This window comes from Pituophis catenifer, unplaced genomic scaffold, assembly GCF_029215685.1.
Source record: "Pituophis catenifer annectens isolate HBS135680 unplaced genomic scaffold, rPitCat1.0.hap2 SCAF_14, whole genome shotgun sequence".
NCBI classification, from domain to species: Eukaryota; Metazoa; Chordata; class Lepidosauria; order Squamata; family Colubridae; genus Pituophis; species Pituophis catenifer.
Genome location: NW_027256894.1, coordinates 9794426 through 9938604, shown reverse-complemented (window position 1 = coordinate 9938604; position 144179 = coordinate 9794426). Strand labels below are relative to the sequence as shown.

At 39.5% G+C, this 144179-nt stretch overlaps 3 protein-coding genes across 10 annotated transcripts in view; 2 read left to right on the top strand and 1 right to left on the bottom strand.

Moving 5' to 3' along the window:
* ADAMTS17 (ADAM metallopeptidase with thrombospondin type 1 motif 17) overlaps positions 1–21224 on the top strand; it is a 179507-nt gene extending 158283 nt beyond the window's left edge. The window contains exons 21-24 of the mRNA XM_070953589.1: positions 10723–10927; positions 15189–15341; positions 18895–19072; positions 21053–21224. Coding sequence (XP_070809690.1) covers positions 10723–10927; positions 15189–15341; positions 18895–19072; positions 21053–21204 — 688 coding nt within the window. The 3' untranslated portion in view covers positions 21205–21224. The remainder of the gene's footprint in view (positions 1–10722; positions 10928–15188; positions 15342–18894; positions 19073–21052) is intronic.
* An 11724-nt stretch (positions 21225–32948) lies between these two features.
* Positions 32949–41393, top strand: LYSMD4 (LysM domain containing 4). Its single transcript, XM_070953404.1, has 2 exons — positions 32949–33236; positions 39038–41393. Exons 1-2 carry the CDS (start codon positions 32958–32960, stop codon positions 39614–39616), a joined length of 858 nt encoding a protein of 285 aa, XP_070809505.1. The 5' UTR covers positions 32949–32957; the 3' UTR covers positions 39617–41393.
* Positions 41394–42982: 1589 nt separating this feature from the next.
* On the bottom strand, positions 42983–127183 carry MEF2A (myocyte enhancer factor 2A). Of its 8 annotated transcripts, none has more exons than XM_070953729.1 (11): positions 126988–127183; positions 105939–106131; positions 93846–94049; positions 75404–75535; positions 75202–75339; positions 73416–73635; positions 73241–73300; positions 61058–61248; positions 53860–53986; positions 50433–50559; positions 42983–48664 (listed from the first exon to the last, which is right to left on the bottom strand). In XM_070953729.1, exons 2-11 carry the CDS (start codon positions 105990–105992, stop codon positions 48298–48300), a joined length of 1620 nt encoding a protein of 539 aa, XP_070809830.1. In that variant the 5' UTR covers positions 105993–106131; positions 126988–127183; the 3' UTR covers positions 42983–48297. The 8 variants fall into 8 exon arrangements, with proteins under 8 accessions (XP_070809830.1, XP_070809824.1, XP_070809827.1 ...); XM_070953723.1 differs by lacking the exon at positions 75202–75339 and adding an exon at positions 57795–57839; XM_070953726.1 differs by lacking the exon at positions 75202–75339 and adding an exon at positions 57816–57839.
* Positions 127184–144179: the final 16996 nt, after the last annotated feature.

Sequence of the window (144179 nt, the reverse complement as noted above, 5' to 3'; positions counted from 1 at the left end):
GACTAAAAGACCTCCAGAGTCCCTTTCAACTTGTTCTTCTGTTTTCGGTATCTTTACTGGCTTGTGAGAAAGTATAGCATGGAAGAACAGTGTGCATGATTAAAGCCATCATTTGATTTAGTATGCTATTATACATACGTCATGAAATGTACATGGAAAAATAGAGCACTTTAGGAATTGCCTGCAAGATTTCCATGCTGCAGGCTGATCAGTCAGAACAACTGAGAATTATGTTGTCAGGTTTCGAGGTCATCTCAAATAAATTGCATTTCAAACAAAGTCTTTGAAGAAAAATTCCCATTTATTAAGCACGACATTCTACCTCCGACTCATCGAAGCCAACACTGACTTCCAGACCCAAAACCCTCCCTTTCTGTTCCCCACTCCCCTGCACTCATTGGCCATCTTCCAAGTCATTCTACCCCTAATCTACCGCTCCAGCTCAAAGGAATTTCCCCCCTCCCATCCCATCTCCTAGGGGATATTATCTCCAGGGAAAATAAGTAGGTGAAAAGTCAAACGTCTCTTTGCAGATGCCTCCACTTCTCCTTCTTATGTCAGCACTAGAGTAAATGTAGCTTGAAGTGCTGACATATGTCTTGTGAGCAGCTGTTTGCCTGCTTCTCTTGTCTTCAACTTCTTTTTTAAAAAATGGTTGTATGAAGCTAAAATTCCATTCTAAAAAGCAATGCTGCCGTGCAAATTTGGCCTTAGAACCCGTAAGCTCCAAGAATCTTTTCACCCAACTCACTGCAGGAACTGGGTGTGTCTAATCTAAGGAAGAAAAAAGACTAGGGATGACTTGATGGCAGTCTTCCATTTGAGGGGCCGTCACGGAGAAGAAGGGTCAACCTTTTCTACAAAGCATCTGAGGGCAGGACAAGAAGTAACGGGTGGGAAGATCATTAGAGATCCAATCAAGAATTAAGGAGAAATTTTCTAACAGTGGGAACAATTAATCAGTGGAATGACTTGCCTCCAGAAGTTGTGCTGGGGGTTTTCTAGAAGAGATTGGACAGCCATTTGTCCTGAATAGTGCGGGGCAGGGACAGTGGTGGGATTCAAAAAATTTTACTACTGGTTCTGTGGGCATGGTTTGGTCAGCGTGGCATGGCTCGGTAGGTGTGGCTTGGTGGGCGTGGCAGGGGAAGGATATTATAAAACCTCCATTCCCTCCCCACTCCAGGGGAAGGATACTGCAAAATCCCCATTCCCACCCCAATCCAGGGGAAGGTTACTGCAAAATCCCCACTTACTCCCGATCAGCTGGGACTCGGGAGGCAGAGACTAGATGGGGGCGGGGCCAGTCAGAATTTTCTCTGAACTACTCAAAATTTCCGCTACCGGTTCTTCAGAACTGGTCAGAACCTGCTGAATACCACCTCTGGGCAGGGGTCCCCAACCTTGTGGGTGTTCTGTCCCCGTCCCACACATGCACCCCCACAGACGGCCCGGAGTTAATAAGCCACATGACAAAATCTTTGAAGATAAAGCTGGCAGCAACCCAGTGGCTAGCTGCCAATTCAGACTTTACTCACACAAAAAAAGATTAGACTGCAAGCATTCCGATAAAGCAGGCAAAGTTTCCGCAATACAAGGATTAGTCCAAATGCAGTCCGGCAAGGCAGGCAGAAGTCCAGTAACGCAGAGATCATGGATTATTTCTAGTTTTTGCTCGTCACAAACTGAACCGGCAACCACACCCACATTTATACCCTGTGGGGTGTGGTCCAGTGACTCAGCTAATCTCTGGCACGCCTTCCCCTCTGCTGTGCATGCTTCTCCCTGCGCCTCTGCCGAGGGTCCAGACAGCACTTATATCCTTCGTTGCTGTCCACCTGTGGCTGCGGGGACATGCTTGGCTCTGGGCCTATCTCTTGGCCTTCTTGGAGGCATTGCCAAAGAGGAGGGTCCTGGAGAGGGAGGCCTTGCCAACTCCTCTCCCTCACTCTCAGAGTCTGCATGTGTCGATAGCCCAGGCTCAGGCAACGGAGCCACAACAGTGGGCCACAGCCCACTATTTGTCCATGGCCTATTCACAACTAGGCCTATCTGCAACTGGGACCCTCCCACAAAACCGTCCCCTGTTTACCCCCTCTTCCTCTCTCTCCGCTCTGGGCCACCAACCCGGAAAGGTTGTGGAACTCTGTTATAGGGTCTTCTGTTTGAGCAAGGGATTGGACTAGAACAGTGATGGCTAACCTTTTTGCCATTGCGTGCCAAAAGCGGGGGGAACACGGGGGGATGCACGCACACGTGCCCACACCCATAATTCAATGTGTCCCACCCCCTGCGCATGCGCATGCGACCCCCTCACGCTCCCCCGACTTTTGGCACATGATGGCACAGTGGGCCCGGTAGGCCTGTTTTTCGCCCTCCTCAGGCTCCAGAGGCTTTTTGGAGCCTGGGGAGGGCAAAAACAGCCTTCGGAGGCCGGAAACAACCCGTTTCCTGACTTCCAGTGGGCCCGGAAGGCCCGAAAATGAGCTGGCCTGTGCGCACATGCGTGCTGGAGCTGAGCTAGGACGACGCTTCTATGCCCACAGATATGGCTCCACGTGCCACCTGTGGCACGCATCACGGGACTAGATCTCAAAGGTGCCTTCCAACTCTGTTATTCTATAATTCTGAGGTTGGGGGGTGGGACCCTGTTCCTTTAGCAGCTTTGCAATGAGTTCTTGAAAGGAGCAGATCCCAAACCCTGCATTTCCCCTCCACCCATCTTCAGAATTCCTGGCCCTTCTTGAGCCCATTTTCCCGTCTTTTCTTACACACCACTAAACTGGAAAAAAACAACAACAACTGTGGGAGCCTGCCTTTTTTTTTTTTCTGCTGCCTTTCTTTTCCCTTCTATCAAAGTCACAAACTATTTTTTTCCCTCTCTCTCTCTCTGCGCAGCTATAGATCACATTCAGCTACAATCCCATAGCCAGGCCAAGTCTGCATAGCAACCTTCTTGTTCTTGAGGCGTGACAATAAATTAGCAGGGCCGTTTTCTCTCTCTATCCCACCCATCGTGCTACACCGCCACCCATCAGATTTGAGTTTTCAGCCAATAATGGTTAACCAAAGCCCTAATTTTTGCTCCTGGGTTTAATTTTCTTTTAATTAAGATGGCTGGCTCGCTGTGGTCTTTGCCCATTCAAACCGTTCCTTGTATCTTAATTCCTGTGCCTGCTGGGTGTTTTAGAAGCAGGCCAAAGACAAAGATGAGTTTGCTTTGCGATGGAGGTGGCGGTGAGATTGCTAATCAAGTTGACAGGCTCAAAAGAAGCCAGACTAGAATTTTAACTTCCTGAAAAGGGGATGGTTTTTTTTTCATGCTTTATTTCATGCTCCCGCACATCTAGGGCTCTTAACTGCTTTCTTTTGACATGGAGTTTTTCAAATTAGAGGGGAAAGCTGCCTTCAGAACAGATTGCCCTAAGTGCTTAATGGATGCCATAACCGCATTTATCAGATGCATTCCTTTTCATCATAACCTTCAGTTAAGGCTTGCTTTGAGATGCTCCAGCTTTACAGCTTAGATTTACTAAGAGAGTAGTGAATAGTGTCTGGGAAACCTGGAAGAGCAGATTGATGAAAAGTTGGAGAGTAATAGCAACAGGGGTGGGATTGAAAAAAATTCAGCAACTGGTTCGCTGCCCGGTTGTTGGGTGGGTGTGGCCATGGGGGCGTGGCCTACTCAGCCTCCTGCACCATGGCAGGGGGCATTTTCGCCCTCCCCAGGCTCCAGAGGCTTTCCTGAAGCCTCTAGGAAGGCGGAAATGGCCTACAACGGCCCTCCGGATGCCGGAAATGGGCCTATTTCTGGACTTCCAATACTTCCGGTAGGCCCATTTTTTGCCCTCCAAGAGCCTCTGTGCACGCCCTGCGCTTACCTGGCATCTAAAATGGGCCATGTGAATACTCCTGAGAGGGGAGGGGCAGGGTGGGCAGGGTCAGCCAGTACTTGGAACAACCAGTTTGGCGAACCAGATTAAAATTAATATCTGGTTCTCCCAAACCGGTCCAAACTGGCTGAATCCTACCCGTGAGGATTGCAACAGCAATAGCACTTAGATTTGTGTACCGCTTCACAGTACCTTATAGCCCCCGCTAAGCGGTTTACAGAGTCAGCATCTTGCCCCCAACAATCTGAGTCCTCATTTTACTGGAAGGATGGAAGGCTGAGTCAACCTTGAGCCGGTCAGGATCGAACTGCTGATGTCAACTTGCAAAGCTTTCAAGTTGCCATGAGCAGGAGGGAAGGAGAACTGATAGAGCTGATTGATTTCCCTAACTGAAGTGCATTCCATACATTCTTCCTGACCGCAATCAGAAGGAGGGTGTTGGATTTCACAGCCAGCCAAAGTGGTTAATTGGAGAATGTGATTTATGACATGGCCAGAGAGGAGGGGAGAGACAGGGTCATAGGGGAACGTAAATCTACGTGGGATTAGTTCTAACTGCATCCGAATATTGCCGAAATGGTGCTCCTAATAAATGACTGTATTTCTTTTGAAGTTCGGCTCATGGCTCATGAATTAATTAGGGCATCTTTCGGAAACTTCACAGCTGAACTGCTGGCAGCCGGCAGTCAGCAGAAGTAGCCTGCAGTACTGCATTCTAACTACTGCGCCACCAAAGCTTATTGGTCCTTGTTCTAGACTCTAGACATAGTCAAGAACAGGGATTGTCCCTGTTCAACTCATTGACCCCTTAATAAAGTTTCAGATTATTAATCATCCCCCAGGTATTGTATTGTATGTACAGTATTGTACATACAGTATTGTATAAAAATCATTTCGTAAACACTATTCTAACAAATAGTACTGTGAACAATAACAGTAATAATAGACAATTCAAGGCACTCTCACTGATGGCTGACATCAGACCCTGGATAAGAGTCTCACTGTTAGCTCCTCAAACTATGGAGCTCTACAGAGATCCCCAAAATTATCCCAATCAACTTTTTATCATTTATTGGCCACATCTTGACCCCTGGACACTTACTGTCCCCTTGGAGACTCCTATAAACCTTTGGGGGTTGACTTGGTCCACTTTGGGGAACCCTAGTCTAGAACCATAGATCCAGGGGTGAAATCCAGCAGGTTCTGACAGGTTCTGGAGAACCAGTAATGGAAATTTTGAGCAGTTTGGAGAATCGGCAGCAGAAATTTTGAGTAGTTCAGAGAACCGGCAAATAACACCTCTGGCTGGCCCCAGAGTGGGGTGGGAATGGAGATTTTGCAATATCCTTCCCCCAGGAGTGGGGAGAGAATGGGGATTTTGCAGTATCCTTCCCCCAGGAGTGTGGAGGGAATGGGGATTTTGCAATATCCTTCCCCCAGGAGTGGGGTGGGAATGGAGATTTTGCAATATTCTTCCCCCAGGAGTGGGGTGGGAATGGAGATTTTGCAATATCCTTCCCCCAGGAGTGGGGAGGGAATGGAGATTTTGCAATATCCTTCCCCCAGGAGTGGGGAGGGAATGGGGATTTTGCAGTATCCTTCCCCTGCTACGCTCACCACCAAGCAACACCCACCAAGGCACGCCTACAGAACCGGTAGTAAAAAAAATGGATTTCTTTTTTTTTTAAGTTTTTTATTATATTTTTATTGTTAAGGAATAACAAAAAGGAAAAAAAATCAATACAAAAAATCAATAGTAAGGAAAGAAAAAAAAATTTTTTTCCCCCAATGTGCTATACAAACGGAAAGGAAGTTTTAGGAACTTGAAGTCTTCAATTCTTCCAGAAATCTCTTTGATAAGGTACTGGTGCCGATTCATCCAATCTCCCAAGTGCAAAGTCCACAAATGGTTGCCAAGTGTTCCAAAAAACATTTTCTTTATATATACCACTTCTAATTTTAATATCACAAGTCAATTTATCATTTAATGCAAATTTCCATGTTTCATTGTACCATTCTTCTAATTTTAAGTCAACATTTAATTTCCAATATCTAGCAATTATAATTCTCCCCATTGTAACCAAAATCCTCACCAATTCTCTTTCTCCAGTTGTTAATGTTGTTTCATTCAATATTAATAATAATATGGTTTCCAATTTCAGTTTGACCCTCTTCTTAATTATTTCAAATATTTCATTTTCTATCCTAGACCAAAAAAGTTCAACCCCATTACGTTTACACCACATATGAGCATATGTCCCGAGTTCTGCTTTACATCTCCAACACATTTTATCCACTTTATTATCCATTTGAAAAAGTCTTATTGGGGTCAAATACCACTTCCAAATAACTTTATAATTATGTTCTTTAATCCTTATTGATAATGTCCTCATTATTCTGCTAACCCAGTTCATATTCCAATTTTGATCAGAAATTTCAATACCCAGTTCTTTTACCCAATTCTCTTTCAATACCCTTTGTGAATTATTATCAGAGTTAATAATTTTATAAATTTTACTAACTAATCCCTTTGGCCCAATTTCATCTTTTATTATTCGAGATGTCAAATTTTCAAATTCCGTTTCCTTTCTACTCTCATCGTTCCTTTCTTTGCATTTCCTATTCCATTTATTCATTTGAATTCTTTCAAACCAATTAATGTTTAATTTTCCATAAATTTCCTCTTTCCTCATTTCATTTTCTATAAATTTCAACCATTCACTAATTGTTTCCACTTTCTCTTTTATTATAATCCTCTCTCTGTTACTATTTAATTTCATTGGGCAATTCTCTTTCAGTTTACCTAAATACAATGCGTCTGGTATTAATTTTTTTGCTACTCTGTCCCAATTTTTAGTCAAACTCTTTAACCAATAATTGCAAATTTTAACCTTACCTTTAAAATTTTCCAAAAACCATTTGTAACCAAACTTCTTTATTTCCTTCATTTCCAAATTACCCCAAAGTTTAACATCTCCTTTTAAAATTTTTACTACTGTTTTTATATTAAATGCTCTATAATAGTTTAATAATTTTGGAATTCCTAAACCACCTTGTTTTTGGTTCTGATACCACATTTTCTTAATCAGTCTTGGTTTTTTATCCCCATTACAAAATTTATCTAATTTTTTTTGATATACTTCAATGTCCTTCTCGGTTAAAAAAATTGGAAGCATCTCGAATAAAAAGTTAAATTTAGGAAGTAACATCATTTTACATAAAGTTACTCTACCAAACCAAGATAACTTGAGTTTTTTATATCTCCCAATTTTCTCTTCAATTTCTTTTGTTACTATGTCATAATTTAGTTTCTTTAAATTTTTAATTTTAAGTGAAAGTATAATACCTAAATATCTTAAATTATCCTTTATCCTAATTCCAAATTGATTTTGTAATTTTTCTAATTTATTTTCCCTATCAATTTCCATTAATAATTCTGATTTTGCCCAATTTATTTTCAAACCAGTCATATCTTCAAATTCTTCCAAATGTATTTGAACTCTTTTTATATCATTTGTAATATTATTTAAAATGACAAGAGTGTCATCTGCATATAAATTAACTTTGACGCCTTTATAGGCTATTAATTCTGAATCCTCTTCAATCAAAGTTGTTAAAATTTCCATTGCTAATAAAAATAGGGTCGGAGACAGAGGACAACCTTGTCTTGTCCCTGCTTCCAAATTTATATCTTGTGTAAATATACCATTTACCTTCACTCTTGCCGTACCCCTCTGGGACAATTTGGAAATAATATGAATAAATTTATTACCAAATCCTAATGCAGAAATCATTTCTTTTATAGTATCCCATTGTATAGAATCAAAAGCTTTAAAAATATCCAAGGCAAGAATACCTATCTTATCACCATTATTCTCAGCAATATCAATAACATTTAATACTCTTCTAACTAAATCACACATATAACGCCCTTTAACAAAACCTACTTGATTATGGTTTATATCTTTATCTATAAAATTATTCAATCTATTTGCTACAATTGCAGTAAATATCTTAGCATCTTGGTTAATCAAGGAAATGGGCCGATAGGATTCAATTTTTCCTAGATCTTTACCTGGTTTCGGGATTAAGGATATAATTGTTCTATTCCAGGACATGGGAATATAATCTCCATGTAATATCTTATTATACAATTTCTGTAATTTTGGGATCAAAATTTCTTTAAACTCTTTATAAAATTTTGCTGGTAACCCATCCTCACCTGGAGATTTTCCAAGTTTTAGCTTCTGAATCACATCTTTAATTTCCTCAGAGGTAAATATCCTTTTCCATTTTTTCTTTATATTTATTATCAATTTTCTTCTGACCATATTTTTCTAAGAAATTTTTTAATTTACAATTATCAATTTCTTTTTTAAGATATAATTCTTGAAAAAACTTTTTAACAATTTCACATTTCTCTAATTTTTTATAACATCTCTTACCTTTTTCATCTATTAGGACACCTATTTCTCTTTTTTCTTTTTTATCTTTCGCCATTCTTGCTAATAATTTTGAATTTTTATTACCATATTCAAAAAAATCTCTTTTTAAATAGCTTAAATTTTTTTTAACTATTTCTGTATCTTCTGCTATTTGTTTATTTTTCAATTTTTTAAGTTCCTCCCATAATTTCCTATCCTTAGTGTCTAGAAATCTATTTTCCAGTTCTTTTATCAATTTCTTCTTTTCCTCTATTTTTACTTTATAATTCTTATACTTCCTACTTGATAATTTAATACTTTCTCCTCTAAAAATTGCTTTCATTGTGTCCCAAACTGTTCCATAATTAACTTCCCCATTATCATTCCAATCCCAATTTTCTTCCCATTTCTTAAGAATATGATTCTTATCATATTGGATTTCACTACTGCATAGATCCCATTTAAATCATCTGAGGAGCAAGCAGATGTTTTCAGGGGCATCTGAGAATGTCACACGAGGATTAAATTTGGAAATTTTAGAATTAAATTTGCTTATATTTGTATATAATAGTGCTGTGCAGTACTTCAGACTCAAAAGGCACCTGGGGTGGGAGACACTCAGGTAGCACCAGTCAATAATGTGTTCATCCAGCTGTATTTTGTTCCCAGGATCACACAGCTGCCCTTCGCAGCTGCCACACAGCCCTGGGAAAAGATGTGCTTGGTTTCAGGAGTTGTCAACGGATGCAACATGAGATCGAGGCATGTCCCCAAGCCCTGCAGGTTCCCAACTGATGGGGCCTAATTCTGCTTTCAAACACCGAGCCTCCAAAATTGGATATGGGCAGATTTTGAGATAGTCTAATTGCACAGAGTTGAGTAAGACCGAGCATCACATCTGCCCTGCGATAAAGCACAAAGTGAATGCTGCTGAAGCTCTCATGTTTCTTTGTCTGTAAACTTCATTTGGAAAGGGTTTGTCATTTTTGAACCAAGGTGCTTCACGTAGGCTAAATTGTATCCAAAATCCTGAACCCACGACTCCCATGGAATCTGGCATATTTAATAAAACGTTTTTTCCGTAATCCAACGTGTCACAAAATGTTTCCGATGGTCAAGTCCTGATATTTATTGGTTCAGGACAGCTTGAATCACCACACTATAAAAAAGATGTTGAGATTCTAGAAAGTGTGCAGAGAAGAGCTACCAGGATGATGAGGGGACTGGAGGCTAAAACATATGATGAAGGGTTGCAGGAACTGGGCATGGCTAGTCTAGTGAAGAGAAGGACCAGGGGAGACATGATAATAGCAGTCTTCCAATATTTGAGGAGAGGATCAAGCTATTTTCCAAAGCACCCGAAGGCCAGACAAGGAATAATGGATGGAAACTGACCAAGGAGAGATTCAACCTGGAAATAAGGAGAAATTTTCTGACAGTGAGAACAATCAACCAATGGAACAGAAGTTGCCTTGGGAGGTTGTGGGAGCTTCATCACTGGAAGCTTTCAAGAAGAGATTGGACTGCCATGTGTCAGAAATGGTGTAGGGCCGTGATGGTGAACTTATGGCACGAGTGCCACCAGGTAGTACACAGAGCCATATCTGTGGGCATGTGAGCCTTAGCTCAGCTCCAGCATGCATGTACGTGCCGGCCAGCTGATTTTTGGGCCTTCTGGGCCCACCGGAAGTCAGGAAATGGGCTGTTTCCGGCCTCTGGAGGGCCTCTGGGGGGATGGGGAAGGCCGTTTTCACCCTCCCCAGGTTCCTAGAAAGGAACGGTCCTTCCGGTCCCACTGAAAATCGGGAAACGGGCCATTTCCGGCCTCTGAGGGGAGGGGGGAAGAGAGTCCCTTGGGAGTTGGGTGGCATAGAAATGCGACAAAATAAATAAATAAATAAATAAATAAATAAATAAGGAGAAGGCTGTTTTCGCCCTCCCCAGGTTCCTAGAAAGCCTGGGGAGCCTGGGAAGGGCGAAAAATGGGCCTACCGGGCCATCGCGTGCCAAAAGCAGGGGAAGAGCAGGGGGGCCATGTGCGTATGCACGGGGGGGCTGGGTGCATTGAATTATGGTGTGGGCACGCATGTGCGTGACCCTCCCGCACTCCCCCCCGCTTTTGGCACGCGGCGGCAAAAAAGTTAACCATCACTGGTGTAGGGTCACCTGCTTGGGCGGGGGGCTGGACTAGATGACCTACAAGGTCCCTTCCAACTCTGTTAATCTTATCTAATTATTAAGAACTTTTCCAATACATTAGGAGCTCTGCCGTTGTTGAAGATGTTGAGGAAACGGATAAGGAAATAGCTCTGAAACAATGGCCCAATGGATCATGAGTTATCTAGCATCTCTTCCTTACAAGGATTCTGACTGTCCTGGTGTCCTTGTCTTGATTGTTCAAACAGGTGGGTTACGGTACAGTGGAGTCCTTGCTCTTCGAGTTGTGCCAAAGGTCTGCAGCATCGGGGAGTGACATGTGTCTATCAACTGCAGAACGGGAGCTATGTCAACACGAGAGATCTCTACTGCCTTGGTCCCAAGCCAGCAACGATACAGAGCTGCGAAGGGCGAGACTGTCTTTCTATTTGGGAAGCTTCAGAATGGTCTAAGGTATTTCCAGTCTGGTAGAAGGAAGGGCAGATCATTGGGATATTTATTTTTATTTATTTATTTATTAATCAAATTTCTATACCGCCCTACTCCCGAAGGACTCAGGGCGGTGAACAGCCAAGATAAAATACAGATAATCCAAATATTAAAAAAGTCCCTTAAAATTATTAAATATTTCGGCCGAAACACAGATTAAAACACCCAATTTATAAAATCACAAATTAAAAAATTTAAAAAATTTAAAAGATGGGGAGTTAGGCCAGGCCAGTGTATGTATGTAGCTAAATATTTGCTAAAGTTAATGTGTTGAGATTACACAAAGGGCAGGATCACAACAACAACAATAATATGGTGCTTTTTCCAAAAAGCATTTGGGGTTTCTTGCAGGGGTGAAATGCTACCGGTTCGGGCCGGTTCACCCGAACTGGTAGTGAAAAATGCTATTGGTTCGCCGAACCGGTAGTAAAAAAAAATGTAAAAAGAAGTTCCAACGATCAGATGAGGGACGTGCAATCATCGGAACGATTTTTTTCACTTTTTAAGCATTTTTTTTTAAAAAATGCTTTAAAAAGTTTTTTTAAAAAAAGTTGCTCAGCTCAGCTAATCCTCAGAACCTTTTTTTTAAAAAAACTTTTTTAAAGCATTCTTTTACTACCGGTTTGGGCGAATAGGTAGTAAAAGAATGCTTTAAAAAAGTAAAAAAAAATTGTTCCAATGATCGCACTCCACAGCTGATTCCCCTCCCCACTGTTCTACTTACCTTCCCAAGCCTCCTCTTGGTGTGTATTGCACATGCCTGCAGACAGCATGTGCTTGGCGTGTAGCGTGCATGCACAGCCAGCGAACCGGTAGCAAACCAGATTTCACCACTGGTTTCTTGGATTTTTCTTGGGAAATATTTTGCTTCTCATCCAAGAAGCGTCTTCAGTTCTAAAAACTTTTAAAGAGTTCTAAAACTTTTAAGAACGGAAGAAGCTTCTTGGATGAGAAGCGCAACGTTTCAAAGAAGAAGAAAAAAAACACCCCAAGAAACTCCAGTTGCCTTTTGGGAAAAAAAAAAACCTTTGGAACAAATACAACTTAAAAGTTGAATATGTCCATTAAAATGCCGGGGTTTCCCACTGGGGGCGGTTGTGGAATTCGAGAGGAGGACACTAATTAAAAACAAATAACTTAAAGAAGCCTTCCAGCCAAAATTTACATTTATGCTTTTGCACTACACAAAGATATATTAATTTTCACCAGGAGGTCATGAAATTAGATACCAGGCTTTCCAGGGATGGATGGAGGGAGGGATAAGAGAGGGGAGAGAATGTTAAAGCCATTTTCCAGTTGCTCTGTAGTGTTCCAGAGCCTGTTTGTTTGCTTGCTAGCTGGCTCATAAAACACTTGTCATTCATGTCCTGATCCGCAGGGTCCGCAGTCACGTCTGCCTGGATTATGGCTTTTTTTTAAAAAAAACAAACACATTTTCTTTTCTAAGAAAGATGGTGAGATACGCATGTTGAGATCTGCCCTTCGCTGCGATGAGCCTCATGATGGGGCTTGCTTTTAACCTGGACCCCTCTAAATGGAGATGCTTTCTTTGGAGCATGTCCAGAAAATGCTCACAGAGATCTCCCTATCTCCATCTATTTATTCAGTGCTGGATCCAGGCTGCTCATCGGTGACCCATAGAAGGGGAGGGGGTGTTAGCTGTTTGCTATTTGCTGCAAGGACTGTCAGAGTTTGCAGCAGCAATCGCATCCAGAAAGCACAAACAAGTAACTGATCCAGCAGGATTCAATAACTTCTCTTTATATATAATATAACACATGAAGTATAGGGACGCGGTGGCTCAGTGGCTAAGCTTGTCGATCAAAAGGTCGGCAGTTCAGCGGTTCAAATCCCTAGTGCCGCGTAACGGGGTGAGCTCCCGTTACTTGTCCCAGTTTCTGCCAACCTAACAGTTTGAAAATACGTAAAAAATGCAAGTAGAAAAATAGGCGCCACCTTTGGTGGGAAGGTAACAGCGTTCCGTGCACCTTTGGCATTTAGTCATGCCAGCCACATGACCACGGAGACATCTTCGGACAGCGCTGGCTCTTCGGCTTTGAAACGGAGATGAGCACCAACCCCTAGAGTTGGGAATGACTAGCACATATGTGTGAGGGAAACCTTTACCTTTACCTAACACATGAAGTAAATATACAATACCAAAAGCAGGTTTTCAAAATGGTAGTAAATACAAGCAAAACACAAGCAGAGGAGAGGAGTTTCAGTTTCAGAGATCAGCACAGCATGCAGCTTTAGAACAGTTGACCTAAGTCACGCCCAGACTCCTTGCTTGTTGCTCACACAGCAAATACTGTTTCAGTTTCCAAACAGCCCTCGACTCTCTCACACACTAGCCAGATGAATACCGATGGATGCTGGTAGACAGAGACAGAATTTTTTTTTTCTTATTTTCCTCCCCCAAAACTAAGGTGCGTCTTATACTTTGGAGCATTTTATACTCAGAAAAATACGGGTACTTTTAATTCCTGCAATGGATGAATGGCCGGAAAATGTGATGGAATTAGCAGAGATGGCTAAATTAACTGCTTTAATCAAAGAAAAGAACACATCCAGCTTTGTTTCTGCTTGGAAATTGCTGCTGGATGTTGTGCTTGAGACAGGGGGAAAATGGAAACGTTGATTTGGGGTTTTGTTTTAATAAGTTTTGTTGTTAAAGAAATGGCTAGTACGTATTACAGTCGTGTGTAAAAGTAAAAAAAAAAGTTGAGGCTCTAATGTTACTATCTTATTCTATTGTGCTAAAAAGAATTGAAAATCAATGCTTAGCTTTTCTCACGTTAACATTTTTTTCTCTCCCATTTTCTTCCCCTTTTTTCCCACTACTTTTCATTTTATTTTTCATTTTATTAAATTTGTATACCGCCCTACTCCCGAAGGACTCAGGGTGGTGAACAGCCATAAAATAAAACATATAAATACAAAATTTAAAATGGAGATAAAACAAATTAAATAAATTTGGCTGAACCATTTTAAAACCCCAATAATTTAAAACCAAATTTAAAATTCCCATTTAAGAAGAGGAAAAGTTTAGGTCAGGCCAGCTTGATGGAATAGGAACATCTTAAGCGCGCGACGGAAGGTACCCAAATCCGGAATCCTCCGTATCTTGGGGGGGAGCTCGTTCCAGATAGTAGGTGCCCCCACAGAGAAGGCTCTCCCGCTGGGTGCCGCCAGTCGACATTGTTTGGCCGACGGCACCCGGAGGAGCCCCTCTCTATGGGAGCGTACTGGTCGGTGGGAGGCTATTTGTGGTAGCAGGCGGTCCCGCAAATAGCCAGGTCCTAAGCCATTTCATTTCTCATTTCATTTCATACTTTCATTTCTTTTGTATTTTATATCCTGTTTAGTGAAATTATTACTAAAAAAAAAAAGGATGTTTCCATCATGCAGAACAGGCTAAATAAAGTACATTCCTGATGGCCACAGATCCCTATTTGTTTACATCCAGTCTGGTTTATGCAACATGCCAAGTTTGAAAGAATTTAGTTTATAATCAATTATGACCGAACTGAAATTAATAACGTAAAGTTCCGCTTAATCAGAAAAAATATATAATCTCAGTTCTTCTTCCAAAGAACACATATGTGTGCGACAGATTTAAGGTCAGTCCTGATGTGTTAAGTAGATAACTGCTACAATGGTACTGGGGAACTCTCACCTCTCTCCAAACACAATGCATTGGCAGTAATCTTTTTATGCTTATCTAATTTAAATATAGTACAATCTGACATTAACATTGGTGTGGCTCAGTGGCTAAGACGCTGAGCTTGTCGATCGAAAGGTCGGCAGTTCAGCAGTTCGAATCCCTAGCGCCGCGTAACGGGGTGAGGTCCCGTTACTTGTCCCAGCTTCTGCCAACCTAGCAGTTCGAAAGCACGTAAAAAATGCAAGTAGAAAAATAGGGACCACCTTTGGTGGGAAGGTAACAGTATTCTGTGCGCCTTTGGCGTTGAGTCATGCCGGCCACATGACCACGGAGACGTCTTCAGACAGCACTGGCTCTTTGGCTTTGAAACGGAGTTGAGCATCGCCCCCTAGAGTCAGGAACGACTAGCACATATGTGTGAGGGGAACCTTTACCTATATTTCTTCCTGTGAAAAACCCATGAAGATAATGGTATTTTAAGAGACATTTGAAAGAATGTGAAACTGCTTCTAAATATTTCAAGTCCAATTCAACAAATTTCAACGCTCTCTTTTGCAGTGTTCCTCTGATTGTGGAAGGGGAAAACAGAAGAGAAAAGTCATGTGTACCAACCCACAAGGAAAGTGTGATGCAGCAACGAGGCCGAGGGACGAAGAAGAGTGCGAAGATCATACGGGATGCTATGAATGGAAAACCGGAGAATGGTCCAAGGTCAGGCAGCCTGCTATTTAAAAAAGAAAACAAAACATAATTTGAAGCGAGTGATATCAATCAGTATGTCTTTTGAATATGATTTCATTCTAATTCTAGTCTGTAATTTCTGCATTAGTGTGAGGGATGGAAATACATTTGTTCATTTACAACTTGTTTTGCATAAGAATAAAGACCAATAACAAAATACATATTGGCGCATACAAACCAAATAGAATAAAAGCCACAATAGTTTTAATTAACCCACTAAGAATTAGAATTGATCATCGAGGGAGGGGAGGAAGGATGGAGGAAAGGAAAGAAGGAAAGAAAAGGAAAGGAAAGGAAAGGAAAGGAAAGGAAAGGAAAGGAAAGGAAAGGAAAGGAAAGGAATTTAAATATCTGAATTAGTGTGAGGAAGGAAGAAAGGAAAGAGGAAAGGAAAGGAAAGGAAAGGAAGAAAAACAAGGAAAGGAAGAGAAGAAAGGAAAGGAAAGGAAAGGAAAGAAGGAAAGGAAATTAAATATCTGCATTAGTGTGAGGAAGGAAGAAAGGAAAGGGGAAAGGAAAGGAAAGGAAAGGAAAGGAAAGGAAAGGAAATTAAATATCTGCATTAGTGTGAGGAAGGAAGAAAGGAAAGGGGAAAGGAAAGGAAAGGAAAGGAAAGGAAAGGAAAGGAAAGGAAAGGAAAGGAAAGGAAAGGAAGAAAAACAAGGAAAGGAAGAGAAGAAAGGAAAGGAAAGGAAAGGAAAGGAAAGGAAAGGAAAAGAAAGGAAAAGAAAGGAAAAGAAAGGAAAAGAAAGGAGGGAGGACCAAAATTATTGGACAACAAAATAATTGTGCTCTCAAGCATTCATACTAAGTGGCATTTATATTCTGCTATCAGTCCTTTAGGGAGTATTTCACATTCACTGCCTCCTTTGGGAAACTATCAGTGACCACTTCCCTATCATTCCAACTTCAGCTAATGTTGAAAGACCCCTGCTTGCTTAGCCAGTTCGTGGGAAGAAAGACGGAAACCGAGACTTACGAGCTGACGTAAGGGTCAGCTTAATAGGGTCCCTCGTCACCCCGCAAAACTTTTTATTTTCTAGAAGACTCGGGGTAGGGGAGAGAGCAGACCCCGTTTTGACTTGAATGGCCTCCGTGGATTTGAATCAGGAGATTCAATAAGCGCATTTCAAAGGCATAGCCCGTGTAGGCAAGGAGCCCCCTTTCCCCGGGCAGCCCCCAGCCCATCCTGGGTGGTGGGCAGGCCTGGGAATCTGGCCGCCAGCCTAAGGTTCCAGGCTTCCCAGCTGGGAAATGACTCCTGCTTTCTTTCCACGTTGTGCACCTGACGGCGGAGTCTTTCCACCCAGCTCTGGGAGCACTCCTGTTCCAACCGGAACGCCATTCAGAAGCATCAGCAAGGGCTTGGCTGAGAAAAAAGCAAAGCAAAGCAAAAGGGAGGACATCTTCAGAATGCGGGGAGGCTGCCAAGCCCTGTCACTGGTGATAAAGCGCCTTTGAAAAATTGCCTCCAGCCACCTGCCCTCCCCTGACGAGAGGAGCTGCCAGTTGCAGTCTTGTCTTCCGCCTCTGAGAATCCTGGCAAGCCGCTGATTCCTCCCAGCAGGACCTGTGAAACCCGGGGAAATTCTCATTTCCTTTTAGAATAACCCCGCTTTTGTCTTCTCCCTTGAGAAGGGATCAGCAGTCATTCATCGCCGCTGGGGAGTGACGAATGCCCCCCTAATTGTGGCTGAGCTGTCTGGCAAGGGCTTCCAGTGGTCTCTGCAATGGGGAGGCGAGGAAGCTAAATCTTTGGGGGGGAAGTGGGGGGAGAAGGCATCGCAAGCCACCTTCTTCCTGATTTGCAAGCTGCAGCTTGGTGGATCTGTATACAAGGGGAACTATCAGCCATGGCCAAAGAACTTTGCAGGGTAGAAGCTAACTCAGTAGCCATGGATTCTGAGCCACGGTGGCACAGTGGTTAGAGTGCAGTACTGCAGGCTACTTCTGCCGACTGCCGGCTGCCTGCAGTTTGGCAATTTGAATCTCACCGGGTTCAAGGTTGACTCAGCCTTCCGTCCTTCCGAGGTGGGGTAAAATGAGGACCCAGATTGTTGGGGGCAAGAGGCTGACTCTGTAAACTGCTTAGAGAGGGCTGTAAAAACACTGTGAAGCGGTATATAAGTCTAAGTGCTATTGCTATTCTTTACAGTGTTAACCAAGCCACTTCTGCAGCTTCCCCTGTCTACCTCGCCGGATGGGTAAATACAGGTAGTCCTCGATTTACGACCACAATTGAGCCCAAAACACCTGTTGCTAAGCAAGACAGTTGTCAATGGAGTCAGGACATTGCAAACAGACAGATAAGTGGCCTGGTTGCTGAGCATCCACATGACCGGGGGAGGCGACTATCAGAACTTTGAATCTGGGTCGTAAGTACCCCTCCCGCAAGTACAGGTAGTCCTCGACTTACAACAGTTCATTTAGTGACCGTTCGAAGTTGCAAAGGCACTGAGAAAAGTGATTTATGGCCATTTTTCACACTTAACGACTGTTGCCGCATCCCCACGGTCACATGATCAACATTCAGATGTCCCTGGGGTCATGTAATCCACCTTTTGCGACAAGCCAGATTCCCTTAACAACCATGTTACTAACGGAACAAGCGCAGGGATTCACTCAACAACCGTGGCAAGAAAGGTTGTGAAATGGGGCAAAACTCACTTAACAACTATCTCACTTAGCAACTGGGCTCAGTTGTGGTCGTAAGTCGAGGACTACCTGTTAGCCTGTTGTCATTTCAGTCACTAAGTGACCAGTCGTAAGTCAAGGACTATCTATATCAGAGGTGTCAAACTCGATTTCATTGAGGGCCGCATCAGGGTTGTGTTTGACCTTGGGTGGCCGGGGTGGGCGTGGCCAAGGTAGGTGTGGCCAGCTTGACGTCATATATGTCGGGGGGGGCTCTGGTGGCCTGAGCTCTCTGCCAGTGAAAACGGGCTCCCGAGCTGCGTTTTTAGCTGTTACGGCCACCTGCAACCCTCTGACAGCGAAAACAGAGCTTGGGAGGGCTGCACGCGGCTTTCCGGAGCTCCATTTTCACTGGCAGAGGCACCGCGGGCCGGTCCTTTGCTGTTTCCAGGGTGGCCCCACGCGCCAGATCTAAGCACTCCGTAGGCCGAATTCGGCCCCTGAACCTTGAGTTTGACACACCCGATTTATATAAATCAGTGATGAAATCCCAATTTTTTTACTACCGGTTCTGTGGGCATGGCTTGGTGGGTGGCTTGGTGGGCATGGCAGGGAAAGGATACTGCAAAATCTCCATTCCCATCCCACTCCAGGGGAAGGATACTGCAAAATCCCCATTCCCTCCCCACTCTGGGGCCAGCCAGAGGTGGTATTTGCCAGTTCTCCAAACTGCTCAAAATTTCCGCTACCGGTTCTCCAGAACCTGACAGAACCTACTAGATTTCAACCCTGATATAAATCAAATCGATCAAATGTCCTCTTCCAATGGGCCTCTGCCTCGGTTATATCTCTGCATTACATAAATCATGATGGTTAATCTCTTGTCTAGTGTTCCTCAACATGCGGCAAAGGTCTTCAGTCCCGTGTGGTCCAGTGCATGCACAAAGTCACAGGTCGCCACGGCAACGAGTGTCCCACCTTCTCCAAACTTGCAGCCTACCGACAGTGTCATCAACAGGCCTGCAATGAGAAAATCAATGTCAACACAATTACCTCTCCAAGACTCGGTCAGTATGCTTTCCCCTGGATTTTGAATTCTGAATTCTTTATTTGTCATCTTCCTCTCTCAAAACAAACTTAAGAAGCCCGGGTTTAAAAAAAAAATGCAGTGTCCCTCCATTGAGTCTCACATTTGTTATGACTTGGCACAATGAGCTTTTCCTTTCTTTTCTCACCAAGGAAGGTTTTCCACCCAAAAATGTAATGTAAGGAAGCACTGAAAATAATATACACAGCACACTTTTGAAGTTGGAAGTTGTTGAGAATCCAATTCCTAGAATCATATCCTGATTCAGAAGACAACTGGAATTGGCCAGATCAGGAAACAGATCATTGCAGGCTAGATAGAAATGAGATGGATGGATGGATGGATGGATGGATGGATGGATGGATCAATGGATAGGAGCCTGGATAGCTCAACAGACAGAGCACTATAATTTAACACCAGCTGTTTGCAATTAAAGTAAGATCGAATCTCGCCAGGCTCAAGGTTGACTCAGCCTTCCATCTTTTCTAAGGTAGGTAAATTGAGGGCCCAGTTTGTGGGGGCAATAAGCTGACTTTGTATAAATAAACAAAAGTATGAAGGCTATTGCTTAATGCATTGTAAGCCGCCCTGAGTCTCCAGAGAAGGGCGGCATATAAATCAAATTTAAAAAAAATAAATGGATCGATGGATGGATCGATGGATCGATGGACAGACAGATTCCTGACACAACAATTAATCAGTGGAACAACTTGCCTCCAGTAATTGTGAATGCTCCAACACTGAAAATTTTTAAAAAGAGATTGGACAACCATTTGTCTGAAATAGTATAGGGCTTCCTACCTGAGCAGGGGGTTGGACTAGAAGACCTCCAAGGTCTCTTCCAACTCTATCATTCTGTTATTCTGTTAGACAGAAAAAAGGAAGGAAGGAAGGAAGGAAGGAAGGAAGGAAGGAAGGAAGGAAGGAAGGAAGGAAGGAAGGAAGGACTGGCAGGTGGGCAGAGAACAGATGATAGCAGGAAGGATAGACAGATTGTTGTGGCCCTCCAGCAACCGAATCAGATGAGGTGGTGTGGGAGTCAGGGTCAGCATCAAAGCAACCTGAGAGCTCCAAGGGGGAGGAGGGAATTGAGCTGTCAGAGATAGAGACAGAGGTGGAGCCTGGGCCGTCCATCAGCCCTCAGATGGTGAGTCAACAGCCCCCAGGTCTGGAGATGGCTGATGAGGAAGAGGAGGAACAGCTGGGTCCAGTGCCTGATGTGCGGATGCGCAGAAGGTAGCGGAGAGGAGAGCAGTGGAAATCTATGGGCCGGTCCTTGGGATGGAAGAGCCACCGCTGCTAGTGAAGCCCCACCCTAGCTCTGGGGATAAAAGGCAGGGGGTGGAGATGTGGCAGACATCTATCCATCTCCCTGCTGGACATACTTGTTAGCCTATGTTGAGAGAGAAACTTTTTGCCGGGGCTGCTGGCGCTCCTGATAAAGGAATCATTGATTTAACTACAGAGGATTTGTCATGTTTGGGAGCTGGGTCAGAACACAGATAGATAGCACTATGCAGTTTCTCTAGAATTATGCTCTTCCTAAAGTAAAACAATGGGATGCGGTGGTTCAGTGGCTAAGACGTTGAGCTTGTCGATCAAAAGGTCAGCAGTTCAAATCCCTAGCGCCACGTAACGGGGTGAACTCCCGTTACTTGTCCCAGCTTCTGCCAACCTAGCAGTTCAAAAGCACGTAAAAAATGCAAGTAGAAAAATAGGGACCACCTTTGGTGGGAAGGTAACAGCGTTCTATGCGCCTTTGGCATTGAGTCCTGCCAGCCACATGACCACGGAGACATTTTTGGACAGCGTTGGCTCTTCGGCTTTGAAACGGAGATGAGCACTGCCCCCTAGAGTTAGGAACAACTAGCACATGTGTAAGGGGAACCTTTACCTTTACCTAAAGTAAAACAACGGCCTAATTTCTTGTTCCAATCTTCTCTCTGCCTTTTCTTAAAAGCCGCCCTGACATACAAGTGTACGGGAGACCAGTGGGCCGTTTATTGTCGAGTGATCCGGGAGAAAAACCTTTGTCAGGACATGAGATGGTACCAGCGCTGCTGTCAAACCTGCAGAGACTTCTATGCAAGCAAGATGCAGCAGAAGAGTTAATGAAATCTGCCACGGCTCCTTAAGGGGAATTGATAGCTCATTTGTACTTCTTCCTACGATATATCATTAACTTATGGAACTCGTTGCCACAAGACGTGGCGATGCCTATTTCAGCTTAGATTAGATAAATTTATAGGGGAATTGAGGTCTATTGATGGCTAATAGCCATGACAGCTAACTATATAGAGCCTCTATGGAGAGAGGTCATCTACTTTTGAAATGCAAGTGTGAATGATATCACATTGGAAAGGCCATAATCACCTTTCGCATGGCTGGACATTGAAAAGAAGAAGCTTGACAGAGACGGACCTCGACTTGATTCGGCAAGGTCGACCGCATCCGAAAATTGCAAATGCAAAATATCTTTTTCATTACAAACACAAGTTACTCACACAACCAATGAATTTCAGGGCTTACCTAATAGGACTTGATGCTCCTTTTTGCAGACTGGATGAAATGAAAGCAAGATCGCCACAAAAAAAAAGAAAAGAAAAGAAAAAAGAAAAAAAAAAGAATTCATCTCAAAAACCGATCCTGTACAACGTTATGATACTTTTGACATGGCTGCATTTTTTTTATTTTATTTTTTGGTTTCATTAATATATAGATTATTGCACAAGCCACTGGATGGCTTGTCACCGTTTTCTAATTTTTATTTTTTAAGGAAAAGATTCGGAGAGCAATTAAATTGACTGGAGACGTAACGCACCTCTGCAGATAAGCCTGAGGCGAATAATATCTCTGTCTGCATCTCTGGATGGTTGAAAGGGAAAAACCATTAATGAAATGAAATCTTATATAATGTTACTAGAAAGCGGAAAGCAGCAGGTTTAAGGCTTCTGAAGCTTCTGAAAGAAATCTACTGTAGCCCCTCAATCCTCCACTAAGTATAATTTCAGAGAATTTTTTTTTTTAAAAAAAACCCTAATTAATAGCCATCTTTCCTCTCTCACCTAAAATATATATATTTATATTAATTTTTCTCTGGGCTGGGGTTCTATTTAATATTTTAGACTATTTTAGATTATTTTAGACCACAGTTTCCAGCCTCAGCTAAAATGGGAATTCTGACAAGTGGTAGCCTAATGCATCTGAAATATTTGATACAACAATAATAAATAAAAGATGAATTGTTTTGTAAGCCCATTTTGAAATATTTTATTACACAGTCAATAAGTTAAAACCAGATCATGTTTAAAGGTTTTGCTGTCTGTCAGTCCAGACTCAGAAATTGTGGAGAAAATGCATCTGATCCGATATGTGCATTTGCAACAATATAGTTATATATATCACTTATACAGGTAGTCCTTGACTTATAACCACAGTGGAGCCCAAAATTTCTGTTGCTAAGCGAGAAGAGTTGTTAAGGGAGTTTTGTCCGATTTTATGACCTTTCTTGACACAGTTGTTAAGTGAATACATGTTTGTTAAGAGAATCTGGCTTCCCCGTAGATTTTGCTTGTCAGAAGGTCGCAAAAAGTGATCACATGATCCCAGGACACTGCAACCATCATAAATTCATGCCTGTTGCCAAACATCTCAACTTTGATCCCATGAGCAGGGAGAGGCCGCTGCCGTGGCCATAAATGTGAAAAACGGTTATAAGTCACTTTTTTGGGTCAGTTCCGTTGTAACATTGGTCACTAAACGAACTCTTGTATGTCGAGGGCTACCACCTATACGTGTGGCATGAAACATTTCAACAAGATTGCAGCACTGACCATAGAAAATTTCATTTGCTTGATAGCACCCATAACTTCAAAATAAGGACCGGCTTTCCCATTAACTTTGGCTTATCACAAAAGGTGATATCATGGTCCTGGGACACTTCCAACCGTCATAAGTACATGTCAGTTTCCAAGCATCCAAATTTTGATTACCTGGATGCTGCAACGGTTGCAAGTGTGAAAAATGATCATGGGCCCCTTTTTTCAATGCCATTGTAACTTTGAATGGTCACTAAAGAAATAGTTGTAAGTCGAGAACTACCTGTAGTTTCATGGTGGAACACCTACCGTATTTTTCGGAGTATAATAACCAATGAGAGGGTGAAAAGAGAGTGAAAATCTGGGTGCGTCTTATACTCTGAATGTAGCCCCGCCCAGCCTCCCAAACGGAGATTTCAGAGGCTGAAAGAAGCCTCTGAAAGAAGCTTCAGGAAAAAAAGCCTCTGAAAGGCTTTTATCTAAAATAATATGGCAAGCAACAAAAAAAGAATCAGTAAAAGTTCTCACCAAACTATGTTAACAAATCTGGAGAATGACACAATAACCAACAGATCGGAAGAGGTTAATCTATGTACCAATACCAAAGAAAGGAGATTGAACAGAGTACAGATAGTCCTTCAGAAAAAAAGCTTCCGAAACAGAGCTTCAGAAAAAAAGCCTCTGAAAGAAACTTCAGAAAAAAAGCCTCCAAACAGAGCTTCAGAAAAAAAGCTCTGTTTTGGAGGCTTTCAAAGGCAGAAAAAAATTTTTTTCTGAAACGTCAGAAAAAAAAGCAAAAATAAATAAATAAATAAATAAATAAAGGCACAGAGCTCACAACCAACAAACCTGTTGCTAAAATTCACCTCTGGGAACAGCTGATTGGGGGTATTCCTGGAGGCCGATCCACCCCCAGTCAGCTTTTTTCTTATTTTCCTCCCCAAAAACTAAGGTGCGTCTTAAACTCCAGTGCTTCTTATACTCCGAAAAATACGGTAAATAGTTCTACAGTTGGGGGGCAGGGCATAGACACTTGTGCCTTTCATTCTACTTAAAGCAATATTTTTATTTGTTAATTTTCAGCTCAGCACTCCTGCATTGTCATATTTCCACTGTGACAAAGCCTTATTCTATGTACTGTTCCATGAAGTACTGTACATTTATAGTTGCACAATTTGTCATTTGGTGCTAACTTTTTCTCCCTTTGTAATTTAAAAAATTTGTTTGCAGCTGAATATTGATATTTTATTCTAATACAAGGCAATAATGTAATGTTACGTTGTTCAGTACAGAGCAAAAATGTATATATATTTTAAAAACGATTAGATATGAACTATAGTCAAGATAATACTTCTAATTCTTTTTCCTGGTGCTGGTTAAAATTGGTCACAGAAATACAGTCAAGCTGAATAAAACCAATTGTAATTTTGTTTTTTAAAAAAAGAGTAATGAAATGGAAATGAAAGAAGCTTCATTGTGTTTAAAATAAATATTAATATTAAAAATTAAATAATAAATGTATTTTTTCCAAAATTTCAACAAGCCGTGCCTTTCTTTGCAATATGTGGAGTTTATTCAAAGTAAATTATTGATACTGCCCTACTCGGGAAGAGTCACAATTTTATCTTTCATTGTCCTTAAAGCATTTTTTTTCACAGAGGCTGAGAAGAAACACCACCAGCAGACCAAAAACCAATCTTCAAAATTAATTTACTGTAATCAATCAATCAATCAATCAATCAATCAATCAATATAGAGCTGGAAAGGACCTTGGAGGTCATCTATTCCAACCCCCACCCAAGCAGGAGACCCTACACCATTTCTGACAGATGGCAGTCCAGTCTCTTCTTGAAAGCTTCCAGGGATGAAGCTCCCACAACTTCCGAAGGCAACTTCTGTTCCATGGGTTGATTGCTCTCACTGTCAGGAAATTAACAGATTTACAGAATTGGAAGGGACCTTGTAGGTCATCTGGTCCATCCCCCTGCTCAAGCAGGAGACCCTATACCCGTGATGGCCAACCTATGGCACGCATGCCGGAAGTGGCATGCAGAGCCCTCTCTCCGCGCCCACCAGCCGTCGCCTGTTGTTGTTCTGGGTTCCAGCGCACATATGCACACCCACCAGCTGGTCTTCGCACGTGCATGCACACCAGAAACCAGAAAACCGTTGGAAGCTCAGCTTCCCAGCGCGCACATACACTCTTCCGGTTTCTGGCGCTCCTGCGTGTGCGCGCCGGGGAGCTGCTCTTTGGGTTTCCAGCGCTCCCCTGCGCGTGCATGTTCCCGTTTTGGCACTCAGAGCCAAAAAGGTTCACCAATACTGCCCTATACCATTCCAGATAGATGGCTGTCCAGCCTTGGATCTATTGTCCCTGGTTGGATCTACAGTCATGTGAAAAAGATTATTTAGAAGTACATGGATGTTAGTTGCCCAGACTAGCAGTTTAACAGATTTAACGGGGCTGTTGACTCTCCATCTGAAGGCTGGATGGACGGCCCAGGTTCCACCTCTGTCTCTATCCTCAGAGCTAGGGTGGGGCTTTGCCAGCAGCAGTGGCTCTTCCGTTCCAAGGATCAGCCCATAGATTTCCACTGCTCTCCTCTCCTCTGCCTTCTGCACATCCACATTTCAGGCATTGGACCCAGCTGTTCCTCCTCTTCCTCATCAGCCACCTCCAGACCTGGGGGCTGTTGCCTCTCCATCTGAGGTCTGATGGATGGCCCAGCCTCTGCCTTGGCCTCTCTAACAGCTCCATCCCCTCCTCCCACTCAGAGCTCTCAGGTTGCCTTGATGCTGACCCTCACTTCCATGCCTCCTCCACCTCATCTGATTTGACTGCTGGAGGGCCACAACAATCTGTCTATCCTTCCTGCTATCATCTGCTCTCTGCCCACCTGCCAGTCCTTCCTTCCTTCCTTCCTTCCTTCCTTCCTTCCTTCCTTCCTTCCTTCCTTCCTTCCTTCCTTCCTTCCTTCCTTCCTTCCTCCCTCCCTCCCTCCCTCCCTCCCTCCCTCTCTTTTCTGTCTAACAGAATGACAGAGTTGTAAGGGACCTTATAGGTCATCTAGTCCAACCCCCCTACCCCGCTCAAGCAGGAGAACGTACACCATTTCTAACAGAGGCCAGTCCAGTCTCTTCTTGAAAGCCTCCAGTGATGAAGCTCCCACAACTTCTGAGGGCAACTTCTATCCCATGGGTTGATTGCTCTCACTGTCAAGAGAGTTCCTCCTCATTTCTAAGTTGCGTCTCTCCTTGATTAGTTTCCACATATTGCTTCTTGTCCTGCCCTCGGGTGCTTTGGAGAATAGCTTGACTTCCTCTTCTTTGTGGTAGCCCCTGAGATATTGGAGGGCTGCTATTACGTCTTCCCTAGTCCTTCTCTTCACTAGACAAGCCATGCCCAGTTCCTGCAACCGTTCTTCATCTGTTTTAGCCTCCAGTCCCTTAATCATCCTGGTTGCTCTTTTCTGCACTTTTTCTAGAATCTCAACGTCTTTTTTATAGCGTGGTGACCAAAACTGGAGGCAGTATTCCAGGTGTGATCTTACTAAGGCTTTACAAACATGACTCCACCTGTATGACTAAGTGACAGGCCAACATGTTTGGAGGGTGGATGCCAAAATAATAAATAATAAAAGTGGTTATTTTAGCTGACTCCGTGATTTCTTTCTCCTCAGTTCCAGTTGCCCCATCGGTACCATTTGTGAATAAGCAAAATATCCATGTGTAATTAAACTGCTTTTAAAATGTATGGTATGAGCGCCATCTGCTGGCAAGTTGTTAAAATTGCTATATAAATTTCTTCCCACCTGGATCAGGAAAATCCTAATAGCACATTTTCTGGCTAACAAATTTTATTCAAAGGCATATATTGCCACTCGTGGGTTTGTGGTGGTTTCAGTTCTGCCCACCTGCAACCTTTGTCCATTACAGCAGCAGACTGGCTTGTTAAAAAAAATAATCATTTTTTCCTCGAAGCATTACTTAGACACATGTAGAACTAAAGCTATGGCAAAGATAGACCACATATTAAAAAGCAGAGACATCACCTTACCAACAAAAGATGCTTGCTCCTGGGGAGGAAACCTACAGCAAATCTAGACATCATACTAAAAAGCAGAGACATCACCCTGCCAACAAAAGTGCGTATAGTCAAGGCTGTGGTTTTCCCAGTTGCAATGGATGGCTGTGAAAGTTGGACCATAAGGAAAACTGAGCACCAAAGAATTGAGGCCTTTGAACAAGGTGCTGGAGAAGACTCCTGCGAATCCCTTGGACTGCAAGGCGATCCAACCGGTCAGTCCTAGAAGAGATCAACCCTGACTGCACTTTAGGAGGCCAGATCCTGAAGATGAAACTCAAATTTATTTTATTTATTTATTTATTTATTTATTTATTTATTTATTTATTTATTTATTTATTTATTTATTATATTTCTATACCGCCTTTCTCCCGTAGGACTCAAGGCAGTGTACAGTCAAGAAAAATATAGACACACAAACATCATAAAATTGCTAATTAAAATTATTACTTAGTTTGGTCAATTAAATAAAACCCAGAATTAGATAACATTTAAAAAAATCATTCACATGTTCGTATGTTTAGCCCCGCCTGTTGGAACATCAGGGTTTTGAGGGCACGGAGGAAAGCACGGAGATCAGGGATATTCCGTATCTCCGGGGGCAGTTCATTCCAAAGGGTTGGAGCCCCCACAGAGAAGGCCCTCCCCCTGGGAGTTGCCAGTCGACATAATTTGACTGACGGTACCCTGAGTAGTCCCTCCCTGTGAGAACGAACTGGTCGGTGGGAGGCTACTGGTGGCAGAAGTCGGTCTCGTAGGTACCCAGGTCCTAAGCCATGGAGCGCTTTAAAGGTGATAACTAACACCTTGAATCGCACCCGGAAGACCACCGGGAGCCAGTGCAGCTCGTGTAGGAGAGGTGTTACATGGGCGTAACGGGCTGCGCCCTTTAGACACTTTAGAAATCTTTTTCTTTTTTTTTAAATGTGGTGACCAAAACTGGAGGCAGTAGGTGAAAATACAGCAGAGGAGTCCCATCCTTTTCCACAGCAGCAGCTTTAGCGATTTAATGATTGAAAATAAGATGAGAAGTAAAGGAGCTGCAGGAATTTATGGAATAGTTAAAACAGGGGTCTTCAACCTTGGCAACTTTAAGCCTGGCGGACTTCAACTCCCAGAATTCTGGGAGTTGAAGTCCTCCAGCAAAACTGTCTAGGGAATTCTGGGAGTTGAAGTCCGCCAGGCTTAAAGTGGCCAAGATTGGAGACCCCTGCGTTAAAAGAAGGAGGGGAGATGACGGGATTCTTCTTATCTCTTACAAAGGCCGGAAGACTAGGTGGTTCAGTGGCTAAGACACTGAGCTTGTCTCTCCGAAAGGTCCGCAGTTCGAATTCCTACCTGCCTTAGCAGGGGGTTGGACTAGATGACCTCCAAGTTCCCTTCAACCTCTATTACTGTTACTGAAATCTAGCTTCTTTAGGTATTTCTCTTTTTTCTTTTTGTATTTTCCTTTCTTTCCTTTTCCCTTTATTAGATTGTTTTCTTTTGTTTTGACCTCCTTTGGGTGTTAGTTTAGTTTAGTTTAGTTTAGTTTAGTTTTTCTTTTTTTTTGTTCTGTTCTGTTCTGTTCTGTTCTGTTTTGTTTTGTTTTGTTTTGTTTTGTTTTGTTTTGTTTTGTTTTGTTTTGTCTTGTCTTGTCTTGTCTTGTTTTTTCTTTTGTTTTGACCTATGGAAATGAAAGTTATCAGAGGCGCTCGCCCTTTAAACGCGAGGCGTCTGCTGCTCCCGCCCCGGCAAACTCATTGCTAACGCCCTGCCCACACCCGTGCCCGTTCCGCCTCCCACTCCCGGCGTGGGACTGGCTGGTATGCGGTCCGGGCCTCGCCTTCCTGGGCTATGGCAGCCAATGGTGAAGAAAGCAAGCCAGGAGTTTTGACCGGTTGAAGCCAGCTCGAGCGGGGCAAGCAGGAAAGGAAGGGAAGGGTGCTGCCCGGAATCCAGGTCAGCAAAGAAAAGGAGGGAAGGAACTAGGACTGTTGGGGAGGAGTGGGAGAGGAGGAGGAAGGGGAAAAAAGTTATAGGGGGGCCCTCATCCGCGAGGAGGTGGAGATTGGTCTTGGGGGTCTCTGTCCTGGGAGTGGGGGGGCTTTGTGTCTGTCCAGGAGGGAAGAGCCACAACGTTTAGGGAGGTAGAAGGGAGAATTTGGGAATCATCTCGAGGATCTTAATATTGTTCTCGAGCTTAGCAGTTCTGAGAGAGGTGGGGACTCCAACTTCCAGAGTTCCCAGCCAGCATGCTTTGGCACAGGGGTTGTTTTTTTTCTTCTTCAAATCTTTCAGACGTGCGGACTTTCCAACTACTAAGAATTTCCCCCAGCCGGGATGCTGGAAACTCTTTTCACTTTAACTAGGTTTAGAATTTACAAATTCCTCATCTTTTGGAAAGGTAAAAAGAGGGAATGGCGGGGGGGGGGAGGCAGAGAGCAGTTCTGGGACCTACTTTGGAGAGCAGGGAAGGAGGGATCGCTGGAAGGGTTTAAGGGAAAAGAATTTAGGAAGGAAAATCCTGGAAGGTTGTGTCGTTGTGTTGGGTCGTGTTTGTTTTGAACAAAACAGACTTTGCTGTGCTGGAAAATGCCTCCCGTGTGTGTGTGTTGCCTGCCCTTGCAAGACAATATTCCTAAAGTCAAATTTTATATTATTCTTTCTGACACACACAAATGGTATGTGAAGAATCTGCAATAAAGGCAGCCACCAATTCTACCATGCCCAATATTTTCATCCTACTAATGCCCACATTAATATTTCCATTCATGTTGGATTAGGCAACTCTGACACCTTTTATGATCTGTGGACTTTCAGCTCCAAGCATGGCTGGTTCAGGAATTCTGGGAGTTGAAGTCCACAGGTCATAAAGGGGCCAGAGTTGTCCACCCTTGGAGTTTCACTAGGAAGGCTTAGTAGTAAGTGCAACCCCACCAAGGCAGAAAAATCTTTTACTCGAAGTGTTTCTACTTGCTGGTAGTCGAATGTTTAGTCATCGATTCATGACTAAACATTTTGACATCAGTCTTTCTGGAAGGAAAGTGGGTAGAGCCACAAGTCTTTGGATTGCTCATTTCCAAATCAGATTACCAGAATGAAGCTCAGGAATGAGGACAATGAGATCACATGTTGATAAGGAAGAGGCACCTTTTGGATTTCTGATGCCTTAAAGAAGAGATATACCAGGGGTCTGCAACCTTAAACACTCAAAGAGCCATTTGGACCCGTTTTCCACAGAAAAGAAAACACCGGGAGCCACAAAATCCTTCCCGTGCCTGACTATTTCTTGAGCGGCCACAAAACTAGCCTATGTACTTGAATTAAACGTTCTGTTTTCTTCTGAAACTTTTCTTGCATTTATCCATGGTTGGCCTACCGGGGGTTGAAAAGCTCAATAAATTGCGTGCCAGTGGGTGTCGCACATTGGTGGTTGTGATGTATATTTTGAGTGACAGGGAGCAGCAGCAGCAGCAGGGGTGAAAGAGCCACATGCGGCTCCAGAGCCGCAGGTTGCTGACCCCTGGGATATACAAATCACAAATCCAGAAAGTGACATGGATAACTTTTCTATATGGGATTTATCAAAGAGGTTTGTTAAAGCTTTGGAGGATTTAGTGAAAACGTACCCCCCCCCCAAATGGAAAGAAAGATAGTATTGGAAGGAATTAAAGATCAATATTCTTGAAATTAAAAGAAAGGAAGATAAAGTTGGTTGGTTGAACGAATCTGTTTGCTTGATTTGCCCTTAAAATAGATACGTTGAGATGCCTGGTAACCTTTAATGGACTTTTATCGAACAATGAAGACTTTAATGATTTATTTATAGATAAGAGAGGAGGTAAGGGGAAAAGAAATAATTTGTTGTATTTTAAGAGAAGAAGATAAGCTATTAACATTGTTTATACTTGATAAACGATATCTGATTTCAGTGTATTCAAATACATAGTTTAGTATTAACAAAAATTGCAGATTAAAAAGGAGTACAGAGAGAGCTGAGTGAATTTGGGGGTTTCATAATACATATCTCAATAATACCTGGAAGGCCATTATAAAGTGTTCATGAAGTATGACACAGAATCCCAACAGAGGAGATATTGTATGATTAAATGGATATTGAATGCATTAATGGAGATACAACAGTGGGAATTTCAGTGGAAGTATACTGAATTCACAATGAACATTTGAAGGGGAAAAAATGTCATTTGTGTATTACTTAATTATTAATGCTAGCTAAGGCATTCATGGAGTTGAGTTTTAAGATTATCTTAAAGTCACGAAGGATTGAGAAAACTGAATAGGACACTGCCTTTGAAGGCTCGGCAAAAGCTTCCTAATATGCACAGCTACAATATACTGTATGTGTATATACATACACACACACACACACACACACACACATAAATACACACACACACATATAAATACACACACACATACACACATATATAAGTGTTTTTCTATCGAAGCACCTGGTCTACCCCAATATGGGAGGGAGCATACTGCTTCCCTTTCGCCTATCAGCTCCAATCCATGACCCCTCAAGCAGTTGCATTCACGACAAACCATTTTATACCAAATTTATATAGGGAAGCAGGATGCTCCCTCCCATATTGGGATAGACCAGGTGCTTCGATAGAAAAACACTTAATCTCTCCCCTGGCTCAAGCTGATAAAGGGAGGAGAACTTGTGGCTAGGGAGGAGCCTCAAGCTGATAAAGGGAGGAGAACTTGTGGCTAGTACAGTGGTCTAAGGCACCCTGTTATTATGCTGGTTATTAAGACCAGCTGCCTGCAATTACTGCAGGTTCAAATCTCGCCAAGGCTCAAGGTTGACTCAGCCTTCCATCCTTTCTAAGGTAGGTGAAATGAGGACCCAGTTTGTGGGGGCAATAAGCTGACTTTGTATAAATATACAAAAGGATGAAGGCTATTTCTGAGCACATTGTAAGGCGCCCTGAGTCTCCGGAGAAGGGCGGCATATAAATCAAAATTAAAAAAAAAAAAAGGAGGTTAATACAACTGCCTAATATGCAGACAGCCCAAGTTCGAATCCAAGTAAGAGTATGACTAGCTGATGAGAGCTAAATAGCTTGAAATAGATCTATTCTAGTCTCCCTTTATTTCTTTCATCAGCAAATATAAATCTGATACAAAATAGTTTGTCGTGAAAGCGACTGCCTGATGGCTCCTGGATTCATTACCAGAATGAAGCTCAGGAATGAGGACAATGAGATCACATGTTGATAAGGAAGAGGCACCTTTCGGATTTCTGATGCCTTAAAGAAGGGATATACCAGGGGTCTGCAACCTTAAACACTCAGAGAGCCATTTGGACCCGTTTCCCACAGAAAAGAAAACACCAGGAGCCACAAAATCCTTCCCGTGCCTGACTATTTCTTGAGCGGCCACAAAACTAGCATATGTAGTTGAATTAAACATTCTGTTTTCTTCTGAAACTTTTCTTGCATTTATCCATGGTTGGCCTACCGGGGGTTGAAAAGCTCAATAAATTGCGTGCCAGTGGGTGTCGTACATTGGTGGTTGTGATGTATATTTTGAGTGACGGAGCAGCAGCAGCAGGGGTGAAAGAGCTGAAAGGCAAACTAAAAGCCTATTTTTGCAACCAAGTGCAAATTTTTCTCCATTCTTGAAAATCCAAGATTGTCTTGAGGTTCATCTCTCCACCTCTGGACGTCACCAGTTTAGCACATTCCCAGCCTTTATACCTAAGGGATGAGGCTAATAAGACCAAAGGCATCGATAAGGAAAATATGCCATGGGACGTGAACATTAAAAATGGAAAAGGAACTTGTTTCTTTAGGATGAGGGAACCTTATGGCGTAACATGTCCACATGAATGATCTACCTTCTTTCTGAGTTGTTGCCTCAAGGCTTGGCTCAACTTCTGTCCTCAAATAATCTTGGCTCACTTGATGAATAATACTTTCTTTTTGCCCTTGCAGAGGTTGCTGTACAACATGAGGTTGAATGAAAGGCTGGTCAGGTCCTTCCAAGCTCCTGCCAAGATCCAAAACTTCTCAGGTAGTCAAGTGTTTTTGTTCAGAAGCAGCAGACAATCCGATTCGGAGGACTCGTCAGAGGAGGAGTTCAACGCCACGGAATTACGCGCAAGGGGGAAAGACCCCCAACAACCCTCCAGTTCTTCCCAGAATAGAGTTGGGGATGTGCAGCTTCTAGAACGGGTCGTTAAAAAAGACGACAACCTCAACAAGTTGGCTCTGCAGTACGGGTGCAAAGTAAGAAGCGGCTTCTTTGGAGGAAAAGCGAATGGCTCTTGTTTCTACCAACTTGGATGGATAGGCCTTTTTTTCCAAGCCATGGTTGTTTACAGGATTAATTTCCAGTTTGGGATGTTCGAAGGCTAGGAAGGGCAATCTGGTTTTTCCGGTTGAGAGGTTGGCAAAGGTGACTGCTCCCTGATGCCACCTTTGGCACATCGGGGTGAATTAGGAGCTTCGGTGCTTGCATTCGGTCCTTTAATGATTAAGCTAGTCAATAGATTATTTTAGCTGATCGCAGAATATTGTGCAACTTGAAAAATCAAGGCTGGCTTTATTTATTTTAATTATATGGTGCCTTTATTATTTTTGAGAGATAACTCAAGGCAGTTGACACCCCAAATATGCCTTTCTCCTCCTATTTTCTCCATGGGGACTCTGTTGAAGTGAGTGGGACTGAGATTAAACTGTGGATTTAATTTGATTTTGGCATAGAAGCAGCTCACTTAAAAGAACCTGAACTGTGGGCTGGTCTGCTTCACAGTTAATGGGGTCTCCATGGATTTTGCATAGATTTTCCCCCGCAGGGATTGATTTGGACCCGAAAGTTGTGTTGTACTATTTAATTTTTATCAATGATTATAGGAAGCTTTATTTCTGGTAATAGTTTGCATGATTTGTTTGGGGAGTTTTATGCAACGTATCATTTGGTCCTGAAGTAAATTGTCTTAGGAAAAAAAAGAAAGAGAGAGAGAATTAACCTTTGGTAGGGAGCTCCGTTCCTGATTCTGGATCCTAACAATGTGTGACTTTAGCCTCCTTGTTAAACTCACAAAGTTCTGATTAGGCAATATTACTGACTCCCTCAACTGGGAGAGTTCAGATGCAAGGGGACTATATTTCATGTTGGGTAGAAACAGTATAAGGTGTAACACTCAAAAGACATGAAAGTAAGAGAATTGGAGAAGCCTGTGTATTCTATTCTGTATTCTAACTGCACTCAACTAAGATCTGGCCAAAGTTGTTTTGAATGTATGTAACTAAACATTTTAACAAATGAGGAAGTTTGGTGCAAGAAGTCTTTCTTAATCCTTGGCTCCACAAGAGGAGTGTCTAGGACGTACTTGAGCTTTACACTAAACTAGTGCAAGACAATCTACATGTAATTACTGGAGCATATCATCCGAATTAGTTGTTGTTAGTTGCGAAGTTGTGTCCAACCCATTGCGACCCCATGGACAACGTTCCTCCAGGCCTTCCTGTCCTCTACCATCCTCTGGAGTCCATTTAAGCTCACCGACTGCTTCAGTGATTCCACCCAGCCACCTTGTTCTCTGTCGTCCCCTTCTTCTTCTTTTGCCCTCAATCGTTCCCAGCATTAGGCTCTTCTCCAGTGAGTCCTTCCTTCTCATTAGGTGGCTAAAGTATTTGAGTTTCCTCTTCAGGATCTGGCCTTCTCAAGAGCAGTCAGGGTTGATCTCTTCTAGGACTGACCGGTTGGATCACCTTGCAGGCCAAGGGACTCGCAGGAGTCTTCTCCAGCACCAGAATTCAAAGGCCTCAATTCTTTGACGCTCAGCCTTCCTTATGGTCCAACTTTCACGGCCATACATTGCAACTGGGAAAACCATAGCCTTGACTATACACACTTTTGTTGGCAGGGTGATGTCTCTGCTTTTTAGTATGCTGTCTAGATTTGCCATAGCTTTCCTCCCCAGGAGCAAGCGTCTTTTAATTTTTTGGCTGCTGTCCCCATCTACGGTGATCTTGGAGCCCAGGAAAATAAAATCTGTCACTACCTCCATTTCTTCCCCATCTATTTGCCAGGAATTGAGGGGGCCAGATGCCATAATCTTAGTTTTCTTAATGTTGAGTTTCAAGCCAACTTTTGCACTCTCCTTCTTCACCCGCATCAAGAAGCTCTTTAGTTCCTCTTCACTTGCTGCCATTAGAGTTAATAGTGAATTAGTAGTGAAAACCAAACATCTTTGTAAAAAAAAAAAAACTTTGAAACTTTCATGTTTGAAAGTTAGGATTAAGCCTGATTTGTCCAGAGTAACACCCAAAAATGCTTGCTTTCTTCCATGCCATAAGAGAGGTTTCTACAATACTTTTCTAAATGTCTGAATGAACACTTTGCTAAATGCAACCAGTGTGATTATTTAACTGGCAGGAGTTAGGAATTACCAGTTTTGAACTGGAGTTGTGCTGAATTCTGTCTGGTTGGGAAGAGAGTCGTGCTGAATCCTAGAATTGTCTATTGTTGTTATCAGTATCATTAAAGAAGCTTGTTGAAAAAGTATCAAGAATAATAGAGCTAATTCACAAGCAAGTTTCCTAAAGTGCAACAGAATCCGAGGATTATCTCTGGCTTTAGCTGGCAACAGCTGCTAGTACAAGATTAACAAAATGTAACCCTTGACTTACATGAAAGGAAGTTGTTAGCTTGTCATGAAATGTTTATTTATTTATTATTTATTTATTATTTTGATTTATATGCCGCCCTTCTCAGGAGACTCAGGGCGGCTTACAATGCGCTAAGCAATAGCCTTCATCCTTCTGTATATTTATACAAAGTCAGCTTATTGCCCCCACAATTGGGTCCTCAATTTACCTACCTTAGAAAGGATGGAAGGCTGAGTCAACCTTGAGCCTGGCGAGATTCGAACCTGCAGTAATTGCAGGCAGCTGGTCTTAATAACAGGGTGCTTTAGACCACTGTACTACCAAGGCTCGTTAATGTTAATTCCTTTGCAATAATTAGATGGCATGCTTAACCTAACCACCTCTTTTTCAGTCTTTGGTTATGATTTACTAAATTCTGAAGAACTGTCCAATTCTAAAGGGCAGTTCTAATGTGTTGCACATAAATGTACACACTTCAGAACGCTAGAAACTTTCAGTAATTGGAACTGAACCTCTTTGGATTCTCAGAAACTAACTGGGTCTTGCGGGGAGTTATCTAAATTATATTTTAAAAAATGATAGCCAAGAAATGGTGAAGAAGAAAAGGATCCAGGAGACAAAGTCTGATACAACGTGAGAAGGTTCTGATAGTGGTAAATTCTGGTTGGTTTTCCATTTGGAACCTTATCACTGTAAACGGCTGAGCTATTTTAAAAGATACATCTGTAAGAACAGATAAGGAATAATCCTAGTGTCAGGGTTCCGGACGCTCTAATTTAAACTTGAGTCTCCAGTCAAGCTTCAAAAGAAATCCAGTTATATATTAGGAGCTTCATGTTAGCACGTTCCCAAGTGAAGCCAGCTCTGACTCTACGTAATTTACACTCTGTTTCCCCCCCTCCCCCCAGGGTGTGTCATTAATCACATATTTTGAGGGTTGTAGAGGTCACTCCCCTCGGTTGCTGTATGTAACCCTGGGATACAGCCTTGAGAAGAGATAAGTGTGGAATGTGCATCTCTCTTTGCCTGCTGTGCCATTTCAGCCGGTTTCCCATCCCCCCTGGCCTATGGCAACTGAAGAGCAGGCCAGGGATGCTTTGCAAGTTGACACCTAGAACACAACTAGGAAGCTACCGCTATATTTGAGTTGTGTTTTGTCATTGTCATATGGAAGCAAAGGTGTTCAGGCTGGATCATCTTTTTCTGCCAAGAACCATTCCCATGAGCGTATTGTTAGGAGGAAGGTATCTAATATGCCAGTAGACCAAAAGGAGGAGGGGATACATTAACTCTACCCCTTATTTATTCTGTTGTCATTTTTTATAATTATTGTCATTCTTTTTTCTGGCCCTCTCTGTGTCATCCCTATCAAACTGCAGAGAAGGAACTAATTGAGCTAATTTTGGAGGAAGGGCTGTTGAAGCGAACAGGAAGTTGCAAATTTTCACCTATTCTAGAGGAAAAAATGGTACTCATTCAAAATGTTGACATTGCATTGCCCCGTCTAGGTTCATATTCTCCCATCTCCCATCTCTTCCTGGCTGGGCATGCTCCAAATCCCTTCTCTGGACCAATGACCTCTGGTTTGACCTACAGCCAGATGAAAAAGAAAGTACACACTCTTTGAGTTCTATGGGTTTTACATATCAGGACATACCGTTGGTAAAAATCATCTGGGCTTTAGCAGTCCTTAAAAAGTAGATAAATACAACCTCAGGTGAACAATCACACGTGGCATATTTACACCATGTCGCCATTTATTTTATAGGAATAAAGGTTCACATGGCTGAGGGAAGCCTTCCTTTTTTTTAATAGCAGCACCCGCTGTCTGGAATGGTCTCCATCCTGAGTGTCGATTGGCTCCAATTTTGCTATTCATTTGGAAATTATTACTGTATTTTTCAGAGTATAAGACACACCTTTTTCCCCCCTAAAAGAGGCTGAAATTTTGGGTGCGCCTTATACTCCACATGTAGCTTTTTCGAAGCTTTTTTCCAGCCCTAACGCGATCTTCCCAGCTTTGCCTGCTCCCTCAACTCTCCGCTGTGCTTTAACGAGGCGCTAGCAATCTCCATGCTTTGCTCCTTCTCTCAGCTGTTCTTTAGAAGCTTTTTTTCAGCCCTAACTAGGCGTTAGCTGAGTGAAGCGATCTCCCCTGTGCTTTGCCTGCTTTTCTCATTGCTGCTTCCTCTCAGCTGTGCTTTAGAAGCTGTTTTCTTATCCCCAAGCAGGGGATAAAAAACCAGCAAACTAATGTGCTGAAGCTGACCAGACTAAGGACGCTAGCCAGATGAATACCTGGTAGGCAGATTTTTCCCCCCTATTTTCCTCCCCAAAAACTAAACTGCATCTTATACTCCGGGGCATCTTATACTCCGAAAAATACAGTACATACCTGTTTTTTCCAATGGATTTTCAGGTTGTAATATTAGACCCACCTGCCTTTGAAGATTGGATTGTATGTCTTTTTTTATTATTTCTGTTGGTTGTTTTAATGTCCTGGCAGAGTCACTTGGAAAGAGGGGTGGGTGGGTGAGCCTATAAATTTGGTAAATAAAACGTTTCCCTTTATGAACCAAAGATGCTTTTTTTCCCCCCAAGAGGCAACTGGACTTTGTTTTTTTTTTTTGAAGACGTTTCGCTTCTCATCCAAGAAGCTTCTTCAGCTCTGACTGGATGGTAGGGTATGGAAGGATTTACCGTGCTTTTTGGAGTATAAGACACACTTTTTTCCCCCCTAAAAGAGGGTGGAAATGTTGGTGTGTCTTATACACCGAATACAGCCATTTTTGGCCTCCTGAAGCCCCGCGGGTCCCATTTTTGCAAAAGATGGGCCATGTTTTTTGCAAAAACAGGGCGCACAGAGGCGTTGGGAGGCCTGCAGAGAGTTCCTGGGGGCTGGGGAGGGCAGAAACGCTCCCGTTTTTGTGAAAAACAGGCAAATAATGGGGTGCGCAGAGGGTTTGGGAGGCCTGCAGAGTGCTCCTGGGGGGGGGGGTGCTTCGAAATCTTGGTGCATCTTATACACCAGTGCGTCTTATAGTCTGAAAAATATGGTATATTCTTTGCAGACAGCTGGTCCTTTGCATCCTTTCAGAGAGTCGTTGAGGCCACTTGGAGGTTTGACAATTTGCATTACTCAGGTGACCCTGAGGACACAGACAAATCTCCAAGTGGTCTCGATGACTTTCTAAAAAAGAATGCAAATGGCCAGCTGCCTGCAAGGAATATAAATCCTTCCGTTCCCCACCATCCAGGCAGAGCTGAAGAAGCTTCTTGGATGAGAAGCGAAACGTCTTCAAAAGAAAAACAAGGAAGTCCAGTTGCCTCCTGAAAAAGTTGTACTTTTTGGGACAACCATGACCTGGATGACTGAGAACCTCCTTAGATATTTCTCCTTACCAATTTTCCAGGTTGAAGATATCAAGAGGGTTAATAACTTTATCCAAGAACAAGACTTCTACGCCCTGAAATCCATCAAGATTCCGGTCAAGGTTAATGGACTACTGACGGAGACCAGCGATGAGTTGCTACCCCTTCAGACTCCTGCTTTGCTCCTGGAACACTCTGTATCCATAGATCCAGGAAACAGGAGTGGCGACCATGCACAAATTGACCAATATTTCAGAGGGATTGACCAAAACATTGAAACGGTGACACAGATAGAAATCCCTTCTTGCACAGATCCTTTCATTGAACCTTCGAACCGGTCATCTCAGGAGCAGAAAGCAACCTGCACCGGAGCAGATTATGGGATCCAGTGGTGGAAAGCAGTCTTTCTTATGCTCCTGATAGGAATTGTTTTACCTGTGTTTTACATCGTCTATTTTAAGACCCAGCAAGTAGATGTGGTTCCCAGTACCTCTAACACGACAGACCCTGTTAAAATCTCAGTGAACAATTCTTCGGTGGGAAGGCCAAACTATGCTGGGCAGGAAAACGGCATCACTGTCCATACTACTAAACAAGCTTTCATCCAATCGGGGGGGTGACATGACCCGGCCTCCTTCCCCTGCCCCAAATGATCTGGAAGTAACAGCAGATTCTGGGGTTCCCCAACCCCACCCCAAGTACAGTATTGATCAGTGGAGCGTATCTTTGTTGTTTGTGGTTACTAACGAATTTTTGAGCAAAGACCAGGCAGAGGAACAACAGGGAGCAAAATGAGTCATGGAAGATGAATTAGCCAGTGGTGAGTCTGCTCTCACTGGGTAGGAAAGGCTGTTAATACCAAAAATCAGGACGGATCCCAACCTGCTGCGGCATCCTACAAATGCCCAGGTTTTCCTCACTAGGCCTCAGCTTCCAAATTAGTTTAATTTGGAAGCTAATTTAATTAGTTGAATTAAACATTTTCTTCTGAAACTTTTCTTTTCTTGGATTTATCCATGGTTGGCCTACCAGGGGTTGAAAAGCTCAATAAATCGCGTGCCGACGGGTGTCGCGATTTGGTGGTTGTGACACATATTTTGAGCGACAGGGAGCCACAGCAGAGGGGTGAAAGAGCCACATGCGGCTCCAGAGCCGCAGGTTGCTGACCCCTGGTTTAGTCACTGTTATACAACAGCACTGGAAAAAAAAGTAACTTATGACCATTTTTCACACTTGTGACGGTTCAAGCATTCCCATGGTCACATGATCAAAATTCGAATGCTTGGTAATCAATTATTTGACTAAACCTAACTAGTTTCAGTAAAGACGCAGCCGGTAAAGGGCTTATGTGGAGAACTTTTGCCTTGGACCTTGGGCAATTGTTTCAAAAATGCTGGCTTTCCTCCCTCTCTTTCATTGTTTGATTAGCGGTGAATCTAATCTCAGAATTAGATGAAATACGCAAGAGCAAAAAACCAGCAGTGGGATAATTGGACTTTCCTCATTGCTCTCTATAAAATATTAATCATCAAGGGGAAAATATTAAAAAGTACTTCCCAATTGTGTCTACCCATGGAAATAGCACAAAGATGATGCAATGCCAATAAAGGAGAATATTTGTTGAAATGGGCCCTTGGTGCTCTCTGATCTTGGTTGTTTTGTTGCAGAGGTTTTCACATGACGAATATACCTAGTTTGGGTATATATATCTGCAAGACAACCAAGTTCAGAGCTCTATGGGCCCCTCAATTAACACTCTTTGAAATGCATTTCTTTCAGATGATAAAACAAGACTTCCTTAGGTCCATACCTGATTGGCTTGCTAATTTCCATTTCCTCTTCAAGCCAATAACGAAAACAGGATACCAATGTTTATAATTCTGTGGTGCAGCAGATTCCTGAACGAGAACATTCCTGTTCATTGATGTTAATGCAATCCAGTTAACCAATCTTGAGTAATGCAAGCAAATAAAGTCCTATGATCCCAAATCATGTATCGTATCTTTCATTATCGGTTATCTTGTCAAATGTAAGACAAATGAAACATTTAATGGACTTATTGCACTACTGAAGTTCGTTCTTTCAACACGTCAATTGGGCCAGGAGAAAATTTTGACGGAAATGGGAGCATCTTTAATATGGGGAAACAGAGCTTGTCCCTCTTCACTCTTCCTATGCAAAACTGCCTTTTTTCACCTTGTCCTCCACTGTTGTAATTAAAAAATAAATAAAAAGTATTTCCCTCTTCTAAAACTCAAATACTATAATTAAAAAGACCTAAGCAAACCTGATTTTTGGTTGAAGTAGTTTAAGAATCTTTGGAATATTTTTATTTGAGTATTTAAACTTACCATCTTTGAGCTATGACTGTATGTTTTAATAAAGTTGAAGTATTAAGTTTTACCTGTCAAAGTGTCCCTCTATTTGCTGCATGTTCGTTTGGGGATCCTAGTAATTTCTCAGTGGCAGAAATTCTTTTTCTCTCATATACATCCGGTTTTAGAAGCAAAAAGAAACTGACACTGAGGCATTTACAGAGGGAACAAAAAGATACTTATTTTAAATACCCCTAGCTATGTTCCAAGGGTAGAAGGAAACCAGGCCAAAGAACATGATTGCTGGACACCATCAGAGATGACATCAGCCAGAGCATAAAGGTAAAGGTTCCTCTCGCACATATGTGCTAGTCATTTCCGACTCTAAGGGGTGGTGCTCATCTTCATTTCAAAGCCGAAGAGCCAGCACTGTCCGAAGACGTGTCTGTGGTCATGTGGCTGGCATGATTCAATGCCAAAGGCGCACGGAACACTTATCTTTCCACCAAAGGTGGTCCCTATTTTTCTACTTGCATTTTTTACGTGCTTTTGAACTGCTAGGTTGGCAGAAGCTGGGACAAGTAACGGGTGCTCACTCCGTTACGCGGCAGTAGGGATTCGAACCGCTGAAGTGCCAACCTTTCGATCGACAAGCTCAGCATCTTAGCCAGAGCATAGAACAACTCAAAGTAGTAGTACAAGATGGGAAGATGTGGAGTCTGAAAAGGATCCTGCTTTTTCGACACATTTCAATCCAAAGGAAATGTTGTTTTTGGATGTCAACAGGACAGTTTAAATGAGGTCTTTCCAAATATTTGCTTTTCATCATCAGTTGAACAAAGCAAATGGTTTTGGTAGATATTTGAATCAGAGGCAGCTGCTAACAGCTCACATGCAGGCTCCTTGGCTTACACTTATTATTCTAAGCCATGACTACCCAACTGCAACTTGCTGAATAAATCACAATATATCGGGCTTATATAAGATGCCAAGCCAATTTCAAACAAGCCACATTACAATTTAGTATGAACCCAGCTTATACCAGGATATGCCAGTTCAGGTATTATTTCTTGGACTGAATATAGACAATTCATCTAAGTCAGTTGTAAAAATTTTTTTTAAAATTGACAACGCATGTAACAAACACCTCCGACTTTTAATTCATTACAAAAAATGTCTTTGTTGGCTAGTTCAAATTTGTGAATTAGTTCAATCAGAAAAAACATCATTCAAGAGGGAGTCTTCTAAATGAGGGCCAGATTCAAAAAAAACTATGATTCTGGATCTTGGTTGCAATGAAAATGGGTCATGTTCCAAAAAGGTGAAGTTTGTTTTAGTCCGATCAGCTAAGCTGGACTATAATTAGCAATGCTGAGCCAAACCTTCGTGACAGTCCGTGATAATGCAGCTCGACATTTCGGGGAGGGGAAGAGGGGGGTCATGTTTGATTTAGACAGTCAAGGCTGAGCTGGCAGAGAAGAATTCACTTCTTTTTTTTTTTTTTGATGGAAAGCCTGATGAAGTTGGACAGCTCCACTTTCAAGTTCATACAACACAGTAGGCATTGGTGACGGGACGATGACTAACAAAAAGATGAATCAAGCTTAGGAAGGACTCAGAAACACGGGAAGGTAGAATAACCAGGCATTCTAAATAGGAGTGAGTCTGATATACACAGTAAAAGCCAGTATTTTTACTTTAGTGAATGCAAGATACAAATATTTTACAACAACTTCTAGCATTTTCTTAACCATTTGATAAAAAGTTCACTAGAATATTTATTGTATAATGAAGAAAAAAACACCACATTCAGGGAAAAAGATTAACTTAATTTTTTTTTTCTCTTAAAGATTCATCTTAAAGATGGCAACAAAGTCCAGCTTGTGCCGCCAGGCGGCTTTAACCGCAAACAGCTTCGTCTGTGAACTGTCGACTACAAACAATTACTAAGTACATATATATTTTTTATTTCTTTTTTAAAAAAGCTTTTCTTTTTTAAATATAGCAAAGCAGTGTTTTCTTGCACAACAAAGTGAGGAAAAAAAATCTCTCTTTTTAAAAGTCTTTCACATTCTAAATTTCAAACTTTTTTTTCTCCCATGGTTGACATCTGGGAGGAGTCATTTATGTTCCTTATTTACTATATATTTCTTGTGCACACAGTACACTTGCCTATGCATTAATATCCTATAATAGGTAAAAGGCTTAAAGCATTCCCTACTAGGATTTTGCTGTGCAATCCCCAGGAAAAGATGCAGCTGCTTTAAAAGAGTTGCATACAGCCCATACATCTGCACCCTTATACATTCCAAAGCACCTTTCTGGAACTGTTCCAAAGTGCTGCACAACCTTGTTTCTTTATATGCCTTTTTTTTTTAAAGAAAAAGTTATTAATAGGTCTATGATTCTTTGCAACCCCTTTTCTAGAAAGATTTGTGTGCTATGCAGTCTTGCTGAAATCTTATTATGTATGCATTACAACTATTTTACACCATCACCTCCATTGTTTGAACTCATTCATTAGTTTAAAAGGGGGAGTATTCAAACAGCCTTATTAAAAGAGCTTGATCAATTAATGAAAATTAATTCTAGGAAGATTTAGCCCTCTGTCAAGCTGGTAACCCCCTAGCCATCTTGGGGAGGATGGACTGTTCATCCCTTTGACCAAGGATCCTAACTTACCTGAAGTTCTTGTTTTCAGCATAGGGTTTGTATTGAGGATATTTCAAGCCATATCTCCTTAACGGAAATGTATCAGGTCAGAAGCCACCCAATGTACCTCTCTATATACCTCTGAATGAATTTTCAGAGTGTTGCTAAAATCCTAGAGACTGGGTCTGAGAACCAAGATCAAACCAAAGAGCGCCTTCAGGCATGCTTTAAGGTGAGGGGTTTTGCAAATAACAAGTATAATATTTCAGCATTTTAGAGTAGTTTTTTTTTTTTAATCCAGTCAGATCTTCATTGATGTAATACAAATTCCTGTTAAGATTTCAAAATTGGTTCTTCATGCAATATCAGGGACTGCAGGCAGTCCTTGTTTAGTGTCAGCCTTGGGCAATGGCCACTTGTAGTTACGACAGTGGTGAAAAGATCACTTTGCGAGCAGTCCTTGCCTTTACGACCATTGCAGGTCTGTAAAGCACAGGAAAGCTGAAGTCGCATTGTCTTCACTTAATGGTGGCCGGTTCCAATTGTGGTTGCTAAACGAAGACTACCTGAACTATTCAAAAAGAAAATTCAGGTCTGTGAGGCATGTGCAGCGAACTGAAGGGCCCTTTGGATGCCTGACTGCCTCCTGCCCCAGAGGTTTCTGCTACAGAATAATTGCACAATTCCTGCTGGAAGGGAGGGTGATGATTCACAAACGCATCGCCCTGTAAAAATGTTTTGCATCACTGCCGCAATGTCAGTGCAAAACTTTATATTTGGTACAAAGGAACAGCAAATGACAGCACAGAAACACCAACTCATTCAAATGCCAAAAGTACAGGATGCAGCTATAACTAACTTAGCATAAACAATCCTACCTGCTGTTGCAACTTTATCAACAGGGTCAAAAGGGTATGTCCAAAAAACGCCTAGAGTTACACGAGTTAGTGCTAATTGTAAAAATAAAATTAAAAAAAAAATCATTTTCATGATGTGAAGTTCTTCCCACAGGAGAAAAACAGAAAGGGAGAGATCTGAGAACAACCTGTTGGGCCGAGAATTAACAAAGTCTGATTTCCAGAAAGGATTCTTAAAGCAAAACAAAACAAAAGTGGGGTGGCTTAATGTTACAAAGCCCAAGATTTTCTGTTGTATGGTTTTTTAAAAAGACGCATGATGATGTAACTCCTCAGAGACCTGCATAGGAATAAAGACTATTGAGATACAGTCAGCACAGCCATTTGCATTAAGGCACACAAGAAATGAGACAGTAAATGTGAAATGAAAAAAAACCCAACAACTCCCGTTTGAATCTGCGGGAAGGTCCATGTAGTGCCAGAGAAACATGCTCATTTGAAGCACCAGAAGGATCACTGAAGTGGCTGTGTTGTTCCCACACGAAGGAGCAAGGAAGTTTGACAGCATTTTCTGTTCTACCCTAACAAGTTTTGAAGTAGCTAAATTCCAGCTCTTTTAGTTCCTCAAAACACTGAGAAATGATCACAAAGAATAGGGGCAATGGGTACTTCCCCGCCCCAAACTGAAAAACAATAACAAGGGGCACTATCCACCACTGGTATATACGATTATTCATACGATAGAAAAAGAAAACAAGAATAGGTAATGTATTTTTTAAAAAAAGAAGTATCTTTCATTTCTGTTTAGTTGGGAGATTTCCAGCAAGCTTAAGAGGTTTAGAAGGTTGTAGGTTAAAAAGGAATGGGGGTCAAAACTTGACCTTAAAACTCAAAATTTGTCAGCATTCCAGAATTCAATTGCATGTGTTCCAAAATACTATCTAGTTTAGATATGAAACAGAATGACTATTTCACTCCAAAAGAAAGCAGCCAGTGACTGGCTCACATTTACGGTAAATCACACGTTCAAATATACTATTTATGCGGATACACACAACTGGAGCCCAGAGGTTTACTGATTCTCACAACTGGTTTCCCTGCATTTGTCCTGCCAGACTCCCAAGTTCAAAGCAGTTTTTACTGGGTCGAATGTGAACTGATCCACGGAAATGAATTGTACACGAACTGCACTGTAGGATGGTTAAGCATGGCTTGATGATCGAGACAGCCATTTTGGCCAAGGGGATAACTTCCTCAAGACGGCAGAAGAGAATCCACTGAAATGAAATGGCTGAAAGTGAATATTACGTTCTTCTATGCTCAACTCTGAGATACTGACACATGCACCCACCCGTATTGTACACAATAAGGCCAAATTTAGACCTGGCGTGATGCTGTCTTTAAATCTACAATTAGTGCAAATGAAAGCCACGGAGCAGCCCTTGGGGTCCAGAGATTTAAATATTCTAACATGTGCTCAAAAATACAGGTTGGATATCTGAACACACTAGAGGAAACTCCTAAACAGCTGCCACCACTCCCCCTCAAAGTGTAAACTCGCTTTCTAAATAACTTGCATTAGCAAAATGCGTGTAAAATATACCTTGTCCAAAAACTAACACAAACCACTTCAAAATCCCTCTTCCTTTTTGCTTCTCTGTGCATGTTTTCATTACATGAACAATATGATAGCTCCCTCAACCCCAGAAAAGACATTTGCAAAGAATGCCTTTAAAAACCATGTTGCAATATCTTTTTCTATTTATGCAGGATGAATTCAGTATCAGATTTCTATAAGAAGGATTAGGGAAGGATTTATCACTTTACTATCTATATACATATATATTTTCATATATATATAAATATTGATATATAGATATAGATATATATATATATACACACACACATGCACACACAAATATACACTTATACATATATATATATATGTATGTGTCTCTCTGTGTGTATATATTTATAAAACGTGTAAGGGAAGCTTTACTATACAGCACAAAAAAAAAGAGTACAATTTTAACAAACACATTCACCACCAGTGAAGGGGACAACCCCCTTTTTAAAACACCCTTTGAAAAAAAGTCTGAATATTAATTAAATCCAAAAGAAAGTACAGTATATTGAACAAAATAGTAAATATTAAACAGTGAATACTCTACTAATAAGGACTTCGCCTTTTCTTCTTTTTTCTTCAAGTTGGCGTCAATCCACAAAAATATACTTTTTAATCTGGTGAACGTACAGTACATACGTACTTACACCAAAAGGTGATCATATATTTAAGATGCTATATACACAAAATTTGGCTCAAATTTTAATTTACATAAAGAATATTCATGGCTTATTTTTCCCTAAGGTTCTGCCTGCAATTTTTTTTTCCTTCCTCCCCTGAAAATAAAAACAATAGACAGTCAAAAATCAAGTTAGAAGTATACTCTACAAATTTAAAAAAAAAAAGAAAAGCTACACCATTCAACTTTGGCTTGTATAAATAATTCATAGCAGAATGTGTTCAAAAGTACATATATAACTTTCTATATAGTCTTCAAGGGACGTATGGTTTTCTTTAATAAAAAATATACACGAGCTAAAATTGGTTCTCTATATTTTAAAAAAGGTACGATTAACATAAGAAAGCTTTTAAAACATATTCCAATTATAACTTAATATATTAATTCTTTTTTTCTTTATAGATATCTCATAGGCTAACATCTTCTGAAGATTTCATGCGTATTATTCATGAGTCTGTCTCATGTGGTTTCAAACAAACAAACAAAAAATCTTATCAGACCCAGCATTGTTTTGCACGTGCAAAAACAGGAGTTTGAGTGTGTGTGTGTGTGTGTGTGTGTGTGTGTGTGTTTTTAAAATAATACCAGCCCTTCTCCATGCATTCTTTGCAAGAGAGACCCATGCTAGACTGGGTTAGAGAGAGAGGTCATCCTATGTACAGTATTGCTTTCTTTTTCTACTGCTCTGCTGCTACAAAGCATAATTTTAATTACAGGAAACCACACAACTGTTAAAAAACACACAGGAACACTACTAGAGGCAGGCCCTGATGGTTCAAGCCATCTAACTGGATAGTTTATATAAGGGGGAGAATATTTCTTTTGCACAACCAAAAGTCCAGCATTAAGTGCCAGGTGAGGCCAAGGCCTACGAAGGGTGGGGAAATCTTCTGTTATACTTGTTTAACCCACAAGGGCATCCGCAACCATATAAAAACATTGGTATTAAGTGCCCGTTTTTTTCTTTTCTTGTGTCTTGCTACACATTCACACACATATATATGTATACAAAGATATATATATGCATGTATATATATATATAATATAATATATATATACACATATAAATATTTATTCGAGGTCCTTATTTATAAATTTAGATATGTCAGGACTGTTCATTGGAGGGGGGGGTGTAATTTGAAAGTGGAAACCCGACGCGTGGAGAACGGCAGGCTTAGGTCACCCAGGTGTCCATTCTCATCCGCTTGACCGTCGGGCTCTCGCGATCTTCTGAATTGGGAGGCCTCCCCAGCCCCACCGGCGAATGGAAGTCGCCCCGGGGATCCTCCCGGTCGCTGCCGTCGTAGGAACTGCTAGAGCTGCTGAGGCTATCCACCGGGGAGCGGCCCATTTCTTGCCGCGACTGTTGAAGAGGTGGTGGCGGTTGCTGTGGAGGCGGCTGTTGAGATGCCTGCGGCTGCGACTGGAACGTGGAAGGGGTCACCCTTTCTCGAGGAGGTGAAATCGGTTCGGACTTAATGTTAAGATTCTGATTGGTGTTGATGGATAAACTGGAACCCTGGGATAACTGGCTTCCCGTTCTAATTAAAGTCGGGGAGGGGAGAAGGGGGGAGGGAGGGAGGGAGAGAGAGAGAGAGAGAGAGAGGGAGAGAAACGGAAGAAAAATCATGGTTTGCTGTGGTTGCTGGAGCCAACATTTAAGAAACCAAACCTTGCATCCAAGAAATTAGAATGGGATGTTTGTTTAATTTATAACCCGCCTTGTTATTTTTTATTTTTTTTTACAAATAACTCCAGGTGACAAACATATCCTACACACCTCCATTCTCTTATTTTCCCAACAACAACCTTATTTAGTCAAGCAAATGGAAAATGGGAGGGTGTGTGGTATGTGTGTGTGTGCGTGTGTGCGTGTTTGTGAATGAAATGCATTACTTGTGAAGACAAAGGGCAAATGTGACAACATGGAGACAACAAGCCCAGTTCCTCTAAAATCCAGTTGTGTTATTTGTGGGATTCTCCAAACATTTCAAGCACGGAGACCTAGTCTTAAAAAAAACCAAACAATTGGTTTGCATGTCATATTAATCAATTAACATCCATCAGCGGAGTTGGCTGAATATACTACACCAGGTTGGGTGGATTTATCCCTTAAACCAAAGGAAATAAATCAGATTATGATGTAGGACAGTGTGGGAAGCTAGTCATTTGTTCATTCAAAAATGAGTGGCATTCTATCAGTAATCGGCCTTTACTGCCACATATTATATCTCATGTATTTCTTATGAATATTTCAAATGAATTAGAATGGGAATAGTCATTGGAAAATTATGTACTTGTGTTTTAATTACTTTGAACAGTCAGTAAATGGATGATTGTAAATTGAGGACTAACTGTAATTTTCAAAACTGTTCTTTAGCCTTTTGAGTCAAAAGGAGTGTGTTAAGAATTTTGATTTTAATCCAGTTACAGGAAATTGTAAAGAAACTAAACAGAGTCTTGTTTTTCATGGCCTCTGGCAATTTACAAAAAAATATTATTATAGGCTGCTCCATTTCTCTTGGCTGTTTTTTGAAATGAAGAGAAAAATACTGGAGAGTGACAGGGTAAGAAAGGAATACAAGATTTCCTTTGGGAATTTTAGAAGAGAATAACAGAGTTGGAAGGGACCTTGTAGGTCATCTAGTCCAACCCGCTGCTCAAGCAGAAGACCCTACCCCATTTCTGACAGATAGCAGTCCAGTCTCTTCTTGAAAGCTTCCAGTGATGAAGCTCCCACAACTTCCGAAGGCAACTTCTGTTCCATTGGTTGATTGTTCTCACTGTCAGAAAATTTCTCCTTATTTCCAGGTTGAATCTCTCCTTGATCAGTTTCCATCCATTATTCCTTGTTTGGCCTTCAGGTGCTTTGGAAAATAGGCTGACTCCCTCCTCCCTGTGACAGCCCCTCAAATATTGGAAGACTGCTATCATGTCTCCCCTGGTCCTTCTCTTCACTAGACTAGCCATGCCCAGTTCCTGCAACCGTTCTTCTTCATATGTTTTAGTCTCCAGTCCCCAAATCAACTTTGTTGCTCTTTTCTGCACTCTTTCTACAGTCTCAACATTTTTTTTGTAGTGTGGGGACATGACTTTTCCTTAAACCTGCAAAAATGCAGGAGTTTTGCAAATCATAAATCGGCATTCTTCCCAAGAAAACAACCATGCACATCCAACTAACCAAAAGCTAGAAAGTAAAGAACACTGCACTGAATTGAATCAACTCAAACACGATCAGAGGTTGTGGGCTTCCCACTGGGAACTAAGACGGCGAATCCAAGGAAGCTGCAAGAATGGTCTCTTACTTACACAAGAGAGCTGAGAGCTGCCTGTCCTAGATGATGCTGTTGCCAGGCAGAAACTTGTCCTAATGACAGCATTCCTGGGGAGTTAAACCCCTGCAGGGCTGACAGGTCTGCGCTAGTCAAGGAGTAATCTGAAACAGGAGAGAAAAATACAAGGGATTTTGTATTAAGAATTTGTGGCAAACTGCTACCGTGGTGTGTTTTTGTTTTTTTTCTACACCTCACAGACTGATTGCTAACAGCTAAAACAATTGTGAGGTCCTATTTACTGCTTTTGTAGATTAGGTAAATTGGTACAAAGACGCAAGCCAAACTAATTTGTCCCCAATCTCTAAGGATTAACTCTCAAGTTCATTAAAAAAAAAAATTGCTCAGGGAAAGTGTACGGGCGGGTTACTTGAGATGCTGAAACACGGGAAGCCTGTTAAGACCATCTTTCATTTATGAGCAGAGAGCAGATGCAGAGTCCTTGACACAACTCTTACACAAGAAATTCAGGTGGACTCCCACGAGAAAAACCAAGATTATTCCAAATAGTAACAGGGTCCTGTTAATTCCTTTAAGAGCAAACCCAGAGGGATCACGTAATAATAATAATAATAATAATAATAATAATAATAATAATAATAATAATAATAATAATAATAATAATAATAATAATAATAATAATAAATAAAAATAAAAATAAAAATAAAAATAATTTTATTTATATACCTCCCTCCTCCAGAAGGACTCGGGGCGGTGTACAGCCAAAATTAAAAACATAAATATACAATATCATAGTTAAAATTAATTAAAATCATTAAATAGTTTTGACCGAATTTTAAAACCAAATGTTAAAACCCAATTTAAAATCATTCAATTAGACAGCCCTGCCTGTCGGAACAGTAGGGTCTTGAGGGCACAGCGAAAGACCCGGAGATCAGAAATGTTACGAATATCTGGGGGCAATTCATTCCAAAGGGCAGGAGCTCCGACAGAGAAGGCTTTCCTCCTGGGTGTCGCCAGCCGGCATAACTTGGCCGATGACACCCTGAGGAGTCCCTCTCTGTGGGAGCGAACTGGTCGGTGGGAGGCTGTTGGTGGCAGAAGGCGGTCCCGTAGATATCCTGGTCCTATGCCATGGAGCGCTTTAAAGGTGGTAACCAACACCTTGAATTGCACTCGGAAGACCACTGGGAGCCAGTGCAGCTCGCGCAGGAGAGGTGTTACATGGGCGTAACGAGGTGCGCCCATAACCACCCGCGCAGCCGCATTCTGGACCAGTTGGAGCCTCCGAGTGCTCTTCAAGGGGAGCCCCATGTTTATATTTACAAACAATTTTGTGAATTGCAAAACAGCCAAGGATTCAAATCTTATTAACAACATTATTTAAAGTATCATTTACTCTGCAATTAAACCTTCAAAAAACTCTCCAAATAGCTTACAAACTTCAGAAATAAAATTAGTCTGCTGCTGCTTTTGGAAGGAGGGAGGGAGGGAGGATATGGAGGAAGTGAGAAGGGAAGAGACTGGAAACCAACTGTAAAGAATACCAATTAAGATGCATACAGTTCAGGAAGCCCATCTGAAGATTAATGGTAAGTAAACTGAAGAGTACTTAAAGCTGTTGTCTAATTATTGTTCCAGAAGTAATGGAGAAATGATTCCCCCACCCTCACTTTTGCAGGGTGGGGGCCCCCTGCAGCCTTATGGAACAGATGTCTCCAGGGTTTGATTCAGGAACTTAAATATTAGGTTTTTAAAATCAGGGCTTAAATAGCTGTCACTTCTGATTAACATGCAGGAAGTTATTTCACTTCATGATCGTCACTGCTTTTTCTCTCACATATGGAAGGAGAGGGAGCTGCAAATGCTTTTCAGCACTTAATCACTTTCTAATACTGTTCTCTTAATATATCCCTTTGCCTCTTGGGGAAAGAATAGGGATAAAAATGGGTTCCTGTGAAAGAGCAGTGATTTATGCTGCAATGTTGTTTTTTTCTATCTATTAGTTGATACTGGCTAGACAGTTTTTTCCATGGGCACATAGAGATTTCTGAGCATGTAAACCAGGCACGGTTTCACATATAGGGGGAATCATAACACTGACTGTTGCTTCATTTCCCTGTTTCAGAGAACCACCACAACAAACTGGCTTTTCCGTTATAATTTCCCTCTGCAGTATTTACCAAACTCCTCCCATATACTACTCTGCTATACATGATTTAGTTTTAGGCTGTTGTGATTTTTTAAAAATGTATTGTACTATTTGTTGTGTGTTAAACTGGATCATTTAGTTTAAAAGATTTAGATTTCTATGAAGAGCAGCACATAATTTTGAGGGATAATTCAATATTCATGACTTTTTTTAAAAAAAATATATTTTCCATTTTTACAATTTACATAACAATAAGCAGTTTTAACAGTACTGTGTCATGTGTCTCTTACAGTTATCTACATTTATTTCTATACATTTTTGTTTCTCTGTTCTAACCACTTATACCACTTATCCCAAACCTCATAAAATTCTGTTTCTACCTTGCCTTTTATTTCTAACGTGATCTCATACATCTTGGCACATTCTAATATCTTATAAATAATCCTCTCATTGGCTGATATATTTTCAAGTTTCCAACATTGAGCATAAACAATTCGTGCTGCTGTTACTATACGTAAAATGATATGTTGGAGTTGCTTCTTTATCCTTTGATTAATTATTCCTAATAAAAATAATTCAGGTTTAAATTCAATTTGTTCTCCTGTTATCTCATGTAACCATCTCCTTATCTGTTCTCAATATTTCTTTGCTTTGGGGCATTGCCACTACATGTGATAAAATGTTCCATCCTTATATTTACACTTCCAGCAGTCAGATTTCATATTTGTGTACATTTTGGCCAATCTCGCCGGTGTTAAATGCCACCTATAAAACATTTTGTACTGATTTTCTTTATATGCGGTCGACAATGTTAATTTACAGTTTTTGTTCCATAATTTTTCCCATTCCTCTAAATTTATACTACGGCCTACATTTGTGTCCATGCTAACATTGGACTTTTCACTATTTTTCTTCCACTTCTACCTCTAATAGATATTTATATGCTTTTGTTATAAATTTTTCTTCCTTGCCTATCAAAATTCTATCCAATTGTTGTGGTACTCCTTGAATTCCATATTCTTCCATATCTTTTCTATATCTCGACTGTGTCTGCAGATATGGCCACCCGTCTATAATTATACCGTTCTTTTAATTCTTCATTTGATTTAAGCTTCCTCTGGCTATCTAATAGTTCTTTGTATCTTATCATCTTTTAATATTCGTGACTTTTGTTGGCCACAGTTGAATGTTGCAAAGACAGGATTGCCTAAAGGCTTAGAATCCTTTGAATGAGGCAGCTATTAAGAAAACAGAAGAGGAGAGATGAAGAGCCAACAAATGCGTAACTTACCAGTATTGTAAGCTGTAGGCATGGCAGAATAGACCAGTCCTTGTGGGGGCAAGCTTGGAGTTGTTACAGATACAACTGGTGTTGCAAGAGGTTGCGTGGACTGAGAACTACTTAACCTCTGGGTGTTCTGTGAATGGTGACCAGAAAAAAGAAAGTGGTCAAACAAAACAAAGATGCACTGAAGTGATTTCAGACATGCATTGGCCAAATACAAACACTGAGGTTCTTTACTTCTAGTACATTTTTTTATATTTTAAATCAATCTCCATTGAGGTAATCAAGCAGCACATTTTTTTTTTACCTAGATAAGAGTCATAGACTTGAAAGGGACCGTTTGGCTGAACATTGGAACAGGGTTCAACTTCCACCTCGATGAACGAATCCGGATTACACCCATCACAACTGTTCAGCCTCTGAGCACATCCATGAAAGGAACTGGGCTCTAATATATTTTCTAACATTCGACCAGAATAACAGTTGAACGTGTTTCAGGGATTAATTAAACCATAGTGATTTAGTGATTAGAATGGCAATTTACTCAAGATAGGAAGAGAAAATGGGCTCATTCCTATAAACTTTGTCTTCCTAGGATTGTTGGGATCATCTTCTCACATCCAGTTTTTTTGGGAAGAAACTGCCCGTGAAATTTAGATAAACTATCTAAATAAATGAATTTCAAATCCTTTCCTCTCCACAATATTATCTTTTTTGAATTCTAGTCCTTTCAAATTGCTATACTGATGACATCATACTCAGTAGGATAAATTGACATGAAAAGTTGGCCCATGGTAAACCAAGCATGCCATATTCATAAAACAAGGCTCCACAATACTTAAAATCTCTTTTCTTTTTCTGGCCCACAACATAGATTGAACCAGTTTTGGGAGTTTCATTGCAATGCTAAATGATTTAATTGTCTGGAGTAGGTCTTGTCCTTTTTTTTTTTTTTCTTGGCTTGATATTAAGAAGCTGTGATGCCACCAGAGGGCACTCTCTTCCTGTAAATGCTAAAATACAAATTGATGTTTACCCTTGTATAGGAAAACAGAGCTGCTTCAAAATACATTTTGACACATTGAAAAAATTCAGCAGACATGCCCTTTAACTTACAACAAATGGATCCATGCAATTGCATTCAAATAATAATTAGGACACTGTTTATGGGAAGAGAAATGTAAATATGCGCAGGCATCATTTGAACGAATCACTGCAAACCTACGGGTGTCCATTTTGTGTTTGTCGGGTGCAATTCATAGTGCTTCAACTACAGTGCAGCTAATTTAAATTGGAAACCATGTAGTACTGTGTAAACAGGGGTCTCCAACCTTGGCCACTTTAAGACTTGTGAACTTCATCTCCCAGAATTCCCCAGCTGGGAGTTAAAGCCCACAAGTCTTAAAGTGGCCAAGGTTGGAGATCCCTGCTTACAATCCTACAAATCAGCAAAATGTATCTTGTGACTTGCTAGCGAAAACACTTAAACCTTTTCAGATTCTATCTGTAAAATGGGAATATCTTAAAAGGCTGACAAATAGGAGGTTGTAGAGATGAAAAATGGGGAAAGAGTTTCCTGTCCCTAAGCTTTGCAAGAAAAAGTATAATTTGACAGAGGGCAATAAACAAAAGGCCTCAATTCATTGAAGAAATCCAATTATTTTTTTTTTAAAAAATGTAATCAACAAGATCATCCTACTACAGATGTTCTTACAAGATGTTCATTATTATCTACACTCATTTTAGTGTCTGGTGATTTGGGGTCAGAATTTTCCTGGGTTGTCCTGAAGGACAACTTTTATTAGGAGATAATGGCAATTGTTGTTCTCTTGTGAAATCACTATATTCTCCTGAAATAGTTTTGGATTATGCAAAGGTTCTACTCTTATCTACAGACTAATTCCCCCCCAAAAAAGACACTGGAAGACTGTAGCTCAGCTCCCTGACAGTCTTATTGAAATACTTTTCTCCAGAGCTATTTAATTCCTGTATGAAACCGTTGGGTTCAGTCAGTAGAAGATTTAGAGACATCAGCATTCCCCTAATATTCTTCCTCCTTCTTCTCCTTCATCTGAACCAAGAGCGGTTTGGACTGGTCAGCTGGAGGTAGGTGCGCCCTGATACCCGGAAGTGTTTCAAGCTCAGAACAGAGTGTTTCCAAGTTTGAAATGCTTCCAAAAGGACAGCCGGTTGGTTACATTCGGAACAACTGCTTTGACCTTGAAACAACTGTTTCAGAATCGAGCCAGGCATTTCAAATTCAAGATAGTTCAACTTCAAAAGAAGTTGATATATACACAAACAGCATTGGAATCGCAGCTGGCCCAGAAAGTAGCAGGACGAGCAACAGTGACTTGGGCCTTCTTCTCATGCCCTACATTTACCCCTTGGTTGAAACTACCGACTGCCTGTATCTCCGAGGTCACCTGAAAGCTGCTTATGGTCATCTATAAAGCTTTATAAGGCTTATGACCAAGCTACTTACAGGACCACCTAGGCCCAAATAGTCTGCTCCACAATTTCATCATCACATGTAGTGCATCATTTATGAGTCCCTTCAATAGAGATGTTTTAGCTTCGGTGATAAATTCAGCTTTCTCCATAATGGGTCCCACATTATGGGATAGCTGGCAAAGGGAAGGGAAGTACAATCCTTCATTGCCAGAATTCCCTAAGGTTTTTGTATGCTACTTTAGGGGTTCATATTCAATTTTCCTGCGTTTATTTTTAAAGCACTGGTTTACTGTTCCCCTTGTAAGTCACTCCAATATAATTGGCTGACTGAAATGGATGTTTAACTCTTTAGCTTTTCAAATGTATGTATCCCGGAGATACGGAGGATCCCAGATCTGCATATCTTCCGTCGCGTGCTTAAGACTTTCTTGTTTCATCCGGCTGGCCTGACCTAAGTCTTTCCCCTTTTTAAATGGAAATTTTAAATTTGGTTTTAAAGTATTGGGGTTTTAAATTTGTTCAGCCAAATTATTTAATTCATCTTATTCTATTATAAATTTTGTATTTATATTGTTTTATTTTATGGCTGTTCACCGCCCTGAGTCCTTCGGGAGTAGGGCGGTATACAAATTCAATAAAACTAAAACTAAAACTATGTGAAAACAATTATGTAGGAAAATTAGCACACTAGATATATTAGACATGATACTTTTGTCTAAAAACATCAATGTACTATGTAACTGGATGCATTCACAAGACAAAGAAACACAGACACACACACACACACACACACACACACACACACCATGCTGTCATGCATAAAAAGCCCCATATCAGCAACTCATTGGGTTTAAATTAATTGATAAAAAGCATCAAAATTGTTGTTCTTTGTGTCCTTTACACAGGTTTATCAAGATGCAGATTTGCCGTAATGCTGAGAAGCATTGTTTTAGGAGTTGTTTTTTTTTAAGGCTATACAAAAGAAACTACATCATACGTGTTTTGTAAAAAGTCTTCTTAAGAGGAAGCCTTTTCCACTAGAAACAGACAGCTTGCAATTGTAGTTTCTTTTTGGTAAACAGGGAATCCCCTTGTGGCTTCCTTCTCTTGTAGAGCATGAAATTAACTTTATCTCCAGCATGGTGAGCTCATCAGGAGTGATGTAATCTCCGAGAAGGAAAGCAGCAGCCACAAGAATCTGTTTCAGTATGGGTAGAACTTGGTAGGCCAAATCACTCTCTCAAAACACCAACATACCTGAGCCACTGTGCAAATAATCATTTAAGGATTTTCCCCCCAATGTTGCTGGTTAGAGGTTTGGTTCCAATGTTCCCCTCTCAATTAAAAGGAAAAAGGAAAAACTTCCCTTGTTTAAGGTTTATTGATTCCCCTTAAATAAATTTTTTCCCCTCCGCGACAAAGGGAACATTGGTATGGTTTACATACAAAGTTGACATGAAAGCTCTTCGGATTTTGATGTTTCATACCAAGTAAGAACCCAGACTCACCAACTCCAATTCATCCTCCTCCGACTGTACTCAGCAAATAAGAGGAATAATAACATTACTAAGAATAGATTGTATTTCAGAATGAAAGAGTCACGTTCGGGCTTGAAAAGCTGGCTATATTTAGCCTCACTAGTATTTTAAATTTACACAGAGTATCAGGCATAACAACATAATTTAAGAAGCCTAAATCAGCCAGGTTGACAAAGATTTTACCTACAACTGGCCTAGAGCCTGTATAAGCAAACTATAGTCCTCAACTTAACAAGCATTCCTTTATTAACCAAAGTTATGACAGCACCAAAAATAGTGGCCGATGACTGATTTTTGCACTTACAACCATTACATCATCCCTACAGTCACATGATCAAAATTTGGGTATTGGAAACTGGCATCTCGTTACAATGGTTTCAGCATCCTGGGTCATGTACAGGTAGTCCTTGACTTATGACCACAATTGAGCCCAGAATTTACGTTGCTAAGTGAGAAATTTGTTAATTTGCCCATTTTACGACTTTTCTTGCCACATTTGCTAAGTGAATCACTGAAGATGTTAAATTAGCAACACGGTTGTTTAAGTGAATCTTGGATTCCCCATTGACTTTGCTTGTCGGAAGGTCGCAAAAGGGGATCACGCGCACTGCGACCGTCATAAATATGAACCTGTTGTCAAGCATCTGAATGTAAATCACGTGACCATGGGGATGCTGCAACGGTCATAGGTGTGAAAAATGGTCATAAGTCACTTTTTTCAGTGCCATTGTAACTTCGAACGGTCACTAAATGAACTGTTGTAAATCGAGGACTATCTGTAATCATCATTTGCAACCTCCCCAGATGGCTTCTGACAAGCAAAGTCAATGGGAGAAGCCAAATTTGCTTAAAAACCACATTGATTCACTTAAAAAACTGTGGCGAAAAAGGTCATAAAATCAGATGTGACTCATTGAACAACTGCTTCATTTAGCAACAAAAACTCTGTTCCCTATTGCAGTCGCAAGTCAAGGACTATCCCTTGCGTTATTCTGACACAGAACATTTAATTTATTATGGTTAGCATAATTCATGTTAATTCAGTTAAGCCAATTTGGCAGCTGGCAATCCCAGATTGCAGGGAGCGCTTAAAAAAAAAAAAATTAGTGGATCAACTAAGTTCCACTTCAAACCCTAATCAAATGGGGATAAATAGCAACAATTTGAAAATTTAGAGCCTGCTTTGTGAGAATGAGAAAAGCAAATGAAAACTGCATAGCTGACAAATGGTACCCTTCACAGACCAGATGGCTCAAGGTCAAAAGTTAAGCTTCAACACCCCCCACCCACCCACCCACCCACCCATCCTTGTCATCTGTCTACCCCTTGAGAAAGTAAAGCCTGAAGTTATGAGTCAATTCTTGGTTCCAGCTCAGATGCTATGCCAAGATTCCAATGCCTTGCATAATTCTTCACTTTTTCCTATGAGTGGAAATTGTTATATATGCAAAGCAACCGCATTTACATTGATAAAAGAAATCAGCTTGTCTCAGTGCAGACCTGTGAAAGGCCACCTAATAGCTATAACCTTGAATATATACATAAAATTGTTCTGCATTAGAATAGATCGTGGCAAACCTCTTCCCACAAGAGATGACCACCGGCTTGTCCATTAGAATTTTAAAAATTGAACAAATCTGTGGTGCTTATATCTAACTGACAACAGTGCTCTTCAAGATTAAGTGCTGGGAATTGGAGATGGGGAATTGGGGAGGGCTCTTGTTTTCATAGCCTCTGAGAAGCAGCGAGTTGGCTGCAGCGTGAAGCAAGAAAGCAGGGCTACAGATAACTCTTGATCTGTACTGGCACGGATTTTCTTTGTAGTTTTTTGTATTTAAAATGAACTTCAAGTGGACAAACAAATCAACTAATACAAAGAAAGAGAGGGGAAAAGTGTGGGAATAATTTAATAATAATTTAATAGAGCCGGGTTAAGAAATGTTAGTGCTTTTTTATATTATTATTATTATTATTATTATTATTATTATTATTATTATTATTATTATTATTATTATTAATTATTCATACTATGTTTCAGTAGATTGAAAAAAGAAAACAGCCTAGGCTGGATTCTGCCTTTGAAGTTAATCAATTCTAGTTCCCTTTTGGATAAAAGGCAAATGGACAGCCAAGAAAATGAGCAATTAGCAGCATTCATGCAAACAAAACAATGGACAAGCCACTCCTCTTGAGTGCTGGGATTCTTAAAAAATTAGACCCTGAAATATTTTTGAAACATGATACTTATCGAGGTCAACCCATGGGGTTATCACATAAAGAACAGGGGTGGGGCTGCTGGGGGTTTGCAGGGGTTTGGGAGAACCTCTAGCTAAGATTCTGTGCAGTTCGGAGAACCCTCAAATCCCACTCCTGGCTGGCCCTGCCCACATCACCCCTCCCAGGAGTCCCCATGTGGCACGTTTTGGATGCAGGTAAGTGTAGGGAGCGCACGGAGGCTCGGGGAGGGCGAAAAACGGGCCTACCAGAAGTTCGGGAAGGTGGAAATGGGCCCGTTCTTGACCTCCAGAGCCTGGGGAGACCGTTTTCGCCCTCCCAGAGGCTTGAGGAAAGCCTCCGGAGCCTGGGGAGGGCAAAAACACCCCCCACCCCACTATGGTGCAGGAGGCTGACTAGGTCACACCCACCATGGCCACGCCCACCCAGCAATCAGGCAGAGAACCCCTTGCTAAAATTTTTGAAGCCCACCCCTGCTACCAAGTCATACTTATGTTTACTACTAAGAGCACTTGAAAGCTTTATATGCATGAGTAAAGAAAAGGAGAGAGAAAGCACACCAACTAGCATGGATCATTTCTCCCTGCAAAGAAGTACTAATTCTTAATAGCAATAGCACTTAGACTTATATACAGATTTACAGTGCTTCACAGCCCTCTCTAAGCAGTTTACAGAGTCAGCCTCTTGCCCCCGACAATCTGGGTCCTCATTTTACCCACCTTGGAAGGATGGAAGGCTGAGTCAACCTTGAGCCTTGGTGAGAATGGAACTGCCAAACTGCAGGCAGACGGCAGAAGTAGCCTGCAGTACTGCATTCTCACCACTGTGCCACTACAGTGGTTAATGATCGGCTATTGGAGGTTCCCTCAAATATGGAATCAAAGCAGCATTTGAGACAATGTTTTCATCTGTAGAACTGTACTGTTAATCCCTCTAAGAATACAGTCCATGCACAAGTAGTCAAAGGAGCACCTTACCAATGGAGGCATCATGCCTTTGCTAGACGGAGGAATGACAACCCGGAGATCTGGTTTGCGACTGTTCATTCCAAGGTTGCCCCCACCAGGAGGTGGGGGAGATTTTGTAGGCATCACTTTGCTTAAACCGTTCCCGCCACCGGTGCTGCTAAGCAGACCTGGAGATGCTCGTGAGTTCACAAAACCGTTTCCTAAGGCGAGAGGTAAAGAAAAAGGGAAAGGGTGTGAGAGAACTATACTGATGCTTTTGTCAGTAAGTATACAAACAGATGATTCTTGTAATTATTGCTTTATGAGAGCTTAACGAAGATACAACTTTAGAGGTTATCTTTGGATAAAAATCAAGAACGGTACAGAAACTGCCTGCAAGACAAGTTTTATTTTTCTCTAAATTCAGTTTCAAGACATGATTGAGATGTTCTGAATGTTCAGATGGTGTCCAACAATGATAGCTTGTAACAGCCCAGAACCCACAACTGCACACCCTTCAAAACTTCAAATCTGCAACTCACAGGTGTACTGATGAACAATACCATGCAGTAGAAAGAAGTGTCAAAAAATATCAGTAAGTAAGGAGAACCACGCTTCGGGGAATGATACATCAGTTCAAGGAGATGGAACGTGTGTGTGTGTGTGTGTGTGTGTGTGTGTGTGTGTGTGTGTGAAGGATGTCCTACTGTCTATTTTTTTTTAAACATAGTAGTTCAGTGTTTCTCAATCTTGGTAGCTTGAAGATGGGTGGACTTCAACTCCCAGAATCCCCCACCCAGCGCTGCTGGATTCTGGGAGTTGAAGTCCACCCATCTTCAAGCTTCCAAGGTTGAGAAACACTGCAGTAGTTAAAGATTTTTTTTATCAGTCTTAACCTAACAAATGGTCTTTCACACTCTCACACAACTACAGACCAACATTCTGGCTGGTAGTAGAATTATTATCAAGTAGATCTTGGCTTATATTATCTCTGATTTCTATGGTGCCCCAAGGCACTGCTGCCAATAAAGGCAATGTGCAAGTCTTGCGATGTCACTTTGCAGTTTGCCAACTTTCTAAAAAAAATCTCCTCTAATGAAGAAATTTCAAGAAGTCGAATAGGTCAAGGAGCCTGATAAGACAGAATGGGAGATATACAAAAAGGTGGGTATGAGAAAATGCTTGCCTCCCCTGGGCTGTTTACACACAGCAGCACAATACACAAGAATAATTGTTGAATAAATGTGGTCACCAAATCACAAAAAACTCTTTGAAGATACCAAATTTCCTGCCTCAGAAAATAAACTAACTGCTGAAATGCTTTTTTCCCCATTCCCAATCAGCATTTATTCAATTGTGGAAGGCTTTTTATTGTTGCTTAGTTGTTTAAAAAGGTAAAGGCAAAGGTTCCCCTTGCACATATGTGCTAGTCGTTCCCGACTCTAGGGGGCAGTGCTCATCTCCGTTTCTAAGCCAAAGAGCCAGCGCTGTCCGAAGATGCCTCTGTGGTCATGTGGCCAACATGACTAAACGCCAGAGGCGCACGGAACACTGTTACCTTCCCACCAAAGGTGGTCCCTATTTTTCTACTTGCATTTTTTACCTGCTTTCGAACTGCTAGGTTGGCAGAAGCTGGGACAAGTAACGGGAGCTCACCCCGTTACGCGGCACTAGGGCTTCGAACCGCTGAACTGCCGACCTTTGGATCAACAAGCTCAGCGTCTTAGCCACTGAGCCACCACATCCCATAGTTGTTTAGTTGTTTAGTCTGGTTTAACTTGGGGGAGGGGGAGAAAAAACAAGGGGGAGAACCCTCAAAACATACCCCAAAACATGCCTCGAAGAATGTTACTGAGAGACTAAAACCTACTAACTGTTGCTAAGTGAGAACACCAAAATTTAGGGGAAAAGGTACAGATTATAGTAACCTAGAAAAGGTTGATTAAGCTGATTAGAAAATGGGACACTCCAAGTTGCCATGGTACATTTATACATATGTATGTACTATATTGGTTGCTTGAACTGCAAATATTACTTTGGGCACTTGGATAAATAAAAATCCCTGTCACTTACTAACAAATATAGGTCCAGGAAATACTTTCATAACCCTCAGTATTTGGATTACTGCTGTAACAAGGATCTATGAATATAAAAGTGCCTAGGGCATACATGTTTCTTAATGCAGCCCTAATCCTGGAAAACTGTTTCAAAACCACAAAACACTTGCCCATATTGGATTGCATGTGCAGCAATAAATAAAATATAGTCCCAGAATGTTTGCATATCACACTGTACAAAAAGTTATCTTTCTTGATTTTATTTGGATACATAGGTAGGGTGGATTCACACAATACCATGTTAAGTATACAGAAAGTTTTTGTTTTCCTATCAGCCAGTATTTTTAAACATCAACAATCTGAAACCAACTTTCTCTAATATGGTGTCTTGCAATTATCGCCTTAAAAAGTGAAGTCATACCAAATTCACAGATTAAAATCATTCCATAAATGTTTGGCTCCGATAAGCTTGACAAACACCAGGTTGGAGATGCTTCGCTTATACTGTATTATCATTATATTGAACCACAGCTGTCCCATGTCTGAACACAATGGCACGCACGCACAATGCTCTAATATGACTTATTTTGTTTAGTGGCATGTAAGAATTGGCCACTATGAAAAGGACAGTTCATGACTCAGTTATTTGTGTGAATCATACTGCCATAGCTTGTACAACATGATGTGTAATGTCACATGAATCTGAATGGTTTTAACAAATCACAGTTAAGATTAACTTCATTTTAGGATTCAGAGGTAATACTAAGCAGTAGCAAGTTGGACCCAACTGTGGAAAAAAGGAGACAGAACACGAGCCCAAGCTGTTGAACTTTGGCCTCATAATTTATGGTTATGGTGAATTCAACCTATGCCCTAAAACTAGGTTGTCTGAGCAAACCGTAGTTAATTACACATTTGTCTATATATGGCTATTACAAGTAACTGTGGTTAATTCAAAACAGAACAAATAATCCAGAGGGTTTTTTTGGCTGCAATTAAGAGAAAGGCTAATCTTTTTTTTTGAACCTAAACTATTGTTTACAGTGTAAACCTTACTCCCTAGCCCAACCAACCCTTCCTTTTTATGCAGGTTTCTTTTTAACATTTATACTTTTCAATCTTAGTATGAATCTTAAAGAATTTATCACAATGCATCCCAAATTCTGCAAGGGTCAGAGGAAGTGAACAACAATAAGCAAATTTAAGGAACATATTTAGTTTATAGTAAATGCTTAAATGTTACTGGATCATTCTCCCCAGTCAGTCTCTTCTGTAATTCCATTCATATCTTGTGCTTCTTCTAAATTATGTACAAACCTTTACAATGTTTAACTTTATGCATTAGTTATTATTAATCCTATTTTCACTTTCATACGTATAAACTTCTTAACCATAAGGCTACCATTTCATCTTTCTAAAAGCAATTTTAACTGTCTGAACAACTGTACTGTGCTTGTAACTTAGCAACTGCATTGTACAAATTGTAAATAATCTTCCATGTGGAAGAACACACAGTAATTTTAACTAGTCTAAAAAGATGGGAATCTGGTCAAACATTTGTTTCTGGCCACACAAACACAAACACTTACGCACAGACACAGAGATGATTGGACCGGAGACAAAAATGAAGAGTCATAGAAGACTGGTTGGCACACACAATCAACTGATAGGCAGTGTTTACATAACACATGCAACTGATTTTTAAGAAATTGATGCTAAGCATCTAACCCCCATCTGTGCTCTCTGTTTGTTATAAAATTAGTTGATGTGGGCAGCTTAGAAAATTCCATATAGATTGGGCTACTGCATCCAACAGTGCAGATTTTACATATCGTTCCTTAAATTAAATTGTCTCATCATAGCACCCTTCAGGTGTGTGTTGCTGTCTTTCATAACAACAAGAGAGACTAGTATATCAGTCTATCGGTGCGCACTTCCTTTAAGCTTTAACTTAAAAAAATTGTAAACAGAGCATATGGAGCCACCTACTAATTTATAGTCTTTTTTTTTTTCATGAAATGGGGGTGAACATCAGCTCTCTGAAATTTTGCAGCATGACTACATTTCAACTTCTGAATGTTGAAGAAATGTGATGTGTGTGTTTGCACAAAGGCTGCTGGGGAACCTAGTCCCTTCACAAAATGTCCAGGCAGCAAACAAATGGCAAAGCATAGATTTATTTATTTATTAGTTTGATTTATATGCCGCCCTTCTCCGAAGACTCAGGATTACCAAGATGCTACTTTCCCCTCATTCTAGCCCCCCACCCTGAACTCTCCCTATCGGCTCAGTTCATCCTTGTTCTCTAGGGCAGATTTGAAAATGAGCTCCAAGCTGTAGCCAACCATCGTTTCCCCCAGAGTTGTTTTTCCAAAAGGCAATTGGACTTGTTTTTTTCTTGAAAATGTTTCGCTTCTCATCCAAGAAGCTTCTTCAGTTCTGATGAATGGTGGGGAATGGAAAGATAGATAGAATAACAGAGTTGGAAGGGACCCTGGAGGTCTTCTATTCCAACCCCCTGCTTAGGCAGGAAACCCTATACCATTTCAGGCAACTGGTTAGCAAACATCTTCTTAAAAACTTCCAGTGTTGGAGCATTCACAACTTCTGGAGGCAAGTTGTTCCACTGATTAATTGTTCTAACTGTCAGGAAACTTCTCCTTAGTTCTAGGTTGCTTCTCTCCTTGAATAGTTTCCATCCATTGTTTCTTATTTTTCTATCAGGTACTTTGGAGAATAGCTTGACTCCCTCTTCTTTGTGACAACCTCCGAGATATTGGAAGACTGCTATCATGTCACCCCTAGTCCTTCTTTTCATTAAAGTAGACATACTCAATTCCAGCAACTGTTCTTCATATGTTTTAGCCACCAGTCCCCTAATCATCTTTGTTGCCCTTCTCTGCACTCTTTCTAGACTCTCAACATTATATTCTTTGCAGTCATCTGGTTGTTTCCTTTTGGAAAAGCACCCATGGGATGACCATGGCCTGGATGATGGAGAACCTCCATAGACACCCATTGTTTCTGATTCTTAAGAAAGCTTATAGAACTTCTTTGAGATCCCAAAGGTGGACACTTGCTTTGTACCATGCCAACTTCCCAGTTTTTATGAAAATGATATGCATGTGATACAATGGGTGGAGAAGAGCAGGCACCAAGGGAACCTCTGCAGAGAAACTGATGGACTTCTAGTTCTCATAAGAGTTGACAATTAGCAAGGGGCGACACTAAACACAAGTACCCTTCACAGTATTGAGCACTGTGTGTGTGTGTGTCCTAACTGCCCTCCAGCAGTAGAAATCACCAAAACTCCATCAAACATCCTCTCACAATGTTATTATTGGGGCATCAAAATACAGTACTCTACACAGAATGGAAAAGCTTGTAAGAAAGTAGAGTAATACCATGGGTAGAAGCTTGCGGCCTCTATTTAGGAAAGCCTGCCTTTCCATTTAAAAGGCCAAATACATCGCATGCTTACTTCTCTCAACCAACCCGTTTAAAACCAAGGGTAATTCAATATAGCACTCAAGATCACTAATATCGTAGCCCTAACTCACTCGGGAATCTACCAATGAGGTTAATTGTCCATTACAATTTTCTGGTAACGTCACAAATCTGTTTATACAGGGGAGTACATTAGTAAGAGAATTTGGCAGCAATGGATACATCCAATGTAAACAACTGCCTGAAACGTGTGTATTATTCAGAAGTCTGACCAAGCTTTAAGCATAGATACCTGAAACAATCTCCCATTAATTGCAGTAGGGATTTCTTCAAAGCAAGCGTGCTCATGAATATTTATTCAGCAGTTTGATTTATTTCAAGAATTACATCAGTGCACAAAGCTAATCTTTCCTCTGCCCCCTTTTCTTTTACGCTACACCCGTCTTACTCTTTCCGTGAGTATGCAGGCAACTCACGAGTTAAAGTTGTTCTGCTTTTGCTTCCACACCCAATGCAATCATTTCCTGAAGCCCTTCTTACAAGGGACTGTGAGTGGAAGAGAACATTTTATACCCTTTCATGGCACTGTAAGGCATAACATAAGACCTTTCTCGACTGAATATTCTGTGCAGAGCTTTTAGACAGGCAGGCAGATTCATCTGACACTCTGCCAGAAAGCCAGAGCCATTTTCTAGATAAGGCATCAGCATAGGAAGGACTCAGAATACAATTTATCCTTGGACACTCAAGATTTTCAGGGATTTTCTTTTTTTCTCAGACTTTGTGAATTGTTTGCTTAAGTTACAGCAACTTCCTCACAACACAAGAATCTGCTTGGAGACAGAAAAGTCTCAGTTTTCCAGTTTACCTGACAAGATGCTCTAAATAGAGGCACATGTTGTTAAAACAAAAATATCCAATTATAAATTGAATTGGAAGAATAGAGCATGGATTTTTTTTCTGCTTAAGGTTAGGGTCCAGAGGCAGATAATGATTGTAAGATGATGTAATTGTAGGAGAGCTTTGTCAAATGAAACTGCAGTAACCCTTTCCATGCCAGCTCTGTCTTGCACACAAGCCAAGCCAATAATCTGCACCTTTAAAGTATAAATGCAAAAAACGAAGAACGAGAAGACAACAAACTCTGCAAATCTGGATAACTATTTGGAAAATGCAGAGAGACAAGCTTAATCTTTCCCCAAAATGTGCTTTTAACAAAACTATGTTCATACGGTATTAAAAATAACTCTACTGGATTGCATAGTATTTCTACAAATGTAAGAAAAAAATACTTCTTTTCAAAGAAACTTGTCCACCAGGTTAAACCAAATAGCGTGTATTGCTACCAGTTATTAGTTATCCCAGAAAGAGGTGTTGGCTTCTAAAATAATTTAAATCCCAAGACAAAAATAGTAAGAGCTTCAACTATTTATTATCTTCAATCTTTTTAATATGGTCTTTCCTGTTTAATAATCCATTATTAAAGTAACATAAAATTCTATATCCCACCCTAATATTTCACAATAAAATTGCAATGTTTTGCTACATTAAAGAAACCTGATTGGAGAGCTCTTCGGCTTTTAGTGTTTCTTTGAAAATGAATTAAAATTTGACACACACACACAAAGAAGCGAAGGCATATGTAGTATATAACCTACGCAAGATAAACTATAGAAAAAAGACTTTTACAGTTTACAAATATACCCACTGTTAAAACTGGTAATTAAATGGTATGTATCATTAAACTGCTTCTCTGATTAAAAAAAAACAAAAAACCAATGGGCTCCTGAAGCAGTTTGTGCTAAGGATCAGAACAAAATATCTGGTTCACATAAACACACATTTGCCTGAATACCTTATCTCTAAGCAATCAAAAACCAGGTTAAATCAGAGCAACTTCAAAAGCTGCCTGGTTTTATCCATTTGTTGGGAAAAGATTTCTCATGCCGTGAAGTTCCAAATGAAATGTCTCTTTCTTAAGCTTTGTTGTTTAGACACAGCATATGGCACCTTTTCCTACTCTGTGGTTGATATTAATCGTGATGGATTGTTTATTGGGGGTGGTGTCGATACATTCTTCTACAAACACAGGAGCGTTGCTCCTTCTGCCAATTCAAGCCAAAGAACGAGTGACAAGCGAATCCTTCAAACAGAGAGCTCTTCTAAGTTACCCTGGAGGCCCAAAGGCACGAAAGAGCTCTTGTAAGAAAGGGCAAATATTTTACAGCTTTTGAGAGTGTTTTTCCCCTTCCAAAGGTTGCAAAGTATATGCTAATGATATAAGAGGAAATGATGATCTCGTCCTTTCATTTGTGGAAAACAAAGGTATTACAAATGAAGGCAAATATACCTGTCCCGGGTTAATGTTGCAGGATCCTTGAGCCGTGGTGGCGCAGTGGTTAGAGTGCAGTACTGCAGGCTACTTCTGCTGACTGCCAGCTGCCTGCAATTTGGCAGTTCGAATCTCACCAGGCTCAAGGTTGACTCAGCCTTCCATCCTTCCAAGATCAGTAAAATGAGGACCCAGATTGTTGGGGGCAAATATGCTGAATCTGTAAACTGCTTAGAGAGGACTGTCAAGCACTGTAAAGTTGTATGTAAATCTAAGTGCTATTGCTATCCTATCTGGGTTGCTCACCAGGACCAGAGGTTTTGTCTTCTGAACTTCTGGACTCGTGCTGGAGCCCATCCTCAGGGAACTTCTCTCTAGCAGTGTGTGTGTCCTAAAGAGAAGTTCCCTGAGGATGGGCTCCAGCACGAGTCCAGAAGTTCAGAAGACTAAACCTCTGGTCCTGGTGAGTGACCCAGATAGCAGTGTGTGTGTGTCCTAGAGAGAAGTTCCCTGAGGATGGGCTCCAGCATGGGTCTGAAAGCTTGGAAGACTAAACCTCTGGTCCTGGTGACCGACCCAGATTGGATCCTGCAATGAAGGTATTTGTTGTTAATGTAAAATAGAGGCATTAATTCTAGCTGATTTCTTACTAGAGGCTTGTTTTGGTTTAACTACTTCCTCCCTCATTTTGCCAACATACTTCTATATCTATCACCAAACTCCAGTGGCATAATTGCCCTGGGAGGGAAGACTAGGAGGATATGTATGAACCATATTGACCTTGCCTGAACTATCTATTTATCTAGCTAGGCTTTTTCACATGAAATGGATGAAGTCTGTTCCTGCTGTTTTATATTCCAAGCAAAGACACAGATGTAACCAAGTAAAATGTAACAGTGCAAAGCATCATTATACAGGCAGTCCTCAACTTAAAACCATCCATGTAGTGGGTCATAAAACGGGACACTTAACAACTGTCTTGCTCAGTAATAAGAAATTTGGGGTGCAATTTGAGTACTATCTCTACAGAGTTTGCCAGTTTATCTTCAAGTAAGTACTTCATTTCACCCAATTTTTAAAATTATTTTTCTTCCTCAAACCTTATAATCGCAATTAACTCCTTTATTTCATTCACAAGGCTGTTGTGAATGTTTATGCCGATTGTTCTGAGGGTGAAGATGGCTGGCAGGGTACCAGGGCCTGAGCACTTGTTTAAAGCAGATTGAAATTACCCTTTATCCAAATGATCAAGGAATAATACTGTATAACCTTCCAGGCAGCAAGGTGAATGATGAGAGGTGATGAGCACTGTAAATTGACAATAGATGGGGGAAAGGGGAGGAGTACACACCCCCTACTCCTCTTTTAGGGTTCATCATAAATAAAATGTACAAGCATTTTATACCATGAAGTGGATTTTAAGTATTATTTACTATCAGGGTAACATTCAGATAGGATCAATATTTAAATGGAACCGATGATCTGATAATTCCAGGAAATGGATGCCTGAGCATAGAGTGAGATTCCTTTTGTGATATTGTTATTATTGTTATTTTACACAGCAGCCATATGAAAGGCTGGGTTAGTTCTCTATATTAGAACCTATTTGTCTTTCAAATGTGGCAGGGCCTCCTTCTCTTCCTATCCAACTCACTCCCAACAGCTGGATGCCAGTGATGTTACCAGTCATTGTTCACTGGTTGCCAATTTTGTTTTGGGTCCAACTTTTAACTGTTTAAAAGGAGAAGAACTGCACTTTTGGTGAGCTAGAAAAGCTAGTAGAATTATCAGTCAGATTCAGAAGTTTGGCTAACTAATGAATAGTGCACCAAGAACTCACAACAGACTCCCATAAAGCACACTCTCTTCTTCTCTTTCCTTGGTCAGCGTGATGTTTCCAATGAGCATAAAGTTCAACTCTGTGCTGTCTGAAATGTTATTTAAATTTTAAGCTACAATTTTGAACCCAACAGGAAGTGATAGCAATAGCAATAGGACTTAGACTTAAATACCACTTCACAGTGCTTTACAGCCCTCTCTAAGTGGTTTACAGAGTCAGCCTCTTGCCCCCAACAATCTGGGTCCTCATTTTACCGACCTCGGAAGGATGGAAGGCTGAGTCAACCTTGAGCCTGGTGAGAATCGAACTGTCAAACTGCAGGCAGCTGGTGATCAGCAGAAGTAGCCTGCAGTACTGCACTCTAACCACTGCACCACCGCGGCTCAACTTGATAGCTTGTGCAATATGGAGAATAAATGTGAGCATACAGGCCTGATACTTCTTCCTGATTTGTATCATGGCCACCTGCATCATGTTGCCTGATTTATATGTCGTAAAGGTAAAGGTTCCCCTCACACAGACGTGCTAGTCGTTCCCGACTCTAGGGGGCGGTGCTCATCTCCGTTTCAAAGCCGAAGAGCCAGCTCTGTCCGAAGATGTCTCTGTAGTCATGTGGCCAGCATGACTAAATGCCAAAGGCGCACGGAATGCTGTTACCTTCCCACCAAAGGTGGTCCCTATTTTTCTACTTGCATTTTTTACGTGCTTTCGAACTGCTAGGTTGGCAGAAGCTGGGACAAGTAACAGGAGCTCACCCCTTTACACGGCACTAGGGATTCAAACCGCTGAACAGCCAACCTTTCGATCGACAAGTCAGTGTCTTAGCCACTGAGCCACCGCGTCCCTTTATATGTCATACTAACCCAAAATTTATGTTCAGACTTTGCTGAATAAAACATTTAATTGATGGCAAATCATCATTTATGAACTAGTTATCCAGGGTATGGAGCAAACAATAATGGCTGGATTCATGCTAAATTCGTACCAGCCATGTTATGACTTAGCAACATATATTAACACAGCCACTATCTTCTGCAAAAGACTATAGCAACTGTAGATGCTCTGACTGAAATCTCACCTAAGTTACATAAGCGTTAAACTACATAAGATAAATTACCCCTCCATATCTAATTCCTATCTGAGAATAATTCTACTGTATATTTAAAGTTGTTGTAAAAATTACCCAAAGCATGTGCAAACACTCAAGGCCTGATTGCTTTTGATGCTTGAATTAACAAATCATTGCATAACCATTTAATGAAGTATAGCTTCAGATATACAGAAGGCTCAAATCTAAAATGTTGGTAAAATCAACCAGTTTTATAAAACGCTTTAAAGAATTCCATTTCCCACATCCGATGGGTCAAACATAACCTCAGTTTTACATTTATATATGTATATACCCTGTTTCCCCCAAAATAAGACATCCCCTGATAATAAGCCCAATCAGGCTTTTGAGTGCATGGCGATAAGGCCAAGCGCTTATTTCAGGGTTCAAAAAAATATAAGACAGGGTCTTATACAGTATTTTCCAAAGGACTTCCAACCTTATACATGACCTACAGTAAATACACCCAAAGACCTGTTTCTGAATATCAATGGCAGGAAGGATCAATCTCTTTCCCAAGAGAGATTCTACGCTCTTCATTCCAGGCTAGCTGATCCTTCACCACCAAGGGATACTAGGAGTAGGCAAGTAACATTGGCAGCAGGTGTTCGTGCCATCTTCCGGTAATTTGAGAATTGGAACACAGATGCCTCCACACTGACTGCATCAAACAGCACACCTCCCCACTGTCAACAAGTACCAAGGGAAAAAATAATCACCCTTCAAACTCAAGCTCACATGAAAGCTCACAGATTCTGTTTCTCTTTGCTGATCGCTGCTCTCCTTAATTAATATGTACAAAAGTTATGCATCCTGTACTGTGACAAAAACAAAAAGCCCCTGGCCCACAAGAAGCACCCAACTATCAAAATGAAGACAGGGCAATGTCTTACAAAAATCAACGGGCTAAACTTCAAGCTACCCATTTTTAAGCACACATACTTATTTTGGTTCAGGTACCCAAAAGCTTGCAAACCTTCAGCCTCTCTCAATCAGGTACGGCGTTCCTTTGTTACGCACCCACCCCCCCTCAACAAGCACCCGTGGACTGCATTGCTGCAGCCTGTACAAGGCAGAAACCATTAGCCTTTCACAGTGTGTGAATGGCTTCACGCGGAGCCAGGCTTGCAGTTTGTTGAATTCACTTTTCTTTGCACCAGCACCCTCGCGCATGTCTCCTTCGCTCGATGACTGAGTCAAATTCTAGGCATGCTCAGTAGGAGAAGGCGGGATCAAGGATCTGATTGACTCAGTCTCCAAAGCGGAAGAGAAGTCTACAACTCACACGATTGGATTAGCCTTCCAGTACAGTGGAGAAAGAAGCAATTTTGTTGTCCGTGAAAGCTTTGCTTTCTTTAGAAAGCGCTCACATACCAGGTAACCAATTGGCCCTTTTGTGATAGTGAAAATACAAAATTTTAAAACTTACCCACTGGACTAGAACCAGTTCCATTTGGCACTGAGAGATCGGTGGTGGTCAACATTCCACCTAGTTAAGGAATGAAAAAAATATATGTATTACGTTCCATGTTATATACTGAACAGAGGTAGCACAAGGTGGAATTTGTCGGAAATCATTTATAGACTTATCAAATAAGTCTTACCTGCGCTACCTGTACTTGGGGGTCTCTGAGGCCCACCAGGTGATACATTTCGATGCAACGAAGCTTGAGGAGGAGTTAGCAGTGTGGGATCTGTCAAGGTAGAGCTTGCTGCCAAGGCTGGGGATACAAGAGAGCTCCCAGGGCTACTATAGTTTAAAGAATTGGGGCTGGATACAGGAACAGTGACCGACATTGAGAAGTTCTGCGGAGGCAACCCAGGCTGGAAAGGAGGGGGGAGGGGAATTAAGTGAGACAGAAAAGTACAACTTTTGAAATCTTAAGTTGCAATCAAGTGTTAAAATACTAGATTTGATATTTGTGAAATACACTGGTTATATTTATTGTTTAATGCAAAGTATTGGCATCTGTTACATATGACTATTCAAAAGTTTCAAAATTAGTTAAGAGCTTTTAATTCCTTCAAATTCATCAGTTTAGAAATGGCTTATTCAACATTGCAAGTAGGACATGAAATAGGTTAATTGATATTCACATGTTACATTCAAGCAAACATTCAACAACGAAAACATATTGGCTTAAAAAAAAAAAAGAACCCACAAATAGTAAGTTATAATGCTATGATCAGAAATATCATGCTGATAAAAGTAGGCTATTCATAAAAATTCTCTAATATTTTTTTTTTTAACAGTTGAACATAAATTTGATTTCATACATTGAAAGTTTAAAAGTTGCCGAGAGGCTAATAAAATGTTAGTGTGTATTATATTGTAACAGTATTCGTGTGTGTGTGTGTGTGTGTGTGTGTGTGTGTGTGTGTGTGCGTGTGAAAGCAAACATTTGCTTGTGGAAGGAATGTATTTGAAAGAATGTTACACTAAAGTCATCTACACATAGTACATAAACTTTATAAGCCCCTCTATTTATAATGCTCCCTTATGGCTTTCAAATTCTTCCTCAAAACTCATCTTTTACATGAAGCCTTTAGTCCTTAGTTTATATATTCCACTCTAAGTCCAGCCAAGCATATAACGATCAAGTTTCCCCTATTTTGCCTAGGCTGAATGGGATTTTGGCATTTTAAGGCCCTTAGGACAGACATTTTTCTTCTTATAGTCTGATCGGTATCATGCATTTGAATGGTACTATATGTCATGACAAAACTAAGTAACTAATGATTTAATACGTACAATTTGGGTAATTACATAAGTACATGAATGAGGACTTTAGCCTACAAGGTGCACTAGAGGGCCTCCTCCTCTGTGAAGAGTTTGTCAGTTAGATGTATTTATTTATTGATCAAATTTGTACAGCCAACCATCTCACCAAAAGTGACTAAGAACAGATCTGTAACAATATGTTTTTAAACATACATATCCGTGTGATTATGAAGCAACACTCTTTTAACATAAACAGTTCCATAAACTTAAAACAATGTTATGGATGCTCTCTTGGAGAAAAAAAGAGAACTGTTTTTCATCCGTCCAAAGGCCTATGACTTCAGGTTCATCAGGAGATACCACAAAGGTTTATGTATTTCTAAGTTCTCGTGAGGGCTAGAAACTTTTTACTGAAATGTACAGTTTCCTTAGCAGCTCCCAGGCTTTCCTTGCTGCATTCTACACCAAAGAAGTTGCACTCAAACTGCATCGCTCAGCAGAATTTACATAATAGGATTATAATGATGACCATTCAAGGTTTCTACCTCGGATGGACACACACCTCAGAGAGGTACTTCTGCTTTCCAAGCCGAAATAGCCACAGAAGATGGTATCACAAAATCTTCTCATGCATGTAACAAGAGCGCAAGGCATACCACAGTACTCACTGCGATTTTATGATTCCGCATCATATTATCAAACTCTTCATTAATTTTTTTATATTTTTCTTCTGTATGTGGCGTGAGCACATAGGAAGTGTCAGGGTCTGGGCTGTCGCACCCTCTGTTTTCCTTCTTGTTCAGAGCCTAAATAATGAAGTTAATAAAAAGAATCAACAAATAAAAAGTAGGAGCCAAGAGAAGTACTTACAGGGCCTCGCTTGAAAATAAAATCACTATCTTCACTTAGTTTGCTGAATCTGTCATCCGAGAGTGGGCTGTGCTCAAAGTAATCGTCAGCATCTGGGCTCTCACAACCATTAAGGCCTTTCTTTCTTAAAGTCTGAAATACAATTGGAAAATTCACACACACAGGAAATACTACACTTGCCATGTTGTTGTCATTTCAACTGCAAAGCTGCATTAAGAGGGCACCGACTGTTGCACAGCCAAAGCCACAGGAATACTGGTTTCTTAACACACTACAACTTTTCAACATTTGTAACAGAACTATAATTCCCCATCTCCTTGGTAACCTCCCCATTTCCCCCCCCAAATTTCCAGCATACTTTACAAAAAAAAGTTTAAACTAATTCAATGGGAAATTAGGAATAACGCATTTCGTTATTAGTAGTGGTATTCATCTGCAATTTAAATCTCCAATGAGTTATGAGCATTCCAGGTGTTCCCTGTGTCAACTGAACCTGTGTCCTAGGACAAGAGTGGGCAGGAGATTGCCTTCCCTCTATCAGGTAGGTACATGAAGGATCACTCTGTGCTATGATTTTAGCTTCAAGAGATCTCGAGCATCAAACAGCTTGTTACAAGACATTCTGTGTTACTCTTCCCTCTGCTTTTATTTATTTTAATGCCAAATAAGTCTGAGAACTGGAATGGAAAAACAGCAAGAGAAAGAGGCTCTTAACCCCTTCCTACCTGCTGTTCACTTCACCATTCATTATGCAAACTCTTAGAGAAATGGAACAAGCTACCCTTCTTCTCACTTCTGAGTAGGTAAATGAGTGTTCCCCTCACTTCTGAATAGGTAAATAGGAGATAATACACTCAATAGAAAGACTGAAGCAGCTTAAACTCCAGGTTCTTTCTCCGTGCAAACCTCTACAGTTTATAAGTCTACAGAATCACTATTACGTTGACTGTTCAAACATTTTGTAATAAGCTTTCCATTAAAATTATGTACGGTCTCATACACTAAAGGTAGTCTCACATTTTCCATAATGTCCTGCAAAATGCAATTGTTCCTCAGAAGACGATCATTGTGAAAAAGCAGTCTTCATCTTAGAAATTACTTTCTAAGCACTAGTTAAAAGCTTGTTGCCAGAAGAGCTACAAGCTTAACATCTCAAAGATATGACAGTATGTTCTGATCTCAGACCAATTTTTTTGTCCTGTTCCATGAGTCCAGCAAACCAAACCAAAAATGCATTATCAAATATACTTATTCATTACAGGTACAAAGAGAATCCTGAAAGGAACACAGTATGTCCATTTTACCTTTAAAAAGGAAACCTCAATCTTTTATTTTTAAAGGCACACACAGTGAACTTGTACATTTAAGACAAAGTTTTTGAGACACTGCTAGCAGAAAGTTTTCCATTTTTACATTTTAGAGCAAAACACATAGCTCTCATTTCATTATTGCTTGCAATTTCTTACCAATAGTGTAGCAGTGATTAAATATCCTGACTTTTTTAAAAAACAAAATCTTCATTTTTGTTGAAACAAATAGTTTTAAAACCTAAAAAGTATGTGTGTATGTATAAATAATATCCCCCCTGCTTTGGTACTTCTTCGAGACAAGTAGAACAATTAAAACCAATTCATTTTGTGGGCCTATTGCATTTCCATAACAACTTTTAAACTTTAGAAGCTACAGTACTTTTAAAGCAACATTTGGCTTGGGTTTTTTTTCCCCTCAGCAGCATCAAAGTGCTCTCAGCATTTCACATAACACAATCAAATTCATGTAAAGATCATAAGGCACTGTTAGGAAATAATTCCTTCTCGGATTACTTGGCATAATATTCTGCCCCTCTCCCCCCTCCTCAGTGCCTTGAACTCCCACTAAATCAGCCCACATTGAGAAAACAGGTGTAGCTTTCACCAACACCTGTCACAGTACTTATCTTTACTGTCTAACCAATCAGGTGGATACTTATATGGACTTAACCATACATGGTTCTGCAGTCTAAAGCTGCTAGCCCTCCCAAACCTCCAACAAGGGTAGGCTGCCAGTCTTTTACTCTGTGATATCAGCAGGGAAAATGCTAACACTACAGTCTGGATTACATTTAACCTTTACAAATTATTGAATACTATAAATAGACTCCGAAAGCTTCTGGCATTCATAAAGGAATGAATACATTTTGCCCAACATGACCTGACGCTCTAAAACTGCACACTGAGAAAAAAGGAAGTTATTGATGTTACAGACTGCAAAGAAGTTTCTTTTTTAAAAAAAAGTTTATATAAGGCAGAGTTTATATACTACTACTGTAACACCGCTACAGTGTTCTTCATTATTCCCAAAGACACATTCCGATCTCATACGTATTGTGTGCAATACATGACAGCCCTGGAATCAAGAGACAATGTGAATTGTGAAATTCACCAAATTGGCTGAAGCATAATTTCTGAACAAAAGATAATTGCCTTCTTTTAACAGTTGTTTTCAGAAGAAAATTGACTCAGAAGGAAAGAAAAAATCTTATTTATCACCCACTTCTGATTCTGGGCACCTTCCTTTCAAGTCAGATCCTCGATACGTGTCTTAAATACTAATTTTGTGATATTTAAAAGTTCGTTCTACTCTCTTTCACAAAACTGTCCTGGAGGCTTAATTCAGGTAGAAATGTATTTTCTAAAACTAGCTAATAACACCACTCTTTTTGGAGGAGTATCCTAAAATTATATATCAATGGAAGATAATTTAATCAAGAATGTAATGCAATGACGTTTATGAATGATTTGCTATTAGAATAGCAGTTATGGTATAAAGAAGAAAAGTGAAACACATAGAAAAAATGAGTTATACAAAAATGATCACCATAGAAAAAATGAGATATACAAAAATGATCACCATAGAAAAAATGAGATACAAAAATTATCACTATGTCAGTTAATATTTAGTTGGGTAACCTTTAGCATGAATGATGGCCTTACAACGTCTTCCCATGGAGTGAACCAAGCCTTTTAGTTCTGCAGCTGTTATAATGTGAAACCAAAATTGATTGAATGATTGCTTCTATTAACTGGGTTTTATTGCTGGGTCGCTTCTGACTAACAAGTTTCTTTAGTCGGCTCCATAGATTTTCAATTGGGTCAAGGTCTGGGCTATTCCCAGGCCATTCCAGCAGTGGAATAGGATTATCTTGAAACTCTGAATAAAAAAAAAAGTTTTGTCATTAGCAATCAAACCTCAAAAATACACTTTTTCCAAAAGGTTTCCACAATGTTGGCCACTAGTGTATTGAGATGGCTGTTATCTTCTGGTTTCCAGGAGGCAGTATGGCTATAAGGTTGGAGCAACATGTGGTTGAGTGGGAGCTCATGAAGCTTAAGAATCTACTAAGCCATTAACCAATTCATCTGTAATCACACTTACATTATTTTAGTTTGGATACCAGTTCTGATCTTATACTGAACTTGGAGGACCTTGGAATTTTACAGTGGTGTGAGGTGTGGCTAATTCTGTGTATTTGAGTGTGTTCAGAGGCAGCATTAGCAGGACTAACTTTAATGATGCAATTTAAGAAAATATTCTCCCAAAGAATCTGTTTCTTGCTTTATGAGTTGAGAGTGGGGGTATTGCATGGCATATAGGCCTTCCTTGGGCAGTAAATCCATTCTGATAACAAATCTTAATTACTTGTAAGTGTCCCTGACACAGTATAGCATTTCATAGGAGGGTCATTTTTCTATGCTGAGCTGAGAAAGCAGCACAGTTGTGATAATTTGTCTTGCTATCGAGACTGGCAAAAACAAAAGTTCATTTACCCCACTAGTTATTATGCTGTGCTTTGTTTAAGAAAGAAGAAAACTTGAAAAGGAGCGCAAGTCAGCTGCTTCCCAAGAAATAGGACCCCTCTCTGTTATGGATGAGAGTCTGCTATCTCTGACACGTTGCCTTTGAGAAAACTGGTCTGGCTTATCTCTCACATTCTGTTGGATTTTGCTTCTAGATGATAGCTGTCCACTTGCTTTCCTTTGACACATAGGAGTAACAGTTTTGTTCTTACATTACTCAATAGTGATAAATGTGACATTTTTCCCAAAAGGTTTCCACAACTTTGGCTACTACTGCATATGTCTTACAGAATGTTATTATTTTAATAGGGTCATTTAATAAGATCCCAGGTCACAAGAAAAGCAAAGAGCAGCAACATTCCAGATTCCAAATGGCCATTGCATAAACTCATATGCTGTCGCTAAATGCTTCGTTTCCCATAAACTCTCACATTACATGAAAAAAGTGAGTTGAAAGATAATTAGCACAGTGCTTTCTGGACTCCTAATAAGTAAAGGTAATTAAAATTCTATTTTATTAACTGTAGTGATTTTAAGTTTTACTATTGCTTTGTTTTCGTATCTAATTGCAAGTCATAATATTTGCATCACTTGTTTGGGAGTATAAAATTAAGATGGTTATTTTTATTTAACTGCATACCTAAAGTAATAATGGAGGTTTCTAATACTTTTTAAGTAGAGGATATTCCTTCCACCTCTTTATACTTTAGACAATTCACTATATCCATAGCATTCCAGATTCGTAGTAACATACTGTGTTTAGGAGACATTGTGCTCTTTATTGGTGTATGCAATGTTAAAAAATTGGGTAGTTAAATCCCGGCATCCCTTCATATATTTTTTTCCTTATTAGCGGTGAATCTAGCTATACTGTTGCCATAACTTTTTCTGAGGAATTGGAAGGGAAACCCAAAATGCAAGATTCCCCCCCCCCTTTTTTTTTTTTAAATCTTTTAGGGCATAAATAAAAATCCTAGTCCAGCTTCTGCCAACCTCTCTACCAGGATGCCATCATTTGGATGCCTGTAATCTCATGAAATACAAAACTCAATGACAGGAAAGGACTTCATATACTTCAGCGGTATCAGGAAAGCTAGCTTTTGTTTTTGTTTAACTCAGTGGTTCTCAACCTTTTTTTCACTATGGACCCCTTTTGTGGCCACGGACCATGGCCATGGAGCCCCAAGACTTAACTCAAGATTTAAATCTTAACATTTCTTCAAGACTTTGCAGGCCCCCGATTGAGAATCATTGGTTTAGCTGCATTATTCTGGGACACTTTCATCATAACCTCTTGCTGTGTTGATTTGAGTCCTGGCTGATCCATAGCATATGTACACAGGGATGAGCTGCTTCCTCACTGCTCATTATGCTCAAGTTGGGGTGCGTAGAGGTAGCTGGCACATTTACTATTTCTCGAGGGTCCAGAGGAGGAGAAATGTCCCATCCCTGACAAATTTCTTCCTCTTGGGTATAATAGTCAAGTTCTGATATATCTGGATTATTGCTCTGCGCCATGCGGAGGTGCAACTAAAAACAAAGCTGTGGCTTTTTATTCCAATTGTTGCCTCTACATAGTGCTTGACTTCATAAGTAAACATTCGATTACAAAACTCGCTCAACAACTAAAATTTGATAGGACTGGACCATTCCTGTTGTAAATAAGGCATACCAGTCACATTCTTCAGGATATTATTGCCACAGACAACTTACACTGTGGCATAGAAAAATCATTCGCTTTTTTTTCCCCCAACCAATGCAGAACTTCAGGCTCTGCAACAAGATAATTATGGTGTTAATATACTTGTACAGTTATAATTACAAAGAGTGGCTGATTGTGTTACGAAATTACCGTGCAGCTAAACTTTTAGAGGTGAACAATTATTACAGTTACACTTTATAAATAATTTGGGGGAGGGGGATATGTAGTCTGAATCAGGAAATTCCTGATTTAAAATATCCAGCTGTATCTATATATCTGAAGAAACTATGTACATATCCAAAGAAATACCAGTATTTTTGCCTGATAAAAATGTGATGCCTAAAATTTTGCAAACAAAGGGAAAGGGTACTTACTGCTCTTTCATGGATATTTTTGTGCTTATATCTCATCCAATTCAACCATGAACTGATTGAGATATTACCCTGAAGGAGTTACTGATCTGTGGACATTGCAAACCAAAACTGCTCTAGGGCATCACTTCAAAAAGAGGAACATGTGTCCATTGAGGGCAATGAAGCAGCTTTTCTTTGGCATGGCACAAGTCCAGGTCAACACATACTCAACATCACATTTCATCTGCATAGTCACAGACCTCTGCGGGTCTCTAAAGGTCTGGTTTTAAAAACTATGAGTTAACCATCAGTGAAAGTGCTGATGCAAATACCACTCGATAATAGCAAGTGTCTTTCTGGAATTATGAATACCACAAGCTACTATTAGAATTTTTATGCTGGAAGTAGACCTAGTTCTAATACCATCTGCACAATAACCCTGGGACACTGCCACCATCATAAATATGGACCAGTTGCCAAGCATCCAAATTCTGATTACATGGCCATGGGAATGCTGCAATGGTTATAAGTGTGAAAAATGGTCAAGTCACATTTTTCAGTGCCGTTGTAACTTTAAACGGTCACTAAACGAATGGTTGTACATACATATATATTAAACACTGTGAACTGAGGCATGGTGAAACACATATTAAGCCAGGAAGCTCACCAGATGGCAAACTGATTATACACCAGCTTGCATCATACCATTTACAATCAAGAACAAAAGGCAGAATTAATTCTAGACATATTTAAGTCCAAAAATAAGCAATCATTCTATTGAATTTTTAAGTACACTGGCACACTTCCAAAGGATTTCTCCATCTTAGCACCACTCCAAAGCCAACATGCTGCCTATAGAAATACAAACACATTTTAAGAGAAACTAATGTGTTGCATTATTTTGTAATCCCTAATTATCAGGCAAGAATTTGACTAATTGACAAAAGCAACCTACTGGAATATACCTACCTTCACTGACCAAAACAGGTTTTCTAGTTGTTTAAGAATGAAAAAATGTTGAAGCTTAACCTTCAAATTCTATTGTTAAATGTATGTCTGGCCATATTCCTGGTACAATATTTTTTTTCTAACAACAAAGCTTCTCAACTTTTCCTATCTCATTCCCTACAAATTTCTCAAAAAATCTGTGTCTCATAATTATTATTTTTTAAAAAAAAATACACATTTCCCCCTAAACTTTAACATTAAATGTTAGCATTAAAAGATTTAGAGATATCCTGTTATTATTGCACTTTAAAATGCCCTTAAAAAGTATCGATGATCCTTGTTAAGGACATTCTAAAATTCAATAATACAAGTAGATTTTATTATTACAGCAAAAACTCAACTAAAATAATTGTTATCAGTTGAAAGAAAAGACAAAAAAGAGAGGCTAAGAAAGTGCAAACCAAGTGCCATATGAAATAGCTGTTTCTTTGCAAACAATGGTGAGACACAAAGAAAACAATGGAAGCAGCGAAAAGGGGGAAAGCTTTCTTTCCTTCTAGTTTGCAATGCAGCAAAAGAGTGAAAAGACACCCTTGAGAGTTCTACTTGTTGCAGACACACACAAAAAATGAATTGAAAGCAGGAATATTCAAAAAGCAGAAGCTGAATGGAAAAAGGACACTTGCTGCTTGCCTGGGTCACCCACAGCCTTTCCCCCTTCTTGCTACTTTGTAAGAAATGTCAGGTAGGAGGAAAAATGGTGAGAGAGAGTCTTTCCTTATTCTTTCCATAACTTACAAAGCAGTACTTTAAACCATCTCTAATAAGGAAAATGATCAAGGAGACTGGCTGAAGGTAAGTCTCCCTGAGTTAGGATGAGTTAGTACTATATTGCTGACCTCATGGCCCATTAGACTAAAGCCATAGTCCATGCCTGGTATGCATATTATTATCCAAAGAACAACATTCTGGAACTGGGCTGAAATTATGATGTATTGTAAAGGGTAGAGATTCACAATTTCATTCTACAATGAGTTTTATTTTTGATACATTCAAGATGCTATACTTTTCCAAGAACTAGTGATATTCATTAGCAAATGTAGGAACAAAGTATCTTTGTACTGCAAAATATACTGTATTAAATATTCATAATGCACTAGCATGCCTTTTTGTTACAATGTGTACATATGCTGACTTCTAAGACTGCAGTCCTAAAGTAATATCCCCAAATCACTTAAACAAGTGAGATTTATTTGTCAAAATATTACTTACTGCACTTATAGTAGTTGTAGTACTTAACAGACTATTCATGCACTTAAGATATTACTCTGCATTTACCTGGCTAAAACTATTAGTAATTTTGATAAATGTTATGCTATCAAGAATTCCATTACTGTATGATGTATATTTGCAAAGGTGTTCAGACTTATACTATAACATATAGAAGAGTTGTTTTTTTTAGCAAACACTACCACTTTAATTACATACAAATGCAATGATCACGTACAAAGGGTTTTTAAATCAACCTGGTGTTATGCTATGAAAAATAGTTATGATTTAAGTCCAGAAATATTTTGAAGATGATGATATGACTGAAATTACAGTCAAGCTCTTTGACTTTAAGCACAAAGAAATTAGAATTATGAAGAAAATTCCATGGATAAGACCAGATAAGGAATATAATATTTCATAGTTTTACAGATTTTTCAATGTGTGAGTGGTTATTGGGTGGTAAACTGTACAATGCAGGAAGCCATTTTTATTCTCAAAACATTGCACTTAAAAGAATAATTCACAGTCCCTTTTCTAGGCCTTTATTTCATGAAGAAAAGAAAACCAAGAAATGGCACAACCAAATTTCATCAAGCATTTAAATGAAAATACCAGTATATATTAACAAAAAAAAAAAAATGCTGTTGTTTATTCATCATGGTGGCAACACCCATATATTGTCATATTTCAGAAATATGTATTTATAGGCTATTTTTCATGCACATATTAGTGATCTAGACATTACAAATAGAAATCCAACTCCCAATATTAACACAGACTCTATTCCCAATGTTGCACCATTGATACCTGACTTATATAGGACATATAATCAATGGTGCACAAATCAGTATGAATTTTTATACCACAAAGGTCAAACTGTGTGAAAGTCAAATGACATAAAAATGTATGTTCAAACAAGTCATCTTACCACAAGCAGATGTCTACTTTAATGCAATGTCACGAGTGGGACATTGAGGAAAAAGTCTGTTGTTACTGCTTACATGGTGAGACTTTCTGACTTGGACTGGTTAAACTGACTTGCAGGATACTTGTTTTTAGTTAGCCATTAATAACATGTAATGTGTGAATTTAATCCATCTTTCTTTTTTTAAAAAATCAGTGATATCCAACATTCTCCTAATTGCAATTCTCAGTATTAAAAAATAATTAAAAGATCTATTTATACTTTCTGCAGCCTCACAAAATTATTTTCCTTTCTTTCTTTCCAGCGTTGAGAAAGCTGGAATGAAATGCAGAATGAAGAAACCCATGGATGTTTCAAAAACCTTCAAAGTAGCTCAGAGATTCACCATTTGTAAAAATTAAAAGTCCAGTGCATAAGGACGAGCCACAAGGCAAATTTATAAGTAGCTCTTTTGACTACCAAAGTCTGAATACAAAAAAAAAATACAATTTATTTCAAAGTCAAAATTAGAATGGTATCTACTATACATATATGTGAAAGACAAAACTTGTATATTTATTCTTTTTTAACAGCCAACTCAATTAAAACTTATTTTAAAAAATCCTAAATTCTCTATCTCTATCAAACCACATGTAAGGTTAACTCTTAAATGTAATTTGTTGCCTCTAAATGTAATTGGTGGCTCATAATCAAATGAATACATCTTTGTGTTAACCAAAAGGCAATTTATACAAAGTCAGCAGGGCAATTTTTCCTACAGTTTTGAAGAAAACAACATCAGTTATTTTAAATCATTAACATAATTAGGAATTACTAGATAGCTATTGCATGTCCAATTTACAAAGTCATCGAAGATTCCCTACATATCATCTCAGCAGTTTTGGACCCCTGGAATTAAATTTCAACTTTGTAGTTTGAGCAAAACCCATCACGTGCCACTGGTTGCTCACTGAGATAAGTAAATTAATCCTAACATATTCCCATTTATTTCTGCCCTAAGAATATCTTATTAAGACAAAAGAATTATAGCTGCCTGGATGATCACAGATATCACCCAGGCCTATAAAAGACTGCAGTTTATGTAGGACTTGCAAAGAAATGTATTAAACAAGTCAATTCTATATTAAACACAATTCTATAAAACCATAAAAGGATCATTACTATATTATATTTGATCATCATAAAAATGGAGAATTGAAAACTACCATTTAGGTGATTGAGTTTAACTCCTTCCTCATTGTTGGAATCAAAATTCAGGAAATTCCAACCAGAGTTTGCATAGGTGCAAGAACAGGGAACATTCCTCAAGAGAATTTGTTGCAATGTCTCTTCCCACCAGTGGTGGAATTCAATTTTTTTTACTGCCGGTTCTGTGGGTGTGGCTTGGTGGGTGTGGCAGGGGAAAGATACTGCAAAATCTCCATTCCCACCCCACTCCAGTGGAAGGATACTACAAAATCCCCATTCCCGGGGGAAGGATATTGCAAAATCTCCATTCCCACCCTACTCTGAGGCCAGCCAGAGGTGGTATTTGCCGGTTCTCTGAACTACTCAAAATTTCCGCTACAGGTTCTCCAGAACCTGTCAGAACCTGCTGAATAGCACCCCCTGTTTCCCCCGCCCACCTCCATATCTGAAATGCACCAGAGTGCATTATATCAACCCTTTTCCCAAGAGCAAACATTTCCGGTCCCTTGCTTCTTCAGTAGGTAAGTAAGATGCATCCCTCTTCCCTCCTTTCATACATAAATTAGCTTCTTTTTAAAATGAACTTACACTCTTGCCAAGTAGTTTCTAACATAGGTTGTCACCTGGGGAAGCAATTTGTGGGAGGCACTTCTGGGGCAGGATTAGCCCTCCATTTCCTGCACATAATAACCTGAAAATTCATGCACACACATAGTAAGTATGCTTGGAAAATTCATATTTCAGCCAATATGAACTGAAACTCTTCTCAAGGGTAATTTGCAATGGGTGGCTTACATTGGGAACAGTAAAGCATTAAGCCCACCTCTCCTCCCACACAATATGACACACCTGTGCATACCTGGCCTAATTGGGAAAAGCCCCTGAGTATACCATTTTTTTTTTCAAGCTGAAGCGTCAAATGAAGACGGCAATGGATGTGTGATGAGAGGGAGAAATGTTTTGACCAGCATATATTTTCTGGTAGGCAAGGCATATAAACATTTCAGTTCGACCGTAGTAATACTTGATTTATAAGTCAAAGGCCACAGTTTTTGCATTCAGGTTAAAATGTTCTTTGCACTTGGCATTCAATTAAAGACACATCAAAAAAAGAACACTATTTGTGATCCTCTTCTTTGTTGATGGTGCAATTTACTCGTGCCCTGGTGACCTAGCAGATGCAACACCTTCTACATGGGGTTGCCCTTGAACACCACCCAGAAGCTTCAACTGGTCCAAGTTGTGGTTGCAGCATGAGCAGTAATAGATACACCTTTGCATGCCCATGTAATATCTCTTGTTTTGTGAGCCGTAGAGTTGCTAGTTTACTTCCAGGTACAATGCAAGGTGCTGGTTACTGTAGTACTTAAGGACTGCCTGTCTCCCATAATATCTGGAAAAAATCTGGCTGCTGTTTAGGAGACACACAAAAACCTGGCTCTCCACCCAAGACTTTGGCAAAGAAGAGTGAGACCTCTCATTTTCATTGTACTAGCCATCTTTTATTTTTATCTTTTATGCTTTATTGATTTAACTGTAAGTTTTTTGATTGGTGCGCGCTGCCGAGTCAGCAAGTTCAGTAAATTATCATTATGCTTGCGCGTATAATCAACCAGATGTTTAGACTGGATTTGGCATTTTTATCCACCTATGGAATCCTTTCCAAGGACCTGGGAATAGGTAGATGTTGTTTGATGGTGTTAAAAGTATCACTGCAGGATGTAGTATGAAGTAATTTTTGCAATTGACTGATGGTGATTTTGTTAATGCTGATGATGTTCAAGTGGTGTTCCAGATGTTAAGGAATTGCACCTAAATCGCCCATTGCTATTCTACTATCTTTGCTATCTTTTGCCACTGGCATTCTACTTTTAATTTGCGGGTCTGCGGATTTTGCTATTTTCTTCAGTTCTTTCTTTTCTATTCTGCTGTCTCCAGGCACCGCAACATCCACTATGCAAACTTTTTTGTCTCCGGGTTAACATGTTTTTGTGGCATATTATTATGTACGCAACAATGTGAAATCACAACTCCCAATTCTTTAGCCCTCATAGGTATCGACTTCTATCCAAGAACCTAAGATGTTATAATATACTGGCACAGTATATGTGCTGATCCAAGCAATGTGGCCTTTTGTAATTGACAGATGGAAATTTTATCAATGCACAGATTTACTAAGAGCTGTCCAAGGTATTTTTGGTATGGCACCCAGGATGCTGATAACCACTGTGACCATCATGACCAGTTTGAGACAGTTGCCAAGAACTCAGTCATAGTCAGGTGATGTGGGGGTGGTGCAATAGCTGGAACTTCAAAGGCTGGTTGTGAGTACCACTCGTTCAGTGCCAAAGCAACTTTGAATGGCTGCTGCACTAGTGAAGGCTACCTATACTGTTTCTGTGGATTCTCCTTTCACTCAAATGTGTGCCCTGTTGTAAAAATGGGGAAAGGCAGCTCATCTGGAAAGCTAAGGCAACAATCAACATATCTGATGAATGTCTCTAGAATCTAGAGTCTACTTAATTCATGTTCCCTAGGAACACAGTCTATCTAGTTGGTAAAAGTACACTTCTTCCTTCCTTCCTTCCTTCCTTCCTTCCTTCCTTCCTTCCTTCCTTCCTTTCCTTCCTCCCTCCCTCCCTCCCTCCCTCCCCTTCCCTTCCCTTCCCTTCCCCTTTTCTTTTCCTTTCCTTTTTTCTGATGCTGCAAACTCTGCATGTGAAAATTAACTCCAATATCATAACCTAAAGCTATGCGTTCACAAAACAGTGTTTTTAGCAGTGTTAAAAGGATCTCTCGCTGCTTTTATCAGAATGATGAAACAGTATCACTGAGCTGTTCCCCAAGTTCTGCCCTTCTGTTGCCCTGCATGCAAGGTTGCAACTCAAACAGAAAAGGGCAGGACTGGTCTGGCAATGCCACTTTAGCTAGACTGCCCTTTGACCCCTTGCCTCTGTTTGCAGATGCTGCTGGGTATCCTATCCAAGGATGGCAAGAACCAACAAGCCAAAAGTGCAATGGAGGGAAAAGCTTTTTCCCAGAACAAATAACAGGAGGGGCTTCCACAGCTTGTTCACCTGCTTCTACTAAAGATAGAAATCGGAAGGTGGCATATTTTTCAGGCAGCAGGATTTAGTGTACCTAATCTAGGTTCAGAAGCAAAGGAAATCAAGAGGGGTTACTGTCTGGATAGGACTCCATCAGAGCATCCCAGAACTATTAGAGTTAGGCAGGAACGCATTGCTCAAGAAGGCAATAACCAGCCACTTGCAGACTGTGCCAAGAAAACTGCATGAACATGTCCATGAAGTCATCGCTGTCAATCTTCAGAACCCTTTTTATTTTAGCAATTTAAAAAGTCAAGCAGGAATAGCCAAATCCTACAGTATGCCCAATATACTCACAGTAAACTAGAATTCGTCTCTTTGCTCACCAGCTTATGCGAATATATTGACATATTGGGAAAATAAATACAGTGGGTAAGTAGTAGAATGACAATCTCCAGTCTAAAGCATTTGAGGGTTTTTTTAAAAACCATTATTTAAGTCACAGTAAAACTCCTTTCATATGTGAGTAGCAATTTTTTTAGACTTGTATGTACAAACAAGGAAGTCGGATAATATTTAGGCAATTACCTGAATTGTGTCAATTTAAATTAATTTAAGGAGTTATACTGAATTTGTCATCTCTTCAAAGAAGATAAGCTTCTAGCAGAAAATGACATATAATTATAGCACTTCCTAACTTGACTGCTACTCACCAAGAATAAAAATAAATTATATAGCTTCACAGCATTATTCTTAAAATGCATCATGCATTCTTGAATCAACCCATATATTCAATTTCAAAAATCTACAATAATAAAAAAAAAAAGATCCAAAAAAACAATGTATCTAATAAAATGTTTTCTCATGGACAATGAATTCTGTTTTGAAAGAGCAGATCTGGCTAACCTGATTCATATACTAGTCACAAATTAACTAGATTACTACAATACGTTATCTAGGGCATTTCCAAAATACAGCAGTCAAATTCCATTATGCCAATGCAAATGAATGGTAACACTGCTGAGTTTATTTAAATTAAAATGCTATATACTAGTATCAATTTCTGAAATTTTGAAATATTGGATGTTTTATTCAAGTCAATTATAGGAGGCAACAAACATGAAAACATCAAGACTTTTCAGTGAGATAAAAAAGATTTCCTACAAATTAAATCTCATTACAAAATATTCTATATTTCTCTGTTCACACAGACCTAATATTTCTAGGACTGCAATGACATAAAAGAATCAAATCTCTCCCAACTTGTTTAGCAGATCATTTAGTAAAAATCCATACTCTCCATAATTGACCAGTTATTGTAATTTTATATTAATTATTGTTTGAACAATAACTACTAAAACATAATTATGTCAAATCCTTTTCCTATCAGTCTAGGTAGGAAAGCAAACAGTATCCCTTAACCTGGCAGAAAAACTGAAACCATGATTTTGATCTTGCTATACTGAAATCCAAAGAAATAGTCCCATTATTGGATACCACTTTCTTTTGTGCTTAAAAACTGTTGATCTATAGTTGCACAGTTGCTTGGAACTCTGATGTCCATCCTTCATCTAACAACATCAAATATCCAAGCACCCTTGTATGATCCAGTGGATGGAGAGTCCTTCATATCCTAGATTTTTCATGATGCTGGCTAAATCCCAGCCACTGGGAAATGTAATTACAAAGTTATATAAAATAAGGTTTGCTGAAGGTCAGTAAAGTGTTGCATTTCATTCCATTTTAATCCACTCACTATAATTTGTTTGGAACAAACACAGAATTCGTACCAACTGTTCACTACACACACTGATTTTCAGGGAGGAAATGTCTTTGTGAGAAGTTCTCAATGTTTTCTAGAAATACTAAGTGTCTAACAGATTGGCCTTCCTAAACAACAAGAGTGGTGCTTTGCTAGACCTATTTTTACTCCTTGCCATTCCTAATTGCAGCTAAATCTACTACGAAAGAACATTAACTTCTAATACACAAATGAACCAAAATATGTTGATTTAATATAAACAAACATTTTTCAAATGTTTATTTATACTAAATGCATCCCACTTTACTCAAAACTTTATAATTTATTGGGGGGGAGGGGCGGAATTTACAATATCTTCCCAAATTAAATCAATGACTGCTGGAAATTCAGTATGAATACATTCAATAATGTTAACACTTTTGTAAGCTAGGAAGAAAGATGAATATTCATAAGAGCCTTTCAGACATACTAACAGCTATACTTTCTTCAGGAAGAAATTCACATGGGTGAATTGTTTTCCTGAACAGAAGCTTTACATCCTTAACTAAGAAGTTAATCCCTGCATATTATCCAGTATGTTCCCAGTTCTACATGGTTTTTAAGGTTAAGCCTCCTTAAAATCAAGCTCAACTACTAGTGACTTCATAGAACTGCAGTTTTCTTGGCAGCAATACAGAAGTAATTTGTCACTGTCTTCTTGGAAGGTTTTTTTTTTCTCCATCTTCTCAGCAGAGCCTATAGAGTAGTACTATAGTATCCTCTGAAAATCTCCTATTCAAGTATTAGCCAGGACTGACTTGGCTTAGGTGCTTATACCAAACAAGGTTAGCCAACTGCTGCCATCTGCTCTACTCATCTTATAGATGTGTAATTTTATACAGCATTATCTTAAAAAAGCTATCTCACCCATCCACAATTGGGAGGAAGAGAGGAGAGAAACCCTCATGGGGAAGGGGGGGGAGAATGAAGGAGAAAAACCTGAAGGGATAGGACGCAAGGCTGAGGAGTTTTTAACAGCCTGAACAAAAACAACATTTTACTGCCACACAAGTAGCTTTTTCTAATTTAAAAAGAACAAACTTTTGGTTGATTTGTAAATAGGATTATTAATAAGGAAAAAAAATCCGTTTTAGAATGATCATAGGAATTAAATCTGTTTTTGTTTGAGTTACTCTACAAAGAGAACAGCTGATCTACAGGGCCTACAAAAGATCTCTGATTTATTTTTTTTTTCATGATGACTGGGATTCTGTTTAAGTAATATACAAAGAGAATCTTATGCAGAACCTCACGCTCACCATCATAAGGAAAAAAGAGGTCACTGGAAGCAAAACAAGTTTGAAGTTTTTTGTTTTTTAAAGCCCTGCAGATAAGAAGAAAGGAACGAACCTTTCTTTGCTCAGCTCAGTATTATTCTAAAGACAGCATTTATTTTGACTCTCTTATTTGCTAGACTCTCTTATTTGCTACCTCTCCTGCTAGCTAGAGGTTTATTTCCAAACCTCTAGCTAGCAGGAAGCAGTGGGGTGTGGGTTTGCTCTTCTCTTTACAAATGGAGAAGGATATCCTATGCAATTTCCCACGCTATTAATAAAATGGCCTTTAATTTATGAACACAAATGTTTTGATCAGCCAAAAATATGACATAATGTAGGACTACATATAGAGAATTATCACATGCTGCAAAGTACTATTACTTTTAAATCAAGGAATCATACACTGCTCATAACAAGTATGCACACCATAGCAAATAAGCTATTTCAATCACTACAGAAGGAATCTGTGCATGAAATATATTGTGGCAGAAGTATTCCTACAAAAAGGAAGATTGAAAAACTGACAAATTGGAGGACAAACATGAAATGTGGTAGTATCTCCTGACAAGCTTCTTTTTTTATGTACATTAAACAGGCCTTCCTTGGAGACAGGAAAAGATTAAATATCAATCAGTGTTTCTTAAATCTCAAGAAAAATCTAAGTTTTGTAGAAGCATCTTAGTTCAAGATGTTGCAGGGTGTCTTTTTTTTTAATTACACCTAATTACACATACATACTTGAATATGGAACATAATGCATTTTCTTTACTGTATTGTAGTAGGTAAACTGTGCTAATATCTTGCAAAAATTTAAAAATGGACCAGGAATTATTTGAAAATTCTGCTTCGAAGTACTGGCTGTTAAAAGGATGTAGCCAGAAGTAAAAACTCATTATGGCTTTTTATCATCAAGAATGAAAGAACTGGAAACAGAGAAGAGATCCCCAGATCTGTGGAATTATATCTGCCTATTAAGTTTTTGAGCTTCCTTAAATCTCTCCTATCTCCAAAAGTTCCATTTTTTACCCCAAGTGAATATTGTTAAAGAACCACTAATGCCTCTATTTAAACTCTCAGTAACTTGAACATGGCCAAATAAATCTAAGCCCCCTAAATCTAATGGCTAATGTCCTTAACTCATCTCCAGGATTATTTATTTAGGGGGTGTTCAAGATGATGATGATGATAATGACAATGATTTTTTTTTTATATTCCACCTTTCATTCAGAATTTGACAGCAGAATACAGTAGTGGCCAAAGTTGTGGAAATCTTTTGGGGAAAGTGTATTTTCTAAAACTAGCTAATAACACTTTTTTTTGGAGTAGTACCTAAAATTATATATCAATGGAAAAATAATTTAATCAAGAATGTAATGCAATAACTTTTATAAAGGATTTGCTATTAGAATAGCAGTTACAGTATAAAGAAAAAAAGTGAAACACATAGAAAAACGAGATATAAAAAAATTATCACTATGTCAGTTAATTCTTAGTTGGGTAACCTTTAGCATGAATGACGGCCTTACAACATCTTCCCATGGAGGGAACCAAGTCTTTTAGTTCTGCAGCTGTTCTAATGTGAAACCAAGATTGAATGATTGCTTCTATTAACTGGGTTTTATCGCTGGGTTGCTTCTGATTAACAAAAGTTTCTTTAGTCGGCTCCATAGATTTTCAATTGGGTTAAGATCTGGGCTGTTCCCAGGCCATTCCAGCAGTGGAATATGATCATCTTGAAACTCCAAAAAAAAAAAAAAAAGTGGTGTAATAAGCCATCAAACCTCAAATATACACTTTTCCCAAAAGGTTTCCACAATTTTGACCACTATTGTCTATAGCACTTCCATTTACCCCACAACTCTGTAGCTAGGTTGGGCCGAGAGAGACAGAGTGCCCCAAATTTATCCAATGAGATTTTATAGGATAGACTAGAATCAGAGTCTCCACCCAGCCTATTCAACACTTTAACCACTACACCAAACTAGCAATGAGAACTGAAGAGAACAATGATCTATCTTGAAATAAATACCACTTACTAATTTAATAATTAATACTATTATTATGCATGAAGTAGGGAATGGGTAATTTGTTACCTCAACAATATCCGAGTTAGTTCTGCTCTCATGGGGTTCATTGTATTCTGTGTATTTGAGAAGAACTTTGTCCATATCAGTGCTGGCGTATTGAAACAGCTTGTTAGAACTGTTGAAAATTATGAGTGCTATTTCACAGTCGCAAAGCACGCTTAGTTCATAGGCTTTCTTCATTAATCCAAACTTTCTTTTCGTGAAGGTCACCTAAACACAAAAGGGGAGAAGAAATATTTCACCTGGAGGTATTTAATGGCAAAGGTCTGAATGTTTCCAGAACAGCTGGGCCCATCAGACTTTTGAGGTTAATTTTTTATGTTAACAGAGCACCATTACAAGTTATCACAAATTGCATTTTGGCATCTATGTTTCAAAAATATACAATTCTTATATTGTATAGTCTTGTTATTCCTGAAAAATATGAACAAACTGTCTTTTAGCATATGTGTATATATGTATGTATGTAAGTATGTATGTATGTATGCATATATATAGGTACATATCAAGGGCAGGTTTCAAAACCCGTCGCTACCGGTTTGCTCATGGGCAAGCACGCGCAATGCTTCTGCACATGCACAGAAGCATCCGTGCGGAGGCTCCCACTACTGCTACACATACGTACATACATACATACATACATACATACATACATATATACTTTTGAAAGCAGGCGTCAGAATTTCATTTTTTAATGTGTACCAGTGTGTTCACAGAAAAAAGTGACAATAAAGGTTATTTTATCTTTACCCAGATAGTTTATTCTATTTATCTATTATTTTTATCAACAGAATCTGATTAAAATAAAAAAACAGAAATAACTGAATACACATAGACATGAAGTCAACCATGTACTTAAGATATTCTTCCAAAAAAATAGACCATAAAACATTATTAGGCAAAATGTCCTTCAGAAGTTGTGGGTGCTGCATCACTGGAGATTTTTAAGAAGAGTTTGGACAACCATTTGTTCTGAAATGGTACAGGGTTTCCTGCTTGAGCAGCAGATTGGACTAGAAAACTTCCAAAGTCTCTTGCAACTTGTTGTTCTCTTTTATTACAGCTCCAGTCATCAGCATAGAAACAAAGAACAGCTGCTTCAGAAAAGAAAGATATCAATTTGGGCAAAAATTAATCAGGGCATGTTACTAAAAATCATCATTGCAGAAGGTCCATCATAATGAATAAAGAAAGACTTGCGGCGAATTAGATGGCAGAATCCCTGTGAGCTGCAAAAAACATAATTCTCACCATCATCCAATGTTAATTTGTACTGCCCTCTGGAAGAAATACTAATCACATAATTCGAAGCATATTCTCTAAATGGGAAGAATCTACTTGACCTCTGCAAATATTTTTGATTCCTCCAGTATTTTCTGCTGTGTTTCCCATGCCAAGAAGCTTGGTTTTTTTGGGGGGGGAGGGGGGGGGGTTGGTTAACATATAATCAGCTAAACATATTAAACTGAAACAATTACTTATAAAAAAAACATTGAAAACATATATGCACGAAACAGCACAGAAAGACTGTACTGGTACACAAAGGCTAGGAAGAAAGCATCTGACTTTCTATGTCCTCCATCTCACTAAGAGTAGTCCAGCAAATTAAAACTCATGTAAATAATGGAACAATTAGTTGCAGACTAGATCTGCAAAATCAGTTTGAACTGGGAATATCACACTTGGCTTCAAGCAATGACTTCAACAGATTTTAGGTTACCCTAAGTAAAATTGCACAATTAGCTGTGCAACTCCAAGGCTATATAATACAGTGTATTTGAGAAGAAAAACCACAGCATTTCTTTCTTACTCCTCATATTTGATTTAAAAAAAAACAGGAACAATATGGCTCAGTACTTTAAAGCAAAGAAGCTGCTCCATCTGTTTTTGGAAGGATGCCCATTATCTAACAGTGACAGATTGCTTTAATGAACAGTACAGCTACAGAATAACAGTTCACTTAGTGACCATTCAAACTTACAACAGCACTAAAAAAAGTGACTTATGACCGTTTTTCATACTTACAACTGTTGCAGCATGTTGTTGATCATGTGATTAAAATTCGGATGTTTGGCAATGGGTTCATATTTATATACTCACATTACATTCATATTATGACAGTTGCCATGTTCTGGTGTCATGTGATCTCCTTTTGCGACCTTTTGCGACATTGACAAGCAAAGTCAATGGACAAGCCAGATTCACTTAACAATATGCACCAAGACAAATTCCTTGTGTGTCCAATCACACTTGGCCAATAAAGAATTCTATTCTATTCTGTTCTATTCTATTCTATTCTGTTCTGTTCTGTTCTGTTCTGTTCTGTTCTGTTCTGTTCTGTTATTAATTTAACATTTGCAGTGATTTATTGTGACAATAAAGGTCGCAGAGTGAGGCAAAACTCACTTAGCAGCAGAAATTTGGGGCTCCATTGTGGTCATAAGTCGAGGACCAATTGTAATCATTATTAAATGCTACTCTAGTGTAAAAGTGTGTACATGGGACTGCTCCAGGGACAGGTAAAGCTTGGCAGTCCCCATAGGACTACATAATATTTAATGCAAGAATATGAGTTTCAAAATGATAAAGCAGTTCTTCATGTAAAGCCATCCATTTGCTCATTCTTACTTCCTTCTGGGATACTGGCCAAACATGTGTAATAAGTGGGATCAAGAGTCAAATAAAGCACACAGATATACACATATCTGGCAGTTGTCCCAAAAATGAGTTCACACAGCTCTGTCAGGAAAACATTCCTAGAGGAGATTATTTTGCTGCAAATTGCACCAGATAGGAAGTCTCGTCTACCAAATACTTTACCTAGTAAAAGCTAATTTAAGGACATAGTTAAAGCATTAGTCTCAATGTCCTGTTGGTGAATTCATCTGTATAATTTAAGATCATAGAAATGAGCTCCAAAATGGACGGATAGTTGGATGGATAGAGTATGCGCCAGATAGAATTTCTGCCAGCAGCCTGCAGGGTTTCTTTAGTATCTTATTCAAGTTCCCAATTATGGGTTTTCTTTTGAGCCAATCAGTCAAAATCCCATCTCCAACTACTTGACTTTTAAACTAAAAAGGCAGCAGCCAATTCAGCACAATTGTGCTTGGTTGGTTGCTTGTTCCCAATCTACCATCTTTCTGGTAAAAGCTGCCTTCCTCAAATTACTTTTTACCTACAAAAGAAAAGATACTGGGATTCTTGTAATTTCTCAATGTAAGCAGGAAAGGGCTAGGATGAGAAATTAGCCTTTTGCAAAACTGAACAAGTCACCAAGCAAAAGGATTCTAAGCATCTCAAATTGCTGCTTTTCAGGGACATTTAATTGTTCATGCATCTCCCATATAAACCAAAGTCTAAACGAACTCAGTATAGTTAAGAGGTTTACATGTTCACAATGTATCTGTTCCAATAGCCATTTTCTTGCTTGCTTCTCAGAAATATTACAAAAATGTCACCAGAGTTTTAATGTCCAAATATTGTTCAGAGATGTAGAATTATAGTATTTTTATAGTGTACAGACCTTCCTCCAAGTAGCTCAGGTGATTGTGCACAGAGCCTCTGCTTCCAGTTTACCTTCCCAAAAGCCACACTGAGGCAACTGTATTGTGTCATAACTGATTGGTTGATTATTTACTTAACTGTAGCCAGATACAGAAGTAACTCCTTGAAATGCTACATAATGACAAGAAAGTACATTTCTCAGATTGAAACTGTTATTCCGTTGTGTTTTAGCAGATTGAAACTTTTTTAACAGATTGAAAACTCCCCAGGACTTTTTATGCTTTACTTTTTTTTTTTTAACCAAACAAACTAAAAATATAGTTTTCCATAGTCATTTATATCTGATCCAGTTAAAAATGGAACTAAAAAAGACTTACATTAAGATAAACCTGTCTATGAGAAACATATACAAATACCTAGAGGCAATTTTGAATTGGAGCTTTAAGGGTAAAAGATAGAAATGATGATAAAATGTGATTACTGGCAATCTTTTATTAGTAATTGTAAGATAAAACAAGACTCATTGTTCTAGTAACAGGGTTAGGATTAGGAGACAAAGAGGACAGGAAAGGGAGTAACAATAAACAAAACTGGGATAATTTGCAAGGATGGCCAAGAAGTCAGAGCATTCTGTTCATGCTGTCCGGTGATTAATTTAATTCTAAGACATGTCCCTGCGCATCACATTGGACTAATCTGTACATTTAGATCACCAAACTTTCCAACTTAATTGTAAGCATGGTCAGTGCAAACTCTATTGCAATGAAAACAGATGAAATCTTCACAGTAGGAAAAAAAACAAATGTTTAAAAACAGATTGCAACACCTTTAGAAATGTTACAATACCTGTTTTCAAATATTATGAAGCTAATAAAATTTTTTTGGTCCACTATAGAAACTGATAGTGATCTCTAATTCTCACCTTCAGAAAAGTGATCACTCAATTTTCAATTCCTGGAAATTCCCACTGGATCTAAAATCTATCTCTAGAGAGCTGAAATGCCACGTGTATCGTGTTTCTCCGAAAATAAGACCCTGTGTTATATTTTTTTGAACCCTGAAATAAGCGCTTGGCCTTATTGCCATGTGCTCAAAAGCCTGATTGGGCTGATTATCAGGGGATGTCTTATTTTGAGGGAAACAGGGTATTAACCTTAATTAAAAGACTTTATTAAGAGGTCTACAAACCAAAGTAAATATTAAATTAATCAATCCTAACTAATAGGGGCAATGCATCTTTCTCTCAATACCTCTCTACATATAGTTGGGGGGGGTGCAGAAATTGTACACATACCGAGCAAATACATTTATTCAATTTAGGGACTGTGAATTGCACAAGTCTTTGAAGGAATATCATTCAATGCCTAGATAGACTAATGTATGAAGAGTGAAACGTGAAATCTTAATAAAGCGAAGTATATGATCTGATAATTTTCACTGAGATTTGGTGGTTTAATACTCAGGATTGGAAACATTTCAACTGAAATACTCATCTTATTTAAAAAGGCGAATAGCCAGCATAAAGACAGAAGGTTAATATGGAATTAAGAAAGTGGATTAATATTATATATAAATAATATACACATCACTGAAATTCTTGAAGCAGACTAGAAGCCTTTTAAAAATATCTGGGAAAGAACAAGACAACAGGGTTTCTATTACAGTATAAATTCATCATAGTCTGTAATGAAAGAGAAATGAAAGAGAGATTGTTGCACAATTCATCATACTTTTCTATCCAATCAAATCTTTTTCCAAACATGACCAGAAATATTCTTGGATATACATTGGAATAGAAATGGAAGATTTCAATTGTTGGAACCAGTTAAAAGTCAAGTACTACAAATGAAAAATCAACCATTTTTTTTATTTTCTCTTTTATAGTTCCATCCCACAGAAAGTGCTATCTGTAACACACAACTCCTAATTTCCCAACTGGCAACTGTGGCCATTAGGAAGGTTGAAGATAGATACAATTACTAGTTGTTCTTTTTCTATAGCTTTACTAAACGTAGTGTCCTTAGCTGCCTTTACTTGTTATAACTGTTAGCCTTGAGAACAATAGTTCTCAAGGATACACAGAAACAAATGACTTAGTTGGCTGCTGCCACATGATTTTAACACTTCAAATTGCTACCTTATTTCTTTTTTTCCTATAGAACACAATTTTCTGCGACACCCACCCACATCTGCTCTGTCAGCAAAGGAGTATGTGGAACCAGATGCTATTAAATCAGGTTTCTACTATTTTAATGGTACAATCTTTAATTTTAAAATATTATGAACCTACACTTTAGCCAAATGATTTCTAAATAGACCAATAAAAATAATGTAGTCATTTAACACAAGCTTACAATCTAATAATAATGCAATAATCGTGCAAGAAGATTGCACAAACTGATTATAAACCAGGACACAACACAGTTGCCAAAATGATTTGCTGGAACATTTGTTTTAAAAAATTCAATAATTAACTTACTGAAAAAGTAGTCAAAATGAGCAGGTTAGGATAATGTGGGATTTTCAAGTACAAAATATTAGCTCATAACACAATATATTTAGCTGTGGTTGAAAAGAAGTGTGGATAATTAATATGGCAATGGGCAGGGAATAGAACAGAAGATAAATAGGAGATTATAAGTATTGAAGGTATGAAATTCAGAGTTGAAAGATTATGGCATAAACCGGCTGTGATGTTCTCTGTGATTATTAGGGCACTGGGTGCAATACCAAACAACTCTGCATGGCACTTAGAAAATCTGCACAATGACAAAGTTTCCATCTATCAATTACAAAAGATCACTGGATCCTCACGTATACTAGGCCAATACATTATAACAGTTCTAGGTTCTTGGAAAGAGCTTGAAGCATATGAAGGCAAACATCAACAAAAAAACCCTGGCAGTAGTGATTTCAGTATTGCTGCATATATAATAATAACTCTTAGTGAGGCACTACCTTGATGTGGTTGTGGGACTTGTGTACTCTGAGGAAGATGAGAGCTATGCCAGTATTCTGTTTGTCATTGCACTGATTCCTCTGTCAATGATACTGAATAAGTCAGGTGATGGTTAACAAACATCAGAAACATCTGACAGACTAGCCCACTCCTTTGCCAACTATTTGAAGCTATATGGAAAAACACCATCTGAAATAGAGTAGCTGTTCTTTGCCTATGCAGCCAAAATATTGCAGAGGAGTTTGGACTGGACAAATGTGCGACCATTACCATCAGTAGGGAAAAGTAGTGAAAACTAAAGGAATTAAGATTTCCTATTGAAATATGGTCAAGAGTCTGGGTAGACGATCACTACAAAAACCTGGGTATGCTTCAAGTTAACCACATCAAGCACATTAAAGTCAAGAAGAACATGAAGATCTTAAAGTCCAAACTCAGTGGAGGAAATACAATCAAGGCAATTAACACCTGGACAATTCCAGATACATAGGTGGAATAGTGGACTGGAGAGAACTAAAAACCTTGGACAGGAAGAACAGAAAAACAAGGACAAGGAATCATGCTCTTCATCCATGCAGCGATGTTGACAGATTCTACTTACTAATGAAAATAGGTGGATATGGAATGTTGAATGTACACCAGAGTGCTTAGAAAAAAATAGAATTGGAAGAATATCTGAAGAAAAGTGGGAAAAAAATGCACTAAAGCTAGCACACCATGAAAGTTTACTGAATGCCAGAGAGATCAAACTGGCCTACAAGAAAGTCCAAAGGAAGAATAGAGACATGGCAAGGGCATATTACATGGCCAGTCCATTAAAAAAAAACAAAAAAAAAACACAGACAAAGCAGATAACAAGACCTGGCAATGGATAAAAGCAGGAAAGTTGAAGAAAGAGACAGAAGGGCTCATTCTGGCTGCACAAGATCAAGTTTTAAGAACAAACACATAGAAAGTCAGAATTGAGAAGATAACAACAGATAACAAATGCCGCCTCTGTGAAGAAGCTAAAGAAACAGTGGACCATCTAGTTAGCTGCTGCAAGATCACACAGACTGATTACAAACCACGGCATGATATAGTGGCAACAATGGTGCACTGGAATATCTGCAAGAAATACCAGCTGCCTGCAAGCAAAAAGTGCTAGGATCGCAAAATAGCCAAAGTAATAGAAAACGAAGAAGCTAAAGTGCTCTGGGATAATAACTGTTGATAAGACAGATAAAAAAAGTCTGTGTAATAGAAACTGCAATACCTGAAGACAGCAGAAGAGAAAAAAACTGGAGAAAAGGGGCGTTGGTCCTACCTGAGATGCTCCTCCTTGGGATGTTGGAAACAGCAGTCAGGAATCAGTTAACTCCGTCTGTCTTTAGCTGGACTGAGTCTGCAATTTGTTAAACCACGCCTCTTCTTGCTGCCTCCCAGCTTTTGATGTAGACTGACATGTAAATCTATAAAGAAACACAAACAGCCCTCCTTGCCCCCCCCCAGGATCGGACACCAAACCAGGAGGGGCTGACTGCTGTTTCCAATGTGCCAAGAAGGAGCGTCTCAGGTAGGACCAACGCCTCTTCTCCAGAACCGTTGGAAACAGCAGTCAGGAATGGGACATACCAAAACTGGCTGTCCTATTAGGGGGGAGTAGGCAATCCTGGGCTCTCCACTGTGTGAATTGTCTGGAGCACCCTCCTGCCAAAGGCAGCTCAGCCAAGGCATAAGTATCTAGCTTATAGTGGCAGATAAAAGGCGATGGGGACGACCAAGTAGCAGCCCGGCAGACTTCCTCTAAGGAAGCTTGTGTAGCCCAATCAGCCAAAGTGGCTGCACTCCAAGTTGAATGTGCCATAATGCATCTCGGAACCGGAAAGGCCTGTGTTTCATATACCTGAGCGATGCACGTTCTAATCCACCTCCCCAAGGTAGATGACGTGACCTTATGCCCCAACATGGCAGGTTGGAAGGATATGAGATTCTGTTTTCTGCATGGAAGCAGTCCTTTTTAGACAGATAAGGAGAGCCCTCTGCACATCCAATGTGTGCCAACGGCGTTCACGAGGATGAGAAGGACACGGGCAGAAGTTCGGTAAAATGAGCTCTTGTGAATGGTAGAAAACAGAGTTGACCTTTGGCACAAAGGTAGGATCCAAGTGGAGGACCATGCGGTCCGCGTGGAACACACAGAGGTCGGCACATGTGGACAAGGCCGCAATCTCCAAAATACGGCGAGCCGAAGTTATAGCCACCAAGAAGGCGACTTTACAAGACAGCAACCTGAGAGATGTCATCCGCAGGGGCTCATAAGGAGGCCCCATGAGTGATTCCAAAACCAGCGGAAGGTCCCAGGTAGGGTAACGGTGCAGCACCGGAGGACAGAGGTTCATGGCGCCCCTAAGAAAGCGACAAATCAGCGGATGCTGTGACAAAGATGAGAGAGACCCGCAGGTAAATACAGAGGAAATAGCAGCCACCTGGCGACGTAAGGTTAGGCGAAAGTCCTTCAGAAAGTCTCTGCTGTAGAAATACCAGGATATCCACAATAGAAGGCTGGAGAACAGACACGCCAGTCATGTCACACCATGAGCAGAAGGCCCGCCAGGTAGCAGAATAGATTCGGTCCGTTGAAGGGCGACGTGATGCCGAAGAGGCTTTAACAGCCCAGGTGGCTGCCAGGTGGGCATTGACCAAAGACTATTCTGCTCTTTTATCCTCCGGACAGAGGATTTCCTCAGGAGGGCCTGTTAAGACCGACTGAGATGTCAGAGCTACCACTAGGGTATCAATGGAAGGGACTTGAAGGGCCCTAGTAAGCTTAGTCCCAGTGTTGTATAGACATTTGTCCAAACTTCTGGGGTTTGGCCCCGACCCTGGAGAGGTCCACTGCCTTTGTACAATGTCCAGAAAAAGTCTGGGTGCTGAACCTCCTCTGATTTTATGGTGGGTTCTGCAAATAGTGGATTTGCAGGGTCAGTTGACCCCTGTGCAGGCTCTGGGGAAACCTGAGTAATGCCCAGCTTGGTGGAAGTCTTGGCTTTGTGGAGTAAAGATTTAAATATCTGAGGGCAAAACAACGCCATGAAAGCAGACTGGTTTGGCAAGAGACCCTCATCCTCAGACAGATCAAGATCATGTTGCATTTCCTCAGCCGACAGGGAAGCCTGACTGGAGGATGCCTGAGAATATTCCAGATTGTGTTGGAAATCCTGAGGACCAGGAAATTCAGAGGCCACTAATTCTGCTCTCTGTTGAAGCCCTGCTGCAATGCCCTGTTTAATTGCTTCAGAAATCATGGCCCCCATGCTGGCTGGGATTAGTGGTTCCGAATGCTCTTCCAAGCGGAGGCCTGCGGCTGTGGGTGTAAAGGTAGCCTCAGCAGAGGGGACCCTCTGTATAACAGGCTGAGCCCAAATAGATTCTGATTCTGGCATAGCACCAAACAGCAACTCCCTATTGTTAGGAAGGTCAGGGAGCAGTTCCCCTGGTTCATCAGGAGACCATACAGCAGTAGAGGTCCTCTCAAGGGGCTCTGGGGGAAATGAAATGATTGAAAGAGAAGATGCCTGCTCCATATCCTGGAGGCTTCTGGCTTTCTTCTCCGCATCTCTCTGAGCTTTTTTAATAGATCTCTCTATGGCCCCGTGCCTTCGTTCCTCAGCCTTGGAAGACTTCTTGCGAGGCTTGCTAGAAGATAAGCCTTCCCTTTCGAAGGCCTAGCTTCAGAAGGCCCTGCCTGTTGATCCCCCTCTGGGTGCATGCGCACTGGGCTACCTGCCATGCAGGTGTTGCGCCCTGATCTGGCGGCCGCTATTTTGAATCTAGCTAGGCAGATCAGGCCTAGAGGCCTTGGAACAAAAGGGCCCCTTGCAAAGCAGCAGGCAGAGCCTCCGATCGCTCCTACTCACCGCCTGCTTGCTCGATCCCAGATCTGAAGGTGTTCATCTGAAGCTGATGTTCCCAAGAGCCAATGGTTCAGAGCCAAGCTCATGAGCACTGCCCTGTGCCGATTACTGTGGCACCAATGGGAATGAGGCAGATAAGTGGGGGGCCCATCTGCCCTCGCCCCACTGGCTCGCGATCCCCAGGCTCCTCAGGGAGCGTGGTAATGGCGCAGAATGTGCTTCGCACTTCAAGGCTTGTGCCGCAGAGCAAGCTTGTGCATGCCACCCTCGCCTCTGCTGCGATCCCGCAGCCCGATGTCAGTCAAAAGAGAGGGGCTGTAGAAACGATCCCCTGGGTCAGCGCTGCAAAGCTGAGGCTTGTGAGCACTGCCCAATCGGCCCTGCTAGCCAGCAGTCTGATGCCACCCTCGCGGCCCTCAGCAATTTCAGGCCAAGCCCTACATGCTGGAATCAGATGTAAAGAAAATTCTCTACCAGCCAAACTGGGAGTTGTTTGTATCTTCTGAACCATTGGAAAATGGTAATCAGGAAGGATTATCTCTGAAACACATCTTGTCCAGACGGGACTGAGTCGAAAGCTGGGAGGCAACAAGAAGAGGCGTGGTTTAACAAATTGCAGGCTCAGTCCAGCTAAAGACAGACGGAGTTAACCTATACCTGACTGCTGTGTCCAATCATTCTGGAGAATCACAAAATATAAAAACCTGCAAACAGAAAAAGAACAAGTATGGCAAAAGAAAGCAAACATAGTAACAATAGAAAAACACACTTCGGTGCAATTCTAGAACATCTGGAACATCACTTGAACCATTGGCATTGACAACATCACCACTTGTCATTTGTAAAAGGCAGCTTAATTTGAAACAGCTTACATCCTGTGTAACAATACATTCAACAACATCAAACAATAACTCCCTATCCCGGGTCTTTGGGAAGGACCCAATAAGTGGCTAAAATTGCCAAATAATAAAGGATGACCATGGCTGTGCCATTTGATGGCACCATTTTGCACAAGGCAGTAGGTTATGTTGAGCAATACAACAGTTTACTGTCTCTCCTGGGTTATAATTGCATTTCGCCATTCTTGTAAAAGGGAAGTGAATGACATAATTGGCCATCACAGTAATAGAATGGGATGCTGCAAAGCTTCCCAAACTAAGCAAAAAGACTATGTGTCCAAGCTATGATTATCAAAGAGTTTAAAAAGACAAAGAGATGTAAGTTAAAGAAATAGCTACAACTTCTAACACTGCTCACAGAAATCGATGATTGAATGTCTGCTTCAAGTAATTGATAAACTTCTATATATAAATCTGAATAATATGTAGCTCTTCTAAGCAGATTCCATTCCAGTGCAATGGAAATATCATTATAAATTCACTGAGTATTCTGTATCATACGGGGGTAGGGGAAATGAAGGCTTAAATCAGAATACATTATAGTTGGGTTAACACAGGGATTCTCAAACTTTTGCAACACTTTGAACCTAAAAAAATGATGAATGAGTTTGTGCAATCCTCATAAATAAAGCTAATAATAACAATAGGTTTAAATAATAAGAAATAAATATATCACCAAATAAAATCATACTTTCTTCTGTAGCTCCTGTCCATGATGGTTATCAGGATGAAGTTGTAGGGGGGAAACATAGCTTTAAAAAGTAGTCCTTCTCAAATGTTTACAAAAGTGAATGCAAGCTAGGTATACCACTATTTCCGAAGAAGTATTGTTTCTCACCTGTCTGTTCCGCTCGTCCATTATTCTTGTGATTTGTATTTTCTTCCTCCCCATTTTGTCCTGTTTCTCTCTTTATATTCCAGAACCACGGAAATAAAAGGATCCACAACCTTGTATCCTAGCACATGGTAGGCATTTCTCTTCCACAACTAAAGCCCAAACACAGAACCATGCACGGTGTTGACTTAGAAATCTAGAATTAAGAAAAGAAGAAAAACAGTTAAAAATACGTATTTTATATCAATAATGTTTCTACATTAGTGCTGTGCATCTTCCCTCAACAATCAGATGAATCTGGAAAAGGACATGTCTGCTTTAATGAGTTGCATTCTCATTTATGTATACTGAAAAGCTCTATTTCTAAATTAAGTGCAAAGCATTAGACAACTCTATTATATTGCCTTGTGAATTCAGTCCTATAATGGTTAAATATTAAAGCACTCACATCACATAGGTCTAATTCAGTCACAAAAGGCATATCAATGTTGCAGTAATCTTTCAATGCTTTATGTAGAAAAAAAAATCAACAGCTCCTTTTTAAACATATAACAAAGTATATTGTAAGGCAAAATGTATTCATTATTTATTGTGAGATATTTATATATTTTAAAGAGAAATTTCTTTAATTTATATATTTTACATTAAATCAAAATATGTGGCCTTTCTGTTTTACTGTCAACAGGATAAAATTCCTTCCAGTACTGGAAGGAAATGTCATTCCAATAATTTCCCACAAAAAAAAGTCAAATTGAAGCCCAAAATTTCTGGGCCTTGTTCATTTTCAGTATTTTTCTGTAGCTTCTTCTCTAACAATGGTGTAGGCTCACATATAAAATACTATTCAAGAACTAACAACTTTTGAATGCTGTTTAAAAATAAATCCATTTGAGACTTTTTATGCAGCACTTCGTTTTCCCAAAAGGCTATTTCACAGGAACATACGGATTGACAAATAGCTGAGAAATTCAAGGTTATATTCATTACTGTAAAACTTGTAAGTTTTCACACATCACTAACAAGCCAATTACCAATCTGAACATTTCTTTTCTGCTTGCACATTTTTCCAACTGTAACACTACGTCATTGGCCACAGAAATGGAATCAAAGGCTTGTAAATTTATTAAAAGATGACCTATACCTAAAAAAAGTACCTGTGCTACTGATTTCTAAGATTTTTACACAAAGAATTGCAATACGTCATGAAGCAGCAGCAAACATGAACAAATTTCAAATTAGCCATTCATAATGAAAAAAGTATTTTTGTTTATAGACATGGCCATCACAGTGGGAATCAAGACACTGTTATCTAGCAAACTATGGTAATGCTTATTAAGAAGGCATAAAATAGAGAAAATGGGAAACAGAACTCATTCATTGCAAGGAGAGAGCCAGTAGTCCTTTAAATATTACAGAGATTCACCTTCCAGGTATTTTTCACTATGGGCTATGAGGATTAAAGTGACAGGAGTTAACTTCAACAGCAGTTCAAGAATGTAGGATTTTCCATTCCTTTGAAAACTGTAGTATCAAGGCACATAGCACAGTACACAGCAGATGTGACAACCATGGAGAATAATAAGCAAACACCAATCACAATTTATAGACCAAATCGGGCATTATCTTCAAAAGCATGGATTAGAATAACAACCTGGAGTGAATCACTACTTTGAACGTATCTTTCCTTCCTATTGGCTGCAACACTATCTGGCCCTACAGAAAGTTAGTAATTTGCAAACAGTTCATAAAGAATGGGGGGAAACTCTTTCACATGATGGCTTGTTCTTCTGAAGTCAGTCTGGAAATGCGTCTTTCACGATTCTCCTGATTGGATTAACCTCAATCCTCAATGCAGAATCAGACAATGGGATTGCCTAAAACATATTGATAATCAAAGTAGTCAAGGTATTCAGGAAACAACTAAATTTTTCATTCCTTTCAGATTCTTTGGAGATTCGTGGTCTTCAGTAGGCTCAGAAGTATTTGGCAATCTTTACAATTGTATCAGATTATATTATTATATTATTATAATCTTATACAATTATATTATATGCTTTGACCATCCATGGCAATCTGGGAAATTTATTTGTGTCCCTGTGTTCATGATCTAATTAGCATTTCTTAGATTTGCTGAAAGTTGACTACATCAATGGGTTTTTATTTTTCTTCTTACAGGAAGTTGGAGGCCTACAGAAATGTGAGTGGGTGTGTATTTCCAATTTAGTAATTAAGAAAGCACACCAGGAGTGAAAAATTGAAGACTGCAGCTTTACTATCAATGTTTCTGAAGCATGGCATGCCCCTGGAATGATCCACTGGGAATTTATTCTACAATTGGATTGAAACTATATCTTAAAGCAGGGACTGGTCAACTTTACTTCCCTAGAATACACACAGTTTATCAATGTGTTTCCAATTTGCAAAGACACCTGGAAACAATTCTACAACACTGACTTGATAATGGCAGAACTTCCAAACAATAATCACCCTAAAAATGCAACTCGCAAGGCTCACTGGTAAAGTTTGAAGAAAAAAAATGTGAGTTGTATTTCTTCCAAGACAGTTTGATTTCCTGCTAAATAGCTATTGTACTCTGCCAAAAAATATTCCAGTGTTTCAATGCTGATTGCTAAATTCTGAAGGCTGGGAACAACACCAACTGTTGAAAAGGAGTTAACTGTACATATTACATAGAACAGACATCTGACTGCATATGGATCTTGCAGTAAGTGCTGTCCTCTGACAAAAGCCATTTTGGGTTATTTTACAAGCAGTTTTAATCCACAGTTGATATCACAGAATAAAGACTAAATGAATGCTTCTACTCTGACGGATGAAATGTCTGAAAACATATAAAGCACTTTGTTATTTTCTTCTTAAACAGCAAAAAGGCTTTGCACCTGGTTAGTACATGGACAGACCTGTCATTCTTTCCTTCAAGGAGGTTTCTTTGATTTCCCACTTTAATCCAGAGTCCTGCAGTGTCCTGGTGGCCATCCATTCCAGTACTAACCACCTTGTTCACCTTTTCAAGGACAACTCAGTTCAGAGAGCTGTTCCTGTCTGCAGTGCAAATTGTTTATTCAATCAAAATCAGCAACTAAGGTTTCCTATAAAGGCCTCACTGACATCAAGCAGAAATATGCAGTAGAACACAGAACACAAAACAATAGAGTTCAATGGAATCTTTGAGGTCTTCTAGTCCAACTCGCTGCTCAAGCAGAAGACCCTACACCACTTCAGACAATTGGTTGTCCAATCTTTTCTTAAAAACCTCCAGTGATGGAGCACCTACAATTTCTGGAGGCAAGCCGTTCCACTGATTAATTATTCTCACTATCAAGAAAATATAGATGTGTAAGAAGCTACAGCAGAAGCTATGAATTCACTTAGAAAAATGTAACTCTGTGATTCAGGAAGCGAAACCTAGGTGGCAAGGTATAGGGTTCAAGGTAATTTTCAAGTCGGGCTTCAGGCCTGGGTACAGCACGGAAACGGCATTGGTCGCGTTGGTTGATGATCTCTGGAGGGCTCGGGACAGGGGCTGTTCCTCTGTCCTGGTCCTATTAGACCTCTCAGCGGCTTTTGATACCATCGACCATGGTATCATGCTGCACCGGCTAGAGGAGTTAGGGGTGGGGGGCACCGTCCTACGGTGGTTCTCCTCTTTTCTCTCTGACCGGTCGCAGTCTGTGTTGACAGGGGGGCAGAGGTCAACCCCGAGGCCCCTTGTATGTGGGGTGCCACAAGGGTCGGTCCTCTCGCCCCTTCTGTTCAACATTTATGTGAAGCCGCTGGGTGAGATCATCCGTGGTTTCGGGGTGAAGTACCACCAGTACGCTGATGATACTCAGCTGTACATCTCCACCCCGGACCACCCCAATGATGCCCTTGAAGTGATGTCCCGGTGCCTGGAGGCCGTGCGGATCTGGATGGGGAGAAACAGACTCAGGCTCAACCCATCCAAGACCGAGTGGCTGTGGTTTCCGACATCCCGATATAGTCAGTTGGTGCCATCGCTGACTATTGGGGGCGAGTCACTGGCCCCCACGGAGAGGGTTCGCAACTTGGGTGTCCTCCTGGACTCACGGCTGTCTTTAGAAGAGCACATGATGGCCGTGGCCAGGGGGACTTTTTATCAGGTCCGCCTGATTCGCCAGTTGCATCCCTTTCTGGATCGGGACTCGTTAAATACGGTCACTCATGCTCTCGTTACTTCCCGCTTGGACTACTGCAATGCTCTCTACATGGGGCTCCCCTTGAGGAGCACCCGGAGGCTCCAGCTGGTCCAGAATGCGGCCGCGCGGGTGGTTATGGGAGTGACGTGGCGCTCCCATGTGACCCCCCTCCTGCGCGAGCTGCACTGGCTCCCGGTGGTCTTCCAGGTGCGCTTCAAGGTTTTGGTTACCACCTTTAGAGCGCTCCATGGCATCGGACCGGGGTATCTATGAGACCGCCTTCTGCTATCAATAGCCTCTCACCGACCAGTACGCTTCCATAGAGAGGGGCTCCTCAGGGTGCCGTCGGCCAAACAGTGTCGACTGGCGGCCCCCAGGGGGAGAGCCTTCTCTGTGGGGGCACCTACCATCTGGAACGAGCTCCCCCCAGAGATACGGAAGATCCCGGACCTGCGCACATTTCGCCGTGCTCTCAAAACTTTTCTATTTCAGCAAGCTGGCCTGGCCTAACTCCCATCTTTTAAATTTTTAAATTTTTTAATTCGTGATTTTACAAATTGGGTGTTTTAATCTGTGTTTTGGCTGAAATATTTAATAATTTTAAGGGATTTTTTAATATTTGTATTATCTGTATTTTATCTTGGCTGTTCACCGCCCTGAGTCCTTCGGGAGTAGGGCGGTATAGAAATTTGATTAATAAATAAATAAATAAATAAATAAATAAATAAATAAATAAATAAATAAATAAATAAATAAATAAATAAATAAATAAATAAATTTTCCCTGGAAATGCTTTTTCTTGCATATATTTATTTACACTTCTATAAAATTCTTGTCAGTTTATCTCAAGGAGGATATTGCTGAATTGGAAAAAGGTTCTGATAAAAGTTCATAGCATTCAGGGCATTTGAAAAATAAATTCAAGAGAGGGATGTCAGAGCTGTATAAAATTATGTAGGATGTATTGAAAATGCATAGTTTTCCCCTCTGCTTTTAGAATAATGGGAGTTTCAGAATAAAATGAAATTCTTCGTGGAGCTTAGAATACAATAAATGAAGTTGACTGTCATATGATGCATAATATATACCGGTAATGGCTACCAAGTTACATAACTTTAGAAGAGCAGACAGCAAGATTATCACTAAGAATTACCTATAATAATTATGGTATGCCAGCATCAAAAGCAGATATGCATTATAGATGTGCACTAGAAGCTATAGCAGTAGCCATAAGTTGGCTACTGTGAGAATCCAAATTAGGATTCTAACACAGCTCTTCATATGAACAGCCAGCCAGGCCTTGGTAAAATGCTTTGTGTGGGACTACTGTAAGAAGGAGATAAATCACTGTGTTATTTAAATTCCACAAAGCTATTATCTTCCCTATTAAGAAAACCAGGGTGGATTTGATTTAAATCAAGTCGATTTAAATCACAATTTAAATGATTTAAATCACTAGTAAAAAGGCTTGATTTAAATCAACTTGATTTAAATCATAATTTTTAAAGATCAACTGTCATCTCCGTCGCACAGCAGCTCCTCCTCTGACCTGCTGTTGACTCACTGACAGTCCCATTCACTTTAATGGGACGGCTGGTGATGCAGCAGTGACACAACACGATGAGAGACGTACCAGGCAGCAGATGAGTGGATGCCCGCTAATAGGCGCTGCCATGATGGATCTGAAATGACAGGTGTTTTTAATATTATATTTATAAGTTGCTTAGAAGGTTTCACTTTCATTTTTACTGCTTGCTCTTCCTCCTCAAACTTAGAGCCTGGTGGTACAGATGCATTTCTCTTCAAACAATCATACAGTTTGTAGTATACATAGATTTGCAAAACAAGGGGATAAAGGAATATTCCTGAACTTTGTTTTATGATTTATCTCATGGTTACTGTTAAATTGTGTGTATGCATCAACGCAGTGCATGTTATCTCAGCTTGCAGAGCTTGGATTCATTGAATGAGTTTACCAAAAATGTAAATATTGCAGAATATACAGCCTCATGCTACATAACTAAGCTCCATTTCATGCTGAATAAACTAAATTATTAATGTATCTTAAATAGAAAACTATATTTATATAGATTTTTACTCCAAAGGCATTTTATTAAAATAAAAATAAAAATAAAATCCCATTTAAATAAAAAAAATCCGATTTTTATCCACCCTGAAGAAAACTAAAATATTTTGGGGGGTTTTCTTTCAATAGCTGAAGTTTCCATGAAAGCCAACATGTGGAAAAGGCAATTAATCTCACTTTCTCCAGAGACACAGCCACAAGTAAAGTGCTCCTACCAAAAATTGCTTTTAAGTCTAAAAATAGGAGATGTATCTTCTGCCTTCTAATCTTATCTAAATGATTAGGCACAGGGCAGGGAAAGAGGTATAAAACAGACTTCAGTTTTAGAATACTACAGCGAAGAGGTGTCAAATTTTCAAGAATGCAGTTTCAGGCTCTGCAGTTTGTACTTCTATACACATACATCCGATATAATATTAAACTTTGTATATTTATTTATTTGTGCTTTATAGTCAGTATTGCCTCCTGGTGATTGCCTGGACAAGTTTCCCTGGCAAGATTTCACAAGTTATTTGCCACTGTGTTTTACCCAAGGCTTGGTATGTGTCACTAGCCCCAAGTACTAAATTGTTAGAAATTATACTATCTTCTGATCGTAACTAGTTTGAGATAATATTGTAAGCAACAGCAGTGGGCCCTTGAAAAGTGCCTACACACCTAAAGAAAAAAGCAAATGAAAGTCTACAAGAAAACAATGCGAGGGAGTGAAAACAAAGAGTCTAGTTACCTTCCTCAAACGCACCACCCTTGAAAAAAATGCACCCCAAGTGATCCCATAATGCCGCTCTGTGTTACCTAACAAGTAAATTGGGCCGACGGGATCATACTCACAACCAGGATTTTACCAAGTGTGCTATTCTGTGTCCTATGTTATTTTATTAATGCAAAAAGGCATTCCCTCTGAAATGCCCTGTATCTTCCATCTCTTCTATTTAATTTTGAAATGCTAATTTAGAGTTATGTATAGGTGGATGCCTCCAAGGGCAGTGTGCATTGTATTCCCAAATTCTATAAGCAGCAATTTTTCTGGCCAAATATTATAGCTTAATAGAAAGCATAGACATATCAGAACACCTAGGAAAAATAATTTATCTTTACAATTCAACTGTTAGTCTGTATGCTTAGTTAACATGTCATGATGAGCTTTAGAAAAAAGGCCTTTGTAATGCATGCCGTATTTTATCTCTCTATCATTGTAACCCTTGCTTTACCATGTTTTAAGGTGTACATGTCATATTTTTTTAACATGATTAATATCATAAAATTGATCTTTCAATGTTTGCATAGTAAGTTGAATTAAGATTTCACTGACCATTTCAAGTGCAAAAACACAACAGTTACTCATATAAATAAACTAAGGTTGTAATATTTCATCAAAATATTTTAAAATATGCAGGTATTAAAATCCAAGTAACTTCAGTGAAATATACATGCAAGTAAACCTGATTTAGTTTGACATGCAAAAAGATTTTTTAAGCAAAATCATAAGAACAACCCAAGGAGGCCGAAGGTTACATTCAATTTTCTTTTCTAAGTATAAATAAGTTCAGTTTGAAGCACTAATTTGGATACTTAATGGCTACTTCTTTAAATGTAAAACCTATATGTGAGCTGTCAGTTATGTCTTTTTCACATACAACATAAAGAACGAAAAGAGCAAGAAAATGTGTCCTAAGAAAAAGCTGCAGTTAAAGTTATCATATAGTATATATTTTGCAACAGTGTGTGTTCTTTAAATATTGACCGGTGGAATCACGCTTTTAGTTTAGGATCCTCAGTACACTATATACTATATTCAATAAATGCAATCTATTAATCAATCATATATACGGTAATATATCTTCCAGTCTTCCAGTCACTGTTGACTCCTTATGATTGCTTGACCTAGTTCCTAAAGTTACCTTGGCACAGTTTTGCATGCCATTGCCTCCTTCCTAGGGCTGAGAGAGAATGACTGGCCCAAGGTTACCCATCTGGCTTCATGTCCAAGGCAGAACAAGACTCAGTCATTTGATGCCTTGATTGCTACACATACTAGCTGAATAAAATTTAACTTTACAGGCTCTAATTATATGGCAATAGTTTGCTTTAAGTGTGATGGATTTCTGACAGTGCTGTCAAAATGTAGGCGCTCCTAGATAAAATTGTCAAAATTCCCTCTCTGCAGATTCTGTGGAAAAATTACACTGGGGAAAAAAAGTGAAAATTTGTGTTTGGTAGATATCACAAGATTCAAGAATACAACTTCTTAGCAAATTAATATGGCTTATATTTTCATTCAAAATCCATTTCAAAAATGTTATTTTTCTCCATATTTGCTTTAAAATAACTTTACATTAATAGTATATATAACTATATATAAAGAAAATAGCTATGAATAAAATGAGTTATTTGCCTAAGTACAGTGCCTAAGGTCGAGCAGGGAAAACAAGTTTAAATAAACAAAGCCACCAACATTCATTTATTTACGGTCCAAGACCAAGTCACAAAATTTAAAATACAGATCACTAATAGTTGCATATATAATAATAATACATACATAAGAGAAAGAACCCTATAAAATTAGCAACTCAATGGTGGCACCAAACCCAACTGTCCAGATGGATGATAAGATTTTCATGCAAGTTATGCATTTCTTTTTTTTTACCCATGTTCAAGTGGTAAACTATTAAGATACAGGAACTAATTCAGCATTATATATAAAATAAACTGTGCTTGTGTTATCTTATTTTACTAAAAGTGTAACTTCTTCTAAAGCTAGAAACACTTTTCCAGTTAAAACATAGAGCTTTTCCAGTTAAAACATAGAGCTTTCCGCTTTAAGTTTAGTTTAAGACTTCCTGGCTTACTAGAATGTCAGAGCAGAAAAGGAAGGAGTGACAGGAAGGTGGAGTACATGAGAAATAAAAATTAGGTTTTTTGACTCCTTTACTTTTCTGCATTTTTCCCCCTTTGTATTGGGTCTTTGCCTCAGCTGAATTGCAAGAAATCAACTCATTAACGTTTAATACATTTTAAATAAAAACAACCCTCTTCGTTTCATGGGGCATTTTATCACTTAGATATTTGTCCCTAAAGGTATTAAGAGATATACTTGTCTCTAAATGTCAAGTATTTGCAAGCCATTGGCACATGTGTCATATAGGCACCAGTGGAGGCAGAGAGTGTCTCCACCCGTGTGGAAAGGAGGGGCTTACCCTGAGTATAAAACCTCCTCCAACCTTTTCCACCTTGCTCTCTCCATCTCTCTCTTTTCATGTTTGTTCCTCATGAGACTTGATCTCTGTTGTACATAGTTAATATGATTTATCATATGAATAAATATGTTTAAGACATTTATTTATGCATCTGCCTCTGAACTCTTCTATGCTCCTGGGTGTTTCTACGATCCCAATTCCACACTAAAGGTATTCAAAATGTACAGTGCTGTGCATGTATAGCACTGTATCTCTCTACCTCCCTTAAACATTCCATTTTAAAGTTGATCTTGGTTAAGATTTTATAATCTTAACTCTATAAAAATAACCTATTTGGAAGCTTCAGAATAAGCCAACATCTAAACCACAATTTGAAATTGTCTTTAAGCGACACCAATGGCAACAATTCAGCCCCCTCCAAGACTCGCCTCCAGATACATTAAAACTAAAAGGTAATCATGACTGTATTTTCCAATATCGTGTTTTATGTGAACAGATCCTACAAATTGGTAATAGTGGAGTTACAGTGCATGCCAGATGCTTCTGCAAATCTAATGCAACAGAAGGAGGAGTTCCTGCCAAATAATTCAAAGTTGGCAGTACATCCTCAAGTCTTTCACTATCTCCTTGCCTGAAGAACTAAAGCAGCTGAAGCAATGTCTGCTTATGATCGGCTGGCAACAGCTGAAATACCAACAACCACACAGATCTACTATTTCAACTTGCATCAGCAAAATGTGGGGGCTGATGATCAGCATCCTTTGAAAGTGTTATTTTTTTAAAAAAAAATTTATTGCTAATTCGCAGCATGCCTTTGATTGGGTTCTAAATCAAATGCTTACTGTATCAATATAGTGACAAATTTTAGCAATCTATTTTTTTTCCTACCAGCTAATAGCTTCTCTTTTTCTTCCATAATCTTCAACTAATATTTAATCAGTTAAGAAGTGAAACATTATTTTCCACAATTAATACAACAAACAAAACCTCACTAAAATGAGTAACACTAAAGTAGATATTAATTTTTCATTAATCTATTAAAACCTATTCTCATATATCTTTCCATACATGAACTAGAAGCACAATCCCAATATTTGTATGCTGAGTTTTGTTTGATTCTGGCTTAACATAGGGAATGAACCTGGTTATTGTGATGGTTTGTATTATAAATGAAGTTAAGTATGATTGCCTTCTTTATTGTTTTCTGAATATCTATCCTAATCAATATTTTATGCAGGCACTTGTTGCAATTACAGAAAAATAAAATACCTATGCAGAATTTAAAATGTGTCTAATGCTCAAATCAGCCTATCATATCTTAATTTAAGATACCAGAAAGTTATAATTCCAAAATGTTCATTAACAATTCAACTGCAGCTAAATTTGTGTTATTAATACAAAAACTAGGGCATTTCAACTACGTAATTTCAATTTCAGTACCGTATATCTAAATTCATACTAGATAGGCCATGTGTTTTATACACTTCTTCTGATTATCTTCTAGATTAGAACCTTCAAATGAAAATATCATTTCATGCTAATAAATTATTGGAAGGAGCATACTGCACTCATGCTAAAATATTTATTTTGTCTCCATTTTTTTTAGCATTTAAAACCCTAAATTACTTTTGTTAAGGCTGCCCTAGCAAATGCCTTTTCTCTTATCAGCACAATGCACAGGGAAGTTAGATAGGGTTTCTTTCTGTCAATGTAGAAAATACATACTGTATTCTCAATGATAGTATCTTTATTATAGAATCTCTTGTGGAATTCACTAGAATCTCGATTTTTCAACATCACATTTGAGACAATTTTATTGGTATGACCGTTACAGACAAAAAATTATTTTCCTTCTTTTTTTCCAGTAGATTCTGTTTATGGTAGAAAATGTAAATGGAATCTTTTATATTATAATGGTTGTCATTTACAGATCTATGAACAAAGAAAGCACAAGAAAGCAATGTACCGTAGTTTTATTTCTAATCCAGAAACTTTATTCTTTTGATCCTGTTCAATGCTGCTTTTCAGCTGTTTGGGTCCATGCTGGACAATTTTCCAGTGTTTGGGGGAAAGAAGATAATGTGCCCTTTTCACCTGAAGTTTTCGCCTCATAGCTGTAACAGCACTTGCATTTTGAGGAGGTAACTACTTACCACACATTCTTTTGTGGTTTCAGGTTGTTAGTTCCTGTATGAATGTTTGCTCTTTCAAGAGAATAAATTAGAAAAATGACTTCTTTTCCAGTTACAGATATAGTAAGATCAACTTCATCCTATAAAAGTCTGGCTATGCGCGCGCATGCACATGCACACATACACACACACGTATGTGTATGCTAACCAGGAAGATGAGAAACATTACTAACCTGCATTCAACATATGCACAAATTATTATACAAATACATATACATACCTACACTAATGTGAACTGCACAGTGAGGCAGATTTCAAATAACTGCTTAAGACACATGGATGACTTGTTCTTAAATCTTTCTAGCAATGCTTGTTTTCTTGTTTTTGAACTTTAACCTAAAAATGTAGCAAGTGCACAAATTAGGTGTTTATTTTATCTCTACAGGTATCTTCTGGGCACCAGTTTGGTGTAGTTATTAAAGGCACTGGGCTAAAAATGAGAGTTGTGAGTTTTAATCCTATGCTAGCACAAATCCAGCTGGTAGACTTCAACACACATACAAGAAGCCACTAGAAATAGAGATTCCTAACTTTACATTCCTCTGTTCTCTGCCAAAACATCTGATGTTACTTATTTCTTCCTACTAAGATGAGTGATGTTAATCACAATTCATGCTAACTATATCTAGCATTCTGCTGCATTTATAGAACCAAATATATCTTGGTTTGTTTTTAAGCTTCTGAAAGAGCATCTGATCAAGATGTGCAAGATCATACACAGCATAGAGAAAGTGAATAGGAAGAAATTGTTGCCCTTTCTCAAAACACTTCAATGAATAAAGCTGATTATAGGTAGTCCTTAACTTAAATGGAGCCCAAAATTTATGTTGCTAGGCAAGACAGTTATTAAGTGAGTTGTGCCCCATTTTCTGCCACAATTGTTAAGAGAGTCACTGCAGTTATTCAGTGAATCATGCAGTTGTTAAGAGAATCTGGCTTCTCCCATTGAGTTTGCTTGTCAAAAGCCAGCTGGGAAGGTTATGAATGGTGAGCATAGGACTCCAGGACACTGCAACCCTCATAAATACAGTACATGCTGGTTGCAAACTGCTCGAATTTTGATCACATGACCATACAGATGCTGCAACCGTCATAAGTGTGAAAATTGGTAATAAGTCACTTTTCAGTGTCATTGTAATTTTGAAAGGTAGTAAACAAATTGTTGTAAGTCAAGGGCAACTTGTATAAGGTAACTCACAAGAGCTGAAAAAGTACATATTCAAAGAGTCATGCAATTAATTTACACAGGATATGGTGATATCTACCAACTTCAAAGGCTTTAAAATATTATTCAATAAATTCATGGAGGACGAGTCTATCAAGAGATACTATGATGGAAGACATAATTCAACACAAGTTGGGAGGTCCCATGGAATTTATTTCTCTACCACCTGACTAAAAGCATTCCAAAGGCATCATCACAGCTGCTCTAATATATGAAATGAAATAATATCCAATGCTTGTACTTCTGTTTTTAAGTTTGTAAGCCACCCAGAGTCGTGGTTAGTAAAATAGGAGGCATATAAATTTAATAAAATGAATAAATGCAGGACTAGGACAGACCGTCATGTTTTTATGTTCTTTGGGCATAGAAGACAGATCCAATTTAAAATTAACAAGAACAGTTGTTTGTAAAAAAAAAAAAAAGAAAGGAAAGAAAAAAGCCAGTTTGCAACCCAACTATACGATACCTTTCAGATCACTATGGTTGAAATATTCTATTCAATGCATAGCCACAAAGGGACAGATTACTATTCTTTGCTTCAAAAGGTAAGGGCAAATACCATCATGCGTCAAGTATTATGAAATTCAAAGCAAGTCCGACTCAATGATTTCATTTCTGTAAGAGTTTTAACGACACTGTAACAAATCTTCCATTAATCTCTGTACAAGGAAACATGATTGAAAATGAAACAAATGAAGGTATAGTAATATGACTGGGCTTTCAGTCACTTTTGCCAGAATTTTTAACACTCTAGGCTGAATCTCATAAATAACTAGAAACATATATGATGATATAATATATGATGAATTGTTTCATAACTTGTTAAGCTTACTTACAACAAGCAGGTAGTTATGCAGACACTTACTCAAACTCTGGGAGCATATTAAAAATTCTCCCACACAGTAGGCGTAAGATTGCTGTAGTTCAATGTTTGTTTTCAACTGCCACTATATTTTACTCATTCATTGGATACTATGCCAGATACACTTCTAAATCAGACAGTCAACCACATGTAGTACATTTCAACAAGTGTTATTTAAGGAAAACTGAGGAAGCAATAATATCTCGTAACAAGCTTGTTCCAACTATTAGCAAGAATTAGGATAGAATGAGGAAGATAAAATAAACAAGTGTACTGATTATACTATATTCAAATCTTTCTACTGCAATCATATGCATTTATTACAAATTGGCTATATATTTTAAATAAAATACTTACAGACACCAGATACTTTATATCAAGTGATAAACTTACAGAGTTCCCATGGAATAGGAAGAAAATAGGTTTCATTTATACCTTTTACACTACGTTTCCCATAGAATAGGAAGAAAATAGGTTTCATTTATACTTTTTACACGTTTCCCATAGAATAGGAAGAAAATAGGTTTCATTTATATCTTTTACACTACGTTTCCCATAGAATAGAAAGAAAATAGGTTTCATTTATACCTTTTACACTACATTTACAGTCAGTCAATCTATTACAGCCATTGATCTGTTCAAAGAACTTTCTTGAATCGGGGAAATGCCTGGACTTTATCACAACTCATATCAAAACCACAGTCTGTAGGCTTCTGTGAAGCCTCAAGAGGCAGTGAATTTTCAATCAATGCTTCCCCGATGCACCACCCCCTTGAGATGTGCTATGGAAAATGAAGTAGCACTTCACTCTGAGCATCACATCAGGACATCTGTGTCATATAAAACACAGCTTTGCTGGCCTCCAGGCACTCTCCTCCACCTGCTTTGAGTAGAAGTGTAGAGCAGAGCACCTAGTTTATCTGCATCATGGCATCAGCTGTTAAGTGGATCATTCCAGGTTAAGGTGGTGGATTGGCTTTAGAATACACCTAGGCCCTTGTACTACTCTACTCTTAGCTATAGAAGATCAATGTTACTGAGTTTGGATCAGTTACAATTTCTCAGATAAGCTACTGGGGAAAAACAGAAGAAGGAAGCATCATGTATACCACCTGGTTCTCCTAAATAAAATAAAAAAAGACAAGCGCCTGGGATGTAATGTTAACAAATAATTACTGTAAGAGGGAATCACACTTTATACAGCCCTAACAATTTCGACATATGAATAGCAATTCCTCCTGCAAAGCAAGAACTTTAGCAGCAACATACATGACTAATAAGCTCTCTGTACTGTGTTCTTTGTGGCCGATTCCCAGAGCCCAGAATTCTTCCTCTTCTTCCTCTCCACTCTAGGAACACCCATACTTATTTTCAAAGGCCCAAAGGTCAGGCAGCAGTATCACAACACTTAATAAAAGTACAAACTTTTTCCACTCTAGTTACTGCAGAACAACTATTCATATGACAGCACATTCTCATTTGTAGATATTCACTGGAATACAAATTATTCCAGCTAATTCAAACTGTCCTTTCCTATCCTTTTGCACTGAAGTTTACATTCATGTTATTGAATCAGCTGAATCATTTTTTTAAAAAAAACTAGTTAAAGCAGAACACTGTTGCTAAAGCTTTGATGGACTATCCATAATTTCCTAAAGAATCCCAAATTATAGTGCGTCTTATTTATTCTGCTTATTTATGAATAAATAAGCAGAAAGCATAATTTAGTATAAAACAGGGAGGCTAATATAAGGAAAATTAACTTCCCCTTCATAGTCTTCAAGTTTCAGCATATATGCTATGGAAGTTTCAAAAACATAGAACATTTTGTTATACACTTGAGCCATAATGTAGAAATAAATTATCAACTGCTAACAGTACAATCGGCACCAAGAAAAAAGCCTATGAAGAAATGTATGGGGAATGGGCATGAGGAATGAAGAAATTGGACAAAGATGGAAAGAACTATTTCAGAGTAATCTGTAATGGAGGGATAAATAAAAGCATATTCAACTAAAAGTAAATCATGTGAAGCAACAATTAGTCTTGCAGTTCTGGACATTTTCCAGCTTGCTATAAAAATGGAGGATTGCAAGAGAGAAGCAACAACGGAGGAGGAGGAGGAGGAGGAGGAGGAGGAGGAGGAGGAGGAGGAGGAGGAGGGGAACTGTTACAATTTTTGCTGTCGCTTTTATCAGCTAGCCCAGGCCTCTCTTGAAGGAACTCATTGAAGCAACTGCCATATAAATAGCAGATGGCCTACCAGTGATATAGGTCACTTCAGCTTTACCTGCAGTAGCAGGAATTAAAACGATTTGCAGTTTCCAGCATAATCTCAGTAATAAGACGAACATTTAGCTGTATTTTAGATTTATGTGATAGTTTAAACCATTGTATTGTTTACTCAAGGTCATTAGTATCTGAATTTGTAGCATAGCGCCTATCTTTTAATTCTGATCAGCAGAGCGCCATGCTAGCCATTTTAAGACTCATATTAAGAATTAGTGTCTAAATTCTCTACATCTTCCTAACAGGGTCCGTTCTGGTTAATTGGTTAATGAGAATAAGTCAATTTCAAATTATGGTTTTGAAACAAGCATATTTCCATTAATAATTGTGGTTAAGCAATATTTGCTAGAATTAAAAAACATACTGTACCAAATTACAAGACACCTAAGTAAAATGTAACATTATAATATTGCTCCTTTGCAAGAACAAATGGAAGGATTCTCACTTAATAATCAGGGGTTTTCCATAACAGCAGGTTGCTAATATCCTAATATCCCAGTAGAATGGCCAATTTAGCATCATAGCCAAAGACATTTGACATTTACTATATTTGGAAAAATTGTAGGCAGTTGTTACATACAATTAAATATGCACAAAGTGAGGAAGCTCTGGAACTCAAGATAACACTCCCTTGTTTCCTCAAGTATCAAGTCAGTGACAAACTATGTACATTTGACCAAATAGCTATGATATATAGAATCATTAAGAATAAACTAATAAAATTATGTACATATTAATCTTCAAAGATTTCAAGCAAAAGAAGTATGAAACTTTATACTATGTGCCTTAATATACCAGTAATCATTCTAATGCTGAAGCGTTCACATGTCATTGTCAGTTCTTTCAGAAATATTGGACAATAGCAATGAAGAAACCACAGATCTGAATGCTGTAGTATTATACTAAAGGAAAAGACGTCTTCAATCCATAAATGACTGACTGGAGAACAAGGAACTTCACTTAGAACATAATCCTAAATTTCTTAAACAGTTAAGAGTTTCAGACAGATAGCAGTAATGAAAGCAGTGTTAAAATATGACTCTCAGATCAGACTCTCAAGTGCTCAAAAAAAAAAAAATCACACCCACCTTCTATATTTAATCCACCTGCTACACGGATCCAAATTAAAAATGCTATTGAACATACCTCATCATGTCACCTCACCTATTTCCATTTCCAGATGCTACTTGTCTGCTCTTCCCTACCCCTTCCCCACATTATTTCAAACGCAGAACAAACATTAGCCAATAGCAGCAGGCAAAGTATTCATATCCTTATAACCATTTTACACTGAGCAATTCCACTTTGCAAAGTCATTTGCCAAGTAGTCCAACACATTTGCTTCCAGGGCTCATCTTATTACATTCATGTTAGATATTTCCAAGATATGTTTTATAATTCCTATTCATGGGATAACCATTCTTTTATTTTATTCATACTTCACTCATCAGTAGATATGCAAAATTAATCTTAGAGCCATTGCATTTTAACTTTATAATCTTCCCCAAGCCACTTGCTTTAATACTGGTTATCTTCCCCAAACTTGTAAGTGTTCCCATTATTCATAGCAACAAATATATCTTAATCCCACTATTATTAAACTTTAGATGTTACAATTCCATCATAACTATACTCTAAAATAAATACAAATTTATTGTTGGTGGCTCATAATACTAAATTAAATTGTTTTTCTTCATCTTTGATATGAACAGCAACTAGCCTGAAAATAAGTAAAAATGAAATCATATAATTTTCAACACAGAAAAAAGGTGAACATTTTAGGACAATTTTAATTTTTAAAAATGCTGCCATTTCTTTTAAGCTTCATATTAAAAACAATAAACTATTAAAATAAAATTTTAAATTTTCTTAAGAAATATGGCAAATTGATGAATCAAAATACACCTGTATCTATCAATATCATAATCTGGAACTGTTTTATATTCTTATTCAACACAAGGTTGACTTTATTCTTAAAATTGCCACATATTAGACACATTGTTTTGGCTGTTTAGGTTTTAAAGTAGAACACATTGAAAGGAAACAAAATTCTCTTGTTTGGAAGAACTAGTATTATCTATGAAGGGACATTGTTGCAATTCTGGAAAAAAAGTACTCCCGTCTATTCACTTCCTAGAGCTAAGTGTTTCACAAGGAAAACTGTGAGCTAAACAGCACCCGTGGCAAGGCTTACAAGTTTTACACCATTTTTATATACTAAGCCAGAAAGACAATACCAAACTATCAACACCCATTGAAAGAAAACGCCTACTGCCACTCATTAAACACTTAATAAAGATAGATTTCTAAACACGTGGGTTCTCCAATCACCAACAGGGCACCTACATAAGTAGGAACAATGTTTTGCAATGACATAAAAAGAACCTTGTCATGTTTTTTCCTGGCAGAAAAATCAAGCCTTATTTTTTTAAAAAAACTTAGTATAATGTTGTTTTTATTTTTTTTATTTTTAAGTACTGTCAGTAAAATTGAAAAATTAAATTGTTCGGCAAGCATGAGAAAATGTTTCCATGGTTGTCTTTTCCCAGTAGACCAAAACAGGTATCTCTTATTGATGTTACAGAATGTGGATAAATATTTCCAGCTAGAGTTTGCCACTCTAGCCAAGGCCAGCTCAAAATTTTAAATAAAAACAAAAAGAGCAATGTACTCCTCTGTTCATTTGATGAGAAAGCATCCCTTCCATTACATCTGCCATAATGTAGTACCTCTTGAAAGCCTAAATCCTAAACTCGAAAAAGATTCTCCTGCTCAATCCATTAACCGCTTCCCTTCTTATTTCACAAACATGCAAACTAAGAATGCAAAACATCCCAAACTTAGTCTCGGCATCCAACAGTTTTATTTGACAATAAAAATTTCAGGAAGTTAAAAGAAAAAAAAACAGCTGGTACATCACTCCCAAATATCATACCATCATCACAAAACAGACCCATCCCCAAACTATATCACCATTTGCTTTTTATATTGTAGCTTTACACTTCTATATCCTCTTGTACATTATGGAATGGGGACTGGTCTTTGGCCATTACAAAGTTTTTGTGTGACTCTTGTTCATTTCATAGACAAATGAGGGTGAGAGTAAAGTGGAAAAAATAAGGGTAATGTCAAGAGAGCATATGGAGGAGTATATGGAGGGATTAACAGTCTGTGAGAGAGAGCAAGAATATACCAAGAAAAAGGCATCCTTCCTCCCGCACATTTTTCCTAAAGAGCTAATACTAGGAAGATTGCCATTTACATAACTTATTCGCTCCATTTTTCTCTTACTCGGCCAACCTCACTACTTCCTAAAAAATACCATGAAAAATCAGACAAGATGGCATGGATTAAAAAAAAAAACCCGAAGCCTTCTTCTGACATCTTAATATGCTTGTAAACTGCCTTGAACATCTTGTCCTGGATAGTAAAACAAGAAATGAAGAGATGTAGAAAACGATCTTCCTGATCTCTAAAAGATCCTACTGAAAAAGACTTGGGTAAAAGTGTTAAAAAAAAAACCCTCTCTGGTTGGATATACACAAAACACACAACCTCTGGAGCAGCACATTTCGGCCCTTATTTTTGCAACTCCACATTCTGCTAACCATATCCAAAGGAAAAAAAAAAAAGAAGAAGAACATTCCCCCAAAGTGTGAAAAATCCTGAATACAGGTCAATTCAACTGCAATCCAGTATAGAGGAAAAAAAAACGTCTGTGTCTTATATAGAGAATCAAATACAGCTAAGTCCTCAACCTAGAACCACAATGGAGCCTTAGCATTTATGTGGCTATGTCAGAAATCTGTTAAGCGAGCTTTGCCCCATTTTACGACCTTTCTCGCCACCTCTGTTGAGCAAATCACGGCAGCCGTTAAATCAACAAAGGCAAGGTTGTTAAGTGAATCTGGTTTCCCCCCTCCCCCTCAATTGACTTTTGCTCGTCAGAAGGTCGCCAAAGGCGATCCCGTGACTCCTGCAAAACCGTCATAACCGCGAGTCAGCTGTCAAAAACATCGCCACGTCAATCAACGTGACCGTGGAAAGGCTCCGACAGTGGTCGAGTGTGGGGGGGTGGAAAAAAACAGCCGTCCAAGTTTTCTCAGCGATGTCGTAACTTCAGTCCCCCCTGGAAAGGAACGGCTGTACATCGAGGACTACCTGTAAAAGGCACCTTAAATGCAAGGTACATTGCACACACGAAAACGCAGGCACGTTCACACGTGCCTTAAATGCAAGGCACATTCACGCTGCCAGATATTTCCATCCAGACATTTATTTCCATTAAACCAACCCCCCCCCACTCCGTCCTCCCCAGCTGTTTACAAACCTGCGGATACAGGATCCACCTGGAAATATGCCCCAATTGCCACTGCCACCACCCCCCTCCATCATTCCTCTTACCAATAGGGACCTAAACCTTCCTAACCCCACCCCCCCCAGACGCCAAAGTTCCCTTCAGACGACGCCCCGGGACACGCGTGTGCGCCTTTCTGACATGCCCAGAGCATCCGCTCTGGGTGGGGGGGGTGAGGAAGGAGAGGAGACGGCCTCTCCATGTTGGTGAAGACTCCCTTCCCCCCCCCTCCCCACACAAGACACGGGTCTTGTCTGGCCATCCCCACGTCCCTTAAACGCAGCGCTTATCCGGGATGGAAGCGCCGAAAAGCGCCTTGTTCTTTTTTTTTTTTCCATCGCAGCCCCCCCCCACCCCCCCCCCCACCCCCCACCCACCCCCCACCTGAAGTTGGAGAGGGAGAACTTGCTGGCTCGCTCCTCGCTTTACGACCGTGCCCCCCCCCCCCAATGCGAGGCCGTTGCTGACTCCTTCCTAACTTGAGGGAAGACTTGAGCTCAATGACCAGCTTTCTCCCCCCCCCCCACCCCAACTCCCCCTCCCTTTCTTGAGGGGATTTTGGCGGCCCTGACTCTTCGCAGCCCCCTCAGCCTTTGAAGCCTGGCCTCCTTCCTTCTTTCTTTCCTTCCTTCCTTCCTTCCTTCCCGGGAAAGCGGCCAGACTCACCCATCCGCCGCCGTTGCTTCTGCCGCTTCTTCTGCCGCCGCCTCCTCCTCCTCCTCGCCGCCGTCTCCTCCGGAGACACTGACACGGGCGCATGGATATCCACGGGGCGCTATTTTTAGGCGACGCGGCCGGAACTGCTTTCGGTCCTCCCCCCCCTCCCTTCTCCCGTTCGCTTGGAGCTGGGTGGAATGCATCACCGCCCTCTTTCTCTTATGTGTTCTTCCGCGGGTCTACTTGACACCATGAGGGGGAGCGGGCGGGAGGGAGGTTTTTTTTTTTTTTTTTTAGAAGAGGCCAAGGAGGCTCTTCGCTGACTTTTCTTTTTTTCTCTCTCTTTCTCTTTTTTTTTGGAAGTTTCCTCCTTTTTCCCCCCGGTTGGAATTATATTTACTTAACAGTAGGGGAGCGGCTGGGGCTGTGACGTTGCTCATGACGTCAGGGGGCGAAGGCCCGAGCGGATAGGGCGGTGGGCGGGAGCGGAGGCAGCAAGGATCCAATCAAGGGGTGACGTAGGGGAGAGAGGGGCGGTGGGCCAATCGTGGAAATGTTGATAGGTGGATCCCCATTCCTTTGCTTGACAAGGCGCAAAGCCAATCAGAGTGCCCTACACCGGATAAGAGCAGACCAATCAGAACTTAGAAGGAGGCGGGTGTTGCTCGAAGAGACCTTGACAGCGATACGGAGTGGAAATGATCGCGCGCATGCGCCCAAAGCGCCTTCCTTCCTTCCTCTTTTTTTCCTTAAGGGAACGAATGACGCAGAAGCGAGAAAGGATTCGCGCATGCGCAGAAGTTGTTCGTCCTCCTCTACGAGTCTCTTCCCTACGGAGGAGGCCTCCTTCGCGGGCACCCATTTGTTTCAGCCTTTTCTTTTTGCACAGCACCGTTAAAACTCCCTATGCCCGGATCATATCACTCTTTCACCCGTGCCCTATACACACGCCTTGGGGAGGCACAGAAAGCGGCCGCTGGGAAAGAAGAAGCCTGATTGGTTGAAAGGCGTCTTAAGAAGCCGCTGTCAGGAGGACTCCAGCCAATCGCCGCCCTCCTATGAGCACGCGTTCTACCAGTCCCGCCCACTCTATGTAAATAATAGTTAAATGAAAATACACTGGAAAATTTAGGGAGAAGAAGGGATAAAATAAAAAGTGCAAAAAGCAACAGAGAGCAAAAATAAATAAATGATTTCCCGGCTTCTTTGCAATATCCGTCCTTTTTCTTTAAAGTTTACAGTTCTGTACACAGATTTTTCTATCCCATATTTATTTAACTCTTCAATCTGCAAATCCAAAACTCATCATTTCACTTTTTTTTCTTTGTTCAGCAAAAAGCCCATAAAATATTTCCAATCTTTTATAAAAATATTTAATACTTTATCCCTTAATCAAACAGATCAATTTTTGCTAATAGAATAGAACAGAATGTAGATATAGAATAGAATAAAAAAATTATTGTCACTTTAAATGTACGCTAACCAGTATACATTAAAATGAAATTTCATTGCATTCAACTCTCAAAAGATAAGCATTATGTATATACCCACATACACACACATATATGACACAGAGAAACATCACACTCTAGTTCCAATACATGGCAGAAAAAAAGAATTCTGTCCCCTTCACAACCTCTATGTCACCATTGTGGGTACTGTATTTCAATATTTCTTTATGTTAGAAGAAATATCCTTCTGGGTTCAGCTCCAAGTGGGGAAAAAGACACTGGAAACACAGAGACTGCTTGGAAAGATGATTTAATGGTGGACAGGAACACATGGTGCTTTGAACACAAAAGAGCCTTGGTAGTACAGTGGTCTAAGGCACCCTGTTATTAAGACCAGCTGCCTGCAATTACTGCAGGTTCGAATCCCGCCAGGCTCAAGGTTGACTCAGCCTTCCATCCTTTCTAAGGTAGGTGAAATGAGGACCCAGTTTGTGGGGGCAATAAGCTGACTTTGTATAAATATACAAAAGGATGAAGGCTATTGCTTAACGCATTGTAAGCCGCCCTGAGTCTCCGGAGAAGGGCGGCATATAAATCAAATAAACAAAACAAACAAACAAACATGGTTCAAGTCGCAGTGAATCCCCAGGTTTTATGTCCTCTCTGGCTTCGAACTTCCTGGGGCCCAGAAAGAGTATCCTGATTGGTTGTCAGACTCCCACGGGGTGGGGGTCTTACCTGGCTTTGCTGGCTGATGTAATCTTCCCAGGTGCCATGTGGTGAGTTTCTGTTGCTAGATGGGTCCTATTGTGTTAGTTTCTGTTGCTAGGTGGGTCCTATTGTGTTGCAGATGATGGTCCATTAACAAAAATTGAGTTTCTGCCTCTGGCCCATTGAGACAAGGTGGGGGGCAGGAAGATGGGAGCTGCTTCGTCTTTAAAACATGCTTCTCCATTTCTCATCCAGGGAAACATAATATTCTGCCTTTTTAATATTTCCTAAAATATTTCATTCTTCTAGGAAAGGGATGGGTGCTAACTTCCTACACTTATGCATATAATAATCTTACCATAAATAAAACCACTCTTCCATCAAGTTTCTAATTGATTATTTATAAGTCCCAGTAAAAACAGTTCCTCCCACTCTAGAGGGCTTCTTAAGAGCACAAATGTGTAAATGCTGATGCGGAACTTAAGTGTCAGAGTTTGTTGCAAAAATTAAATCCAGAAAGCACACAAGGCAGACTGATGCAGCAGGATTCATTAACTTCTTTATATACATAATAATACAAGAAGTAAATTTACAATACCAACAGAACAGGGGTGGGTTCTACTTAACTTTACTATCGGTTCAATGGCCCATTGACAAAGGGGGGGGCTGAGTTTCTGCCTCCATTTTATGGGGAATATTTTGCCCTTTTAATATTTCCTTAAATATCTCATTTTCCTAGGAGAGGGGTGGGTGCTAACTTCCTACACTACTCTACTCTACTCTGGTTTGTTCTTTATTTTATTGAAGGAAATAAAGTCAATACTGTTCTACAAAGGTAGCCCACAATTGAGCCCAAAATTTCTGTTGCTAAGTGTCAGTTGTTAAGTGAGTCGGGCCCCATTGTACGACCTTTCTTGCCACAGTTGTTAAGTGAAGCGCTGCAGTAGTCCAGTTGACTTTGCATGTCAGAAGCTCACAAAAGGTGATCGCATGATCCAGAACACTGCAACTGTCCTAAATACATGCCAGTTGTCAAGGACCCAATTTTTGATTGCCTGACCATCGCATCGGAATGCTGAAATAGTCATAAGCCATTTTTTTCAGTGCTGTTATAACTTCGTACAGTCACTAAACAAATTGTTGTAAGTCGAGGACTACCTGTATTGCACTGGAGAGGCCATTTTTGGGAATATTACATCCAGTTCTGTTCATCACAATACAAGATTGCCCTAGGAAGTGTAGAGAGAAGAGCAACCAGTTCAGGGGCGTGGCCAGCCAATATTATTACAAATTTTTACTACCAGTTCTTGCGAACCGGTGCGAACGGGGAGCAACCCACCACTGTATGGCATGCGTGCCTGAAGTGGCATGCAGAGCCATCTCTCCGGGCACACGAGCCGTCACCCGTTCCTCTTCCAGGTTCTGGAGTACAAGCCAGCTGATCTTCATACACGCGGGAGTGCCGGAAACCAGAAACAAGAAACATGCACAGGCAAGTGTGCATGTGCGTGCCAGAAATTCATCCTAGCATTGGTGTTTACATTTAAGTCAAAAAATTTTTTTTGCTCCTGAGCAGCTTTTTTTCTGACCGCGGCATCACGCGTTTTCTTCCTCGGGCACCAAAAACACTCGATTTTTAAAACAGCAAATAATAACATTTTTAAGCATGGAATTCCACCCCGAAACTCATCCTAGCATTGGTTTTTAAATTTAAGTCAAAAAGATTTTTGCTCCTGAGCAGCTTTTTTTCTGACCGCGGCATCACGCATTTTCTTCCTCGGGCACCAAAAACACTTGATTTTTAAAAACAGCAAATAATAACATTTTTAAGCATGGAATTCCACCCCGAAACTCATCCTAGCATCCGCTTTTACATTTAAGACAAAAAATTTTTTTTGCTCCTGAGCAGTTTTTTTTCTGACCGCGGCATCATGCGTTTTCTTCCTCGGGCACCAAAAACACTCGATTTTTAAAAACACCAAATAATAACATTTTTAAGCATGGAATTCCACCCCGAAACTCATCTTGGCATCCGCTTTTACATTTAAGTCAAAATAAATTTTTGCTCCTGAGCAGCTTTTTTTCTGACCGCGGCATCACGCGTTTTCTTCCTCGGGCACCAAAAACACTTGATTTTTAAAAACAGCAAATAATAACATTTTTAAGCATGGAATTTCACCCCGAAACTCATCCTAGCATCCGCTTTTACATTTAAGACAAAAAATTTTTTTTGCTCCTGAGCAGTTTTTTTTCTGACCGCGGCATCATGCGTTTTCTTCCTCGGGCACCAAAAACACTCGATTTTTAAAAACAGCAAATAATAACATTTTTAAGCATGGAATTCCACCCCGAAACTCATCCTAGCATCCGCTTTTACATTTAAGACAAAAAAATTTTTTTGCTCCTGAGCAGTTTTTTTTCTGACCGCGGCATCATGCGTTTTCTTCCTCGGGCACCAAAAACACTCGATTTTTAAAAACACCAAATAATAACATTTTTAAGCATGGAATTCCACCCCGAAACTCATCTTGGCATCCGCTTTTACATTTAAGTCAAAATAAATTTTTGCTCCTGAGCAGCTTTTTTTCTGACCGCGGCATCACGCGTTTTCTTCCTCGGGCACCAAAAACACTTGATTTTTAAAAACAGCAAATAATAACATTTTTAAGCATGGAATTTCACCCCGAAACTCATCCTAGCATCCGCTTTTACATTTAAGTCAAAAAAATTTTTTTTGCTCCTGAGCAGTTTTTTTTCTGACCGCGGCATCATGCGTTTTCTTCCTCGGGCACCAAAAACACTCGATTTTTAAAAACAGCAAATAATAACATTTTTAACCATGGAATTCCACCCCGAAACTCATCCTAGCATCCGCTTTTACATTTAAGTCAAAAAAAAATTTTTCCTTGTGAGCAGCTTTTTTTCTGACCGCGGCATCACGCGTTCTCTTCCTCGGGCACCAAAAACATTCGATTTTGAAAAACAGCAAATAATAACATTTTTAAGCATAGAATTCCACCCCGAAACTCATTCTAGCATTGGTTTTTACATTTAACTCAAAATAAATTGTTTGCTCCTGAGCAGCTTTTTTTCTGACCGCGGCATCACGCGTTTTCTTCCTTGGGCACCAAAAACACTCGATTTTTAAAAACAGCAAATAATAACATTTTTAAGCATGGAATTCCACTCCGAAACTCATCCTAGCATCCGCTTTTACATTTAAGTCAAAATAAATTTTTCCTTGTGAGAAGCTTTTTTTCTCACCGCGGCATCACGCGTTTTCTTCCTCGGGCACCAAAAACAGTCGATTTTTAAAAACAGCAAATAATAACATTTTTAAGCATGGAATTCCACCCCGAAACTCATCCTAGCATCCACTTTTACATTTAAGTCAAAAAAATTTTTTTGCTCCTGAGCAGCTTTTTTTCTGACCGCGGCATCACGCGTATTCTTCCTCGGGCACCAAAAACACTTGATTTTTAAAAACAGGAAATAATAAAATTTTTAAGCATGGAATTCCACCCCGAAACTCATCCTAACATCTGCTTTTACATTTAAGTCAAAAAAAATTTTTTTGCTCCTGAGCAGCTTTTTTTCTGACCACGGCATCATGCGTTTTCTTCCTCGGGCACCAAAAACACTCGATTTTGAAAAACAGCAAATAATAACATTTTTAAGCATGGAATTCCACCCCGAAACTCATTCTAGCATTGGTTTTTACATTTAACTCAAAAAAATTTTTTTGCTCCTGAGCACCTTTTTTTCTGACCGCGGCATCATGCGTTTTCTTCCTCTGGCACCAAAAACACTTGATTTTTAAAAACAGGAAATAATAAAATTTTTAAGCATGGAATTCCACCCCGAAACTCATCCTAGCATCCGCTTTTACATTTAAGTCAAAAAAATTTTTTTTGCTCCTGAGCAGCTTTTTTTCTGACCGCGGCATCACGCGTTTTCTTCCTCGGGCACCAAAAACACTCGATTTTGAAAAACAGCAAATAATAACATTTTTAAGCATAGAATTCCACCCCGAAACTCATCCTAGCATCCGCTTTTACATTTAAGTGAAAAAAATTTTTTGCTCCTGAGCAGCTTTTTTTCTGACCGCGGCATCACGCGTTTTCTGCCTCGGGCACCAAAAACGCTCAATTTTTAAAAACAGCAAATAATAACATTTTTAAGCATGGAATTCCACCCCGAAACTCATCCTAGCATCCGCTTTTACATTTAAGTCAAAAAAATTTTTTTGCTCCTGAGCAGCTTTTTTTCTGACTGCGGCATCACGCGTTTTCTTCCTCTGGCACCAAAAACACTTGATTTTTAAAAACAGGAAATAATAAAATTTTTAAGCATGGAATTCCACCCCGAAACTCATCCTAGCATCCGCTTTTACATTTAAGTCAAAAAAAATTTTTTTGCTCCTGAGCAGCTTTTTTTCTGACCGCGGCATCACGCGTTTTCTTCCTCGGGCACCAAAAACACTAGATTTTTAAAAACAGCAAATAATAACATTTTTAAGCATGGAATTCCACCCCGAAACTCATCCTAGCATCCGCTTTTACATTTAAGTCAAAATAAATTGTTTGCTCCTGAGCAGCTTTTTTTCTGACCGCGGCATCACGCGTTTTCTTCCTCGGGCACCAAAAACACTCGATTTTTAAAAACAGCAAATAATAACATTTTTAAGCATGGAATTCCACCCCGAAACTCATCCTAGCATCCGCTTTTACATTTAAGTCAAAATAAATTGTTTGCTCCTGAGCAGCTTTTTTTCTGACTGCGGCATCACGCGTTTTCTTCCTTGGGCACCAAAAACACTCGATTTTTAAAACAGCAAATAATAACATTTTTAAGCATGGAATTCCACCCCGAAACTCATCCTAGCATCCGCTTTTACATTCAAGTGAAAAAATTTTTTGCTCCTGAGCAGCTTTTTTTCTGACCGCGGCATCACGCGTTTTCTTCCTCGGGCACCAAAAACACTTGATTTTTAAAAACAGGAAATAATAAAATTTTTAAGCATGGAATTCCACCCCGAAACTCATCCTAGCATCCGCTTTTACATTTAAGTCAAAAAAAATTTTTTGCTCGTGAGCAGCTTTTTTTCTGACCGCGGCATCATGCGTTTTCTTCCTCGGGCACCAAAAACACTAGATTTTTAAAAACAGAAAATAATAACATTTTTAAGTATGGAATTCCACCCCGAAACTCATCCTAGCATCCGCTTTTACATTTAAGTCAAAAAAAAATTTTTGCTCCTAAGCAGCTTTTTTTCTGACTGCGGCATCATGCGTTTTCTTCCTCGGGCACCAAAAACACTTGATTTTTAAAAACAGGAAATAATAAAATTTTTAAGCATGGAATTCCACCCCGAAACTCATCGTAGCATCCGCTTTTACATTTAAGTCAAAAAAAATTTTTTTGCTCCTGAGCAGCTTTTTTTCTGACCGTCACGCGTTTTCTTCCTCGGGCACCAAAAACACTCGATTTTGAAAAACAGCAAATAATAACATTTTTAAGCATGGAATTCCACCCCGAAACTCATTCTAGCATTGGTTTTTACATTTAAGTCAAAAAAAATTTTTTTGCTCCTGAGCAGCTTTTTTTCTGACCGCGGCATCATGTGTTTTCTTCCTCGGGCACCAAAAACACTCGATTTTTAAAAACAGCAAATAATAACATTTTTAAGCATGGAATTCCACCCCGAAACTCATCCTAGCATCCGCTTTTACATTTAAGTCAAAAAAAAATTTTTGCTCCTGAGCAGCTTTTTTTCTGACCGCGGCATCACGCGTATTCTTCCTCGGGCACCAAAAACATTTGATTTTTAAAAACAGGAGATAATAAAATTTTTAAGCATGGAATTCCACCCCGAAATTCATCCTAGCATCCGCTTTTACATTTAAGTCAAAATAAATTGTTTGCTCCTGAGCAGCTTTTTTTCTGACCGCGGCATCACGCGTTTTCTTCCTCGGGCACCAAAAACACTAGATTTTTAAAACAGCAAATAATAAAATTTTTAAGCATGGAATTCCACCCCGAAACTCATCCTAGCATTGGTTTTTACATTTAAGTCAAAAAACTTTTTTTGCTCCTGAGCACCTTTTTTTCTGACCGCGGCATCATGCATTTTCTTCCTCGGGCACCAAAAACACTTGATTTTTAAAAACAGAAAATAATAACATTTTTAAGCATAGAATTCCACCCCGAAACTCATCCTAGCATCCGCTTTTACATTTAAGTGAAAAAATTTTTTTGCTCCTGAGCAGCTTTTTTTCTGACCGCGGCATCACGCGTTTTCTTCCTCGGGCACCAAAAACACTCAATTTTTAAAAACAGCAAATAATAACATTTTTAAGCATGGAATTCCACCCCGAAACTCATCCTAGCATTGGTTTTTACATTTAAGTCAAAAAAATTTTTTTGCTCCTGAGCACCTTTTTTTCTGACCGCGGCATCATGCGTTTTCTTCCTCGGGCACCAAAAACACTCGATTTTGAAAAACAGCAAATAATAACATTTTTAAGCATGGAATTCCACCCCGAAACTCATCCTAGCATCCGCTTTTACATTTAAGTCAAAAAAATTTTTTTGCTCATGAGCAGCTTTTTTTCTGACCGCGGCATCATGCGTTTTCTTCCTCGGGCACCAAAAACACTAGATTTTTAAAACAGCAAATAATAACATTTTTAAGCATGGAATTCCACCCCAAAACTCATCCTAGCATTGGTTTTTACATTTAAGTCAAAAAACTTTTTTTGCTCCTGAGCACCTTTTTTTCTGACCGCGGCATCATGCGTTTTCTTCCTCGGGCACCAAAAACACTCGATTTTTAAAAACAGCAAATAATGACATTTTTAAGCATGAAATTCCACTCCGAAACTCATCCTAGCATCCGCTTTTACATTTAAGACAAAATAAATTTTTTGCTCCTGAGCAGCTTTTTTTCTGACCGCGTCATCACCCGTTTTCTTCCTCGGGTACCAAAAGCAGTCGATTTTAAAAAACAGCAAATAATAACATTTTTAAGCATGGAATTCCACCCCGAAACTCATCCTAGCATTGGTTTTTACATTTAAGTCAAAATAAATTTTTTGCTCCTGAGCAGCTTTTTTTCTGACCGCGGCATCACGCGTTTTCTTCCTCGGGCACCAAAAACACTCGATTTTGAAAAACAGCAAATAATAACATTTTTAAGCATGGAATTCCACCCCGAAACTCATCCTAGCATCCGCTTTTACATTTAAGTCAAAAAAATTTTTTTGCTCCTGAGCACCTTTTTTTCTGACCGCGGCATCATGCGTTTTCTTCCTCGGGCACCAAAAACACTCGATTTTTAAAAACAGCAAATAATAACATTTTTAAGCATGGAATTCCACCCCGAAACTCATCCTAGCATCCGCTTTTACCTTTAAGTCAAAAAAATTTTTTTGCTCGTGAGCAGCTTTTTTTCTGACCGCGGCATCACGCGTTTTCTTCCTCTGGCACCAAAAACACTCGATTTTTAAAACAGCAAATAGTAACATTTTTAAGAATGGAATTCCACCCCGAAATTCATTCTAGCATTGGTTTTTACATTTAACTCAAAAAAATTTTTTTGCTCCTGAGCAGCTTTTTTTCTGACCGTGGCATCATGCGTTTTCTTCCTCGGGCACCAAAAACACTAGATTTTTAAAAACAGCAAATAATAACATTTTTAAGCATGGAATTCCACCCCGAAACTCATCCTAGCATCCGCTTTTACATTTAAGTCAAAATAAATTGTTTGCTCCTGAGCAGCTTTTTTTCTGACCGCGGCATCACGTGTTTTCTTCCTTGGGCACCAAAAACACTCGATTTTTAAAAACAGCAAATAATAACATTTTTAAGCATGGAATTCCACTCCGAAACTCATCCTAGCATCCGCTTTTACATTTAAGTCAAAATAAATTTTTGCTCCTGACCAGCTTTTTTTCTGACCGCGGCATCACGCGTTTTCTTCCTCGGGCACCAAAAACACTCGATTTTGAAAAACAGCAAATAATAACATTTTTAAGCATGGAATTCCACCCCGAAACTCATCCTAGCATCCGCTTTTACATTTAAGTCAAAAAAATTTTTTTGCTCCTGAGCAGCTTTTTTTCTGACCGCGGCATCATGCGTTTTCTTCCTCGGGCACCAAAAACACTCGATTTTTAAAAACAGGAAATAATAAAATTTTTAAGCATGGAATTCCACCCCGAAACTCATCCTAACATCCGCTTTTACATTTAAGTCAAAAAAAATTTTTTTGCTCCTGAGCAGCTTTTTTTCTGACCGCGGCATCATGCGTTTTCTTCCTTGGGCACCAAAAACACTCGATTTTTAAAAACAGCAAATAATAACATTTTAAGCATGGAATTCCACCCCGAAACTCATCCTAGCATTGGTTTTTACATTTAAGTCAAAAAAAATTTTTTGCTCCTGAGCAGCTTTTTTTCTGACCGTGGCATCATGCGTTTTCTTCCTCGGGCACCAAAAACACTCGATTTTTAAAAACAGCAAATAATGACATTTTTAAGCATGAAATTCCACTCCGAAACTCATCCTAGCATCCGCTTTTACATTTAAGACAAAATAAATTTTTTGCTCCTGAGCAGCTTTTTTTTCTGACCGCGTCATCACCCGTTTTCTTCCTCGGGTACCAAAAGCAGTCGATTTTAAAAAACAGCAAATAATAACATTTTTAAGCATGGAATTCCACCCCGAAACTCATCCTAGCATTGGTTTTTACATTTAAGTCAAAATAAATTTTTTGCTCCTGAGCAGCTTTTTTTCTGACCGCGGCATCAGGCGTTTTCTTCCTCGGGCACCAAAAACACTCGATTTTGAAAAACAGCAAATAATAACATTTTTAAGCATGGAATTCCACCCCGAAACTCATCCTAGCATCCGCTTTTACATTTAAGACAAAAATTTTTTTTTGCTCCTGAGCAGTTTTTTTTCTGACCGCGGCATCACGCGTTTTCTTCCTCGGGCACCAAAAACACTCGATTTTTAAAAACAGCAAATAATAACATTTTTAAGCATGGAATTCCACCCCGAAACTCATTCTAGCATCCGCTTTTACATTTAATTCAAAATAAATTTTTGCTCCTGAGCAGCTTTTTTTCTGACCACGGCATCACGCGTTTTCTTCCTCTGGCACCAAAAACACTCGATTTTTAAAACAGAAAATAATAACATTTTTAAGAATGGAATTCCACCCCGAAACTCATCCTAGCATTGGTTTTTACATTTAAGTCAAAATAAATTGTTTGCTCCTGAGCAGCTTTTTTTCTGACCGCGGCATCACGCGTTTTCTTCCTTGGGCACCAAAAACACTCGATTTTTAAAAACAGCAAATAATAACATTTTTAAGCATGGAATTCCACCCCGAAACTCATCCTAGCATCCGCTTTTACATTTAAGTCAAAATAAATTGTTTGCTCCTGAGCAGCTTTTTTTCTGACCGCGGCATCACGCGTTTTCTTCCTTGGGCACCAAAAACACTCGATTTTTAAAACAGCAAATAATAACATTTTTAAGCATGGAATTCCACCCCGAAATTCATCCTAGTATCCGCTTTTACATTTAAGACAAAAATTTTTTTTTGCTCCTGAGCAGTTTTTTTTCTGACCGCGGCATCACGCGTTTTCTTTCTCGGGCACCAAAAACACTCGATTTTTAAAAACAGCAAATAATAACATTTTTAAGCATGGAATTCCACCCCGAAATTCATCCTAGTATCCGCTTTTACATTTAAGACAAAAAATTTTTTTTGCTCCTGAGCAGTTTTTTTTCTGACCGCGGCATCACGCGTTTTCTTCCTCGGGCACCAAAAACACTCGATTTTTAAAAACAGGAAATAATAACATTTTTAAGCATGGAATTCCACCCCGAAACTCATCCTAGCATTGGTTTTTACATTTAAGTCAAAAAAATTTTTTTGCTCCTGAGCAGCTTTTTTTCTGACCGCGGCATCACACGTTTTCTTTCTCGGGCACCAAAAACACTCGATTTTTAAAAACAGCAAATAATAACATTTTTAAGCATGGAATTCCACCCCGAAATTCATCCTAGTATCCGCTTTTACATTTAAGACAAAAAATTTTTTTTGCTCCTGAGCAGTTTCTTTTCTGACCGCGGCATCACGCGTTTTCTTCCTCGGGCACCAAAAACACTCGATTTTTAAAAACAGCAAATAATAACATTTTTAAGCATGGAATTCCACCCCGAAACTCATTCTAGCATCCGCTTTTACATTTAATTCAAAATAAATTTTTGCTCCTGAGCAGTTTTTTTTCTGACCACGGCATCACGCGTTTTCTTCCTCTGGCACCAAAAACACTCGATTTTTAAAACAGCAAATAATAACATTTTTAAGAATGGAATTCCACCCCGAAACTCATCCTAGCATCCGCTTTTACATTTAAGTCAAAAAAAAAAATTTCCTTGTGAGCAGCTTTTTTTCTGACCGCGTCATCACCCGTTTTCTTCCTCGGGTACCAAAAACAGTCGATTTTTAAAAACAGCAAATAATAACATTTTTAAGCATGGAATTCCACCCCGAAACTCATCCTAGCATTGGTTTTTACATTTAAGTCAAAAAAAATTGTTTGCTCCTGAGCAGCTTTTTTTCTGACCGCGGCATCATGCGTTTTCTTCCTCGGGCACCAAAAACACTCGATTTTTAAAAACAGCAAATAATAACATTTTTAAGCATGGAATTCCACTCCGAAACTCATCCTAGCATCCGCTTTTACATTTAAGTCAAAAAAAATTTTTTTGCTCCTGAGCAGCTTTTTTTCTGACCGCGGCATCACGCGTTTTCTTCCTCGGGCACCAAAAACACTAGATTTTTAAAAACAGCAAATAATAACATTTTTAAGAATGGAATTCCACCCCGAAACTCATCCTAGCATCCGCTTTTACATTTAAGTCAAAATAAATTGTTTGCTCCTGAGCAGCTTTTTTTCTGACCGCGGCATCACGCGTTTTCTTCCTTGGGCACCAAAAACACTCGATTTTTAAAAACAGCAAATAATAACATTTTTAAGCATGGAATTCCACTCCGAAACTCATCCTAGCATCCGCTTTTACATTTAAGTCAAAATAAATTTTTGCTCCTGAGCAGCTTTTTTTCTGACCGCGGCATCACGCGTTTTCTTCCTCGGGCACCAAAAACACTCGATTTTTAAAAACAGCAAATAATAACATTTTTAAGCATAGAATTCCACCCCGAAACTCATCCTAGCATCCGCTTTTACATTCAAGTGAAAAAAATTTTTTGCTCCTGAGCAGCTTTTTTTCTGACCGCGGCATCACGCGTTTTCTTCCTCGGGCACCAAAAACACTTGATTTTTAAAAACAGGAAATAATAAAATTTTTAAGCATGGAATTCCACCCCGAAACTCATCCTAGCATTGGTTTTTACATTTAAGTCAAAAAACTTTTTTTGCTCCTGAGCACCTTTTTTTCTGACCGCGGCATCATGCATTTTCTTCCTCGGGCACCAAAAACACTCGATTTTTAAAAACAGAAAATAATAACATTTTTAAGTATGGAATTCCACCCCGAAACTCATCCTAGCATCCGCTTTTACATTTAAGTCAAAAAAATTTTTTTGCTCGTGAGCAGCTTTTTTTCTGACCGCGGCATCATGCGTTTTCTTCCTCGGGCACCAAAAACACTAGATTTTTAAAACAGCAAATAATAACATTTTTAAGCATGGAATTCCACCCCGAAACTCATCCTAGCATTGGTTTTTACATTTAAGTCAAAAAACTTTTTTTGCTCCTGAGCACCTTTTTTTCTGACCGCGGCATCATGCGTTTTTTTTCCTCGGGCACCAAAAACACTCGATTTTTAAAAACAGAAAATAATAACATTTTTAAGTATGGAATTCCACCCCGAAACTCATCCTAGCATCCGCTTTTACATTTAAGTCAAAAAAATTTTTTTGCTCCTGAGCAGCTTTTTTTCTGACCGCGGCATCACGCGTTTTCTTCCTCTAGCACCAAAAACACTCGATTTTTAAAACAGCAAATAATAACATTTTTAAGAATGGAATTCCACCCCGAAACTCATCCTAGCATTGGTTTTTACATTTAAGTCAAAAAAATTTTTTTGCTCCTGAGCACCTTTTTTTCTGACCGCGGCATCATACGTTTTCTTCCTCGGGCACCAAAAACACTCGATTTTTAAAAACAGCAAATAATAACATTTTTAAGCATGGAATTCCACCCCGAAACTCATCCTAGCATCCGCTTTTACATTTAAGTCAAAAAAAAATTTTTGCTCCTGAGCAGCTTTTTTTCTGACCGCGGCATCACGCGTATTCTTCCTCGGGCACCAAAAACACTTGATTTTTAAAAACAGGAGATAATAAAATTTTTAAGCATGGAATTCCACCCCGAAATTCATCCTAGCATCCGCTTTTACATTTAAGTCAAAAAAAATTTTTTTGCTCCTGAGCACCTTTTTTTCTGACCGCGGCATCACGCCTTTTCTTCCTTGGCACCAAAAACACTCGATTTTTAAAAACAGCAAATAATAACATTTTTAAGCATAGAATTCCACCCCGAAACTCATCCTAGCATCCGCTTTTACATTTAAGTGAAAAATTTTTTTTGCTCCTGAGCAGCTTTTTTTCTGACCGCGGCATCACGCGTTTTCTTCCTCGGGCACCAAAAACACTCAATTTTTAAAAACAGCAAATAATAACATTTTTAAGCATGGAATTGCACCCCGAAACTCATCCTAGCATTGGTTTTTACATTTAAGTCAAAAAATTTTTTTTGCTCCTGAGCACCTTTTTTTCTGACCGCGGCATCATGCGTTTTCTTCCTCGGGCACCAAAAACACTCGATTTTGAAAAACAGCAAATAATAACATTTTTAAGCATGGAATTCCACCCCGAAACTCATCCTAGCATCCGCTTTTACATTTAAGTCAAAAAAATTTTTTTGCTCATGAGCAGCTTTTTTTCTGACCGCGGCATCATGCGTTTTCTTCCTCGGGCACCAAAAACACTAGATTTTTAAAACAGCAAATAATAACATTTTTAAGCATGGAATTCCACCCCAAAACTCATCCTAGCATTGGTTTTTACATTTAAGTCAAAAAACTTTTTTTGCTCCTGAGCACCTTTTTTTCTGACCGCGGCATCACGCGTTTTCTTCCTCGGGCACCAAAAACACTCGATTTTTAAAAACAGAAAATAATAACTTTTTCAAGAATGGAATTCCACCCCGAAACTCATCCTAGCATCCGCTTTTACATTTAAGTCAAAAAAAATTTTTTGCTCCTGAGCACCTTTTTTTCTGACCGCGGCATCATGCGTTTTCTTCCTCGGGCACCAAAAACACTCGATTTTTAAAAACAGCAAATAATAACATTTTTAAGCATGGAATTCCACCCCGAAACTCATCCTAGCATCCGCTTTTACCTTTAAGTCAAAAAAATTTTTTTGCTCGTGAGCAGCTTTTTTTCTGACCGTGGCATCACGCGTTTTCTTCCTCTGGCACCAAAAACACTCGATTTTTAAAACAGCAAATAATAACATTTTTAAGAATGGAATTCCACCCCGAAATTCATTCTAGCATTGGTTTTTACATTTAACTCAAAAAAATTTTTTTGCTCCTGAGCAGCTTTTTTTCTGACCGTGGCATCATGCGTTTTCTTCCTCGGGCACCAAAAACACTAGATTTTTAAAAACAGCAAATAATAACATTTTTAAGCATGGAATTCCACCCCGAAACTCATCCTAGCATCCGCTTTTACATTTAAGTCAAAATAAATTGTTTGCTCCTGAGCAGCTTTTTTTCTGACCGCGGCATCACGCGTTTTCTTCCTTGGGCACCAAAAACACTCGATTTTTAAAAACAGCAAATAATAACATTTTTAAGCATGGAATTCCACTCCGAAACTCATCCTAGCATCCGCTTTTACATTTAAGTCAAAATAAATTTTTGCTCCTGAGCAGCTTTTTTTCTGACCGCGGCATCACGCGTTTTCTTCCTCGGGCACCAAAAACACTCGATTTTGAAAAACAGCAAATAATAACATTTTTAAGCATGGAATTCCACCCCGAAACTCATCCTAGCATCCGCTTTTACATTTAAGTCAAAAAAATTTTTTTGCTCCTGAGCAGCTTTTTTTCTGACCGAGGCATCATGCGTTTTCTTCCTCGGGCACCAAAAACACTCGATTTTGAAAAACAGCAAATAATAACATTTTTAAGCATGGAATTCCACCCCGAAACTCATTCTAGCATTGGTTTTTACATTTAACTCAAAAAATTTTTTTTGCTCCTGAGCACCTTTTTTTCTGACCGCGGCATCATGCGTTTTCTTCCTCGGGCACCAAAAACACTTGATTTTTAAAAACAGGAAATAATAAAATTTTTAAGCATGGAATTCCACCCCGAAACTCATCCTAGCATCCGCTTTTACATTTAAGTCAAAAAAATTTTTTGCTCCTGAGCAGCTTTTTTTCTGACCGCGGCATCACGCGTTTTCTTCCTCGGGCACCAAAAACACTCAATTTTTAAAAAAAGCAAATAATAACATTTTTAAGCATGGAATTCCACCCCGAAACTCATCCTAGCATCCGCTTTTACATTTAAGTCAAAAAAAATTTTTTTGCTCCTGAGCAGCTTTTTTTCTGACCGCGGCATCACGCGTTTTCTTCCTCGGGCACCAAAAACACTAGATTTTTAAAAACAGCAAATAATAACATTTTTAAGAATGGAATTCCACCCCGAAACTCATCCTAGCATCCGCTTTTACATTTAAGTCAAAATAAATTGTTTGCTCCTGAGCAGCTTTTTTTCTGACCGCGGCATCACGCGTTTTCTTCCTTGGGCACCAAAAACACTCGATTTTTAAAAACAGCAAATAATAACATTTTTAAGCATGGAATTCCACTCCGAAACTCATCCTAGCATCCGCTTTTACATTTAAGTCAAAATAAATTTTTGCTCCTGAGCAGCTTTTTTTCTGACCGCGGCATCACGCGTTTTCTTCCTCGGGCACCAAA

What these genes read in the sequence shown, in the direction of transcription:
- LYSMD4 (XM_070953404.1), top strand. Translation starts at nt 32,958, where the DNA reads ATGAGGTTGAATGAAAGGCTGGTCAGGTCCTTCCAAGCTCCTGCCAAG. An exon ending in CTCTGCAGTACGGGTGCAAA is followed by an intron (nt 33,237 to 39,037) that starts GTAAGAAGCGGC and finishes CCAATTTTCCAG; the next exon opens with GTTGAAGATATCAAGAGGGT.
- MEF2A (XM_070953729.1), bottom strand. Translation starts at nt 105,992, where the DNA reads ATGGGGAGGAAGAAAATACAAATCACAAGAATAATGGACGAGCGGAAC. An exon ending in TGGACGAGCGGAACAGACAG is followed by an intron (nt 94,050 to 105,938) that starts GTGAGAAACAAT and finishes TTTTGTGTTTAG; the next exon opens with GTGACCTTCACGAAAAGAAA. An exon ending in TTATTTTCAAGCGAGGCCCT is followed by an intron (nt 75,340 to 75,403) that starts GTAAGTACTTCT and finishes TTCATTATTTAG; the next exon opens with GCTCTGAACAAGAAGGAAAA.